This window comes from Falco peregrinus, chromosome 5 (assembly GCF_023634155.1).
Source record: "Falco peregrinus isolate bFalPer1 chromosome 5, bFalPer1.pri, whole genome shotgun sequence".
Taxonomy (NCBI): domain Eukaryota; kingdom Metazoa; phylum Chordata; class Aves; order Falconiformes; family Falconidae; genus Falco; species Falco peregrinus.
Window position 1 is genome coordinate 38,557,240 of NC_073725.1, and position 144,179 is coordinate 38,701,418.

At 41.2% G+C, this 144,179-nt stretch overlaps 1 protein-coding gene across 1 annotated transcript; it reads left to right on the forward strand.

Annotated features, from left to right (window-relative positions):
* The first annotated feature begins 37,636 nt into the window (after window positions 1–37,636).
* Window positions 37,637–115,565, forward strand: CALCR (calcitonin receptor). Its single transcript, XM_005228822.3, has 12 exons — window positions 37,637–37,684; window positions 46,218–46,371; window positions 50,305–50,415; window positions 58,859–58,971; window positions 63,195–63,286; window positions 69,674–69,800; window positions 88,454–88,607; window positions 94,211–94,271; window positions 94,377–94,443; window positions 97,009–97,227; window positions 105,884–105,925; window positions 112,427–115,565. Exons 1-12 carry the CDS (start codon window positions 37,637–37,639, stop codon window positions 112,646–112,648), a joined length of 1,410 nt encoding a protein of 469 aa, XP_005228879.1. The 3' UTR covers window positions 112,649–115,565.
* Window positions 115,566–144,179: the final 28,614 nt, after the last annotated feature.

Below are 144,179 nucleotides of genomic sequence, written 5' to 3' on the forward strand. Positions count from 1 at the left end.
CACTCTGTTGTGGTAATGGCCTTTCCTCCCCAACAAGCACAAGCCGACAGAAAGTACCAGGGTCACCCGCCTTTAGTCTGTGGCTGAGTGTGTGCAGAAATGGTGCAGTCCTCCTCCTGAGGCTTCCTCACCCATTCCCATTCCTCCAGGGATCTTGCCTGGCACTGAATAGGCATGGTAGTAGTGCTGGGGTTTCATGGGAGGGCACTTCTCATTTTCCCCCCAGCAGAGGCGGGGATGAAGGCAAACTGTTGCATGGGCAGGAGTACCCACCAGGCTGTCCAGCTGGTTGCATGGTGGCAATGGAGGACCACCCCAATGTTGTGCATGGTCTGTGTAGTGCAGGAGTTTGATTGTTCCTCAGTTTGGAAAGGTAGTCAAGGGTGGGAGCAGTGTCACAGCAGATACCTACAGGGACATCTCTGCTGTGCTCAGGCCTCAGCGGCTGCCCCAGGGCTCTTGGAGCAGCAGGAGGCTCTGGCACACTCTCCATTCTGTGCACGATATAAATCAACATGAGGGAGTGATATCCCTGTAGGAGCCTCCTTCCACTCTCACTGCTTAGCATGAACTTTTTACCCTGCTGTTCACCACCACCCTCATGCCTGAGGCCTCCTCTTCCCTTCTCGCTTGCTGCAGAGGACAGCAGATCACAGAGTACACAGTTTCCCGCTGTGGGGACTGAGAAGAGAGTGTCGCCCTGTTCAGAGCCCATCTCCATCTGCCCCTCACATGAGCTGGCCATGGCAGAAGCAATGTCCCCCACCCTGCCCGAACTGGGGCCTTGAAAGCCTGGGGGCTGTCCAGCAATGGCCACAAACGGTAGAGGGATGCTGTGTAGTCTCTCAGGCGCTCAAGGACAGATTCTCTCCTCTGCAGGTCCCTCTGATGAAGAGTAGGGCCAGAGAAGCTGCACTTTCCCATTTCCTTACTTCAGCATGCTATTTCCATGCTGCTGTAGGCAGTCAGCGGGTGTGCACCGGGAGGCCTTGCTGGAGCCTCACAGCTGAGGGTGCACTGTAGAGGGAAGAGAAGAGAGGGGGCGGGCATGGAAGCTGTGGTTGAAAGGCACCCAAACACAGCTGGCAGCAGTCCTCAGTCTACCTCAATCCAGGCTGACAGAGCCTCAGGAACAGCAGGATCTTCAGGGGTGGCAGAAATGGCAACTTTCTGTGGATGGCCCTTTGGCCTTGGTGTTGGGACAGTGATGAGAGGTTTCAGAGAGAAAGAAGCTTGTCCCGGTGCTGAGGGGAACGGCAGCAAGCTCTGGTGGCAGCTCTGTGGGCCCACACCAGGCCCTTACCTACCTCACAGGTCACTGTGGGAGGATGGCAGAAGGCTCTGGGGGCTCTGTTGGTTGCTGCAGACCCTCAGGTGTTGTGACTGCTCCTTTAGTTAGGCCACAGCGGTCATTGTTTTGTTGTTAGTCCCCAGTATGTCCTGGGTTTTGTACTGTTTGGCTATGTTACTTCCCAGAACCCTTTTCCCTGGGCTTTCTTCCTAGTTCTCTTATGATTTTAGTATCTAACGGTCATCTCTACCAGTTCAGAAGTTACAGGCGTCTTCCCTTCCCCTTCCATCCAACTTCTCCCCTTTAATAAAGTTTTCCTATGGGCTTCAACAGTTTTGCAATAAACATGTGCAGCTGGAGAGGGAGCATCCTTGCTTCCAGAAGTCACAGACTTTCAGCTCCAACTGCATGAGAAGTCCCTGTTTGCTAGCTTCTGGTCAAACCTACTCCTGTGCAGTGTGGGGCTGGGGCTCTGCTCCCCGTGGAACCTTCAGGCTCTAGCGCAAACTCACTGGTGCTGCGCAGTCTACTCACCTGCCTCAGCATCTTTCTCTGGCAGCTCAGCAGCTCAAGTAGCACTTACATCCCACTGTTGAGGCCACCATTCCTCCAGCCCCAGGCTCAGGGAGACCCTGGGCTCTCCCTGGAGCTGGGGATGTGGATGGGTGCATCTGCTTTGAGTAGCTGAATCCTGCTGTAGGACTTTGACTTGCCAGAGGTTTCGCTTCTGTTGCTTCCATCTCTAAATAGTACACACTTCATAGCTTCTGATAATACTATACATATTTTATATATAATATCTATATGTGTATAACTGATAGAAAAAGGGATTCCAGAGGGTGCTCTGTTTTATTATTCTTTGTATTTATTTATAGTAAATACCTTTCTAATTCTTAGAATTACCGCTGTCATATTTAGTACTAAAATTATATACTAAGTGGTAGAGCAATGTAATTTTACACCATTCAAAAATAACAGGGTGCTGGACTTATAAGATAACAATCCAAATATACTGAGCTACAATATATTCCAGTGATCCAATTCTTTAAATGTGCCTGTTGCAACAGGACTGAATTCAGGCTGTGATGGGCGTAGGGAAAGGATGGAGGTTTTATCAGTGTATGGTGAAAGATAGTCTTGTATCTGAGGGGTTGTTCTGACCTGCGAGGATGAACACATATTTCCCTGCACTGCTAGTTTACAAGTGTGAACTGAGACAAGTAAATGTAAAATACCATTGACTTCATTGGGCTAAGTTAGAAGGGGTAGTTCTGGAAAAAAGTTTTAAGCATTTTAAGCACAAGCAGCCAAATTCATTGCTCCTATTTCATCTATTTGTACCCATTCTGAGCACTCCCATCCATCCCTTTTCCCTTGAAACCTTAACTTAACCTGCTGCTGAGACACTCTCTTCTCCTTTTTGCAGGGGTGTTCAGGTCAGGTGCTGGGAAAAAGACCTTAAAGCAAGATGTTTTCAAAATAGAAACCTTAGTGCTGAACTCTTGAGACACAGATGAATAGCTGTTGAAAACTCAGTGCCATATTTTGCTAATACTATCCCTCTCCACTGGTTCTGTCAAAGCTCCCAAAAGTGTCAAAAGGAGGGTAAGGTACTAAGCAAATCTGATTTTAATTCTTTTACCTCATTCCATCTGCTCCAGTGTTCCTTTAAGGAGCAGGCTAAGTGATGTTATCCTGGACTTTTTTTGAAACTGACCTCAAAGAAGAGTTGCAGGTCTGGCACAAGTTGTAATGCTGTTAGTGATTACTTATGAGATTGTCCCCTGGAACAGGTGACTCAGACCTTGCATTGGCTGTAGTTTTGGGACAAGACATTAATTATTTTTTTTTTGTGAAGTAACCTGAATTCATGAACACAAGAAGGCTCTGGTAGGGCAATACACACACTTAGACTCACACTCAGGTGCTGGTCTTCCAGAAGTCAGCAAGTTCCTTTAACTGTCTTCACAGAGTCTTTGTGCCCCACAAAGCCCGTGAGGCAGGGCTTCCTCTCTGTGTAAACCATTCTGCCTTTCTCTGAGGTTTTGGAAAAGTGTTCTTTGTGTGTTGGATGCAGCAAATGTGTATCAGCTAACTAAACTTACTTTGATACTGGATCTCAGTATGGATTCCTCTAGGAAGGCTATGATTTCTTTTTCAGTGAGATCTGCCACACTTCCCTTTCCTGTGTACCTTTTGATTACAAATTAGGGGACGTTCAGGAAAATACTCTAAGCAACTTTGGCAGTTTTGTAGCTTGAAGCTTTACACATCCAGAGACCTAAAAGTTTTAATTAAACATTTGATTTAGTTCCATGTAGCCTCTCCACGCTTCAAGCCTCCTGAGCAGCATAGTAAATACAAAGGTACTGTGGATAACACTGTTTCAAGCAACTGTGAAACAAGTCCACTGTGTATAACACTAAACAATGCAAACAACCAGAACTGAATATTACTATTAAATAAGATGTAGTTGTAAACATCTGGTGGGCTGTGAGCTGTGGTTGTTATGATTTATCATGCTCTTTTCTTCCTTCATTTTTTCCGCTTGACTTACTGTGTAACATGAGTTTGGTGTGTGATTTGGCACTCTCTTGAACAAGGTGCTATACTAGTTTGCATTGTAGTTATTGTGATGGGGCTGTGGACCTCATTTTGAGACCCCATGTCATTACAGCAGTGAAAATTAATAGCCCAGTAGTACTCATGTCCTGCTGCCATTGCTTTCCTTCTTGAAGCAGAAGCAGTCATGAGTTAAATGTCTTTATCATTTGGACAGATAACAAATTGGCAATTTAATAGAATTAAGCTATTTTGAGAAATAAAGCAATTAATATATGCTTTTTGATTATTTTTCAGATCTATGAGTACATTGGGCTGGTGAAAGTGATGCTGGAGTGTGGAGTCTGTCTTTGGGAATAAGGTGGACTGTGTTTCCTTTTGCTTTCTTTTCAAATATTCAGAGGTTCTTTAGCGATTCCTGTTCATATTCTTATTGAGTATCCCTCTGAGTGTACTGTAAGAACATTGGGGAGGCAAAGTGAGCCTTAGAGGCAGCTAAATATTTGAATGCTTCCTTCCCTTCACTGATCTACCTTATCCTGATGGGCAAGTCCTCGCTCTTCCCCAGGGAGGAACCACCCCACAACCCCTGGGAGAGCCCAGGGGCAGGGATGAAGGATGCAGGCAGTCCTGCTGGTCATAGTCTAGCAAAGAGTGAGGCAAAGAGCTATTTGACTGGAGAAGAGTTCATACAAAATGACCTTCCCACATAATGAGATACAAGTATTTCACTAGCCGGTTTTATCCCTTTGGGCTGTACCTCTAGGAATTAAACAACCCCATTTTTCAAAGATGGGTATACACATGGACACATCACGCACAAATCCAATATTTTCCTGATTAGATGATTAGTAGCCAAGGGTGTGTGCAACATGCAGCTGATGTGTGTGTGATCATGTGGTTTATGAACCACAATACAGCATCAGTTATTCTGGAAGTGCTTAGGCTTTTTCTTTTAATATTTTGTGGGATTGCTAGTTGTAGGGGTCTGCAGATTACTTAGTTGTCCTTGAAGACTTAGTCGTGTACCCTTGAGACGGCCACAAAAATGTCAAGCATGTAAACCAGGATGTGGAAACCCGGAACGTAAAACCACAGCATAGGGGCACATACAGCAACAGCAAAGAGCAAGCAAGAAGACAGAAAGCCTATCAGCGTCTGACACATGTACTATCTAAAGATATATAAGCAATATGACAAAACAATAAAGAGCCATTTTGTCTAAACCCAGCCACACTGATATGGTGTTTTTCAGTCTGTCTCGACTTGCGTCACCATAGCTAGTACTTATCAGTCTCACATGATTAGTCCAACAACAGACTAATTATTCCCTACCAAAGCAACACAAAAATACTACATTGGTATTCTTAGGGGTATTGTGGACAACAATATGCAAAAGCTTGTACTTCTTTGGGACCCCTTATTTCTCATGTTTTGCATTTTTAGTTTTTGCTTATGGATTTGATTATTGAAATTGGCTCCAAAAAGTAGCAGGAGATTAGCTGCATATTTGAGTGACTTTGTTCAATGAAGATTAATTTCCTAATTTTTAATTGATTTTCTTTATGCTTCCAACCGATTGGAGAGGGTCCCTTATCTCTAATGATTTAATCAGAGTACTACATTACAAATGCCATATTTAATTAGAAAAGTAGCATTAGTATTGATATCAAGTAAGCTGTTACAGTATTTCAATATAGTTATAAAACTACATACAGTTATAAAAAAACCTGGGAAGTCAGTAATCAGTATGATGGTGCAGCAATCTGCATTTTGTATCTGTTTTTATAAAAGATGTAATTTGGTTAAATGGTAATTTTAATTAATTTATTGTTTCAAGTTCTCAGATGGCATGGATTAGTGAGAAACTGCAGGAGTTTGCACCAACATAAAATTTTGCTGTTGCTATGTTAAGGATGAAAATAATTCTGTATTGAAAATATTGTAAAAAAAGAAATGAAAACATGTTCTTTTTTAATTAAAGTTTACCAGTAGTAATTGAAAATGACCAAATCATAGTGACAAAGATTTAAACTAAATAGTATTATTAACCGTAGTTCAGAAATAGCTGATACTTGTACTAGGAAATAGATTAAATGTAGTAAATGAAAAAGAAAGACCACTTGCCGTGTCTTTTGGTCAAATTAAAGCAAACCAGTTTTTTCACTAATAAAAAAAATTAAAGTCCAAGTTGTGATAAATGCCCACCGCAGAACTATTCTTCTTCACTATTGCTGCAATCACTAATATTGTTTCTTTCAGGGAAATATAAATTAGTTCTGCTAAATTGATTTTTGTCTGGGAACTATATGAGGAATCACTGAAATGAGTCAGAAAACACAGTTCAAATACTGTAATGTTAGTAAGAATAAAATTAATTTCTGAATATAGGCCATGTTTAACCACTCAGATGAACTTTTAAAAATGTGTAGTATCTGAGCTGTGCTTTAGGAATAGTAATACAGAATATTTCTTTCTACTGTGCAGAACACTAGACTTTTGAAAGTATTTCAGTTCTTCTGTAACCGAGAGAAAGCCACCTTTCTGAATACTTCCTGTAAAAAGGGAACATAGTCCATGTATTGTGTTAGAAAAATCATCAAAGAAAGCCTATGTGCTGCTTCTGGTTTGTTCTGAATTCTTATCATACTTGGCAGCATTCTATTTTTCTGTACTCCTAGTAGCTCAAGGCTTTTTCAGTTAAAAATGAGAGGTTAAATTTATAAGCAAGGAAAAAAGTAAAAAAACCCACCAAAACCCACCAAAACCCCCACTGCAACTAACTTTTGCAATCCTCACAATTATTCATGTTCATAATATTAAATACTTGAAGATTTGAGGCCTAAAAATGCTCTTGGCTAAATTCTATTCAGCCTTTACATATTTCACTGAACTCCTGCTGAGATTTGCTTCAGTACTGAGTAAAGACATTAGGATCTGGCCCTTGTCATACTATCTTCTTTGTCAGAATACAAAGTGGCATTAGAATGACTACTTGCGAATAATCAGAATGTGAAAGCTAGAATAGGACTTCATTATAGCATTTGTTCTCTTAAAAGGAGAAGCTGAGCGTATTGCTACAGAACTGATACAACTAGAGGTTTTACCTTCCAGGCTCTCAGTTCAGGCACGCATTAGTCTGTGATTTCAAGGACTCAGAATAGAGATAGTGTTAATGAATGAAACTCATATTGTCATTATCAACAAGGAATTAATTATGCAGTATTTTTATGTTTCTTGGGATTATTATTTTTCAGGCAAACCGTAATTAAAATGAACTGACCTTTATTTCTAATTTCTCATTTTCCCTGGTAACAGAACAAAGATCTGATGCTGGGTGTGCTTGGTCTAAGCCAACCACCCTGCTGATGTAAGTTCAAGGTAGCCTGGTCTTGCAGCATCCTGAGCAGAGACTGTAGCTTCATGCCACAGCCCAGTCCCATGTGCAAGTACACGTAAAATACAAGTGTTCTTTATTACTGCCTGCTCAACCAGGAAGTGCTGCTCTTTAGTATCATAACATATGTTCTATTGTTTACTTCAAAATAAATATACCCAAGCTAGACTGAACTGGTGGCTCCTAGGAGAACACTCGACTGATTCATGAAATGCAGAGGCTGACTCCAGAACGGATGTTGCTGTTCTCTGGAGTACAGCTGTCACTTAGCTGTGTTTGCCTTTCACTCTTCACAACTTCTTGACACAATGTACATTTCTGAAAGGCAGAGGTTGGACTTGGAGAGAAAAACAAAGACTAAGAAAGATGCAAGAAAGTTAGAAGTGCTTACTAATTCTTGGTATGGTACTTCAGCTTTATGCACGCTTATTAGCAAGCAAGAAAAGAACTGCTTTATCTTATTGGGCTCCTGTAATTCTCCTGAGGTGGAGCCAATTAGAAATGAAACTGTATTGCTGAGTTTATATGCTAGAGGATTCTAATCTAGTGTTTCACCTAATTAAATGCTAGCAGGATAAAAGAAAAGCACTGCTCCCTAGAGATAAGGGTGGGTGCCTATTTCTAATACCCATGTATACTATGCACTGCTGACTCTTAAGACAAGGCTTGAAGTAACTGGGTAGAAGTTCTGATAAAGCTGTCTTCTCTCTGGATATTCAAGAAGCCTTTCCTATCTCTATGATCAAATAATTGTCTCACCTGTCTTGCATAACCTTCACTGTCCCAAGCTTGGCAAAAAGGAAAGACTGATTGACAGAATTAGATAATTTGAAGTCAAGTCAATTACCTATGTAGAGCAAATGTTTCACAAATATTCTCTAGATGACAGAAATTCAAATGAGCAAGAAAGGCATTAATTGTAAGCCAGGTTTGGGATAGTCCTTCTCCAGACACACCTTGAGAGATTTACAGGTGCTCCCCTAAAGAACATTATGTTGTCCTGTGTCATGCATGGCTCCCCTTGCATCTGTGGGGAAAACTGGGAATGCAAAACGAAATTTCACTGAAGCATACTGAGGTGAGTTATGTGTCTTCTGGGGAAATACGCAGGTAAAGATGGCATCCTTGCAATTGCACTGAAGTTAGAGCTGCCCAAACCTCTGTTTGTACATCTTTGGCAGTGAGGACAAGCATCAGTTATAGTATCTAAACCCAGACAGAATATGAGGTTTGCCATGCATTTGTGGCCTTTTGTGGAACACTGCTTATCTGTATATTTGCATATCTATAGTTTTGACTGACTCAGTTGTATAGGTATATAAGTACAGGGATAAGCAATGTGCTGCAAAACAATACATATACTTTGGAAACAATACATGGATACTACAGTTCTATTACAGTGTTATTTTACCACAAGTTAGCAGCACCGTCTTTACCTCTGCTCTTGATCTAATCTGACAGAGTGAAAAGAGCTGTTCACAGAGCATTCTGATACTCACAAGTACGTCTCGTAAGTGTACTTGAAAGAATGTGCAATACCCAATGCCATGCACTTGCACCTGTCAACCATGAAATGAAAGCAAACCTGAAGGCTGTTGATATCTTTATGTACAACTATTTGCCCAGCCACTGTGACATGTTGTTCTGCTGTCTTGTATCTTCTTCATCTGCCGCAAATAGAACTTGAAACCACTGTTGTCATAAAAACAGAGCATCCAGAAAAAGCTGCCTACTCATGCAGGCTGGCTGAAGCGTGAGTTTGTTGGGGACCACTTGAATCTAAAGTAAAAATAGCAATATTAAAAGGTGATTTATGTCTTAGAAATTTTTTCTTTGCTATTTTGGCTTCCAAATGGCATGAAATATAAACAGAAATAGCTTACTTATTTTTTATATTTCATCAACTGAGATCTCAGCTGACTGACTGAGGTGAAGTTAAAAATCAACAGGAGGCAATGCCAATTTATTTGTTCAGGAGTTTCCAGCCAGTCTGTTGTCTGTTTAACTTCAGCATTATTATTACGCTTTTCAGAGGATCCATTCTGACAAGGCATTGCTTGTTCAAGAAAGGAACAACAGCAAGAAAGTTTCATAAGAAAGGATGATTTTTCATTATTTTTTTTATTATTTTTTTTCAAGAAAATGCTCTCTGTCAAACTTTGCTTTTCGGTCCTTGAAAATCTAGATACCAACATGTTTCTGGTATTCAAGTGCCACATTCCAGAAACAGAATCACATCCAGAGGCCATATTTCTGTAAGTGGAGCACTCTGTAATAAACTGTTCCCTCAAAAACTGCTAGCAAACATTTCCAGACTATTGCTGCCCCAATAAAGAGTGTTGTGAGAAGGCCATAAGTATGGGAACCAAACACCAGTTCTGGAGTCGGTCTTGCCAGCAGTTCTGTCCTGAATTTGATGCCAGTTTAGTACATAATGTTGCTCTTTTGTTGGACCTTAGCTTCCACACCTGAAAAATAAATGTAGTAAGCTTTGCTGCATTTTCCACAGTGTTTATTGAGATCAATGAACTAAAATATGAATCATGCCTAGATAGGTGGGACTAAACTTTCTTCCTGGAGTTACGGTACACACCTTGCCCCCATGTCAACGTAGCAGCTTCTGCATGCTGTGGGAAAGCTAGTGCCATAGGTCCCCTGCAGGAACTCCTTCAACTGCCTTTTCCACCCTTGGAATGAGTGGAGAGACCCCAAATCCAGCCCAGTGGCCCCAGAAGTTTGTCATAAACAGAGATTTGCAAATTGTTCCCCGTACCAATGCAATATCCAACTGCATTTATCCCAGAGGAATGCAGACATGCCTTTGAACTTGTCTTTGATCCTGTCATTTTCACCCTTTTGAACATTTTGGCCTTCCTGAGAAACTTAATGCCATCATTGCCACTGTGTCTGTTTTCAATGTTGCATATCCCACTACTTCCACTAATGCACTGTAGCTGAAAATAGATATACTTGTGAAACAGAAGGGTAAACTCTTGTCAGGAAGCATACAATATTAAATGGCAAAGAATAAATAAGAATGTTGTATTTATTTGAATTATCTGTAGAATACTGAAATAATAGACCTTGTAAATGAATACTGAGAGATTTGGACTGCTGTTTGCTTATTAGAGCTTCCTTCCTGCAACACTCCTAAAAATGTAATTGTAATAGAAATTGTTTCCACTAGGAACATAATAGGCCAGGTGAAAGGAATAAATAAAAGCTCAGTTCAAAATAACTCAAAAGGGTATTGGAAATCTTTGATAGAAATCCAACTTCCGTGGTTTAAAGTCTTTTTAAAAAATGAAATTAGCATTTTTATTGTAGCCAACAAACAAATTATTGCTGGACCGTTTGACAACAGAGTCTGGTGACGCAATACAGTCATTTCTTTCATGTGTGATCTACAGGTAGCCCATTCAAAGGATTTAATCTCATAAAACTGCATTATAGTAAATTGCTATAATTTGTGTATCCTAAATAACTATGTATACATGAGAATGTAAATGTATTTGTAGTCTGAATCAGGCATAATTGATAGAGCCATTCTGTTATTTCTGATGTTGCTTTGGTTGTTTGTATCAAAATGTTTTTTTCTGCCTCATTATTTTGGTGAACAATGCCAATTTGTTGAAATAGAAAACCTGCAGGAACATAGAAATTTCAATAATTTTCTTCTATGGAAAAGTTTATCAAGTTCAGGACAGACCATTTGCAAACAAACAGAAAAAGGTAGAAAGACTGTATGTGTTTGCTAAGACTGGGACACAGGAGATTGTAAGGGTCTAATCCAAGTCAGACAGGGCAGAATGGAAATAAGTCACCTACACTTTATTGAGCATGTGCTAAATACATAGGTCTTAGCCAGTCATAGCTAGTCCTCAGTACTGGAGCTGTCACCATTTGTATGAGTTATGAAATATTAATTGAACCAGTTGAGAGAGATTGATTCTTATGATTGTAGGAAGTAAAGATGCAGCACTAGCATAGCAAAGCCCGATGTGATACCTCAAGTGAGGAAAAATGGTTTTATTTTCAAACAAAACCAGTTTGCTCAGTCACACTCTTGTACCAAATAATTCACAAGCCACAAGAGGTGTGTGCCTGAGTCCACAGTTCAGCATGCAAGACACCACGTTGTACCCAGGTGGTCTGTCCAGGCAGTCACTTGGAGGACAAGGGATGGAAGCCGTTGAATCCTCCTCCCTTCTCCTGGGTGTTTCTTAGCCTGTAAACCCTTGCCGATATTGGGTTGGCCTGTTTGTACCTTTTAGAAGGGGATAGTGATTGTGGGTTTTCATCTCTATCCTGTCCCATCTCTGTGAATCCTCAGGATTTGTATACTGCTTTTTGTCTGCTTATATGGGCCTCTTATGTCTCATACTCTGTGCAGTATCTTCCCACCATTCCCTCTTAAGTGCACTGCGTCTTTGCTTTAGTGTGCTTGTAGACTGCCTTTGTTTTAGTATGTCTCTTCTTTCAGTCTGCCCTTTGTTGCCTTGGCGCTGGGTGCCCTAAGAAGATGCGCATAAACGAGCTGGTATCTTGGTGACCTGACAATAGATGTGCCATCAGCAATGCCATTCCCATATTCCTTCTCCTGGGAATTGTTCCTTTCAGTGCTTCCAAAACCGGATATTCCAAATAATTTTCCATTCAAGTGATCTTAACATTTCTATGACACATGATCCTTCTGTCTAGCATGAAAGTTGGGCTGCCCTGCTGTGCAGTGGGGAACAATGGGCTGTAGCTAGGTTTCTCATTCTGAAGCTCATACTCAATGTAGTTATCAGCTGCAGCATTCAAATTCAAGAAAACAAGTGATTCAGATTAAGAGAAAGAAACATCCAGTAGTCAAGTGCCTTGCCTTCCTGGGTTACCTGTTTTAAGGATTTCCTCTTTCTGATTCAACTAATGGTATCACAGCCCAGGCAGTCAGCGGTTTTGGATAGCAGGTGGTAGGAATTAAACACCACTGTTGAGATGTGCTTGACTGGTCTTTGTTGCCCTAATAGGGGAATTGTATACAGCCTTACATGGCTATCTCTAACCATACAGTTGACAGGTTTTGGGGCTGTTCTTTTGAACTGTGTCTTTGACTTGGACAAACTCTAGTTTGATGTGGTCAGGATCATTTGATTGCAAGTACTGCTTTGGAATGTACTAAAGCACCCTGAAGTATCAAACAAGGGCAGTGCTGGCAGTGATTGTTCCTGTTGTTCCCCAGTAGATGCTCTTTTGCAGTTTCATCAAAACCATGAGATGGTGTTCATGTAACCAAAGGAGAAATTAATAGATTATGTAGAAGCAGATGTTTAAAAGTACTGTTTTGTATCACTCTAAAATAAACATTTAAAACAAAATGTGAATCAATTATGTCCTACAGGTGCCTGTTTGTCTCAACTGAGTATGAAAGGAAAGTCTGTTGTATAGCTTAGCTGTAGCCATCTCCACGGCAGCTGACTCTTACCTGGAAGTGGTAGTGTTTCTATCACTCCCATTTTTAAAAGAATATTAACATGAAAGGACCAGATTTTGCAAGTATCATTCAGAGAATGGCATTAAGTATTCCTGGGTCTGTCTCTTATCATCAGGCATCCTTTGAGAGTGTCTTTGCAGAGAGAAGGGAAGGAAGATGCCAAGTGGGACAGAACATGCTCTTACAATATTCATAAGATATCAGGCAAAAACTTACTAGCAAAATTATTGGAGCATACTTGCTTTGTACAATTAATTAAATTGTTTAGAAGTGTTACATACTAGAAAAATACAGCTACAAAAAGAGAAGCATCATTTCTTTTTCATATGATGCTCTGCTTTTGCTCAGAGAGAAATGGAAGTTTTCCCACCTGCACTTTTGGCAAAGTATAAAGCAGCAACTTGCTTTATTTACTTACTACTGTTATTTTTATCAGTAGTGATGTCAGGCCAGGTTTAGGAATGGGTTTTGTTGAAGGGAATTGTGCTCTTTCAGATACATGATTACTCTGGGTGTGTCTGAAGTACCATAACAAAATGCTGGCCAGATCCCACTACTTTTGCTTGTGCTGAGCTGATCTTTATCCCTTGAATGGTGACACTGAAATGAATGTGTCTGCTTGGGAAGTAAAGGCTCTTCAGCATTAGTCACAGTGCCACAATTCAGGCTGTGGTTTGGGTTTATTATGTTGATCATCTTCATTATGCATTAGTTTAAACCTGCACACTTATCTCTGGATAAAGACACCTTCACAGTTGTCTCACAATAGGAGAACCTTTGGGTTGAAACAGTGATTCAGACTAACCGTACCTGCGAGCCTGTTTTGTTTGATCCTGAGAACAAATTTGTTGCACCCCTGCATGGGAGTATCCTTCTTCCCCCGCCCCCCCCCCCCCCCCCCCCCCCCCCCCATCTTGGTCAGGACACTGCTACTGGTCCACTGATGTGCTGAAGCCACATCTTCAAGTTTCACGTTCAGCTCCTTTAAGAAGGAAAGGTTTGGGATGTATCTTTAAAGCTTATGTCCAAGCAGCGATGTACCAGCTACCAGTATTACAAAAGGTAGAGGTCTAGCATTTCAGAAGGTAGAATTAAAAATTAAAGCAAATGAAAATAAATTTAGATGAGCAAGGGATATAAAATCTTAGTAGACCCTCATGTTTCTGAAAAAATCAATTGTTGCCACAGATGTTCTCCCAACTGCTGAGATAACAGAGCCTGCTGTGATAGCTGACTTTTTACACTAATTTGCATTTAATTGCTAGGGCTATTCCATTTACGTAGATTTTGCTTATTATGAAACCAATTCACTGACTTCCTGTGCCAGCTACATCTCTTGTCTCCTGTGCAACGTAGCAATAAAGGATGGACAATATAAAGTCACCGTTATTTTATGAATGGGTGAATTCCCAGGCATTTGGCATGAAAAGGATTTAGGACAGGATACATACCATAGCTGTGATGCAGTAACCAAGATGATGAACTAGCACAGTTTACATTTTTATTCTGGAGAAAAACTTACTTAAGCCATTTCCTCTTCTTGGCCAGGAAAATCCTCCGGTGTTTAATGAATGGATCACAACATGCTTAACATTTCAGAGGGAATGCAGAAATTAGGCTGTGAAACAACAGTCTCCACGTAGAAATTAATTTCAAAGTTTGTAATTAAACCCCAAGGAAGATTTTTTATGACTGTTCATCATACTTTCACCAGAATGGACGTGTATGTTTTTAGATATAGTGAGGATTTAATTAAGGGACCAAGCACTCTATAAATTGTGTCTGTTAGCCTAGCTGGTTTTCTCTGGAGATTAAGAAGTGAATGTCTATGTGCAGTGGTAGTACTGCCATGTATGGGATTAACTCTCACTTACCTGTGATAAAGGATGAGGATGTGTCCCGTTGTATTTAAAATTGTTCATAACCTGTCTCTCCAAGGCAAAGAGTCTGTGTGGGACCGCAGGGCTGTTGCTTTATTAAAGGTTGTAGCATTGATTTGTTTAAAAAGGCTTTGGCATTGAACCGTGACAGTGCAGTTTGGACAGATACACCGGCAGGAAATTGAATAAAGCACGTCAGTGTATTTCATAAACCCACTGAAGCAAGATTTGTGTGCTGGGGATTCACTTTTGCCTGGATGTACAGAAAATATAGTTCTCCAATTTATAGCAGTATAACTACATTTATAAACAAACTGATTTTGAGGGCTCTGACAGATGAATTAGAAAGAAATGTTAGTGAGAAAGAGCGTAAATTTGTTTAACAACTTAATAAGAAGTTAATGCTTTGAGAACGCTCTTCAGCTCTCTTCAGATCTGCTGCCAGAGTCTCTTCATGCCACTGCAGCTGCAGTGGTACCACTCCATATGATGGGCAGCCTGGGGTGGTCTCGCTGTTTCCATTCGCTTCCATGGCACGGGCAGTGCACCTTTACTATCCTTATACAGCTCTTTTTTGAGACTACTTGATATGGGAAGAAGCACTGGTCAGCTGCTTCCATATAGGTATGAATTTATACATACACAGATGCACAGTCCTGGGATGCTGGCCCTAGTCTTCTCCATCTTATAATGCAGGAAGAAACCAGATCAGGAGGCAAATTTTCTAGACAAGGAGAAGGAGAAGTTAGTCAGCTAGTCCCCAAAAGAACTCGGTTATCATCTTGGCCATGAGGCCCTTCATGATGTGCATCCCATTCTCCTCCATGTGTAAAGCGACGTAGATGATCTGGACTGCTATTTCTTTTGCCAGCAGTAGGAATGACTGGACATTAGAAATCAAGTCATTCTCATGTAGTCCACCCAAATGAGACAAAATGATTTGTAGTCAAGATTAGTAATTTAGAATTTGCTGCAGTGGCTCAGGTCCACGTTTCTCCTAGTCTGGCGGCTTGTCTGCAGCTTTTACCAGCAGTAGACATTGCAGAGGAAGCAATGTTGCCACTCTCCAGGAAAACAGTTAAATGTGTACCGGAGACACAGAAAAACTTGTGTTGGTTTTGTTCATACTGTGTCCAGAAGGGCAGGAGTCTTGCTAACGCCCATGCCTTGCCCTGCAACTTGTACCACAACTTCTGTATGCAGAATGTAAACTTGATCCTTTCCTCTCAGGTTAGCCCCAAACCAATCTCTTTTCACAGCCTTTCTTTGTGCCTTTTCCAGCCTCACCAAACAAAAACAAGGTTTTGCATAGTGTGAGAAGATTCAATCAAATGAGACCAGGAGATTTATCAGTCACCTAACTAAAACCCATCCATATCATCTGAGTAGTACAGCAGGAAGAAGTTTTGATTAGCCTCCTTAATAAATGTCCCTGTGACTTGCAAGCACATTTGTGAGTGTACCTCAATCCCTCTGGTGGTTCCACGTTACGTACAAAGTGATATCTAAAAGCATAGATAGCTATATGTGTACCATTGTGAACACCCAATAGTTTGCAGGTAGAAGTATGAGCACTTCCGACTGTATTTTTATAAGTCAATAGAAAAATTGATCTAAAACAAAAAGGAATCTGTTTACAAAATGTGAATACATTCCCAATATGCGAAATTGGGAACTAAGGCTCCTCTGATGGTACTGCCTGGGTATACATGTATGCACCCCCCTGTCCTCTGTTGATAACTTTTTAATCCTTTTGTCTGCTTTTGCAAAACTGGACAAGTCTCAAGGGTCAACAGATTTCCTGACAAATAGGTGGACGTGTAGATGATGGAAACCCAGTATGGGTGTCTTGTGAGTCTCTTGACTAAGAACAAAACTGCCAGGGTGAGTTCTTTGTTAGATGACAGACTGTCTGCATGGGTTATAATAAATGTCTGTGCATCCAGAATATCTCTGTCCATGTTTTGAGATCAGTCTTAGGACATGAAGTCCTTAAGAACGAAAACTTCATTAGTTCTGGCTCTTCAAGAGTACCCTGTTTGCATTTTTTTCCTTCTGGGTATGCTTTCAAGGGGTAGAGTAAGGATTGTTTTTCTATGCAATTTAAATTGCTTTGGTTAATTTGACTAAATTAACTTAAAAAAAAATTGCGTGTCAGCTGCACTACAAAAACTCACTACATTTGACTGTTAAAAAACTTGGATTTGTTCTGCTCGGAGTAAACAAAGTGAGCCTTCTGTGTCTCTCACTTGGTTTATGCTTGTTTGACTATTTAACTTTTTTGTCTCAGCTGTCTTTCTAGTACATTTTTTAGTGAAATAAATGGCTTCTGAAGAGTATGCTGGAATATTTTTCCAAGGATGGATAGAAACCAGATTTTACAAAAATTTCTTACATTGTGCAGAATTTAGCAATGCTATTTGTACCATATGTTTAGTTAAGTAAAAGCTGATAATTTAAAAATAATGGCAACATGCTTTGGTCTTAGTTTTAGGTTTGTTGTTAAAATTCACAGCTATTTTGTATCCTGTCCTCTATTTTTCCCATTCTGAACAAGTGTCTTTATAAGTTTACAAAAAATGGATTAGAAAAATACCACCTTTCGCATCATTGTTCCTTCCTCAGTCAAAATCTCTAGCTAGCACTGTGCTCCAATATCACTCCTGTCCTAAAGCAGCCTATTGCTTTCCTTGTGTAGAGAGAATTGTGAAAACTTTAAGGCCCGTGGAATGTGAAGGTAACATATGATTTGCACCCTCAGTCCCAACCCTGCAAATTCCTCTTTTCTTTCTTTGTGGTTCCAAGTAATGAAGGAGATACAATTCTTGTTTTTATATGGAAAATGCATTAAGACTTCTCCACAGAGTACAGAAAGCTGCAGTTCAGGTCTCCAGCTTTCAAAGTTTTACCTTGCTTCAGTTCCCTGCACACTTGAAAAAGGACTTACACTTTTCTTGACAGTAATTTCTAAATCTGTAGATGTCACTGCAGACCTGAACCATTTCCCCTCATTCTGACATAAAACAAATGGGAATTAAATGTTTGACTGGTAATTCTACGGCAGTGCTAGTCAAGGACTGCTGCACTTCAAGAGGCATAAAGTTATCCCACAGCGCTCTGTCCCAAGTACGGAAAGCAGCACACCCAGCTAGACTCTAGTTCCCTCTTCATACCTTAGGTGTCTCTAACATATCAAGGATGGTAAGATATACGGGTTTTATATGACACTGACAGACAACAAGAAGGGTGGGAAAACAGTATAGGGTAACATGAAATTAAAAAGTATGTTCACAGATCCTGTTATAACTTCTGTTCCTACTCTTTACCCTCCTTGGGTGTACGTGTTTGTGATACCAGTATGGCATACTACTGGAGTAGCCTATTTTAAAAACTTTTTTAAAAAGAAGGTATGTGTGGATTGGTATGTGGAGAAAGAGAGAATATTATATCCTTTGTTGTGAAATACCCATCACCGTAGGTGGAGAGGGCATTCTCCTGTCAGCATTCATAACTTCAAAGAACATACTGTGTTCTTGAGTCCTATGTATTTCTTGCAAGAATGCATTTTTTTTTAAATAATTACACAACCTGCCTGATGTATTTTCATGCATCCCTCTGGAAGTCCTTGAAGTGTTATAATGATGCTAATTCCAATGATCTAGTTCCTCAAATGATTTTAATGACCAGAATCTCTAGGCAGGCTACCATATATATAAGCAAGATACAGATCTCGGTCTGACCATCTCTGCTAGGCTGTTTTTTAAGAGTGCAGTTGTTGTTAGGATTACTTCAAATATGACAATAATCCTTTTCTTTGCAAGGGAAACTAAGAATTTTGCATAGTTTAATTTAAAAAAAAACCCTGAAGTCAGAAATGACAGTCTGTACATACAAATTTAGAAAGCAGTTGTATAAGCTCACATGAATTTACTTTAACTACCAGTACTATAAAGTGTGTTTAATGTTCTTATTTGATGGAACTGCATCAGTAGAGAATTGCATTAATTTTCATAGCATTACCTCATTCCCATTTTAGATTTTTTTTCAATCTCAAGGCTGATTGGGAAGTTTTTACATTATTTTTTACTAACACCTTGAAGTAAGGTGCAACGTCATAGGCAGTAAAGTGAAAAAAAAAGTTCTCAAGTTGTATCCAGGAAGTCAGAAAGAAACAGTTTATCTTCTGTGTTGGCATTAGAAATCATAACTGTTCTTTTTTATTTTACACTGTCACAATCCATAGGGGTTTTCATCCTGTCCCTTTGAATAAAAAAGGTTATTTCCATGTCTGACAGCAAACTTTGGCGAGCTGCAAATACATTAATTTGTCTTCTGAAACAAAATTTCAAGCAGCAGCCCAATACAAAGATTCACATAGGCTCAGCTGACTGTATGAGAAACTTGCATCACCAGAGAGAGCTTATGATTTTAGCAAACTGGGAACTAAACTCTGTTTTGGCTTTGAAGACTCTGTTGGGCTTTGCTGGAACTTCAGTTTATGCAACCTGTGGAAGGAATTTGGAGGAGAAAAACAAACTTCTGGCAGAGCGTGGTGGTAGCAAGTCTGTACGGAGATTTTGTTGAAGTCTGTAAAACTTTTAATTAAACAGGGTAGATAGATTTCTCCCAAGCCCTCATTATTAAATTTAATTCAAGCTGGTTGGTTGTGTGAACAGTGATGTGTGCCCCAGCTCAGAATTGCAGTTACCAGGGAGAATGTTTTAGTAAGAAATCTGTGACAAGTAAAAGTGTTTGTCTTCTTGTCAGCTTTGCTCACTGCAGAAGCCTTCCCTTCTCTTTGCAGCAGCATTCTTTTTCTCTCTCTGCTCCAAATTTCTTCTCATCAAAATCAATACCAAATGTTGACTTGGTTTGAATGGCACCATTGGCCCAAAGTAAGGCCAAAGTTAATTCAGAAAAAAACATTTCTTACAACATCAAAATTGATAGTAATTAAACAATCGTTACATTTATTTTACGATTTATGGGCCAGGTATTTATTCCTATGTATGTATGTAGTATTATTAATGACTGAGATCTGGAATTAAATCCTGAAATAGCACCCAAAAATTAATCTATGTAAAAATATTTTTCAGTTAAAAATCAGTTTATTTAAGTGCACATGTTGATTCATATGGAAATAAATAGAACAATAATTTCTCACAGAAAATTGTCCATATTTTCAGGTATTTTCCATGTCTGTCAGTCTTTATTCCACCTTCACAAATTTAGTCAGAAGTTCAGCAGCCAGTGGTATTGGCAGCGTGCCACGCAATGTTCAAAATCTCGAACTGAGATCAGCTTGGAGAACCTGATGGTAAACATGAAGTTGCCAAACAATCTTGCGGAAAACTGTTACTTCTATAATTAAAATGTCATATGAGATAGTTACTTAGCTGTAAACATCTGCTTGAACCACTGACCGCTATCCTGGCAGAGGAGCTCCCAATGAGAGCCTATTGTATGCAGTACTGACAGTATCGCTTACATTGCAATGGTTGGTAACTCCTTTTTAAACAGAAAGATACGGACTTGCTGCCAAAAAGATTACAGTCCTGCTCTTCCAAAAAATGAGTCCTACCAAATAAGTGGAGTTTTTTTCCAAAGATCTGTCACTGCAACTATTTGAAAAAGGCCTACATTTCATAAAGTTTAATAAAGACGTAGCACTGGGGAGTTCTGCATTGCTGAGTATCCAGCATCTAGCGTAGCTCCAAAATAATATCATCACCTCATTGTCTTTCCTTCAAAAAGAAAAGCTGAAATGCAAATGCGGTGTAATGGGAGTGAAAATTACAGCACTAAATATACATCGTAGATTTTCAACACATCCAAACAGAAATTTCCTAGAAAAATTTTGAGATCCCTTAATAGGCTAATGTTTTTTTAGTGACTTTTGTGTATCTGCTGGTAACTCCTTAACTGTCTTACCAGAGCAGAGGAATTTGATGGCTTTCTGATCAATAGCTGTAGAAAGAAATTAAAATAAGATGCACCTTGTAGAAAGAAACAATAATCAGGCCCTTTAAGTAACTATATTCACAGAAAGGAAAAGGCTGATCAAATTAGATCTTGAAATAGGTCAGGTTAATAGAGATTAACATCTGCTACTAACCTGTTTCTTCACTATGTTTAGCAGTCTATTATGTTACTAAGATATCAAAATACAATGAGATTGCTGATAGGAAAATAATACCTTTAGAATTAATTACTTATCTGGAAATACTACAAAAGTCAGGTCTTACAACTGCAGGCACTGCAGGACTACAAGACTTAGAGCTCTCAGCTGACCAGCACAGCAGCATGCAAGCATGGCAAATGCCTCAAGGTAACACCAGTTCATACGCAGTCTGACCACCAGTCTCATACCTTTACAGTCATTAATTTCAGAATTAACCGAAATGGAGAAGGAAACATACAAAGTCCAAATAAAACCAGCAACATTTAACTGAAGCATTTTTTAAGTGTGTGGTTGGATCAAAACAAACATTTAAACAAGTTTATTAATGAAATACTTTGCTCACGATGTCTCTGCTCAAGGGTATAATGCAGGACTGCTTGGTCACATCTAGACTAATATTATATGCAGTCATAACTACCTAACTAAAGAAATAAGCCTTGGTTATGAGGGATACTATTCTGTAAGGTGTAATACCTGTACTTACTGAAATCAAAGGGAAATTATTCCTCTCATTTCAAAGGGATGAAGTTCAGCTACTTTTATCTGAAAAATAAATAGGTTCATTCATGCATTACTTAAAAATTATTGAACATTGCACAAGTTACAGTACAAGCACAAGACAAAAATGTAGAAGTTAGTCCTTAATGGAAGCCTTTAACTGTCTCTAAATTTTCTTTCACATTTTTGTGCTTAGGATTTATTTAAATCTGTAAGAACTGGATATTTTCATGACAGACATATGTCTAAAAGATTTCACACAATCATTTTCATCAACTCCTAGGGCCAAATTGTATTTCAAAGCCTAGAAGTTCAGAGTGTAATAATCTCAGCTGAACTAAGCTAAGTGTTTATTTTCCTCTGTACTTCACAGAAAATAAAAATAAAGAATGGTATCATTACTCTGTTTCAAAAGAGATGTGAAAAAGTCCTAGTCTTCCAGGCTGAACCTTTATTTTCATCTAAGCTTTGCTTCATCTCTTTTGTTGTAATAAACAGTGTTTGATTACATAGAAGTAAACCCTGTCTAGCCTTTCAGCTGGGAGATTAGTCAAGATTTATTTGGTATACATGGTGTTTGTAGCTTAAATGATAGCCTAAAGGATATAAAATGAAAAAGGAAATGTAAAACTGGGTAATTTTTAAATAAAATCAAACTGTTATTTTTGCTACGATACCTGGTTGAGGACTAATACTCTCCTCACAACTCAGGGACTGAAATATGATTGCATAGGGTTGATGTTCAGGGCTTTGGCACCATTCTGATGCACTTGGGCCTTTCACTAGAGGATCTTTTGAAAAGGCAGGACCACTGATCAAACCACCTCACTTTCTATGCCAAGACAAATCACAGAGGATTTATTTCACATGCAACAGAGCACCTTTAATTAAATGTTCTGCAGAATAGTACTGAAACTCTACCATCCTGGTACACAGACAAGTGACCCCTGTCAACCCACCTTTGATCCCTTTGTGGGCAAAGAATTTAAGCAGAGACGTGTCCCATCCAGTAATAGTGAACAGCATGCGATGTACACATTCGTTGACCTTAGGTAAGAGACATCAGTTGTCACCAGAAGCCACAGCACCTTCATGTGATGGAGCCTTCCTAACTGTTCGGGGTGTACATGGCCTTCAGCTACTGATGTGCCGCTGCTGCCCCCAGAAGGTCCATGGCCACATAGATAGGAAGGGATAGCACTCATAACGTGGGTCTGGTAGACTAGGGTTCAGGCACTTCAGTAAGCTAACAGGATACAGCAGCCCTGTGTACTATGCCTACATCTCCTGAAATACGACCATTGTAAACCAGGTTAATGCTTTATAGATTCCTCTTGAAGACAGGAACATTGGCGGTATCAGGATGCCAGTCTGCATGACATCTTTTTGGCTGAGTCACCAGCTTAAGGAGTTGGTTCAGTTACCAGAAGCCCTGGTAGTGGCTGGGACCTAGTGTCAAGAGTTCCAAACATCTGTCTTCCTATCACCATCTTCCATCACTTATGCACCTGAATTTCCCTGTGAAAGTCCAGTGTGCTGTTATTTGGCTTTAACCCAATCTTTCTGATTAAGCAAAAGCAGCTTTTGCCAAGGATTCTCATTTATGTGTGAAAACCCCCTCCTGACTTTCACAGTTTGTCAGCCAGAACACACTGCTGATCACTGCAGAGTACCGATCAGTGTGGAGTACAAACATGACAGAGGTGCCTTCACAAATATGTATTTCAACCTCACCCCATGAGATGTTTGTAGAGGGGGAAGAAAATACCGTACAACTTAATTACATGGATGTACTGGCACGGGTTCAGCAGAGGACCATGAAGATGATTAAAAGACTGGAGCATCTCTCATATGAGAGTGAGACATCTGGAACTGTTCGTCCTGGAGAAGGCCTGAGGGGGTTTTTTCAGTGTGTATAAATACCTGATGGACAGAGTAAAGAAGATGGAGCCAGGCTTTTCTCAGGGGTGTCCAGTGAGAAATGAACATAAAGTGAAACACAGGAGGTTCTGTCTCTTACCGCAACTTGAGGATATTTTGATTTGCTGTGAAGCTTACAGAGCATGTTCTAGATGAAGTGACGTGCTTTTTATCTGATTCAGTTAAAAGTCTAATAGGGACATACCCCATATTTTTCCAGAGTGCTTAAATTTAGCCCCTCATTTCTACCAAAGGAACTATGGAAAAGTTTGATTGCATTTAGTGGAACTAATTCTGATATGTATTGGAAAAGGGAACAGATGTGGTTCACTGGTCTCTGAAGAAATATTGCCTGAAGACAGATTACAAGTTTGAGCCACTGCAGTCGCTATTTGTGTCATATTTATACGTTTCATTGATAATTTTATTCTTTGACAGTTGCATCTTCTGTACATACCCGTTGACTTGGAAACCCAGTAAAACCTGATAGTTACATTGTTATGTAGTTACTAGTAAAGAAAATGAGCATTTGGTTCCTGAAAAAAAAAATCATCTCATTCCTCCCCTCATTCTCCAGCCAGTGACCATCAGCTAGCAGCTGCTTCAGCTGGGAGGCAAAATACATAATTGATTAACAAAAGGTATCTTAAAATCTTGATTATTCAAGATTGCCTGTTTCTTGGGTGGTTCCTCAGTACCTGGCAGGACAGAACCTCATTCTGGATGAGGAACTGACTGAAGGGCTTCTCAGGTGTACAACAGAACTGTGACATTTTTCATCTTCCACCCAGACCTATAACCAAGAGCTCTAGTACACAGTAATTTTATGTTGCAGACCATGCACTAGGCCCTACCAGATCGTAAGTGAACTTTTTGAGGGTTTTTTTAAGCAGTGCATTTTTTTTCTATTTAGATGTTCAGTAACCTAAGATAGTTCTTTAGAAGTTGTGCCTAAGGTCCTATGGCATACAAGTTTCACCTTGCTTCACCAAGGCAGAAATTGATGGGGCATTTTTGCTAGGACTTGGTAAAATTGAAGGTAACTGAACTGTCATCTCTCCTCCTTCTGCAAAAAGGTACACAGTTGTTAATCAAATGTGAAATTAGAGGCATTGCTATCAGCCTGAAGTGGTCTTGGCATTTGCCCAGTGAGATTTCCAAAATGTCTGCTTGGAAGTGATCTCATTTTGCAGTGCATCCTGTTAAAAACGCAGAGTCCATCAAACACACCCGTACTGCTGCTTGCATGGTTAACAGCACAACCTCCAATAAATAAGCTCACTGCATCATCTGAATGACTTTAGCTGTTGGACACCAGAGCCTCATTCCAGTAAATCAGTTAAATAGCATTTAAAAATGGTATCTAAAGTGAGGCTTGTACTTAGATACTGTGCTAAACAGGAACTGAGTACAGTGCATGTCAAAGAGATGTAAGTATTTCAGACCTCTATTGAACTGTGTTCAAAGCGCAGAGTATGCGTGTACGCTGTCCCTTGTAGTATTGCAAAAATATCCTGCATACATTTTCAGCAGTGTTCCTGTTCTGTTTTGTGGTTTAAAAGGGAGTGTAGCTTGAAGGGAAAGTGACTTTGCTCAGGTGAAATCCAATGAGACTAAATGAGAGTGTTTCCTGCAAACAAGACCTGAGTACAGCACAAGAGAGAACAATGTGCATTCTCACTACCTGCAAGCTATATCGGTGGAAAACAATCTCAAATACTTACAGTACAGATTTTCTAGTGCTCAGTGATGCACCTTTTTTTTTTTTTTTTTTTTTATACCGTGGCTTGAAGCTTGAAGTAAGTCTTCTCTGTGATGGTGTTCTTATGCAATGATATTATGCTTGTTGCTGTGAATGGAAGCTAATGACCTAACCTAAAGATGTCGTAGACACTTGATTTTTATATTTGTCATAAGCTGGGTTTGAAAGTAGGTCACAATGGACAAGTGTCACAGGAGACAATTTGTCCTTTTCCTTGTAATTTCTACCAAATACCAACCCCCTAAAATCTGTACTATTACAATAAACTATATTAACAGAAGAAGTGTATTGTCTTACGGTGCTTTATGCTGCCTTTATTGTCAAAGGTAATCTTTGTAGTTTGTTTCATGTATGGATTTTTTTCCCATGCATCTTCTACATTTCCTGGCAGAATTCATGAAAATAATTTGTGCTGCTAATGATCAAAGACCAAGTTAACAATTTATTCATAGCTGTCGAAACTTGTGAGCACACATCTGGTTTCTGCTGGGCAAAGCAACACCAAGAACAGAGCAGGATTTGAGATCTGTCCATTAGCTAGAGTGGCATTGGCAGTGTTGTACCAGAAGACAGTTTTACTGGGCATAGATCAGGTCACACAGGAAGGAAATGGTATGAGACTGCATTATGCTAGTTAGAAAACTAGTTCATTATTTGATTTTGGACCGTTGTTTTAACTCAAATTCAAGTAAGCGAGCTAATCTAGTAGAATTACTCAATATAGATGAATGGTTGGGCAAGAGTTCTACTAAAAATTCAAGGAGTAACTGTTGTTACATCATGGAAGGAATATGATTTTTTGGATACTGTCCAATTACTATCAATGTGGTAACAGCAGAACAATGAAGTAACAATTGTCAAAGTTAAAACACTCCGAAACAGCAAAAGCCATAAATTTGCCCAAGTGTCTCTGAGCACTGCTCATATTATGATGACATTGGAGTAAAAGTGGAGTTTCAGGCATTCCGGACTGTCCAGGAAGCACCAAAAAGTAAAGGTTGTTACTTTATACCAGTGTGGTAAATCTAAAAAATGCATAATTCTGCAATATGTACCTTTCCCATGTCCAGTAGCTGTTCTGTCCATATTGCAATGTGTAATTGCATGTTGGGGATGGCGATACAGCGGCGGCTGAATGCAGCCTGCTGAGAGGGGCATTTCTGAGGGAGTTGTAGCTAAACTAGACTGCCCAAGAAGCATGTGTGGCCTGTCATTTCTTGCATAGCAGCTGTTAGAACTGTACAATGTGAATGCTTTTAATCCTTTTTATAGTGGTTCTTTCAGAACTCACTTTCCAAAGTAGGGTTGGGGAATTATTCATTTGCTTGGGTTTTGCTTTTGGGGTTTTTGGTGGGGTTTGGGGGGGGTTTTTTTGTTGTTGTTGTTGTTTGGGGGTCTGGTTTGTTTTTTGGTTTTGGTTTTTTTTTTATTTTGCTGTTTCTTTTTAACTGTTTTCAAATGGATAGTGGGATTCCTCATTGTTTGCAACTGAACCTGGATTACTGACTCCATTCATTAAGAGGGGAAGTAAAATTGAAGGATTTAGGCATGATGTGGTCCCTGGAGTAGAAACCAGAGCTCAGTAAGCCTAGCCTAATTCCGTAGCAAAGCCCTGGGCATTTTGCAGACATAATACAGCCAGCTAGATATGCTGTAAACTTCTGAGATAAATTCCACATGAGTATTTTACTGAACCAATATGGAAACCAATTAGCACAATATTCACTGACAGTAAACTAAATTAATGTTGCATCCATTCTTATATGCTCTGTAGCTATATGCTGTCAGTATAGGACTGCACTATGAACCCATTTAAAAAAGGTCGGAATAGTATCTTCTGGAAAAAAATACAGCTGCAAAAGGAGATAAAGGATAGTGGGAAAATGCTAAATATAGGGAACTATGACTACAAGGTCTGGAAGAAGAGGTTTTAGGACATGCAGCCATGGAAAAGTTCTGCTACTCACTTCTTTGCTCTGAGCTGTACTCTTAAATAGGAATAGTCAAGATGTTTTTCCACAGCTGATATATCATCTTATATGGTAAGACTCATTCTACAAAAAGGTTGCTTCTTCCTTCTGTCCCAAACAAGACTACCCCTAAGATCCAAGCTACAGAGTTATGCAAACAATTTTGTTTTCCACTGCCAGTCCTGCTCCTGAGCTCATTTGTTGCATTAGCGATGTCTTCCTCTAATAAAGCATTGCTTTTTCTTTTCCTTGTAGCTCTGTGAAACACCTACCTGCTTAAGTGGGATCAATGAATGAGGCTACAAAAGTGGTATTATCTTGCACGTGCTGATATCAAATGAGTTAATAAAAACCCCAACAATCAAAATATGAACAACATTTTTCTCTTAATAAAGAAAAAAATATTCAGATGCTGTTTGCAGTCCACAAATAAAATACATGGCTTTTATGCTGCATTTTTGCTTGTGTATGCACATTATGTGAACTATATGACAAGCCAAACTAGATCTTGCTCCAAGAAACCAGAGATGGGCCTCTCACTACCTTGGTGAAGGCAGCTATCTAAGTACAGTGCAGAAGGTTCAAAAGGCAGCCATAATAAGAAATGCTTAGATTGTTTGAGAAAAATATCTTTAGATGTGTTTTAATTTGGTGGTGCCAGCTAAACATAGTTCACAGAATGGTCAAATGCTTCATAAGGATGAATACTTGGCAAACTTTTGGCAAAAGTTACAAGTTCCTTATAAGCAAATAAAAACCTGAACTCTGCATCACCAGGCCAAATCTACACCAGAAGAAGGGCAAAAAGCCTCAAGACAGCCTCAACTGATCCCATAAGAGCTAGGTAGGCAGTCTTAAATTCCCTACATCCTGAGATTTTATATGGCTCTGCAGAAGCTTACACACACACACTTGCATTCAGCAAGGCAGCATGTCAAGCAAGGTCAGCCCTAGCTGCTGTTGAATAAACTCTGCTGACTTATTTCCAAAGCCATTAGGAATTTTTTCTGACTTTCATTGCTCATCCAAATAGGTTTCCCTTTTGTCCTCTATCTGCTATATAAAGTACTTTCCATATGAAGGCACTTTGGCAACATAATTTATGGAATAGACCATTATTTTTCCACATGAAACTTTTGATCACAGATGGATATGTGAGTTATTAACAGCACAGAGGCTAAAGTTTCAGGTCTTTTTACTCCTTGCCAGTGAAATCAATACTAAAGTTGGAAACTTATGGTGTAACAGGAAAAATCTTGCTGAGAATTACAGACTATTTCCAGGGTTTTATTTTGAAAAGCCTTACAAATAGGCTGCTTTATTGGAGGCATTTCTTTTCCTGTTTACCTTTATTGTTTGTGGTCCAAATTATCCTTTGTCTCTGCAGCTGCATTTGGTAGGAAGATTTGGGGCAACCCTCAGCCTAGCTTTTGCAGAAGTGTCCAAGTTTTAGCTGTACAGACTAAACTGAAGAACAGCCCCGTGGCACCTGCATGGGTCTGGGCTGTGCTCAGAAAAGCAAAACTGACACTGTATTTTCAGCTGACTCAGCACTTGGAGGCTTGTCCTCATTAGTGACTTCAGATGTCATTTTGGATTTGATTCTGAATTCCTTGGGTAATGGAGCCAGAAATTCAGTTCAGCAGCACCAGCAAATAAAACCCTGCTACAGACAGGCTTTAGCCCGTGTATATTAAGATTTTACCAAAAGCAAACCTTGGCTTAAGGCAGCATTCAGAGTTAGTTTTGGCATCTGTAAGGAATACATTATGTTATAAGTGATCATAAATGGGCTTTGAATGACTTGCTGGAGAATTGCAATGGCCCCAGAGGCTTTTGGTCCTAACAACGGAGCAGGTGGGCACCAGACCATGTGATGCTTTACCCACAGCATGTCTCAGTGGCCCTGGCTAACAAGATGCTTCAGAGCGGGCCCTGCTCCCTGCCAGTATCCTGTGCAGCACAAAATTAGGCTACACATTGTCTGTCTGACTAGAATCTCACATACAAAATAACACATGAAAGGAGAGCAAAATCAGATAAATGAATTTGAAATAATCACAGTAATAGCAAATGGGATGGTGACAATGCCAAAAGGCCAATAAAAAAATCTGTATTGCACTTAACAGGTTCTGAGGAGCCAACATTGGTGAGAAATCACTCCCATTTCCGTGCCATTTTCCGTGTCAAGGTGTATAGGTTAGCTTCCCAGCACTGCCTCAGAGCTCCACTTAACGTGTAATGGAAGGAGGAAAACCCAGGGCTCGCAGAAGGGCAGATGTGCTGCTTTGTGTCTATCGTGCAGGTTCTCCTGAAGGCAATGAGAATGGAGGATCTGGCACTGAGATTTCCCCCGACATAGTGGGTGGCAAAAGCAAAGTGTCGGTCTGTAACATGTGAGAGACAGCCCAAATTCTCACTGTTATCCTCAGATTGCAGGACAGGAAGAGATCTTCAGTAAATGCAGTGTAATACAAGCAGAGCTCCGCTAACTCCTCAAGAACTTATTCATAGTAGCTTAGCTTAGCAGGAAGATGCAAAGACCTACAGATCCAAAGCCTGTGCTCTGCTCTTCCAGGCTGGCAAGTTTGTGGTGAAAGGGCTTGTTTCTCTGTTGTAATGGGTTCCTCCTGCTACGCGTTTTTTCTTTTTTTGGGTGTATTACATCCATCTCTGCTCTGAAAGAAAGCCTTCTTTCATGGACCTGAATATTTGGGTGCCAATAAAACTTCTGTGACAGGTGGTTGGCCATTGATAGTCACGTGTGTGTAGGATCCGTGTGAGGTCCTTTCTGAGACTCTGAATCCCGCAGGTGGTTATGGTAATTCTTCTGCTTATTAATATTTATGAGCAGAGGAAGAGGTCACCAGAGCTGCTGTTTGCATGGCGTGAGGGTTGGCAGCTGATTTCCCTGAAAGGTCAAAGCTAGTGTTGGTAGCGAGTAATGACAGGCTGATTTTACTGATTTATCTGTGTTTCCTTATATCTGCATCATCGTTATATCTTCATTCATCATTAAGTAAGGTGTAAAAATAGTCTAAAATGCAGTGACAGCTTCGGGTCACTTTTCTATTTATTGTAGCATAAATGTAGTAACAGAAACATCAGTGTTACAGTAGATAGGATAGTTTAAGAGCATAAGTAAAGCAAGATTTAGCAGCAGAGGTAATAACTCTTTTAAGTAGACTGGCTGGTGTATCTGTACAAGTCAGACAAGACCTCAGACACCCAGAGCCTTCTTCAGAGACTGTCGCAAGAAGGCTTGCATACCCCATCTCTCTTTATTAGGGCATTTAAAATGCCTTGTTAGATACAATAGTTCCAGATCAAAGGTGACATATTCTGACTTCAAATTACAATCAGGGTTTCTATTCATTATTAACAGAGCTGCAATAAAATTAGAACCAGACTCAAGAAAAAAGTATTAGTGTTTTGACACAAGCTCATTTATGTCAGGGCAGAAATGAAATCTGCATCCAGCTGTAGCATGGGCTGTTCTGCTGCCAAATGGGAACAAAATGCTTTAAATATGTCTCATGTGCATTTGATTTATAACAATCCACTCACAGGATTTTTCACACTTTATATGATTTACATAAAAGCAGTGACATAATAAGAAAGTATAATATTTTTCTTGGGATTTTTTGCCTACCCCATAAAATACTCACTTGCTTCAAATAATCTATAGGAATTTATGGTTATAAAAAAAGGACCAGTGGGAGTTTGCTTGGGGAAGGATTGAATGGAAAATTGAGAGGAAATTGGCCACAAATAAATATTAAATAACTATTTTTCTTTCCAGTATATGGTGCAACCAAAAGAAAAATACTCACAAAAATATCAGTATGTGGAATCAAAAAAGTATTGATCAAAAAAAATATTGATCCAAGAGGGAAGAGTGTCACATACGAGGTTGCATTCATCCAGTTAGATGAAGAATCTTCCAATGTGATACAGAAGGAATTTGGGAATTGGAATACCCTTACATTCAACCTGTATCCTGTTTTTCTCGTTTCTCCCTGACTCTGCATGTGCGCTTCCTAAGTCCATCCACATCTGCCTTGTCATTATACTCTTGTTCCACTGAACTCGAATACTTGTTAGGCTATTTTTAAATGTATTGATGGGCAGGTACTGCACTTAAGACCTAGGCTGTATGTACAGTCCAGCCAGGATGCCGGTCCAGTTAAAGTCATAAGGCAAATCATGGAGGTGTTTTTCTCCTTACCTCACAGGGGTTTGACTGAAGCTGTGTAATAGATGTCAATTTATTTAGCAATGATTATTAGCTCTGCTCCTCACTATTATCATTGTAAATTGTACTAATGTTGTTAATGTTAGCCACAAAGATTATTTTGCAGGTGATGAGGACTGTGAAAACTTTTTTCTCTGAAAAAAAGAGAATTATAGATACAGACTCATGCCAAAGGTCTGCTTTAATTTTGGGGGCTATGCAAAAGATTGTAATCTGACATAAATGTGTGCAACTCCTTTGAAGTCTTTGCTCTACAGCAGGGTAGTATTCATCCCAAACTTCTGGGTGTGTTCAGGCTGTAGCGTCACCAAGTTTAGATTAATTGCATACTTGCTCATTTTACAAGCACTGCTGCAAAGCCCTCCAAAAATTGCAAATATTTTCGAAAAGACCTTTCACAGCTGTGCCTAAAAGCCTAAAATTATACTGTGCTACTATGTGAGATGCTAAACACAGCTTCACAGTGTAGCAAAATGGCATGGAAGTGTTCTGCTTTGAGGAATGTTCAGTGATGAACTTGGCATTCCTGCAGTGTGGTTGCTTTCATCTATCACATGGTAGACCACTAGCCAAAGCTGCTTCATTTAATCCCATCATTCAAGCACTCTTAGAATAGCAGAAATGCTGTGCTGTAGATTTTACTCCTCTGCTTTGTTACACAGTTTTCTGCTTCTTTGTTCCATACCTTGAAAATATCTGTCTTTAGCATAATAAATTTTGCTGGTATTTGGTACATTTTAAAAAAATATTGCTGATTTTATTTTGTTACCATCACTGAAAGCAGAGCTAATCAAATAGTGAGTGATACTTCAGAAATGTAGGTTTGTATTTAACTTTAAAAATCTGGTTGTAAAACCAAACAAAAATAAAGCCTTTGGCATCAGGTATCAGCAATATGATAAGCCAGTTGTATCCTGGGCAGCATAAAAGGAAGCCTGGCCAGCAGGTCAAGGGAGATGATTCTCCCCCTCTAACTCTGCTCTTGTGAGACCCCACCTGAAGTGCTGTGTCCAGGTCTGGGTCCACAGTACAAGAAGACATGGACTTGTTGGAGAGGGTACAGAGAAGGGCCACAAAGATGATTGAAGGGCTGGAATGCCTCTGCTATGAAGAAAGGCTGAGAAATTCTGGTTTGTTCACCCTGGAGAAGAGAAGGCTTGGGGTAGATGTTATTGTGGCCTTTCAGTACTCAAAGAGGGCTTGTAAGAAAGATGGAGAAAGACTTTTTTACCAGGGCCCGTAGTGACAGGACAAGGAACAACATTTTAAACTGAAAGAGGGTAGATTTATATTAAATATAATGAAGAAGTTCTTTACTAGAGAGGTGAGACCCTGGAACAGGTTGTCCAGAAGCTGTGGATGCCCCATCATTGGAAGTGGTCAAGGTCAGGTTGGATGGGACTTTAAGCAACCTGATCTGGTGAAAGGTGTCCCTACTAATGCAAGGGGCTTGGACTAGATGATCTTTAAAGGTCCCTTCCAACCCAAACCATTCTATGATACTTTCAAGGGTGCTGAGAGCCTGCCTTTTTTATAGTTTCTTCAGACCTCCACAAAGAAGTGTTGCTCTGCTGCCCTTTTTTGAATCTTGCCCCTGACACCCTCCTTTCTGACTAAATTTGACCCCTTGTTGGCATGTTGCAAATGGCTGTGCAGGGAAGGTTGTCCCACCTTCTGGGTAACCTGATGGAAATTTTAATTGAAGCTCTGTTCGGCTTAGTGTTACAGCTGTAGAAATTGGGAGAGCGCCAAAGAGATGTCATTACAAAGTAGGATACTGTGCTCATCCTCAAATGATCTTCAGAACTAATCCCAAGGTGTCAGTGGTATTACTATGATAGCTGAAGCAGGAGGAATATCTTAGCACGTAATGAGCTATGCTACATTTATGAAAAAAGAACAATATTCTAGTTTTTAAAAAGACAGAGATGTCATATGTAAGTATTATAAGCAACAGAGGGTGAAGAATAACTACAGTCATGGAAAAATACTGGGCTTTAGCAATGTGCTTATGATTAATCACTACATAACAGGTGTTCTAAAATTGAAATGCACAAAGCACATTATATTATCTTAACATCAAGCAAGGATGTTGTTGGATTTATGGAAAAAAGATAAATATAGAAACAGGAATCAGGGCAGCACCTAAAACCTGCTTGGGAACTTCAGCAAATGAAACAAAATTTGGGATCATTGTAAACTGTATTAAATCCCCATAATGATCATTCTTAAGCTTCAGTGATCCCAAGAACTATCAGTATGTTATCTATAGTTCTTGTTTATTGTAATAAGCATCCTCTCAGGAAAACTGTCACAGCACCCTCCAAACTAGCTGGCTACAACAAGGTCTTTTACCATCTCATACCAGCACACCCTTCATGCCAGTCCCTCTACTGCCTTTTCCTAGTCACTCCTCATCCAGGTGCACGCTCTCTCTCGCTTTTTTCCTCACTGCTTGTTCCTTGGCTGCTCCCTCTTCCCTGGCTGCCCAACCCCTTAACAGAACCAGCCACAGCTGCACCTTATCTACATCGGCCAACCCACCGTCCCTGAAGCCAGCCCGCAGCTGTATATTAGCAATGCTAATTAACCCAGCTTCATTCCTCTACAGAAAACTTCATGCATACCTTGAAACATCTGCAATGAAAAGCCGGCTAAAATACCTACACATAAAACATTTGGAAAGATTGGAATTTATTGTTCCTCCATCTGCAGTGGTAAAAAACATGAATTCTACTTTAGAAGTGTGTAGCTGAACACTAATTTGCTGACCTGCTTCATACTGTGGCCCTACAGAGTGGCTGCGGAGGTGGCACAAGTCAGGTGGTAGGTAATAAGTACCCAGAAGGAGGTGAGGAGTAACACCTTTCACAGGTACTGTCATGAAAGCTGATGGGTGGTTGAGTCATGGCGTACGTGCTTGGAAGCCGGCTCATTTCTGATTTCTCCCCCTGTGTTCCTGGTACCACTGCTCCAGTGCAACTGCACTCTCCATAAGGCTGCTTTGGGCTGTCCAGCCTCCCTTCAGCTGCAAGCAAGCTGTCCATGGGCAGTAGCATCAGCTGGTGTAAAAAAGTTCTAGGACAAAAGACCCAAAACCCAGGACACTTCAGTATACTGCGTTGTACATCCCAGCTTGCCTGTCATGTCACACCTGCACCTGGAATTGCTGGAGATGGGGACAGAGCTGTGCAGATGCTGATCTGTTCTTCCATCTGGAGGCTGACAGGGTCCATCTCTTGAGGCTCCCTGTTATGTGAGTCTTTCTGGCTCTGTGTTGTTTCTGCCCAGCCCACTGATCCACACTTTTTTACCTGCATGAACTTTCTCATTTCAATGTGATCATCACCCTTGATCCAATACTGATGCTAACGCAAGTATGCTGTAGTGCTATGGACCATTCTTATGGTTAAAGTAGAGAAAAGCCAAATCTTAGTCAAGAGCTTGGATTTAACAATACTTGGATTGTTAAAATATTGTTGTTCAGCAACTGTTGACGTTGTCATTGGAAAAGACTCCTGTGAAAGGGAAGAAAAAAAGAGATGCTGAATTTTATGTAGCATGTCAGCTATTCCTGTGGTTAGAGCTGACTAGAAAAAGAAAGACTAGAAATACCAAGACTATATAAGATTTAGTATGGGAGATAGTTCTTAGGCATTTAATTGTATGTGATATCGTATGGCACAGTCATCACAGTTAACAGAAGGGAAAATAATGCATTAAATATTTTACAGATGGCTTTTTTTAAAATTAGGAGAGATGGGAGCAAGAAACATTTTAAATAGCTCTTTCAGTACATAATAACAAATGTTCAAAAAATCTCACAAGGGTGAGATTTACCTGCAGCTACAGCTATAACCCAACGTAGTGCTGCAAGCACTCCCAGCACAAAGTACCAAAAAAGTAGCTGTATCACAGGAAACTTCAATTGCTATTGATTTTACTTATGCTTTCTAGGTCACTTTATTGTGTTGACCTCTGTGCCATTTCTGGAAAGTAACGTGTACCTTAAAACTGTTGACAGTTTATAAGGCAAAGTCTGTCCTTTGCCTGCTTTTTACCTGATCCCTGTAGACATGGCAGAAGTGATGAGGCTAGCAAGAAGGACGGAGGCACCCGCCAGGCTGGCTGTGCAGCACACTGCAGGATGCTTTACAGTTTGGTGTGTAACTGTGTGAACACCATATTCTCGCTTGTGTGTCTGCTCATTGCACAGCTGACTAAGACTCATTGTTTATATATTCATTAATCATTTTGGTAATACAGTGAATAGTCTGGAGAAGATACAATTTCACGCATTTTCCTCTGATCTATCTGTCTCCAGTTTTTGTTTCAATTGAGTTGTCTACCACTGCTGATCAAATACAAATCTGTGGCCAACAGCATAATTTACATATTGTCTGTGTGCCATTTGCCTGTCTCCTTACCTCTGGCACACCAGAATGGTTCTGGCAAAGTTCAGATAGTGATAAGGCTCCTTATTAGAGGCAAATCCTCTGAGCCCTGTTTTCTCTCAGTTTGGGTTTTATGTAATCTCTGTGACACTTGACTGCAACACTCCCATTTGGATTTGGTAGGAGATTACATCCACGTGTTACATTGAAGTGGAAGTGTCACACACATTTCGAGATTACCTATTTCTGCTTTGGATGAGGACAGTTACAACTGATTTCATATTTTCCTTCCCCTCTGAAAACAGGTGACCTTCCAGACCATTTAAAGATGAGGAAAGCTGTCACAGTGCTGTTGCAGAGATAAACGTTACACAAGTGATCGTGTTGCTCACTACATGTCAAGCAGACTAAGCATCCAAGTCTGTGTGCCTTTTTCCCATTAAATTTCTGGGTTTCATATATGTAGGGTGTTCACAGGATTGTTTGCCCGGGTAGAAAACACCTCACTCTTAGGTTTTAAGCTGTATGAAAAAGAAAGGTGTGTGAGTGCCTACTGTCTTACCATGGCTGAAGGTGATCTGTAGGCGTGGTGGTGCTCAGCCCATGCACCACTAGTGGTCCCTGAGATATCAAAAGGCACTGTCATTGACAAAAGCCATGTTTCTCACTCTAGTGCACAAGTCCCATTTTTATAAAATTAAAAATGATGGCTTAATGCAAAGAGCTTTTCTTGCTTTTAACTCCCACAACTATGAAGCAATATGATGATACGTGGCGGCCCCTGGTTACTTTTCCCAGAAAGGCCAAATGGATATTGATTTAGGAAAAAGATAGGAAACCAAAAAGCTGCTGAACTACTTCCCCCCAAGCCTGTGGGGTGGTGTCCATGCTCTGCCTCTCTGTAGAGGAATTCTAGAGGAATGAAGTCAGGTTAATTGTCATTGACAATATACAGCTGTGGGCTGGCTTCAGGGGCGGTGGGTTGGCTGATGTGGATAAGGTGCAGCTGGGGCTGGTTCCTGCAAAGTAGTTAAATAGCTCTAAGGGTATGGCAGAGGAGCTCTGGGTGAAGAGAGATTTGGAGGAAGTAGGGTGAGTCCTCTGGATATAGGAGAGGCCCTGGGAGAAGAAGGGGGCCTGGATGAGGAGAGGTTGGCTGGAAGAGGAGCCTGGAGAAAGGAGAATCCAGATGCAGCAGAGGCAAGAAGCAGGGTGGGATGGCCTGAAGAAACAGCACGGATAGTAGATGAACTGTTGAAACCTTGTGTGGGATTGGTGGCTGTGCTGGGGCAAGGCGTGGGAGCTACTTATTGAAGTTAACCTGGTATGGGGTGGTAAAAGCCTTGTTGTAGCTGGCTAGTCTTGAGAGTGCTGCAACACCTGTCCACTACTTTGTGCAGCTGAAGCAGTTGTTCTCAATGGCCTGAGGGTTACACAGTGTGTCTATGTGCAGCCTGGCCAAGCTAGCCACAGTGGGGAGTGGCTGATCCTGCAGTGGCAGTCCCAGTTTCTCTCTTTTCCTGCCACGCTTGCTCACCTGGGTGGAGGTTACCCAACCTCTGACTTTCTCTTGCCCCTTAAATACACCTTTAACTGCCATTATGTTTATCTGCAAATTGGATCTTCCTGGGGTTTTTAGGTTATTTTAAAAATACCAAAAATCTTCATGGGTCTGCAGCCATATGTGTAGGTTAGAACAGCTGAATCAGGACAATCAAGGTAGCCTCAGGTGGCAAAGGCAGAGAGCTTAACCCAGATCTGCTGGTGGTGGTACAGTAACATGGAGCTGGACCCTGCATCAGCTGAACTCACCACCAGAGGTCCATAGAGGAGACCAAATTAAAAGCATACAAGCCTTCAGTGAAGCCTAACATGTGCGTGTACCTCCAGTCTTGTGTACGCCCAGAGTCCGCTTCAAGTCTGAAAAGATGCTCATACACAAAGACAAGGAATTTTAACAGATATAAAAGTCTAACACTGCTTTTGTTTTTGTTGTTTAATTCCCAAAAGGGTCAGCTACAACGTGTCTCTCCAGGAAGACTCCACAATGAGAAAAACAACCCACAGTTGCTTCTTACTGATAATCCTTCTAACTGTAAGTATGAGAAAACTGAACTGCTCATGACACCTACCAAATTTAAACTTGTGATGATATTCAGAAAAATGAGTAGTTATATTTGTTGTACTGCACAGGTGAAGAATGAGTTCCCTTACTGGTACATTTCAAAATAAGGTTAATAAAGCTTCTAAGTAAAATATATCATAAAAATTTGAACTTGATACCGTTGTTTCTTGGTGAGACATAACATCAAGCCTGAAGAAGGTAATGCATGTGATTTTTCATTTCTCTCTTTTTACAAGCTACAAGGTATCAGTGATATGGAAACTTAGGTGTTTTAAAACTTCCTTAATGTTGTTGTGTGACTTAAAATGACTTAAACAGTAAAAATCCACAATTACTTATAGGTACTCTGCTATTAGCAAAGCAACTGAAATGGAAAATAACAGTATAAAGTTTAGATAGTAATTTCAAATGCTATTTTCAACTGTTTAATATCAATATTACAGTTATTGCAATGTATGTGACATGGCTGAGTAGCTGATATTCTAAATATGTAATATTCATTTCTGCCTGACTAAATACCTTACATGTAAGTTGGATGCTTCCTCTGTTCTCTACTTGTGAAACCTCAATTATTAGCAATTATCATAAAATTGTAGACTTTACAGGTAGTCAGAAATGAGACTACTGCCCAGAGCCTCAGTTACAGAACAGTCAACAAGCTCTGTTTCCTTGACACTTTCCAGAACACTGCTGTTAGATCAAATACAAAATATTTGGCATCAAGCACTTTTCCAAAAATTTCCCCACCTGTAGCTGGTAGAAAACATTCATTTTTTTACATTTCATTTGTGGTCTGTAATGAGGAAAGGGTGATTTTCTTTCTCTTCCAAAAAGACTGTTTCCACTCGGTTGTTTTTTCCAATCACCCCTTGGTTCCCAGAGCCATGAGCCCCTGGGACTTGCATGTCAGCTACTGGTGGAGGTAAAGGAAGAAATAGTAAAGTGGTTTGTGATCCCATTCATGTTATTTATTCACCCCACAAACCATCTCCAGATATTTCTTTGCTGATGGTTTACTGTCATCCTTTTGTCCATGTCCTGTGCTTCCAACTGGTGGCTGCAAGCTGTTGCAAAACAGCACAACCTGTTGAGGTCCTTGCTTTCTCCTCTGGGCTCCAGGCTCTCTGCCTATGCCATTTGCCCCACTGTGGTTTCCAATCCCCCTGCAATGGTCACGACTTCTTTGAGTTGAGTTTGAGTTCTCAACTCAATTGAGTTGAGAAGGGCGTGCTTTTTACCTGAAATCCCTTTTCTTGGGGTAGCTGTGACTCCCTTGCAGTGCTGGAGTGCACTCTTCCCTGTGTATGTCATCAGTGCTTTGCAGAAGACTTCCCCAGATTCATCCCATATCTCTCCTTGAATATTTTGTCGTAGACCCTAGTTACATGGTGTCCGTAGACACCCCCTCCCCACAGTCCCCTTTAGGCTTGTCACCAAGGGGTTTCAGTACCTTCTGATAAAAAACCCATCTCTTACCTTTGTCATTTTTTGCATAGAATAAATAGCACTTCACTATTTTGTGTACAGTTCCATAATAACTCACATGTCAAACAAAATAAAGCACCAGTTGCTCCAAAACCTAATTCAGAAATAAAACTCCTTATTGTCTTCCTCTTTGATGGCTTCCCTTGCTTTTGGATGCACAATAATACATCACCAGGTAGTCCTCTACAATTCAAAGTGAATTCTGTTGGAAAATAGAACTGTGTCATTTCCTAGTTTATTGCTGATGCTGTCTAGTTTTTGGTAATTACTGAGAGCCACAGAATGTGATTGACACTTGTTTCCTCAAGTACATGAGCCCCTGTGCACTGGAGCAGTTAGTTCATCCCCCTCTGCACATTTCTCTCCAGAAGAAAGATGGAGAGTCGGCCCAGTGTGTCCAGGGGCTGCAGAGAATGAGGAGGAGGGAACAAGCTTGGGTCCCTTCCTGTGTGACTGATCAGCTTTGCAGGTTAAGAAAAGGGAGTTCTACTCTCTGCACAGTTTTGTCAGGTAAGAATCATCATCTAGTGCCTGCAGATGGTAGTTTGGACTTGCCCTGTAAATGAGGATTGATGGAGTAGTGTTTCTTATGTATTCCAGTCTTCTTGTCCTGAGCCAACCACAAAGTGCACAGTAGGACAAAATGAATGCTGCAGCTGAAGACCACACTATTATTCAATTATGTCCATTAGACCAAGATTGTATTTTAAAATAAATGCATTTTGAGTAAAAAACAAATTGTACAAATTAAGTCCAAATCTGTTAAATTGTTACCAAGCCTCAGTCACTAAGCTATACAGAGTCTGGTACATTGTGTTAGCTCCTGAAAGGCTTGTGAATAATTCCCATTCACAAAACATGTAAATTTATGTGAAAACCTAAATGTAATTTTTGGTAACTGCACAAACTGTCACATTTTGGAACACAGTTGCAGTAGTAGGTTCAAGTCTCCAGAAGCCAATTAGTAAAACATTTGCCACCATGGTGAGGGCACTGCTCGTGGTGTAAGATTTGATCCTCGCAGCCAGGAGTGCAATATGGACCAGTGGGGTGTTGCGTCCATGTTCTCCCCTGGGATCCTGCCACCTGCTCACCTCAGCCACTCTCATCACAAATCTCTAAAACTCATGTCCATGCAGGTACTGTAAGCACAAGCCTTTTACTGCTTAGACAGTGGCTCTTCCACCATCTGGATGAAAGCAGATCCCACCCATAGGTGGGCCAGAATTGCTGCTGAAGATTTGTCACAGGCTCCTGTGGCATGCTTCGTCAGAGCCTTGCTCGTTGTCGTGCACTGCTGGGAGCCCGGGGGCTTCCCCTGCCTTGGATGATAAGATCCCCTTGGGTCTCATCACCTGAGACCATGCCTTTGAAAGCTGTTGTTCTGAAGTGTGCATTTGCCTTTGTAACTATGTGTTGCTTCAAGTCGTAAGGAAGTGGACTTGCAAGTTCTGGAGCTTTTTTCACACAAGTAAATCTCAGGAAAGCAAGCTGCTGATGTTTTAATGTGGTGAGAATTAGTGGGAGAATTTGAGACTCAAGCTGCTCATGGCTTCCCAAGAAGGAAAGGAATACTGTATTCTGTTCTATTCACCCAGTTTCAGGGGTGATCAGGAGTTTTTGTCTCCCTCTTTGCTTTTTAAACACATAAGAATGTCGCTATGCAGCTTATAGCCCTAAAGAGGTCTCTCACAAGATGATAATCAGAGCTGCAAGCAAACATCTATGAAGAATTCTGCAGCCTTCCTTTAAGCCTGCAGTTTGCATCAGGCTACCCTGGGAGTAGAGCTTCCTTGTGTGAGCAAATCCTGCAAGCAATGGAACAGAACTGTAAGTTTTTGAGTTGTTTTTCATTACAAGTGCCTTGTCTTCATCTACTGTGGCTGATAATCTCATTCAACAACTGCCAAAATCTGCAAAATAAATTGTATGGGATCTCGCTATGAGATAATTTCCATCCTGCTTCAACAGCAATTGAGTATGGGAAAATTTTAACATTCAGTGGTTAAGTAAAACATGTCATGTTGAGGTATTTCCCCAAATAAATTGTCTACTGTTTCTTAGGGCATTTGTGATGCATAAGAAATTATTCCCATGTTAACAGAATACCATGCACTAAGGACCTTCCTAAGGGATCGCAGTTGTTATCTTTTCTAACACTAGCAGCTGTGAAAAGTAGTTCAAATGTAATCAAAGTACGAGGTGCTCTGCAACCAGTGTAAGTCATGCTAAGCTCTTGCTCAAAGATATGATGTATTGAAGAATAGGAGTTTAGCGACCCACAAAGTGGTGACTACACATTGCAGTTTTCAAAGAATTGTACCAAATGAATTTTTGAGCTATTGAAATGAATAACAGTTGGAGCATCCAGAATCTGAAATAGCTCAACAATAAATGTTGCAAAATTACTGTGTTTAGTGGAAGGAGGGGAAAAAACAAAAGCAAAGGAAGCTACGAAATACCTTCTATTCCTAAATGTCATCTATAGTCAACAGTTAGTGTACTTTACGGTCCTTGATGGGGAAGAAAAATATTTGGGGTTGCTTGTTGATCATGTCCCAATATTTTGTGGGAAAAAGGAATTTTGTGCTTGTTTTATCTGATTCTTTCTTGCGGAAATGGGCACAATCTTTCACAGGTTAATAGCAGGTGTGTCTTCCTTACAGAAACTGGGGCACTATTTGTTCCTTTTGATAGTTTAATAATGAAGCCAAATTGCTTTCTCTAGATTATTTTATTAATTCTAGGTATAAAGTGAACTTCAGCATTCCCAGCAGCCTGTTTTTTCTCTTTGTAATGATAATTCATTTTCTTATAACAGTAATTTGTCACGTGGTGGCTTGGTGGTCGTATGTATGACGTCATTTACTTGGACTTTTAGGAGTGACATCATATGTACGGCTGCTAAACTGCTACATGGGACATCACTTAAACAGTTTTCTTCTGAAGAAATCATACCAATCATTTTCAGGTTATGAACACATCCTGATTATTAAGTTGTGAATTATTTATCTCTTTAATAAAGAATGTTTATAAATGAATGAGGCATTCCTTTATTGTATCAACATCATTTGTATTTCCATCTGAAGTAACTGATGGATAGATGGGAAGGGTTTTTAATGTGCAGTAACGGACTCTGAACACTCAAAATTTCTTCAATACCATAGGTAGTAACCAGGTGAAAGTTATTTAATCTTGGCTTTTTTATGGTGAAAACATGTTTTAAAACTTAATTCCTAAAGTAACTAGATATAATCATTTTTATACTGTATATAAAACAATTTTAATCTAATATAATCAGATTAAAATGTAGTAGCAGAGATGATTCCTAATCCTTAATTTCATGATAGTGAGCAGACAGACACAGAGACTCGTGGGACACCCCCAGCCCCTCATTAGCATGGTGTGCACTGAGCTTTCCATCCTGTGTAGCTATGCCCAAGCTCCTGCTGCTTCAGATAAAAGAATAATGGCCAAGATTTTTCTGGCCCATTTGCCCTTTCCTGACCTCTGTGGTAACAAGTGCAAGACTAAAACAAATAATATCTGACATCACAAACTGTACCAAGATTTTAGTCTGACTGAGCCCCAGGAATATCAGGCTGGATCATCAGCCCACTGAACTGACTTCAGGGAGGCCAGGCGTTAGGCTCTGAGTCCCAGCGTGGGGGTGGGTATGTGATTCTCCTGTGCATGGTAGAAAACACCAGCATTGCAAGCAGAGCTGTTACTGCTCATCCTCCAGCAAGCCACCAAATCAAACTTTTCATTAGTTGCTGAAATGGTCATCTGATTTTAAGGTGAAAGCAAAGATTGTTCAGACTTCCATAGCTAGCTTTTTCAAATCTAGGCAACTAGCAATGAGTAATAGCTGTCAAAGGGAAGAGTACATTCAGAGTATTCAAAGCGTACATATAAGAGGTGAGTAATGCCAGTAACACACCTACGTATAATCCCTTAATCTGATTTCATAAACAAGCAATTTGATTACATCAGAAGTGCCTGGAAAGATTTTTGTGCAACTAACTTTGAAAATCTGAATCTTTGTGTTTGGTAAAAACAAAAAAATTTACATAATTTAAGAGACAGCTGTAATCTAATATTACCATTCCAGGTTTTTATCCAAACTTGCTTCAGATTTGCTGTAGGCCGTTAAGTGATTTCTACTGATGAAGTGATTTCCATTGAGCTTTAGTGACAGAGTGTCATCCATATTTTTAATCACTCCGATTGAATTCCTGGCCAAATGTGGGCAACACAAATTTTGCTGGCAATTTCAGCTGGGCAGTGATTGCCTTGTGCAGAGGCAGTAGAATGAGCAGTTCTGGTAACATGCTTGAGCACTTTAAATCCAGGACGTTTATCCTATCCACCACCGCAGGTGCTCTCTGCATCCCAATATTAAAATGTTCTCATTAACCTGTACCCAACAAGAGCTGACTACTTCAGGAGTTGGATTAATCCCTTACAACAAGTTATGAAACTGACCTTTAAGTTTAAGGTGTCTTTGGTGTCTGAATTGTATCTTACACCCCCAAAATTGTCATCCCTAGTTACAAACTGTTAACATCTTCACCAGTTAAAAGATGTGAATAGAGCATTCCTTTTCTGAAGGGATATCTTTTTATTTCAGCTTTGATGTTTCTGTACTATGCAATCTTTGGGGAATTGTCTGTCCTTTTAAAAATGGTGTATAAAAGAGTCTCCAAAAAAAGTTAGAATAGGGGAAAGATGTTCTGAAGAACTGAACAATTTCTACAGTTTCTATCTTTGTAGCTGGCACTTGCTAATTCTTGCATATCTGTGGTGTGCTTTATTCTGTACAGATAAAGCAAATGAAACTGCATCAGTATTTATGACCTGTGACACCAGTCTTTCTGGTCTCTGTCAGTGTGAAATGATTTTGATCTTGTTTCGTCAAACAGATGTAAAAAACAGATCATCTCCTTCTTAAAAGAAAAAAACCACTTGAAATAAAAGCATTGTTTCAGGGCAAGGAAAATTGGTGATGTTTTCCAGGCATACTCAGATGGTTATTCTTTAAAAATGCGGGTGTGTTCCCAAATTGGCCCAGAGTAACAGAGGAATCACCAGGAACAGAGGCAATGCCAGGGAAGGCCCACTAGGTTTCTTTGATGATGCCATTATTCCTGTCTTGAATAAAAACATCTTGGAACTGAGGTATTATTCAAAATAAGAAGCGGGAGGGGAAAGCATGGAGTGTCTGTGAATCACTTCAGAGAAGTGCCAAAGCCTGTGGCAATACATGGACACGAAGGTCTAAGACAGGCCTGAGGGTATCTGAAGAACGTCATCTACACTTTCCTACGCTACATGCTGGATTTCAGATATTGCTTAGTTGGTTTTAAAATGGTCCTCATGGACTCCAGCTATTCCCTTTAATCTTTTTGTAAGTGAGGGATCTGCGATGTTTGGCTGTGCTTCTGTGGGTCCTGTTCTGGCTTTCTAGATGAGTAATTTTTAACTTGGATGGCCAGTTGAAATGTTCCAAATGGCTTTACTGTCTAAGTATATCTTTGTGTGTGTACATACATACACATAAGTTTATATAAAATTGTTTGTCAGAAGATATCTTTCTTATTCCTCCCATCCTAAGTAACTATTTAAGTGCCACGAGATAAACTGCCTTCACTGTCCTCTAGTCTTCAGATAGTAGCTGTATACAGTTGAAAATGAAAATGTTTGTATAAAAAGAGATGAGATTAAGAAAAAAATGATTGATTAGATATAAGAGTATAAAATGACTAAACTGACATGGCACAGAAATATCGGGATAAAGTAACAACTTTTTTTAGTTTCAACTACATCAAACATACTGTGGTTTTGCTGAATATTTTACCAAGATGTTTTAGTTGTGCAAATGGGAAAAGCGTAATGTATTAATGAGATGGATTTGCTTGTTATGTGCAATTATGGAAAAGGGAAGCAAAAGTGTAAGAAGTAACCTTATATTTGAACTGTCATGTTTTCAGTTTGAACATCTACAAAAGCTTGCTTAAAGATGTGTGTACTCGTATTTGCTGCTAAAAATGTCAAGATTGTATGTTTGTGTGAGTCATAAGTTTTGAGGGAGCCTGTAAATGACTCTGTGTGTGTTTGTGATGCCTTTAGTATTGTTTAGTATAGGGAAAAATCGACGGTCATACAAGGAAAGTGCCACAGCAGCATTGCTTTTGCTTGGGGAAGCAGAGGAACTAATCCTTTCCTATCACCTTCATGCACAGAAGTGTCCTGATACAGGATTAAGGCAGAACAGAATTAACTAAAGCTCCACGCTTTCATTTGCGCTCTGGCTCACAGACCTGGGCAGTGCAACAGAGGGATGGATAGGTGGGTGAATGAAAAAAACTATGACTGACCTCTCTTCCAGAGGTGATGATCCTTCCCTTTCCCCTGCAGGCAGCTCAGAGTGGGAGAAGTCAGAAGATGCCACTTGATCAAAGAGGACCTTGTTACTCAGACTCTCAAATTTAGGGACACCTTGCTTAGGCAGTTAACTAGGAGCTAAGGCCAGGTAGTGAGGTTTAAACTCTCTGCCCTGTGTTTCTGTGACCTTAACAGTTGAAGAAGCTCAAAGCAGGTGACATAAAACATGAAATGAACAGTTTTGAGGCTGTGGCACTGAGGTATTTTGTCTGGGTAGTTGGAGAGAAATCAGCATGAGTGAGCAGAAATACATGGGTGTAACTTTGGGAAGATACAAAATCTTTTTTGCAGATCACTAAAGGAAAAGATTTTTTGAAGACTCTATCAAGTATTTAATGGTCCTTTCTTTTGTCAAGAAAAAGGGCTTGGTTAAAATCCTGTTTATAGTGAGGTAAACTAGTGAAAACTCAGCATTTACTTCGCAAGCAGTATAAGGCCCATCATAATGCTAAACATATGTGCAAATAAAAGGCCTTTGAAGAATGCATAACAGAGATTTCTGATCCTTACTTTTTTAATTTTATCCTCCTCGTTTATTCGCTTGTACTAACGGTTTTTCCTTTCTGTGCAGAGAATGGTTCCAAGTCTTTCTTCTACTGTAAATTATACTGATCCTACAGTAGAGCCTGTAGTAACTGAAAATTCAGTCATACGGCAGAAGATAATAGATTCACAGTTCAAATGCTATGAAAGGATGAACAGAGCTCCTCCATATAAGAAAAAAGGTAAAAAAGATTTTAAAAAATCTGTTTGTATATTGCCATGCTTGCTTATATAGCTATAAAGAAACATTTACTTCTGTATACTAATGTGTAGTCTTCCTTGGGGTGCAGTTTCCTTCCTGTTAGCAGTCATCAAATTCACACTTAGCATCCTCTTAAGTGTAAAGAAATAAAAAAGGCTGGAACAAGCCTAGGGAATTAACAGCTTTTCTTTCCTCCCCGTGCAGACGGTACCTCCATAATCTACATTTATGGCTCAGTGCTTCGCTGCTTGAGTTTCTCCTGTTCTTGCTTAGGGAATGGCATTCTCCAGAAACTTTCAGCAAGCTTACACAAAGACCTGATTGTGAACATTGCTCTCTTCAACATAAATGTTGCTCTGTTTGTTCTGCTTACTGTTTTGTTCTTCTGTCATTTGTGTATCGGATGATAGCTGTCATGCTCTGTACCAACGCAGGTGTTTCAAGAATTCTATATTCAGCAGTAACAATAGCAAAAAGAGGTTTAGAAAGCACTAAGCATGCATCTTTACTGAATACAAGGCATATATTAACATTAATAGAAAGGAAAATGTCAAATAATAGCGGTGCTACAGTAGCACAGTATAAATGAAGCAGCTTTTCTGGCTGGGACTGAGCATTCTGGTCACTTTTCTCACAGAAAATATGGAGGAAGTTATGAGGAGGCTAGAGAAAAAATATTTGAGACAATCTGGGGATGCAAGTAAAGAGCAGAGAAATGAGGGCACAGTTTAAAAGAGAAACTATATTAAAAAATCATTATTAAAAAAATCCAACCTAGTAGATGGGGTGAAGATAGTCTGGGATTTTTTTTGTAATATAAGAACAAAGACATTTCCACAGCCCTTTAACACAAAGATTTTACTGGGCTCTGTAAGACTCAAAGAATAATTAGATGTTAAGATACTCAGGACTTGATGCAGACATGTTTTGGAATGAATGTAGAGATTCCCATTCCTTCAAATAGTTTTTCATTCAGACCAATAATGGGGAAACCCCACAAATATTTAAACGGGGTTATGGAATAGACAGCATCATGTTTCAGACATAAAAAAGCCTTTAATTGCTGAGCTTGAGGGGGAAATAACTTACTGTCTGCTCAGATTACTCTTTGTCTCCAGCTCTATAAATACGTGATTTTTGCATCCCTTGATAGTTCCACTGGATTCACTTTTCTTTTTCACCTTGCAGGTGTGGTTAGTTGCAAAGGGCTGAAGTGTTTTGCCAGAATGAGCTGGAAATTCATAGGTCTCATGACATAAATTCCCAGTAGTGTTCTCAAGGGCAGTGTTGTCGCAGGAGGACAGCAGTGGCAGACCTGCAGCCATCAGACAGAGCACAGCAGTTCTTGCATTCCTTCGACTGGCAGCTGGATTTAAGTGATGCCATTGGGGACTGTTATGTTCATAGCAACATGCACCTAATTAATTTATAGCCCAGAGTGAAGATAATGGGTGTCTAAGGAATGACGCCAACACTACTGAAGTTGCATTTTCAACTGAATTATGGGATCTTCACCAGCCCTTCAACATTTACACTTCTTAAATGGTTGGAAGGGGACAAGTTCTAAGGCTCTTGACTGCAAATTTGAAAGGGAGGATGGGGTGATATGGGAAATACCCTTAAATTCCCTTAATGCAAAGGACAGCTGTAGTGGTGTCTCCTGGGAAAGCCCAACACATGAGCTCAAGGAGTATGCTAGCTGTGCATTTTCAGCAGAAACAATAGTGAAGTGTAACACTGAACGTCCCAGGAAAGCCCAGTGTCTGGTACAACTTTACTGAGCCAGCCAAGATGTGTCTAATTTTTCCCTGGTATCTCTGCAGTCCCTAATGTAGCCTACTTGTAGACTGGTGCAGAGGTAGTTTAAGTCCTTCACAATCCTGGGGCGCAAAACTGATGGCAATGAACTGCAGGGAACTGCATAGTATCTCCTGCTCAGGAGCCAGAGCGATGGTATCATACAGGTGAGCTGTGGCGGCATGAACAGTGGGCGTGTGTCAGCAGAGACAAAGTAATGGACCGTGTACACACACTTATCTTGCCCATTTCAAGGTAGAATTGATTACCTTCAGTCATGAAGAAATAATGAAATGAGGAGCTCAGGCACATGGGAACACCTGACCATCCCTCCAGGACAGCACGGCACTCCCAGCCGCCCTGTCCGTCCCAAAATGTGATATTTTTAGCCAGTGATACAATTCAACAAATACAAAATAATACAACAAAGAGTTCAACTCTTCCTTCTCTGTTTTATTATTTATGCTGTTTTATTTCCTGCATCACTTAAAAAAAACATGTATGTGTGTATCTATATATGTGTGTGTATATAGTTATGGATGTATGTGTGCATATATATATCTCCTGTTACTTACCTTGAAAGACACATTCCACAGTGTATAGGTCAACATCGGTAACTTTTTTTCTTTATTATGCAAGACAAAGGATTTAAAGCTAAAAAGTCCTACCAACCCCATTCTGCGCTGTCTTTCAGATACAAGCTCAAGTTGCAAACATTTCTTACTCTTCTTTTTCTTTGATATTACAAAATGATTCCTAAAAGTCTTTGATGGTTAATTAAGTGAACAAGTTGCACATTTAAGTTGACAACAGAAGGATAGATGTGCATAACATCTTAGCTAATGAAGACGTGTTCATAAAAATATCTTTTTTGCTAGACATCTAATCTGGAAAAAAATAATTTGGAAATTTTTATGCTTTCAATTTTTAATCCACAACTGTTTTGACTTGAAAAACAGTTATTGGTGCAAATTTGAACAATTCAGGTGGCTTTTTACAGCTTTCTTGCTGAAGCAAGAAAGCTTAACTATGGATAATTTCAAAAGCACCAGAAGCAATTAGATGCCCATATTTTTTTAGCTTTCAGTGGTTGTTAGGTGCCTTCCATATGATTCAGGAACAGCCTACATGATCATAGCAACAATGCTGCAACTCCCCTGGGACTAGAGCAAAAAAGGCAAGATGTATCTTCTCGCTGTATTTCTTTTTAACGTGATGGTCATGATGATAAATACCTTTTCCCCAACACGAACTGATTTTAAATGGAAAATAAGAAGTAAAGGGTGGGTTTTTTTTAATGTGTTACTTGAATAAATCCACAGTGAGTCAGGGAATTGTTACAGCAAGCAGTCTTGTAGCATATTTTCTGTGGACCACAGTATGTAACACTTCTGTAACAGGAATTGAGAATAAGCTGTGTTCTGCCTCCCTAGTATGGCTGTTTTTTCTAGGGCTGGGAACAGTCCTTGTACAGGACACAGCCTTGACAGTGCTACCTTCCCGGAAGGGGCATGATGAGGACAGGATCACAGCATGCCTACCCAGGCATCACCAGGCAGAGTTCACCTCTTACAGATCAGTCTTGCACCTGCCTCACTGGATCTCTAGTTACGTCACCGACCTGTAGTCTTGAACAAGGCAACAACTTTACAGGGACCTGTCTCTGCAAATGTTGCTTTTAGCTGGGATATTCCTGCAAGCCCTTCCTACCTTTCTATTTCAAAGACTTGATTTTCAGAGCTGCTGAACAGCAGAAGGTGAAATGAAAAGTGGATGTCTATAAGGTCTTTGGGTACCACCAGTGTACGTGCTCTGTAGCTAAGGACAGAAGGGGATCACGAAGAGGAATTTGTAGAATCAGAATTCAAAATTCAGTTTGACAGGCTTTAAAGCATTACTTGCCAGTAAAATGAACACCACTAACATCAGGTCAGCAAAAAACAAGTACCTTGTAGCACCTGAATGCCACTCAAAGTGTAGCATTAACAAGGGGTTTTATTGCCAAAAGAAAACATGATTGTCTGCAGAAGGCAATATTGCTTGAGAGGCTGGAACAGAGCAGGATCAGAAGTGATTGCGTGTTGAATTAAGTACTGCTTTCCTCTTGAATGTACAGGTCTGTTCTGCAACCGAACATGGGACGGCTGGTTGTGCTGGGACGACACACCTGCTGGAAGAATCACTGCTCAGAATTGTCCAGATTATTTTCCAGACTTTGATCCAACTGGTACAGTATTTCTTTTTATCATCTTATCTTTTGAAGGAGGTCTTCAGAACATTCATGCCATTGAGTGGAAGCATGTTTCCAGTGGCATTTTTGCAACGTTGTGAAATCTCAAGAGTCTGGCTGAAATTAAAATATATCAAGCTTTCAGGTATCCTAATTTATATATTTTAATTTGTAAAATATTTTTATGTCTTTATATTTATGTAAACATAACCCGTGGATTTATGGAACTTAGTTTATAAAAATATTAACTACTTAGTTATAATTTCAAAACATTTTTAGCACCTCATTCTAAGTTTTTATAATTAAGAGAAAATGCTTATGTGCATGAAATATGTATCAGCATGTTCTTTGTCTGGTTTTTATTGGAAAATACCATTTTATGGGAGAAGATGAGCAGACATAATGTTCTTTCAGTCTCCAAGTTTCAGTTGTTTGTTGAATTCTTCATACGAATACTAGCAACCGTGCAGACCAAGAGAAGTAATTCAACAACATTTAAAAGGACAAATGAAAGGAAAAATCAAGGACAGAAGTATTGCTAAATGGGTACAAGGAAGTATTTGACACAACTGTAACTCCGCAAAAAGTATTGTTTGAAGAAAGATACAGTTGTGAGTTAGGTGCTCAGGACATGCTGGTTACAGGTGGTGCTTGATGCCACAGTGTGCTAAATACGACATAGACACAGTGTAGCAATTGCAGTTAAAAACTGTGAAACTAAGTATTTGTGGAGGAGGATATATAAACCCAAAAATTTACAACAAGGTTAAACCAAAATGTATGTGCCCAAATGGAAAGTAAGGAAACATGGCTATTGCATAGCTGTTAATTAATTACCCAGTACCATTAGCTAAAACTGTTGATTTTGTTCAGCTTGTTGCCTATTTAGAAACAGTTTCGGGGTTGGATCAGACCCAGTATGCATTTTGCTAAATTCCACTTGCAGTAGCAGCCTGATTGATCGATATTTCTCTTCTTTATAAATCAAGCTATCCACAATTAGAGATTTCACCCAGAAAGTGGGAAACTTTCAGTGTCGGCCCCAGTCTGAGAGGATTCAAACCCGCATCCCAGCTTCAGGGACCTCCCCCTTTCCAGTGGAAGTAGGTGTTGGACAGGTTGGATCAAAGGATTTGCATGCCTGGAAAGTGAGCTCCCTGGCAGTGTGAATATCCACCTCTTGTGGGAATGCCCTGAGGCTTACCCCACAAATCTTTACAGCAGTTTACATTTCTGAGACAGACAACAGGCACAGAATCACAAAGTCTTGTCTTTTGTGACCTTTTTTTGCATTCTGACACACTTAGTTTTGATCTCTTTTCTGTACAGTTTTCAAGGAGGAGTCTTGCAGCAGGGCTGCTCATGGCAAATCCTTGGAGCACCTAAGGGGAAACAGGCCGAGGAGCTGAGACCCTCAGCTGGAGGGGTGCCTTTGACTTAGGTCTCCCTCTCTGTGGACAAGTACTTTGACCATTAGACTATCTGCAAAAAAGATGCCAGAAGAGCATTTTAAAAGAATTGGCCAAACTTGGTTCAGTTCCCAGACAAAAGTGCCCATGTTCAGGAGAGAGCTTGAGGCTCTGGATCCTAAGGTTGCACAAGCCTTTTCCTACATGCATGTTAGAGGTGCTTTTTGGATGGGGTCTGTACCTTCTGCTTTGGCCCCCATTGTGTTCAAGATATCCTCCCCATGTGGCAACAGCCCCACTGATGAATAAAAAAATTTACTACAAGGCTTCTGCTTTCACTGTGGCCCTAACAATCCTAGTTTATGTATACTCCATGCACAGTTCAGCTTTTACCTGCATAAGTGAGTGCCGGGCAGACCTGCAATCACAGAATTTTCCCCACCACTGGAGGTGCTCATCCCTCAGTGCATGGAGGTGATTACAGAGCCACTCTCCTGCTTGCTCCCAAGCCACTTATTTGCAGCTTTTCCACTTGCCCATTTGTCTCCAGCGGCTTGTTCTGAACAAATTGCTCAGCTACAAAAGCACTCTTCAATGTAACACTTGAAGCCATCCATGGAGAAACACCTCTAATCATTAATGCTTATTAACACCAAGATCGGTGGCTCATACGACTGATTGCAAATCACTTCTTAATGTACAGATGAGTGCTGCAGAGGCTGGCCCACACTGTGTGCATGCTGTGGGTACTCTTTCTGCCATGCTTTAAAACTTGCAGGTTTGAGAATTTTTTAGTATCTGTTCTCTGTAAAAGCCTCCTCCTGTAATTAATTTTCTACTATTCTCTCTGCTGTCCTGTTTAGGAATAATACCTGTGGTCTTCTGGACTCATTATTTTCACCTGGCACATCTCTTTTCTCCGTGTCAGCACCTCTGTAGCCTCTTTGCCTGGATCCTGGTCAGTCAGCACTGTATTTCCCTGGCTCCTCAGCAGCTCATGGTTGGGCCAGAGCCACTTTCCTAGAGTAGCTGTTGAGTAACCGAGCATGTATTAAAGCTACGGCATCAAACCAGTGGGTAGCCAGCCTTTGCTTTACAGGTGGCTGATTGTTACATGGGGACTTAATAAAGTAAGAGGGAGACAAGAAATGGTGGGGGTGACCAGTATATTCAACTGCTAATGGAAGTGGCTGCCACTTACAGGTGGCCAAAAGCACGGGTTCAGCTATCCTGGAGAAGTCTTGTCAGGTTTTGTGTCACAGGTTATTATTTCCTGTGGTAACTTATCCCTGTTAAGCAAAATACAGCTAGATTGTCTGCTGAGAAACAGAAAATTCATCCTAAAGAGCAATCATTTCACTTGATGAAAACTGAAGTGCCTGTCAGATTTCCTTCCCATCAAGTCGTCGTGATATCACACCACCTCAGCATATATTTTAGGCATGCAAGTAACCCCATGAAATTCTGAAACAAGTATTTCATGCTGTGCTGCTTTGGGCTGCACTGAGATCTGCAGAATCACTGTGTATAAGCCCACTGATGGCTTAAGTTACTTCTGTTTGAAGTGATGCATAGCTCTGAGTCTTGGAATAAAATGGTGGTGGTCAGCTTTCTTTTTGTGCTTTGATACTTAGGTCATTTGTAACTGGAAAAGTGAAACATCTGGCAGCATAGGATCTGATCCTCCTCCCATCTGCACCTGTGGGTGCTGTATACCAGCTGTCTATATCTGAACCCCCAACAACATTCAGCATTGCTAGCAGTTGCTAGAGTATTTTAGGAAGTAAACAAGGTGAAATAATGTTCTGGAGAAAAGGACCCAGAAATAAAATAATGAAGAACGTGTTTAGTGCTCCATTCATTTTGTTTCTGACAGCTTCACAACTACCTGCCAGATGTAGTCGCACTTATTTCGCTGAACTTAGATCAGTTCTTACTAGCTAGGAATCTGTGTTCTGAAAGGATAATCTAGTCTGTTTGGTGAGCTAGGGCTTCCCACACTTCTTTCTTCATGTGAGGAAGCCCTATCCTGTGAAAAGAAATTAGTATCTTAAAGCTAGCAGACAAACAGAACCCCCTCTCTGTAAGCTGTGGCAACTTTGTCCTTTTCAATAAACAACTGTTGCCTCTTGTAGCAATCTTCCTCATAATGACCATCACACGCAATGTGACAATGCATAAAACCAAGTCAATTTGTCTGGAAAACATACCGAGACCTACTGCTTTAACACCAGTGACAGTGGGAAATTAATTCTGTCATCCACTCCTGGCTGTGAAGCTCCAAGCAGGATGGTTTTATACACCCCTATTCAGACAACACGCACAGTTTCTCTTTAATTGTATTTTATATTCATATTTTACCCAGGTTAATCTTTGGTGTAATCCCTTTGAAATGGTTCCAGGTCATGCTGAAATTGCTAGGAACTGAATCTGATAGGAATATAGTATGCAATTCATGCTGGTAATATCTTGCTAATGAAAAAAAGGAAAATGTAATGGCCTTCTAGCATGGCAGATTTACTGCGGGCAGCAGGAGCAGAGCATTGCCCTGTGCCATCCATAGGCTGTTGTGTTTGTGGCAGGGGAGTATTCTAGTACCCCACTCACTCTCCCTGCGTGGTGAATTTGGTCAGGATTAATTTGGAGCAGTCACATAGCAATGGAGCTGAATGTGCAAGCTGGGCTGTGACAGCCATACCTTTTCATTTAACTTCTGCTCCCTTTCCTCTTTGGCAAAGAGCAGTGGTTAAGAGCAGTAGCCACCCCAGCAGGGAGCAAACCCCGCCCAACTTTGTGATCCAAGGCTGCACTTAGCAAAGCTCCACTCAGTTTTCCACTTTGTTGGGTTTCTGTCTCTGGTTCTGTTTTGTAAACCGGTTACTCATAACTGTTCATGTGACTCCAAGAGCAAAGTTTCTAGAAGTGCAGTTTGGAGACAGACCCATATGTATCCATAAGCAGTCACCTCAGATGGTTGTTGGTGTGGTGTTACCTCTCACAGCTGAGGAACATGGACGTACGGCCTTGTCTTCCTGCTTGGACACGAGAGAGACTGAGGTCCCCTTGCTCTGGAGCGTGGATCGCAGCAGTGGAGGGGACAGGGGCACTGTGGTATTTGTGTTCTCTGCAGCTCTTCCTGTGTCGTACTGTGGGCTCTGAATTGCTTTGTCTTTCTTACAAAATACCTTTAGAGAAATAAGGATAAACGCGCCATGCAGGAGAAGGGAGAACAGAACAGGTTGAATAGCTCTTGCAGACCCTTTTGGATTTACCAGCTGTGATGCCTGTGACCACAAGGGACTGGATTTGAGGGAACAGAAACCCTTCTCACAGCTGGCAAAATACACAGTGTTCGGCCATGCAGGTTTCCAAGCTGATGAGCAGTCATTGCAGATGAGAAATGGTCTTCCACAAACCAGAGAGAGAGAGAGAGACTCTCTGGGTCATAGCAGCAGCTGCAGCTCCTTCCACTGCCCTGGCTCCTGGCAGGCAGAGAGGCCACTTCCTCAGGCATCCCCTAATTCAAGCACCTTCCCAACCATGGTCTCCCCTCCCGCGTACCCCATCCATCACATGCTGCTTCCCACCTGGCACTGTGCCTTGACCTGCCTGCACCCACAGTGGGCTGTGGGCACGAGCAGCATCCTCAGTGGGCAGGAGCCCCAGGGACCTGCTGAAGCACCCTGAGCTGTATGGGGGGGCTGGGCCTGGGAGAACCCTTCTTTTGCTGCCACAAAATAAAGATTTCCTGACTCTGGCTAAAAAAGCCAGCTCTGGATTTCTGCTGGTCCTGTTTTCCTGTCTTGAAGTGATATTATTTAGACAGTGATAAATAAAACAAATCTGAATGCTTTGTTCAGCTACTTCTTTCCCCCCTACCCTTCTGTGCATTTATGTCATGCTTCTTAGCAAGCTTGACAGCTGTATTTTAAAAAACAGTTTTTATCCCCACAGTGCACAATATGACTCTATTATACACATTCCAGTTCTGCTGCCCAAGGTATTCTGACGATAGTGGTAATTCCTCACTTACTAGGACACTGGAACTGAAGTTTCTAGGGTCTCAATTGTATTATATCAGATGATTTTTCCATTTTGGAAAATCTTCTTCTAGATTATTTTAGTGAGGATGTAAGTGAATCAGATGTGTCAGCTATTCCCTCATCTGCAAAACTAAGCACTACACAGGTCTATCCAAACCATGGCAAAGAATCCTGTGAGCGCACACTGCAACAGGGGAAAATTTCTTTCTACTTCCAGCTTATAACTCAACAATAAATAAAAAAAATGTTGTTGACTCTTTTAACATGTGCTAGCTATAGAGTTGGTCTAATTGTAAAAAACCTGACTGATAGAGCTGTCATGTTGTTCCAGAGTTATTGGGTTAAGATACTTGTTACATATATATATATATGACTGAGTTGTCTTAATGAAAATATGATTCATAAAAGCACTATTGGTAGCACAAACAACACCACATGCAAAACTATTGCTACTGGTTAATCTTTTTAGACACTTCACTAGTCCCATGCTGTTGTGGATGAGGTTTCTCTCGCCCATCTTTCCCAGACAACTCTTGAAGTGTCTGTCTTTCTCTAAGCTAACTACATTACTAAACTGCATTAGTTTAAGGTTGCTAAAGTCAGGTGAGATGGATCTTGCTCAGTGTCACTGTTCTCCACTTTGAATAATGCGATGCCCAAGTGGTGCCCTGTCCAAGCTGCTAAGGTGCAGACAGAGCCTAAAAGATCATGTTTACATAATATTTTAATAATCTTAAAGCCCACACTTCTATTTTGCCTTCCTAGTGTTGCCTTACCCATCCTTACACGTTGTGTATTTCTTCAAAGTTTACTGGATTCTTCTGGTTAGCCTAAAAACCAACACATGCCCACATGCCCAATCCCACACCTGCTACTGGGCCACAGTACAACAGTGGTTGGGTTACAAACCGACAGCTTTATTTTTGTATAGATTCTTAGTTTTACGAGAAATGTTTGACCTATTTGAGTCACTGGGATGAACATTAGGGAGGCTTATCCCCCAGTCCCGTATTCTGACAATGCCACAGCAAGGAATCCATGGGCCATGGCTGCTTCCAAACTAGGATCAGTTGTGTGTGTCTGGCTTCAAGGAAAAGTATGAGGCAACAGCTTTGTCTCCAACTTACAGAGGCCGCGTTAAACTTCAGCAGAGTGCCTACCTAGGCACTGAAGTACTGAGATGATAGATGATACTACCATTATACTCTATAGCATATTAACAAAAGCTGTGTACTTTGCAGAGTGCATGGGATAGTAGGTATGATGTTTGTACACTGTGTTCCATGGTAGCGTAACCATCAATCTTTTATCTATGACTGAAAACTTTTCCAGCTTTAGATAATATCTGGCAATGAGTACAATGGGAACGTTGCTACACAGGCAGTCTGAGTTTATCTCCAAGCTGCAGTGATGAAAGACTGAGATAACATGTACTGTTCCTCTTGGTGTTGATGCACATATTGGTTCTCAACAAGTCCCCTAAAACAATCATTTGAAACTTGCGGTAATTTCAAAAGTATGCTGTGTTCTGGAGCATTGTCTTTTTTTGTCTTTTTTTTTTTTTTTTTGGCAATGACACTGCATAAAGTGTATTTCTGGTCAGAGGAAGATAGCTCAATCTATGCAATCCTTACCTGCCAATATGGTCAATTGCTTTCTTTAGGTGTATAGAGGGAATATGTATCTTCCAAATTAATAGAATTATTAATGATCAGAGCTGATTAAGAAAAATAAATGCAAATGTTGACCACAAAAAATGAAAATGTGTATGTTCAAATGGTAATTGACACTGCAGAAGTGTATGCTGCTAATGCTGATAACCTATGAGTAAAACCAGCAAAATTATAAAGCTAGAATAGGCAAAGGAAAGTCAGGGTAGAATTTTGAGACTACTTTAAAAGTCAGACTTGAAAAACTGTGGTTTTCATAAATAAACAGCTGTGTCACTAAGAAAATATCAGATAATTTAAGTTTATGATCTTACCCTGCTGCTGTTGCTCAGGCAGTATCAGTGACGCCCGCGTGGCTAACGCTGGAGGGAAGGCTGAAGGAACTAGTCCCAGACTTGACAGACGATGAGGAGTGACTGTCTGCGCCTCAGCCTCCAGGGTTTTCCAGGCAGAAATGTGTGGCTCCAGGCATCCCTCAGAGCCATGCGGTGCTGAAGCTGCAACCATCCCCTGCCACAGGGAAAGGGCACATGGGAAAGAGCACAAGCCAGAAGGGTTATCCATACGGCAGGGCTTTTGGGAAGGATGCCAGAGCCACCTGTGGCGCAGGAGCAGGCACTGGAGACACAGGGAGAAGCCAAACACACATCAAATTATTTAGAGAACTCGGCAGCCATTTCAATTAAACTGGACACTTGGCACCTGTGCCAAAATGTTTGTGAGGCTGCTTCTTCCTATGCCTGCACGCTTTGTAACCTTGGAGGAAATTGAGCAGTGCTGCTGCTCGCTCCTGGTGGGATTTAGCTGGCACGGAGGCTGGGCAGGACTCTTCCATCCCTCTGCATATACGCAGCATGGGTGGCAGGACTGTCAGCATCTCCAGTACACAGGCTCTGTATTAAATAGTATTTTTAATTAATTATTTCCCTTGATACCTGAAACCCTGCACACTTCTTTCAAGTTCAGCATCAGGGCCTGAATTTACTTTCTCTCCTGTAAACAGCTTTCAACAGCCTCTTTAATGGGATTATTATCATATAAATAATTGCATCTGAATGAAGGCTGGGTATATATACTCTACTGCATTCATTCAAGGCAAAAGGAGGCAAATGAACAACAAGTATACCACCAGATAAATCTCTGAGGAAAAAAGACAACAAAACAAAACTCAGCAAAATATATATTATTTGCACAAGTTGAAAATCCTTTGGGTTTTGTTACGCAGATTTTATTTCCAAACACATAAATTCTTTCAAATGGATTTTTCAATGTGTAACATGCACATGGTAAAATAACTATTATTGCAATTTATCGTCAGAGAGGGCTTCAAAATACTGTGATGAAACTGGAAACTGGTTCCGCCATCCTGAGAGCAACCGAACGTGGTCCAACTATACCCTGTGCAACTCTTTCACCTCTGAAAAACTGAAGGTATGCTACAGTTACAAAGGCAGTGGTTGGCTGGGAATGCATTTGGGCTGGGCTAGTAGTAAGGCACCTATGAAAGAGATCAGAATAGTCCTCATCTTTCAGTTTTATTTGTTGCACAATAATTTAATAGCATTGTCCTCATGATTTTAGCTTATTAAAAGTATTTGATGAGTGTTCAAACCTAAATGTATGTTTGCTGCGGGGTGGATAATTTAGTAGCAATTCATATGACAAGTTTTGCAGTATTTTTCAAATGTATTTTAAAATTCCTATTATTTTCCCTGATTATCCAATAGTTATAAAATGATCCTTTAGAATATCAATTTTTCTTTCTGTAACAAGGATCTTCCAAGGTGTTGATGTCTTATCTGCAGGGCTAGAAATATTAAAATAAGTTTAAATCATTTTTCTTAAGCAAAGAATATCACTCTGTACTCACTCCCTTTAAGAAGTAATATTTATGAAGGTGCTATTAATCCAGAAAATCCAACAAGCCTGAACGCATTTAACAGTTTGACTGAAGTCATTGAGACTATTTACGGTAACAAATTAAGTATTTGTCTCAGTATTTCCAAAATCAAATTGCTAAGCTGGAAGAGGAGATCTAAATATAAGAGCACCAAAAGAAACAAGGAGAGAGAAATCTGAGAAAAGCTTAAAAAAATTGTTAGGGAAGCTCATGAAAATAAATACATTTCTCAAATGTGAGTGGAGCTCCAGGAAAATCTGAGTACAGATTTGTGACAGAATAATTTGTGGCTATTCAGAATTGTGGAAGGAAAAGAGTCAAAAAGTGATTTGATTTTACGTTTGTGTTGGAGGATCATTTTTAATGCAGCCAAAAAGCAGTATATGATTATATTTAGTAATGATCCAGCCCAAAGGGCCTTGGAAAAGTCTGCTGCACTGGCAGGAGGTAAATTCTAAAAGTTTTTGCAGCATGAGGAGCCATCATGGTAAAACGAGACTCACCTATGTGACAAAGAGAGAATAATAGTAACAATCTGAGCTCACAGAGGCATTAAATAGAAGCACCATAAAAATACAATTTTCCAGATGTTGGCGCATGTAGGGAGGCAAAAAATATAGTTCTATTACCTATTATCTGTGCCTTCCAGAATAATGATTTTGAACATAATTCAAGCAAAGTGTAGATAGAACACAAAGGAAAAGTATGCGTACATTGAGATTCTTCGGGGGGGGGGGGGGAAGAAAGATGGGAAACGCAGAAAGAATCTGCCTTTACAGAAATGCCAAGTTAGTTTATGACCATTAATCCAAGTCTTCAAAAACAGGAGTATTTTTCATTTGCAGACTATTTCCATGTACCTATGGCTAATATAATTAACTGAGTAGGATGTATTCCTATTAGAGAATTCTCTTTCCTCAAATGAAGAATTCTAGGAGAACAAATAAGAACAGTTAAGTGTTTCTTTTAGAAGTTTCGTAAGCCCAGGATGACAAAATCTGCATAAACTGTAAATTTGGTCAGCATGTTGCAAGACCTGTACACCAGAAGGAGCATGATAGGTGGCCAGTTCAAGGAGTGCAGTAATTAACAAAATAATTCATTATTTGTTTGAAGTTAACTGAAAATACCAACATGCTATACTTTTGAGACAGATCACTCAAAGAAAAATAATATTGTAGCCGGTTCTTGAAAAGGTGGTGATGGACCATATGCTTTGTTAGCTGACAGGTCGGTCCATTCTGAACTATCTTCACTGATATATTTGGAAAGCTTTTTTTCAGGAGTTACCATAGTAAAGTTTACATGGAGTAATCAAAAATGCTTTTGCCCAGTCCCAGATATACAGTTAAACTGATTTAAGAGTTGTGTGCTGAAAGTTGGATAGTTTGAATAACCAAGAGTCCTCGGGGTGCACGTAGACTTGCGTGTAGCCGTCTGGAAGCCTTTCCTGCTTCCAGCTGTTTCAGGCTAAGGGTTCTATAACGACAGGCAGCAAAACAACATAGTTTTGAACACTTCATCTGTAAATTAAATTCAGGCTTAAAAATTATATCGATCTAATATAATTTAAAAGCATAGCCACCCCTTAGTATAGAGTAGACGAAATGTCATATGCACATAGGTATAAACCTCTCTCACTCCTCTGTTTCAGAAAGTTGTCTCATCTCTGCCCTCTCTGGGGTTGCTGGTGCTCTCAGAACAAGTTGTTAAGCATTTGCGCTCACTAGCGATGTAGTGGTTAGCATTTGCAAAGGAAAACTAGGAGACCTAGGGTATTTGCAGTTAATATGCATAGATTTCCGTAACCTGGTGAATGATATTTACACTCAGATCATGGCGGTTCTACATGGTCAGGACAGTGTAAATGTGGCTTTGGTTTAAATCTGAATCAGGCCACTGCCACCTAGGCTAATGAAAGCAGGAACTGATTCCAAAGTTGTAAAATGACTGAAGAACAGACTAGATAAGAAGAGGTGCACATTTCCTAAGAGAAATGGCTTTGTTTTCTGAATTTTATTCTTATTTATTTCCAAATGAATGTTTAAAATTACTTGGAAGCACACACACACAAAAAAAAAAATACATGAGCTGCAAAACTTAGGGCTACAGAAAGCAATTCATCTAATAATTGAAAAAAGGAAAATTGCATAACAAAAGAAAAATCAGTGAGGTAGAGCTGAAAATAAAATAAACCCAGCAGAGGAATTAAGATTATTTCTTATAGTTATTAAAATAACTCCTACTTAGTCTTTTTTTTTGGGGGGGACAGGCTGGTGCTATGTAAGCACTTTCAGAAAAGAAGGTGATGGTGAAGCCTGGCATGCCGTTTAGCCTCCCGCAGTCTTCTAACAGCTGGGTAATGCTTAAGAGCTTGGCTGAGACCAAGTATGACATTTAAATGCCACAGCGTTCTGAAGCCCAGGTGCTGTCCTACAATTTTGTTTCACTGTTGGCACAGAAAATATGGGTAGGCCTATCTTTTCACCAATACTGGTCAAACTATTAGGCCTATTTACTACTCAGAGTATAAGCCTATCGTTTCACTGATACTGGTCAAAGTGAAAGCCCAGTTATCTGTAAGACCATCTAGTTGCCCAATAGCAAGGCTCATACCAGTGTGAACCAGAATTTGTCTCAGGGTGTGCTTAGTGTGGTAGGAGTTGAGGATAATTTTCACCTCATTACTGCTTTTGTGACTCTATAGGCCTTAATCATAAGCCCCCTATGACTTCTCTCCAGGTGGGAGAATCTCAGCATTTGTACCCACTTGTCATAACACAGCTACTCTACCTCAATTATTTTAGTTGCCTTCTTTCCAACTTTCCTAGCTCTGCCATGTCCATAAGGTGTGGAAACATCTATTTAAGATGTACAATGTAATTTTTAAATAGAAGCACAATGCTATTCTACCCTCAGTATCTTGCCTGATCATATCCAGCATTTTGTTGACTTTTTGCCTGTCGTTACACAGTAAACCAATGATTCAGAGAACTGGCCAGGATAACTCCAAGATTTTTTCCTGAGTTTTGTTTCCAGTTTGGAGTTAAGCATTGTGTAGGCAGGGTTTAGGGCGTTTGTCCCTAGGTGTATCACCCCACTTTTTTCTGTATTAAAGCTCATATGACATCTTCTTGTTCCCTCTGTCATCTGAGCCTTCTGGAGTCCCTCACTATTATCTGGAAGACCTAAGTGTCACCTGGAAACTTAGAGATTTCTCTGCGTCAGGTCACTGATGAATACATTGAGCAAAAAAACAGCCCTGATACCAGTCCTGAGGGCACCTAACCACTGACTCATCTCCAAAAGTGACCATTAAGTTTTTGCTTCCCGTTGTTTAAGCTGCTTTCAAACCATAAAAGCTTTCTCCAAATCCTGTGGCAACCTATTTTCCTTTTTTTTTTTTTTTTTTTTTTGCATGGGAACTTGTCATGGGCATTTTGAAAATCTGAATGTGTTATGTCTGCTGCACTCCCCTAGAGCTTGGGAAAGTTAGTGACGCATAGTGTGAGCTGGGACCTCACCAGTTACTTCAGCGCAGCAGAAACAGATCAACTCATTGTAAGAAACACTTATCTTCAGACCATGAGTCATGCTATTTAATAGAGAGCTGATATTAACAGTATATTGAAAAAGAACCTTTAAAAGAAATACAAAATAGGAGATTGATTTTGTAGACTCTTCTTTGATGAGAAAAAAACCCCAAGTGCCTGCAAATTGTTCATGTCTGCCTTTTCTTTTTGTTAAATTGCAGATGGCGTTCATACTTTATTATATGGCGATCGTTGGCCATGCTTTGTCTATAACATCCCTGTTGATTTCCTTGGCAATTTTCTTCTATTTCAAGTAAGTGTTTCTAACAGACACTCTCTTCTTTCCCTGAGGGATCTCAAGTGGTAACCAAAGAAAAGCTTGGAAGGGGACATGGCAGTGAGAAGCAGCTCTTCTGAGGGTTTTTTTTCTATAATTCTGGTAAAAAAGTCTCAGCACAGGGTCCTCATGCCCATGGGATGTCTCCCAGTGGTGTGTAGTCAAGATCATGCTGTTATATTTGTCAAGACTGGTGTAAAAGTGCAACCCATAGGGAAATGGTGTAGCTGAGGATGTCGTAAGGCCCTTCATTTACCAGTTGCCTGTTGTTTCTTGAAGGGCATGTCCAGCCCCTGGCAGATGCAGTGACTGCACCGGGCAGTGGCTTGGAGCCCCCGGCTCCTGAAGAACAGGGATACATCCATTTGATGCACAAGGACTGATCTATTGACTTGAGTAGGTGTTCACAGGGCTCAGCCCTGATTGAATCTGACATTAGCATATAGCCTGTCGTCATAAAAGGAAAACCACTGATGTGCTGTATCAGAACTTTAAAGGCGGCTAAATTAATATTCACTGAAAGCATTGCAGCTAATATATGGAAACTTAACTACAGCGTTTAAATCTTGTCCTTTAGTGAACCTGTCTGCAGTGAAGGAGCAGAGGGAGCTCAGATTTGCTGTCAGACATGTAGTCACAACTTCAGTTACAATCAGTAGTGAAGCGCTGTCTGGGAACAGCCTTCAGTTTTCAGCTCAGGAAAATGGTAAGCACTAGAAGACATCAAAGGCACTGGGGAAAATACTCAAGAATAAACAATGGACAAGATCCTGAGCTATTGTACATCCAGAGCTATGACGACTTGCATAAGCTATATTCTTCTAGCTCTTAAGCAATCTTTTTAAGGTATTTCACCTTCACAACATTACTATAGCCTGCAAACTTCCCAGACTGATAGCACACTCAGAAATCAGGGTTGTAATGTACATTCACAGGTACTTTGATGAAACAGAATGGTACATCCAGTATAATGACCCAAATGGGACGGTACCTTGCTAATTTTCAGCCAGGCTGCATCCATTACTTGTAATCAGATAGCCAGACCATCAGTTCATGAACAGAGACAGGGAAATGCTCACCGTCAATAGAGTATGTCTGGACATAACTGCAAGGTAGTCTAAAAGGCCAAGTAAAGTTTTCTGACTTTATGTGGATAAAGACTTCCAAGGATACAAACAAGTATTCCCTACACTGCATGCTGGGAAATAGAGTAGTATAAGAAACAATGACAACTGCTTCTGAATAAGTAGCACACTTGGTTGTAACCTGATGGACTTTTATTGCCAAAAGCCTTACCTTATTTGAGAATACAGAAAAAAAGACCCAGGTCTTCAAAGAATGCAGTATTATTTGAGGAATCAAGAATACAAAGGAAAGGGGACTCAAAAATATTTTTTTTTCTTCACAAGCTTCTTTACAGAGTTTAAGAAAGAACAGTTGCACAATAATGGCAACTTGTAATAATTAGAAGTCCATCACTGTTGTCATTGTAAAAGCATACTGTTTCAAGATTGTAATTTAGCTTACAAGAAAGTATTTCAAGCTAAAATTATTCCAGAACACAAATAGGCCTGTGTGGGAGCATTAGTAAGCTTCTTTCTACATGAATGTCAACAGATTTGAGCCCTTGGTGAGCATCCAAAATACACTTTTTTGTTTCTTTATCATCATCCTCATAGAAAGATACATTATATTCTTTTGTGTATTCATCAGTCTATTTCAGAAGCTCAAAGACATATTTGCAATCCAGAAGCACAGGATACTTCTAGGGATTAATTATCTTTCCAGCAGACAGATCAAGAGCATGACTTTTGTATACAGTCAGAATTTATCATTTGTTTTTATTTGGTAGATGTTTCCAGAAAAATGGAAGCCAAAAATAAGCCCTCAAATCTCCCAACTCAAATTTAAAAAATACATCAGATGCATTTTTTTCAGATCTTAGTTACCAAAAGAGTAACTGTGAATTATGAGCAGGTTCTAAATTAATCCATTTCCACTCATGAAGTATATATCAAATCACGAATGTATTATCTGCCTTATTTTCAAAAAGACCAGGATTCATTCTCCATAGAACCTTTATTTTCCAAAGCAGTTTTTCACACTGAGATTTCCAAGTCTGAGAAGGGAAAAATTGGTCATTTTTCCCATTCATTTATCTTGCAGGCTTAACTCAAACAGAAGTAATTCTGTAAACATCCAGCTATTCCTTTTTGTCACCTGTAAGGCCATGGAATCGTAATGAAATATACCCAGTGCATTTTCTATCATGATCATTTAGTTTTAAACATTTACTATGAATCTTTTAGTACAGAGTTTTTACGTGTCTAAATTAACTGGCATTTGTTAAGTGTCTTGGAATTGATAGATGTAATGTTCTGCAGCACAGGTGAAAAACTTAAATGCAATGTGACAAACTATACATGCTGGTTTGTGAGATACCATCAACTAAATTATCTGAGTTTCTGAAATCTGTTTTTTTGGCCAGAAATACACATTTGAAGATTTGTAGAATCCATCAGCACATAGCAAACAAAATTCCAGCTTACATGTGCATAGTAATTGTATAAATTTGGGGATAAAAAGAACCCTTTGCGGAACCCCCACCTCTAGAGCACAAGGGATGGTTGCCTTGCTCTAAAAATCTGCATTTAAAGGTGCCATACAAAAGCCCAGATACCTTGTGCCAGTGCTTACATCAGTCCTAGCCTCAGAGTCCCTGTATTATTTAATGGGAATCTTACATGAGGCACCTTAGCCAATTTCTGGTCCCGGTTTTGATCTATATGTACTACATATCTATGGATATCTTTAGGTTGTGTGCCTTCTAATAGTGATTTTCTTAGTAACATTATGCAAAGCTTCCCGCCTGGTTACATCATCTGCTGCTGGTCCCTGGAAAAGTACGCCATGGATGAGGGTATCCATGTAGGCTGGAAAAGGATATGCTTAGTAAGTTGAGAAGGCAGAATAAGCTAGCACAGACCTTAGAGCTGTACGAGGAGATGTCTGTGCCTCAACTGTCAGACAGGAAGGGTAGTACAAGAAGCAGCCCTCAACATCACCACGACCAAGAGTGAGTCTAGGAAACATAGGAAAATGAAATGGTTGGACTTTGCATAGACTGTAAGAATCTGTAAGACTACAGGCTCAGAATAGGTGGATCCAAAGTACTGGTTGTGAATTCCGCTGATTTCTGGAGAGGCAATTTGATAAGTGACTGTGATAACATGCAGTAATCAGATACAGAGATAGATAGAATCTCTGCCCAATGAACTGATAAATTTCCTCCCTGTCTAAGTAAAGATAAAGAGCACCAAACCATAGCCACAGTAATGCTTTAAGAAAACTGGAAAGGGCACAGTTTAATCTGATTTGGAATCTTATACCCCAGCTTCTGAGTTCTTTGGGACAGCAAAGACAGGATCTGGTTAAATTAGCTGCCCAAAATGGACCAGGAATATGATTCCTTGCAGCAAGCGAGGCAGGATGAGGCTGACTCACTCTTAGCTCTGAGTCATGGACGACACACAATCCTGACCGATCCCAGGCTACCCTGAAACACTCATCTGCACCAGCCTTCCAGACAGTAACACACCTCCTCCTCTCTTTCCTCCTCCACTTCTCCTTCCCCTTCCATGACTAATCCATGAGACAAAGGTTACAGGCAGAAGTAGAGAAAGGAATTAAAACAAAGTGCTACAAAATGGGAAGACAAAGAAGAAACCAAACTAGGATCATAAGAAAGTCAGAATAAAGCTGTATGGGAGCAGAGTTCATGTTATGTTCAGTTGTGTTCTATCACCTGGCTATGACAGCAATGGATTATTTGACCTTCAACAGAAGGCAAGCTGTCAATTGGATGGCAAGAGGTCTTTCAGTACTATGTAATAGCCTTTGACTGTAGGGGCAGCAACAGCTTGCAGAAGTTGCTGTTTTCCACATACAAGTCTTTCCTGGCAGAGATTTATTTTCCTTTCAGTTTGGAGTATCAAGATTCATAATGATATGGCATCACAGATGTTGCAGTACTTTCAGAAGGGAATACTGAATCAGTAGCAATGAACATCACTAAGCAAATACTAATTCATAACAGGAGACAGAGTATTCATAGAGTGTCACAGTTACATAACTCATCACATTATTGCAATATTTTTATAATTGCAAACTGAAGCCCCATTATCTTATATGATAAAACACAAAAGAAAAAAGGGACTCAACTCCAAACCATTTCCAATTGAATTATTAAAGCAAAAACATTTGTATAAAGACAGATGGGTAGTACAATAAGTCTAGATTTGCCAGAATAATAGATGGTGTGCTGTGAATGCACCTGCAGTTTAATTGTTGCCAAGGCTTTTAAAGGGAGTTGAAGAAGGATGATGGGTAGAAGGATAATTTATGGAAGTTTGTAGGGAGTTTTCCCCAGGGGCAAGGGAGGGCGTGGTAGAAAGCATGAGGATAATTTAAAACTAAGTAAGTGGGTAAAGATAGAAAATAACTGGCTGGGGGTGAAAATTAGTATTCTTGGTGTTTGTGAATGAGAAGAAATCACAGATCACAGATTCACAGTGCAGATCTCTGAAGAAAATAATGCTAAAAGCTTCTTGGAAGTCAAAATATCCTAGATGCAATAAAGGAGTGGAGACAGGAACTCAAAAGTAAGAGTGACTGTGAGTAGATAGGAGAACCTATCTCTGTCAAAGGAAATGTAGATGAAGAATAAATGTGAAACACAGGGGAACCACAAGAAACGTAGGAGACTCTGAAACTCTTAAGACACAATTGATAGAGGCATAGGGACACAAAAAACTTCACAAGTTTTAGATGGGGATAACTGGCTTTGTGAGGCCTTCTTGCGTACTGTTTAATGAAGCAGAGCAGGGAGCATACAGAAAGATGGGTGGGGGGTAACAAGGAGCCTTCAAAAACACCACGAAGGAATGATGAAAAAGTTAGGAAGAGGGCTGGGAAGAATGCTAAGAAAGGTCAGAGAAGGAGTAGATTACAGATGATTGTAAAAACCAGCAGAGGATGAATCAAGGGGTTTGGTTTTGCCAAAATATTCTCCTCTTGGTGTGGACCAAGTCAGGCAGGTGCTGGTACCATTTTGATGGCAAAACTGTGGGTATGGAAGTATTTGCTTAATGATCCATACGGGTCTTTAACATGAAAGCTGGAGTCAAGGGAAAAAGGTGAGGAATACTGAGAGGAGAGGAAGAGAGCAATGCAGGAGTAAAACTAAGAGGAAGACAGGAGCCTAAAAAAGGAAAATAAATAAACAAGGAAAATAAGCAGAAAAGAGTTCATTTTGTTAGATGAACTCTGTTTTTAAAGAAAGTGCATTTTGTGTTGACCTCTACATGCAGGGCATCAGAAAGTCACAGCCTGTGCTCCGTTGCAGACTGCAAGAGACTCCTAGTGCCAAGAGGGAAGCTTACCTCAGTGAGACAGTGATACTTGCTCTTCTTGGCTCTTTTTTACCTGGCAGTTTTGCCTGCTTGCTCTCAGTGACCAATGAATACAGACATCACAGCATTATCTAACAACTCCATGATTACCTTCCTGCAATCACCTCCTGCCAGTCCTGGGCTGTGCTCGGGGCATGGAGCACTGCAGGGGAATTGCTCTTTTCTTCAGGGGTAGCCCAGGAGGTGGCATAAGGGTTTGGGCGTGAGTTAGGAAGGGGAGACAGTTCAGGTCTGAAACTGCAGTCGCGATTGGGTTTCACAAGAATTCTGTGAACTTCTGCTACCCACAATAGCAGAAATCCTCCTCTCCCCAAAATCAGTCATTCAGAAAAAATTACTGCTCCTTCTGAGCAGGAAAACAACCTCTTCTGGTCTGGGATCTCAGCTGGAGTTGGAAACATGCAGGATACCAACCCAAATCCCCCTGTAATTTAAGGAGATTCCTGTGCAAAGTTCCCATCCTGTCTCACCACTAATTCCTAAAGTAGCAAATAATTTTCATCTGAGTATTTGGGAAATTGAGTCTCCAGGGAACAGTTACTTATAAAGCAGTATTCCTGATGTTCATTACTTGCATCATGCTCATCTAATGATTCTCAGGGTTCTGCTTCACCACTTATTATCTCAATTACCATGAAATGAAGAAAGGCAGCAAGGGCTGAGAATGTAGATGGATGGCTCTTTACAACATGGCCTAAAAAGCATGTGGTGCTAAACAGGTGTAAAAACAAACCCAAAAATTTGTCAGAGGTTATGGCCACAATGCAAGGCATGTATTTTCCGATTACGCCTGGCCAAAAGGCATTCTTGAGAGACTGTTGCCAGAAAAAGCTTGTTAAAGTGACATCAGAAGAAAAATACTACTTTACAACGTGTGCTACATATTTTTCAGGAGCCTCAGCTGTCAAAGGATAACACTGCATAAGAATTTGTTTTTTTCTTACGTGCTGAACTCCGTGTTTACAATTGCCCACCTCATTGCTGTCGTGCCTAACCCGAGCCTTGTAAAAAAAGATCCTGTAAGTACTGCATGACTCCTCTCCATCTTAACACCCAAGTAAAATTACAACAGCCATGTCAAAACCAGACATTCCCATTCATCAGTTCATGATAGCCATCTGGTACAATGTGCATGGAAAGTGCAGATTCTGGGAGTTTCACTCAATTTGCTCAGATCATTCACCAAGCAACAAAAATCTCTGAATCTGATACAAGAAGGAGAAGCCTCAGACTTGCTTCAGCCAGCCCATCCATACAAACACGTGTCAGATCCCCGGTGTTCTCAGAACTACCTACCTGACACTTCCCAACAAAACTCCTGAAGGGCCAGATGCCCTTGGTGGCTGCCTGCCCTTTGACACAAGCACACATGCTGGGGAGGGGCAGGTATTGAGAGAGAGACAACTTTTTTCAGATCAGTTTGCTGGATTTTTTTTCTTGGGAGGTAGTAAATCAAAGCAATAGCTTGCTTCACTGCTCTTAGTGCTACAAATTGTGCCAGCCCCTCAGCTGATAAATATGTATGGCAGATCTCAGCCACCCAGCTCCGATCTTGCTCTCGAACAGAGCAATCACATTGTGCTCACTGTCGTTACAGCAGCCCCAGCTGATGGGAAATTAATGTAAGCTTGGGAATCTCTCAAGTTATGTCACAACACTGATCAGCTTGTCTTCTAATAAGGTCGTTCAATTATGGTTCAACCATTTATCTGCTTCTAATTTTGTGAAAGCAATTAACATTAGCACCTGATATTATTACCTGATCACATGTGTGTCTCAAACGTGTGCTGGTTAAGTAAGCTAATTAAAGCAGGAGATATATAGACTAAAGAAAACATCAGCAGTCCCAGAGACCATCTGGGGATTAAAAAAAGAAAAGCAGAATAATAATTGAAAAATCACACATTTTGTTTCTCCTTACCACATAGCATCATACTTATGTAGCCTGTGCAAAAGATGCAATGAAAATGCACTTGGTATTTGAAGATAAAAAGCTGGCAGGTTATATCAGGCACCTAAATTGAAGCAAGATCATTCCCTCAGGATTAAGAATTTCCTGACAGCAGAAGTAAATTATCTGAAGTGCTTTAAACTAAAAGTTGAGGCTGTGGCAAGGACTCTTACGCTCAAAGATTTCATTAAAAAAAATGTATCTCGTGCCTTTGAGCTGGATCTTTATTTGGAATGAAATCTTGACCCCAGTGAGGCCAGTGACAAAGCTCACAGAAGATTCTGTAGAGCCAGGTAGCCCCAGGACAGGTACCAGCATGCTGAGCATCACCCAGTGAATATGACAGCCTCTGTTGCTATGGCAACAGAGAGTATAGAAGTGACATAAGTGGCTACCTTGGGAGGCCATGGAGCCCCAGAGCAGTGGTTCCTGTCTGCAGTCAGCTTTTAGGTCTCCGGCTGGAATATGAAGAGGACCCTTAGCGCTAAATACAGTCATGGAAATTGCCCAGGCACTGTCCTTCCTCTGATGTTACCGAACATAGCTGTGCTAGCAAACCTGGCTGCAGCTAGTTAGCTAAGCGCATGCTTTGGTGAACAAAGCCCTTGTTTTGCACTTCTTCCAAATGAAATTTGCATGTCTTTGACTCAGCAGTGAACTGCTGTCTAGAGGAGAGGTAAAAAACTTGGGGCCAGAATACTTGGGGTCTCCCATTTTTTTTCTGCAGTCAAGTGCAGGATGAGGGTACACTCACCGCTTGATCTTGCCTAACATTCTAGATTTCACCTTCAGAAAAAAAGAAGGTGATGTGACCTGTTAACATGTTCAAAGTCTCCCAGCATTACTGGAAAGTGTATTCTGTTATTTTAGTAACATAATAAACTTGTAAATACATGTTTGGGAAAAGAAAATTAACAGCCAGGGGCACATATTTAATGCGTGATGACATTACATATAGTCTTCATATGAGCATATGAAGAATTAAAGGATTTGTGTTAAAAATTTACTTATTCTACCAAGTAGATTCCCATAATATTTTTATTTTAATGCTTATTAACAGAGCAAGTAAAGGCTTCATAACTTGGTTTTTTCTACCCCTACTGCACCCTCTGTTTTATTAAGTCCATTTTAAGACAACTACTTCTGGCTTCTTGTAGTTTGCTGCGTTTATCCACTTCCCACCTGTGCATCTTCTGAGCTTGACAGGCTCATGTGTATGTGGCTCCTGCCTTCAATAAATACAGAAATACTGAGTTGTGTAGAAAGAATTTCAAAGAGTCACAGATAGCCCTTATGTGATGGCCATATACAGAGATGAAGCTGGTATTTATTCTGCAAAATAATAAATGTGTTTCCATCCCAATAGCTCCCACCTTTTTTTCCTTCCTAAAGTTTTATAGTAGACTTTAAATATGCAATACCATGGGAAAATACTTACAGTGTTATAAGGATATCAACAAATCCATATAATTTTGAAAGAAAAATGTTCTGTTAAACAACAACGAGAAAAGGCAGGAAAAGCAAGAGAGGAAATTCATCCCTAACACCAAGACACCCACATTCTCCTTGTGATCCAGACAGAAAAGATGTGAGACAATCCAAAGCATCGTTTACATGAGAGGCTGTACTGCATCCTTACTCACAGTTTGCTGTACAGAGTTAAACCCTTTGATGATGATTCTGCTCATGTAAAGTGGTAAGTCAAGTTACTTTATATATCTTAATTTTCTTTTTTACCTCATTTTTTACTGCTTTCTGGTTATGTAATTTTTTTTTTCCTCTCTCTTTCTTTTGGATTTATCTGGATTTGAAATGATGGAAGAGAAAGATGTGAGCCCAGGTGGCTGTACAACAAATGAAGAAGCAATGAAAAAGGTCCAGGGACACTTGAACAAAAGTAAACAAGTCACACATATGAACACTTATTTACACATACTGAAAAATGTTATGTGAGGTTTTTTTTGCATGTTGTATCTAAAGTTGCAACTGCATTAATTATGCTATTACTGGAACAGATTTTATAGGAAGGGCTATCTTGTATCACCTTCTTAAATGAGACTGACTCACAGAAGAAGGGTGATCTGTGAACAGCACATTATGTTCTTCATTAAAAACCCTGGAAATATAAATAAAACTCTTGCTGCCTAATCTATTAATATAGCCTTGCACTGCAGCGAATGAAGAGACGGGACGCAGCTTGATGCAAGCAAATGTCAATTTATTGTACAGAAGCAGGAGTTTATATACACTTTCAGAAGCTGCGCGTTTTAAACAGATTGGTTCTTGAAGCTAAGCATTGCATCCTAGGCAATCCCCAATTGGTGGTTAACTACCATCAATTAACCGCAAGGTGTTACCTTTCCTTGGCGCCATCCTTGGCGCCATCCGTCCCCCACTAATTGTCAGCTAACTGATAGCCACGCATGGTCCTAGTTTCCAGCCTGCTCCTGCATTGCACATCAGATCTGCATTTTTCTTTTTTTGATCTCCACAAGACCAGTAATTTTAATACTTAGTACTGATGGGGTAGAGAAGGATACAGCTAATGACTGGAGGGATAGCTCTGCTAATGAGAAACTGAACAATTGATCGGCTCCATGGGCACCAATATGAATACGTTTGTAGATGGGACTAAGGCTGGTCACAGATCAGTAATGCCTCAGTCATTAGAAACTCATCCAGAAAAGCTTTGGGAATCTTACTGCATTTTTATCACTTTCCTGTCCCAGTAGATATATCTGTTCTCTTTCTCCAGGCTCTTCTGTAGCCTCTTCACCTTTCATGCAGTAGTTTCACCCGTGCTTCTGGCATTGTATGGTGTGAGTTTCCATTTCAGTTGCAGTTATAGAGTCCATAGCAAGGGCCAGTGCTCCACGTTTGTGTGGGGTCTCATGCTTGGCCATGGTGTATCAGATCCAGCATCCATTCAGGCACGCTCCAATCTCACTGTCAAGTCCCAGCTCTCTGCCACACAGCTTATCTGTGCCTCAATATATAAATAACCTGTATTCACTCTTACGTGGGTACAGCAGCAGAGCTGGTAAGGAAGAACCCAAAGCAATCCATGTTTCATTACAAACACTGTGATTTCATTTTCTCAGCAAGGACAGGTTGGGCATGGGCTAGGGCTGAGCCTGGCACAGTCCTTTCCGCTGGCAGTGTCTGTAACTCACTCGCCCCTTGGACACAGGTTGTGACAGGCTGAAGTCTGTTCTTGCCCCTTTGTGTAGATGTAGATACACTTTAAAGATCCTGAGCTAGTTTACCACTCTAGCTGATGGTGCAACATGCACACTCTGTCTCTGAAAGGAGCACGTAGTCCCTTCCCCTCCCCAGGCATTTCACTGAAGTTGCTATCACTGTGGTCATGAGGTAGGGTGACAAAGGGCACTTGCTTTATCTGTACTGCCCAAACCCCATCTCCTAGTAGGAAGCAAGCCTTCAGGAGAAACCACTAAGCTGCTTCCCACTCAGCATCATTAGTGAGACCAAGACAAAGTGAGGAGACCACAAAAGCTGGTGCCCACTAGCATTATAGTCTGTAAAGGAAGGCCATGGCAGCAGTAATATTAAAAAAAAAATCTAGTATCTTCATGGATACTAGAACACTATAAATAATCTCACCATTGACAGATTCAAGTGAAAGCCATGACTACCCAAGAGTATTAGGTTTTCCTCCCTATCACAGTAAAACAGCAGAAATAAAGTGTTGAGCTGTATAGACAGATGTAGTGTATAAAGGGTAGCTACTGTGATTTATGGGGACTGGTGACTTCCCCTTTTCCTAAAGGAATAGAGAGGGAAAGAGCCAGAAAACCAAAGAAGATTCACAGCATTTCAGAAACAGTGTCAGTTTTAGGACTTTTATTATATAATATAAATGTTACCATCTCATCTCTTGTTGCTTTCAGTTCCTTCTGATGTAGCCTAGCAGAGGCTGGGGGATTGTAAAACATATTTTTCCCAAATAAGAGGCTCATAGCTCATACCGATGAAGTTAAATTGCAAAACTGCTGCCCCATGTGACTTGTGTTTGCCTTAATAGTCCAAGCAGTCCCCATAGTGCAGCTCCCCACAGAAGCAGCAAAGGTGGAGTTCTGCAGAGCAGAAGGGTGTTGTGATCTGGTGAGTTGTTCTATGTATTATGCTTGGGGTGGAGCTTCATGAGACTCTGTTCTTGTTAAATGATTTGATTCTTTATTAATGTAAATATTTCTAGAGTTTCCCTGTCACTCTCAAAGCATCTCCAAATTCTTTCATTCATCTTAGTACATCTGTTCTTCCATCCTGCTTCTACTAGACTACTCATAGGGGGCTCTGCAGCCAGTTTAGCCCCAAAGAGATGACCTAAAGCTATTTTAGAATACTATCTAGATGCAAAAGTAATCAAAGATCAAACTTCTAACAGAATTACTGGCCAATGCCTGGTGGTTGTGTCTCCTAAGTCTTCTTAGGTATGGTAGGAGAGGGTTGGTTTGTTGTGAAAACTGTATCATCTTGCCTGGGAGCCCTTTGTCTGATAAGTGTCTAAATGGCTGTTCAAAATATTGCCCTTCTGCTGCCTCAGGTGTAGGAATGAGGCTTGGTGAGCCTGGGCCCAGTATGTATTTCTGAATTTACAAATTGTGCAAGTTCTGTGCATTTGCAGATTATGTTTGTGCATTGACTTCACTAGGACAAACTGGCTCAACAAGATTGGCCAGGAGAGAATAAAATGCTAAGCTTTATGGAAGTCAAAGTTTTTCCACCAGTTTTGTGCCTCACCATACCATGTTCAGTGATGAAACCGTGGCATTTTTTTTGTTCAGCTCCAGAGTAGAGCAGTGAGCAAAATGCCTGTTGTGGGTGAGTGAACCAAACCTTTTAATTTATCACTTACAAGCAGAGGACTAAGGCTGTGCTTTAGACTTTGCAGGTGCCCCAGAATAATTTGACAACTACAAATATATATGCAAATCCTATAAGTTTTTCCTTGCCTGAGCAGGTACATGAAGCTGAGCTCGCATCTCTCATCCCTCCCATCTCCTCTGTGACAGCTGCTTGTCTTGTCATTGGCTTTTATCAGTAAAGCAGAGAAGAAAAGTAGGTGTTTAAGTGGCACAAGTTCTTTCCTGATATATCAGATGCTATACCAGGACAGAAGAGTCACAAGCTATCTTTTGAAACAGGAACCAGTGTAGTCGCTAACACTCCCCCCCCCCCCCCCAAAAAAAAAAACCCAAACAAACAAAAAAGGATGCTGCTGGTAATTGGGAAATCAATAAAAAGAGAGGGAGAACAGGAAGGCTTGGCTCTAATGCTCGGGTTTAGAAAGAAGCTGTCCCAACTAAGGAGCATTTCTGAATTGGACTACAAAGCATCATATCGCATTTCTGAGGTTCATAGCTGCAATGGCTGAGCCTGAGAGGTACAAGCAAGCACAGTCCCTGATGAGCATGTGTCTACAGGGGAGTCACCTCAGGAGGTGACCGGGGAAGGAAATTCCTGCTCTATCTGCCTATGCCCTCATCCACAAAGCAGCACTGATACGTGGAGAGGACAGTTGTTCCTGGTGCCATTGCATTTCTCTAGTATCAGCAGAACGGCACTTCTCAGGGTATAATTCTTTGCTTCCTGACAGCATTTGCTGTCTAGACTCCTCATGAGTCCTGTCCAGCCCTGCAAAGCTGCAGGGACAAGGAAGGTGGAACAGTACTGTGCAGGTTGCACAGGGACAGGATCGCCGGCTCTCCAGCTCTGGCACACAGGCACGGCCAGCGAGGGATCACTGACTGTGTCCTGTGCCTGTGAGCAAAGGGAAGTGTAACCTTCCTTGGAGGCAGGGAATGCCTGCAACTGGTTCAAGAACATGTGTTCACTTTGAGGAGGATGAGTTTGTATGATGCTGGTGTATCATTTGCAAGTGAAGGTTCTGCCAGCAGTAAGCTCATGGGTAGTGCCAGGACTCTGATGCACCAGTTTTACTCTCCCTGAAATCACTGGGTTGCACTGGTATAACACTGCAGTAATTCAGATGTAAATCAGAATCTCTTCATCTATGCTAGGAAAGATCAAGTCTTCCCCCGCCCACAAGATTCAGTGACATTAATGCAGACTAAGGAATGCTGTGAATTCAGAACCAGCCATATTCAAAGAATTCTCACAAATTTTCAGGCTGGATTAATACCTGCATTCTTTTTAAGACAGATCTGTCAGGGTCTAAATGGCATGAAACGGAGCAGTAATTCCCATCATTTTTCCCAAGGTCTTTATATTCTTGTTTGTATTCTCAAAACTCTCAGAGTAATGGAGAAACAAAGCACCATGAAATCCCGGTGGTGTCAGATTCACTGTAGTGTGATCTGTAATGTAATAATGTAGTGTGCCATGCCCTGAATATGAAGTATGAATGAGTAAAGGACATTCACAGCATTCATAAATGACATTTCTGTGAAGAGTATTTGTGGTTTATATGGAACAACTGAATCTGGACTGTAAAGAAGTCAGTCAGTCACTATCTCTGAGAAAGATCTGAGCTTTCTCAACAACGTTATTATGGATGCTTTCTCAGTGGGAAGGCACCATCAAGTTATCAGTTGCAATCAGGAGGGGAAAAAGGTTTAAGAGTCTAAAAATAAGTGTTTATTTTGGGACAGATTTCCTCATCTTACTTTCCTCAGGAATTATTCTGTCTACATTTCAGTTGCTTGCTCTTCTTTTAAAGCTGTATCTATTAGTATAGACTCTGGTTTCTCAAAACTGTTGCAGAATCATGAAGGGAGGGATGACAGCTTTCATGTAAGCCCAGTCCCAAGGTATTTCGTGTCAAAATGACCCAGGCTGTGTCAGATCCTGTGGATGGTATTTCAGCAGTGTGATCCCTACACACAGCCTCGTATTTAGGAGTCGGAGTGCTGTTTTCTCCAGAAATGTGATTCCAGAAAGGACTTTGTACTGCAAAATGCATTGCTGTCCCAAAGCTGAAGTCATCAGGTCCTAGGGCTTGTTCCCAGGTTTTTAGACTGCATATTTTCTGCACAAGTGAGAAAGACCTGTGCTCTTAGCTCCAGCAAGGATGGAGGTGGAATACTGCACGCACAGACTAAACTGCAGATTTAAATGTCTCTGTGAAAAGTCTGATTTAACCTGTCATTCTGCCTAATCATTGTGAACCTGCACCACCCCTGGACCCTGAAGCTCTGCCGTTGTGGCACTGAGAAGTGAGCACTCCCAGGACAGCTCTTTTCAAAATCAGAAGGGCTCAACATCCCTGGTCTCGCTGTCATCGACTGTAATTCTCCTGTTTGGGGTTTTTATATGAGGTGTTATCATAGCAAAGCACACTCTGGCTGTATGTGCAAAATGAATTAATCCCTTCCATATTTCCTCAAATTCATGACATGCCTCCAGAACTGCTGCTCAAGCGGTATTTATTTCACCCTCAGAACTGAGCTGTAGCGGTCCCTGAAAGGCTGTTAGTCTTTCATGGTGTGGAGTTGTGCTTGACTGAGTTCTGACACAAATTCAATTCTCTGTGCTTTACTGAGGCTTTTTATCATTTTTCCCTTTGGTTTTTCTCAAGAAATGGGAGAGGGTTCTAATTACAAAGTGAAGATGACCTGAAAATATAGGGTGGGACCTGGGTAGCCATAGTTTTCTATCAATTGCAGTGACTCCTGCGTATGCATCTAAAAGCCTGAGAGGTAAACAAATGATATGTTATTAACCCCTAAAAACACAGGCATGGAAAAATGTCAAGTAGCAATTCCTTCTTAAATGTCAGATCAACAAGTGAAAATGCTAACGGTTGCCTTTTCGGTGGATTCTGTGCTACACCGTATGGACATGGCATCCTCTAATGAACTCCTGCTCCTGTGCTTTGTACACAAGGGCTCCAATGTGAATAGAGCATTTAAGCAGGTTGGGTTTTGATATTTCTCTGGGAATATACATCAGTTATGTATAGAAACCTGACTGTTGTAGAAGCAACTACTAATTCAATATAATTAAATTTAAACTTGTGGTTCCTCTCCAAGTTTTCCTTACCATATGCCTTTAAAAGGGAGTATCTAAAATGTGAGAAATTTGAATCTGAATTAGCCAGAAAGGAGATTTTTTTTCAAAAGACCTCAAAAGAATTTTCAAAATTAATTCCCCTCAGGACAGTACCGTAACTCACTCCAAAACAGAAGGGCAATTCCTAAACACAATATTCTCCCTGATACTGTGCTGCCACAGCTGTTTTCCTCACTGGGATTTGTCTGATTAAATGGCAGCACTGCCAGTGCAAGCAGCTGTGTCTGAGTCCAAGAGACCTCGCAGGTGGATGAAACAGGTCAGGTGAATTAAATGCAGAGTACTCATTCCTCTCCAGGTACTACTTCAGTCTACACACCTATACCATGAAGTCAGACATCCAGGTTAAGTGAGATGAATTCCATCCATGCTATTTGATTCCCCTTCAGTGACTGCTGTGCAGACCTGTATTATTGCTCCTCTGGAAGGTATTTAAGATCAAACAGAAGCAGACTGAAATAGAAAAGAAATAAATGAAAGGGCATCAAAATGTCTTTACAGATAACAGCCAAGCACATGGGGTAAGAGTATGGGAGAAACAGTAATGACTTTCAGGAAGCAGAAAAAAGCAAGAGGCTTGAGCTACTTACCTGCATGGCTTTCAGCTTTAGTTGGCAGTAACAGGTCAGTTATTTGGATGATTAAGATCCTTTCCTCACCATTTGACTTCTGAATAGCTTATAGTTGCATACAGCCAACTTTTCTGAATTCCTTGGTGTTCCCTTGGCCTAAGATCCTTCAAAGGGTTAGGGGCTCCCCCTGGCCAGCAGGTCACCCCAGGAAAGGCACTGGAACAGAGTCTGAGTGCATCCAGAGAGCTGAAACGCACACAGGCATTTAAGGTCAGGTACATCTTACATTTGGACACCTTTTGTAGATACAGCTGAGCTAATTGCCCCATGCTGCTCTTATAGCTAAAGACCATCACATTCAGGGCGCTATCCATCTGACTTATGTTAGATATCTCCTTTAGGATGAGGATATTTTTGCTGTAATCTCCATCACCTCTCTTCACTTGTCATCTTTCAACTGCAGGAGAGACAGCTTAGGTGTCTACATTTAGTCTCATAAATCCCAGTCGTACCATTATAAAATCCCTGGAGCATTTCACTGAATCATGGAGTAGTTGTATTCATTTCATTAAAGCTATGCGAGTACCTAGTCCCTGGGAAATGGCTTTGCAGGTCTAGATCTTACACCTCGCGTGTAAACTTAAGTACAGTTGGCTGTTAGGTATACTCCATGTAGGCTTAAACTAGCCTGGCTCAGGGCACCACAGCATGCCCAGAGCTCAGGTGTGGCTGCAAAATCAGCCAGAGCATTGCATGAATGTGTGATGGTGGCGGAGAGGTGCCTGGAATAACTGAAGCTCTTACCCCTTTTTATTTGAGGATTACCTCCCACCACTGGGAGAAGATGGCAGCACATGTTGTGAGCACTCTGACTCCATTTCCAGTTCAAATGAACAGCAGATTCAGTAGTTCCTGTACTATTTTTTCAGACTACCCTGACTGCCCCTGTTCTCTCCTTCTCGGGGCCCCTCTTCAGACAAGAGTGGCCTCTCTGCCCTCCTCGATCAGTTGGGCTCATACTTACAATGCCTGCCTGAAAAGGTGCCTCCTCCTGGCAACCCCAGCTCAGAAACCAAGCTAATAAAACCCATCGGGCATGATGAGGCTGCATTTTGCTCTGCCTCGCACCTTGCGAGCGAGGAGCTGGTGGCCACCAGGCACTGGTGGTGCTGGATGTGCCACAGGAGCCCCATGGGAGCTCAGCACAGCACCCTGCGGAGTTCAAAGCCGTAGCCCAGGGAGAGCAGTCACTACCACAGCCAAGGCTGAAGGATGTGCAGAAGTAGCCATATTAATTCTTGTCCAGAATGCCTAATTCTGGGCTGGCAGCTTTGCTATAGTGTAGGCATGGACACAGATGCTGTTAAAAATATCCCCCTTGTTTAATTTCATATTTTGCTTTCTTGTAACACAAAACCTAGGATCCCTCTGAGCAACTGTGTACATTTTGTTCTGTAAGTGGTTTAAAAGTATATTAAAACATTAATCTTAGCCTGAGTCCCTCTGTGCCAGGTTTCTGACTGGAACACAATTTAATGGATGACTCACAGTAGATGTCTTGTATAATGGTATGACGTTCTGATGGCCAGTGATTTACAGCTACAATACTTAGCACTGTCTTGCTTTGGAAAGTCTTTTTATTGCTTATTTCTGTAACATGTGGATACTTGGAATTTAAGAATATTTTCATAGAATAGCGTTCTAATAGCCAGAAAAAAAAAAAAAGTGTAAGGCAGGGCAGTAACCAAACTTCAAGTTGCTCCTTTAAAATGCTAAGTTAAGTGTGGATAACTGGCTAGCTGAAAAGGGTCACATAGACATAGTCCAGCTGGCTGAACAAAAATGCACATCGCTCTCAGCTTATCTGAAGTAAAGCAAAATACACTGTCTTTGGCTGTTCTTGTTACACAATAACAGGAAGATCGCGGTGGGAAAAGAATGTTACAGGTGGGAACAGATAACTACAGAAGAGAAACTAGGGGCGGGCTTGGTATTTAGGCAACTAACCAATAATGAGCTTAACTTTTGTAATATGTATGAGCTAATTATAAGAAGGCATAAAAGGTGACTGTAAGAGACAATAAACGAAGTCTGCTGATCCCTCATATTGAGTGACTGTGTCTTCCCTCCGTCGCAACAATTAAGTATGTCTGAGAATATATTGTTATTGCACTGCCTTCAAACTGAATTTGAGCAAATCATGTCTGGCCTCTGTAGCAAGCAGTACAAACTCTCCTCAAGGAGGGTCCCTCACTGCTGTGCACTGGGGAGGTTTACAAAGGTGAAAAGGAACCAGACTAATATGGTCAAATAGGTTTATTTACTTTTAAACAAAGAAGTGCACAGCTGTCGTGATGGTCCATATAGCTGTCTTGGTTTAGAATCGATAACCTTGGTTGGCTTATTTTTAACAATTTATTTGAAATGTCAGTTGGGGGCATTTCAATGGATGGTGAGCATTTGAGAGGGGTTTTGTTTTGCAGACCAAAAGGCTATCCCACCCTCACTTTCCATAGGTCAGCCTCTCTGGAGTTGGTAAGGACTGGTGAAAAACAGACCTCCTAACTTGCCAGCCTAAGTTGGTTCACCCAGGAGAGCATCACAGGAATGAGGGCGCGCAGGAATCTGTACAACTTTCCAATGCCAAAACTGAGTCAGTCCTTTGACTGAATTACTAGGAAGACCTGCTCAAAAACAATTAGCAGCTTATTTCACATTATTATTGTTATATATATAAATTGCTATTATTGGTGAAGATGGTATTCTGGGTTTTATGTAGTCTTGAGTGTTTTGCTTTGATTTGCCCTAATGGGTAGTGATGGTAATTAATGCTGCAGCTTTCTTTCCATAAGCTATTAACCAATAACCAAGGAAAGCCGTAACAGAGAAATGACAATTGCATGTGATGAGAGATTGCTGGATTAGCAGAGGAGACTGGCATGCCAATTACATTACTGGGCAATTGCAGGGGCCTGCGTAGGCAGATGGACCTTTGGGACTCCTTCAACAGGACTTGAACATGAACAGTATTAATAATATGCCAGTATATCCTGCAAAACATCATAGACACCAGTTCTAGCTCCTTCTTGTAAAAGGAGAATAAATTATTTTATTTCTTCTCTTTGAATGGTTCCAGCATCTTTCTGAAGTGTTTTTTTTTGAAGCTAAGGTGTACACAAGAGTTACATGACTCTTAGCAAGATTTGCAAGGGAGAGGAATATGACTGGCTGTATTCCTATTGACCCCTTTTGCCTCTCAGCAGCCAGAATTTAAGGCCATTGCCAGTTGCTTTCATGAGGAAAGAAAATTAATAAAGGAGATTTTTCCTTGGGTGCTCTCCTGCAAATCTTTAAAAGAACTTTGCTCAGCTTTTGTGTTCAACAGTGCAGTGAGACAAAGTAGGAGGAGGCAGCCTCCTTGCTTGCAGATTGAGTTTCTTGCCAGGCTGCATTTTGCCAAAAAAGGGTTCATTCTTAGCCATCCTCCCAGAGCCACACAGGAGCTGCTTTCTTATGTGGTTACCTGCCTTTGGGGGCTTCTATGATAATTGTATCACATTTTCCCTGCTACATAGCCACCAAGCTGTGCACTGCAATGCTGTCTCCAGGCTCTTGAAAACAGGAGCATTTGTTTATTCCTCTGTTTAGGAGACAGGCACACCAGCCTGAGCAACAGTTACTGGGCTGCGCTAGAAAGAACCAGCTATTTCCTCTCAGCCTGTCTACTCATGAATTAAAACCCACTAGCTTCAGTCACCTGCACACCCATAGACTGGGTGCTCATGACAATTTACTCTCATAGCATGAAGGTGCTGGGATAATCCTTTGAATTATAGACTCATTTAGGTTGGAAAAGACATTTGAGATCATCAGCTCCAACAATTAACCCAGGACTGCCAAGTCCATCACTGAACCATGTTGCCAAGCACTGCACCTACATGTTTTTCAAATGCCTCTGGGGATGGTGATTCCTCCACCTCCCTGGGCAGCCTGTTCCAATGCTTGACGATCCTTTCAGTGAAGAAATTTTTCCTAATATCCAAGCTAAACCTCCCCTGGTGCAATTTGAGGCCATTTTGTTTTGTCCTGCTGCTTGTTATCTGGGGAGAAGAGACCAACCTCCACCGGCCTACAGCCTCCTTCCAGGCAGCTGTAAAGAGTGATAAGATCCCTGCTGAGCCTCCTCCTCTCCAGACTAAACACCCCCAGTTCCCTCAGCCGCTCCTCATAAGCCTTGTGCTCCAGACCCTTCACCAGCTTCGTTGCCCTTCTCTGGACACGCTCCAGCACCTCAATGTCCCTCTTGGTGTGAGGGGCCCAAAGCTGAACACAGTGTTTGAGGTGCGGCCTCACCAGTGCCAAGTACAGGGGGATGATAACTGCCTTAGTCCTGCTGGCCACACTGTTTCAGATACAAGCCAGGATGCTGTTGGCCTTCTTGGCCACCTGGGCACACTGCTGGCTCATGTTCAACCAGCTGTCAACCAGCACCCCCACGTCCTTTCCCACCAGGCAGCTTTCCAGCCATTTTCCCCAAGCCCGTAGTGTTGTGTGGGGCTGTTGTGACCCCAGTGCAGGACCCAGCACTTCTCCTTGCTGAACCTCATACAACTGGCCTCGGCCCATTGATCAAAGGCTTTACTAAGGTCCATGTAGACAACATCCACAGCCTTTCCCTCATCCACTAGGCAGGTCACCTTGTCATGGAAGGAGATCAGGTTCATCAAGCAGGACCTGCCTTTTATAACCCTGTGCTGGCTGGGCCTGATCCCCTGGTTGCCCTGCATATGCTGTGTGGTGGCACTTGGGATAATCTGTTCCATAACCTTCCCCAGCACTGAGGTCAGGCTGACAGGCCTGTAGTTCCCCAGATTCTCCTTGCAGCCCTTCTGGTAGATGGACATCACATTGACTAACATCCAGGCGTCTGGGACCTCGCCAGTTTGCCGGGACTGTTGATGAATTATGGAGAGTGGCTTGGTGAGCTCCTCTGTCAGCTCCCTAGGTACACTCCGGTGGATCCCATCCGGCACCATAGACCTGTGTGTGTCTAAGTGGAGCAGCAGGTCACTGACCTCTTCCTCCTGGACTGTGGGGACTTCATTCTGCTCCTCCCTGTCCCTGTCTTCCAGCTCAGGGGGCTGAGTACCCAGAGGGAAGCTCATCTTTTTATTAAAGACTGAGGCAAAGAAAGCGTTAAGTACCTCAGCCTTTTCCTCATCTCTTATGGCAGTGTCCCCTGCCGTGTCCAATAAAGGGCACATTCTCCTTGGCCCTCCTTCTGTTTCTAATGAATATGTAACAACTTTTTTTGTTATCTTTTTATGGCAGTAGCCAGCCCATGTTCCATCTGGGCTTTCGCCTCTCTAATCTGTGCCCTGCATAACCTTGTGACATCCTTGTGGTCCTCCAGAGTTGCCTGCCCCTTCTTCTAAGAGTGGTAAACAATTTTTTCCCCCTGAGTTCCAGCCGAAGCTCTGTTCAGCCAGGCCAGTCACCTTCCCCACTGGCTCACCTTTCAGCACATGGGGACAACCTGCTCCTGCACCTTTAAGATTTCCTTCTTGAGGAATGCCCAGCCTTCCTGGACCCCTTGCCCTTCAGGACTGCCTCCCAAGGGACTCCGTCAACCAGGCCCCCAACAGGCCAAACTCAGCCCTTGGGAAGGCCAAGGTAGTGATTCTGCTGCCTCGCTTCTCTCAGAATTGGAAACTCTATCAACTCATGATTGCTATGCCCAAGATTTCCTCTGACCTCCACATCACCCACCAAAACCTTCCCTGTTTGTAAACAGCAGGTCCAGTGGGGCATCTCCCCTGGCTGGCTCACTGGCCGACTGTGTCAGGCAGGTATCTTCCACATGCGGCAGGGACCTCCCACACGGTTTCCTCTCCGCTGTGTGGTATTTCCAGCAGGCGGGAAGCAGTCTAGCCCTGGGTTGGACCGTGCTGCATATTGTACAAGACACAACAAGGACAGAGCCTCTGCCTCAAAGAACATGCAAGAAAACATTTGATTTCAGCAGAAGACTGAACCCCCAGATGTGGTTTTTTATCTCAAAGTTAGCAATTAGTTAGCTGCCAAGAATGGAAAAGGTGGAAGATTTGCTTTGGATCATCTTGCAGTTTTGTTTTACTTGTTTCTGTAAGAATAAACACTTCCTAAAACTTACTAGTTCTGCAGTTTTCCCAGCGAAGACTAATGTACACTGAGATGTTGGTTACATTTGTCATGTTTTATTTGTATCATGCGTGAATCCAGTTCTCACCAGGAACAGGTTCTTCTCTTTTACCTGCTCTGACCTAAGAAAACCACTCTCTTTTGATTGTACGAAAATATTTTCATAGCATCACTTAGCCACAGATGAAACATGCTGCGTTTCTTAGCTCATCCAAAGCAAAGGTTGATTTTTGCTGTAGTTTGATTAGTTGAATTTATCATTACCTATCTCAGTGCATTATGCTTAAACTCTTTATGCTACCTTTTTCAGATTCATTCTCAAAGTAATGTGATACAGATCTGAGTACTTACCACACCCATCCTTAATGTTTTGCCAATGGTATTCTTACTACTTTAACTTACCGCGTAGGAAGTGAGTAGATTCCTCTAAAGAGTTGTGAGCTGTCTGTTTGGCCATTACTCTAGAAGACAAGTATATGATTTCATTTTTAAAGCCACAAGTGACAGTTCACAGGAGGGTACAGGAGAGGAAGAAATGTTGAGGAAATGAAGTAAATGAGTTTAGGTATGTAGTACTCAGGCAGTGTGCTTTCTGTGTGTGCATTTGTTTGAGCTACAGGTGAAAGTTCCAGCAAAGACTGACTTAGTTCAAACAACTGAAGCAGGGTTCACCCTGTCTGCTCAGTGAGCCAGTGAACCCTGCAAACAGCTGCCAGGGAGAAGCAAGGGCACTCCGTAGTCATCTCCCTTTTAGTTCGGCAATATGAAATGGTGAAAGCATTAAGTTAAAATGACAGGCTTGAGAACGTACTGTGGATTTTGTTGCAGAACTCACTGGCCATGCTCTGCTCCCCTCCAGCTGCCAGTCGCAGCACAAGACCGTTCCCAGAGCCTCAGTGCCTGGATGGAAAACTGGGGCAACCTTGGCACTGGCAGGAGCAGAACCAGCCTGTGCACAAGGTGCCAGCACCCCGAGTCACTCCTGCCAGAGCTACTGGGAAAATGATGCCTTGAGCCCTCCGGTCAACCCCTGACCTGCAGCTCCTCCAAGGAGATCCCTGCAGGGGAGCATGGGGCTGGCCCAGACCAAACGTGGGATGTGGTGGATTTTATCAAACCTGTCTGGAAAGCTGCTGTGATGGCTCAGAAAGTTTGCTGACTTTTTAGAGGCTGGGGAAGGTGCCACCTGAATGTGTGTGCAGCCCTTGGGAAGCACCTGTCACTCAAGGCAGCCCCTTGGGGGTGGTTGATTGATAAGGAGAGAAGTGAGAAAGGCCAGCCACCAGCTGGGAGGGGGCGTTGGGCACGTTTGAGGGAACAGGGCAGGAAACATATTGACCCAGACCTGTGAAAAGCAGTCCAAGGATTATTTAAGAACCTGAGTGAACACATTTATCAACAGAAAAAGTAGCAAAAACTTCTTCCTTTTTCTTTTTTTTTCTTTTGTTTTTTTTAACCTTTTCAAACCACTGTACAACCCTTTGTGGGCATACTTTGTAAAACCTGTTGATGTGTGGTGTCAACAAAGATGTGACTGTCTGCTTTGCTTTGTGTTATGAGCAGAAAAAATGAATCAACAAAAATAAAAATCAGTCCTTCAAGTCAATCCTGTCAGAATCCTATATCCTAACCTATCAATAATCCTATATTTTCACAAGTAGCAAGATGCACTGCAAATATTGAAACAGAACTAAATGCACGTGTTCAGGCAATTGCTTTGGGAATGCTTTTCAGCAACAGAAGGTGGTGCACTGGATGGCTAACCAGCTTTTCTGCTCTAGAGGGGCAGTCCAGACAGGTGCAGAACATGCAGTCCTCTACCTGCTGAACTGCCAAAATGTCTCTTCAAAGAGACAAGTAAATCCTGAAGACATCTCTTACAGCCCAGGTCATCAGTTTGGAAAACATCCGCAGAAGTTACGGGGAAGGAATATTTTCCTGCGGCCACAGATGATGACTGTCATTTTGCCATCACTGCTGTGACCTCAGATTTCCAAGTAGCATGTGGTGCTCCCCCAGGAGCAGTGGGTCTCTGCCAGCACAGCAACACTTTCCCACTCCTCCTGGCCCTCCTGTGTGCTGGTGGCATGGAAGCCCACATGGAAGACTTCATTGCCCTCTCTGAGGAGACGGATGGACATGAGATCCTCTCAGAAGAGGAACAGCATTGTCCCACACCAGCTGGCTCTCCAGAAGTGGACACAACATGCTTCACTCCACTATCTGCCCGCTTCCCAGCATCTTGAAGCCACAGTCTCTTGTCAAGGTCTATGTCTGCAACCTTATCTGAACCTCAGGCAGGAACCACTTCCCAGCTTCACTGGCTCTGTTTAGCTCCATGTGTTGCTTTGTCATTTGGACAAAACAACATAAAGCTGTCTTCTTGCAAAGAGGTGAAGCTAATGTCCCTGGTACCCTACCAAAAAAAATCTCCACTGCCAACAGCACTTGCTCTTCCTGAGTTCAGAGCTGGGTGCAGTTTAAAGAGTAAGTGACTCTGGCTCAGATGTGAGAACTGAACAAACCTTAGAAAAGTTTGATGAAAAGTAAAAGAAAACACACAAACCAGAGCTCTCAGTTGCTGTTATCTTCAAAGCCTTTCTTGTGCTTCTAGAACAAGTTGCTTGTTTAAAAAACATCAGAGTACCAACTTTTGAAGATTTTTTTTGTTGAGTGGTACTTTTTGGAGTACTATTATCATTCTTTTTTTCTATTGTGGGAGGGCCGTTTATTCCATTCATCTCATTTCTAAGAGTTTTAAATCCCTGTCACTGATAGGTACTGAACAAACCCAGGAAGAGCTGGGGATTTTTGTTCCACACTGCTGCTTACAGCCTATCAGTAATATTTGTCTTTGCCTGCTTAAATGCAAAATGCTGGTCAGGTGTGTGACATTATCTCGTTTGTCTAACAGGTAAGCTGCAAAGTGCTGCAGTTCTTCCATCAGTACATGTTGGGCTGCAACTACTTCTGGATGCTCTGCGAAGGCATTTATCTTCACACATTGATTGTGGTGGCAGTGTTTGCTGAAGAGCAGCGTTTGCACTGGTATTACCTCTTGGGCTGGGGTATGTATAATTTGTAGCAAGGTGGTCAGTTATTTTAGATGTTTAAATTCTGCTAGCGCTTATATATCTGAATTATTATATTTATACTGCTGATCATAGCTTAAGATTGAGTTCTTGTGTCCTACATTCGAATGCATTTGTTCGGGTGGGCCTAGAGACTTACAAAAATCAGCAGGAGTCAGTATCCATTATTTGTTGCATCTTGGGATTTGTTGGAAGAAATGCTTATGTTTTGTTAAGCAAAACTTTGGGAGAAAAACAGATTTCTATCCAAACACATCTCTTTTCTCAACAAAAGTGGTCTATTTTTGTCACTTTATATAAAAAATATTAATCTGTAACAGTACTTTTAAAAGTATATTTTTTTTGGAATGAAGAAGAGGGAAGATCAGTATCTATGTTTCCCAAAGTGAAAAAACACAGCATACAGAAAGAGAAACCAGAATTTCTCTGGAAGTGAATCCAGTATCAGATATATTCTGGCAGACATTGTTTTAAAGATGCAATTTTACCTACACAGGAGTAGGTAATGACTCTGCTGCCAGGGCTGATTTTGTCCAACAGTGATCTCTAGAGCATTTCAGAGAAATATATTTCTCTGAAAATGTCAGGTGTCAATAAGCAAATCTCAATTATATACCATAAGAGATGTTACAAACCCATACACTGTGAATGCAAACTGCATGTAGTTGCATGCATATTGCTCAAGGAACCATGCCTAGGTCAGTCCTTCATCTCCAAATAAGCATATCTCTTCTGTTTTCATTAAGGGATCCCTTGCCTTTTAATTAGTAGCAATAACAGATATTTATCCTTTGGACTATCTGTTCCAATAAAAGGCCATATAAATACAGCCATTATATTACAATGGAGTGCAGTCTCTTTCATATTTCAATCACTATTGTATATCCAGTCCACATCAGTGTTGATAGAAAATCATTATCAAGAGCTTTTTCCCAGTTTGGGAACCATGAATCTCTGGCCTTATTCCAGTTTCTTACAAGCCAGTCCCCATATCTTGAAACCACTGGTGCAGCTGTGCAGTAAATGGTGGACCTTTATCCATTGTCCCACTGCACTTAGGGATGGTCGCTTGTATTCATCTCTTGCAATCCCAGTCTGAAGCAGGCAGAATTTATGCTTGTCGCGGTTTAACCCCCGCCAGCAGCCAAGCACCGCACAGCTGCTTGCTCGCTCCCCCCACGGTGGGGTGGGGGAGAGGATCAGAAGAGTAAAAGTGAGAAAACTCGTGGGCTGAGATAAAGACAGTTTAATAGGTAAAGCAAAAGCCATGCATGCTATCAAAGCAAAACAAGGAATTCATTAACAGCTCCCCATGGGCAGGCAGGGGTTCAGCCATTTCCAGGAAGGCCGGGCTCCATCACACATAATGGTGACTTGGGAAGAAAATGCCATAATGCTGAATGTCCCCCCTTTCTTCTTTCTCCCCCAGTTTATATATACTCAGCATGACGTTCTATGATATGGAATATCCCTTTGGATAGTTCATGTCAGCTGTCCCGGCTGTGTCCCCTCCCAATTCCTTGTGCCCCTCCAGCCCACTTGCTGGTAGGGCCTGAGAAACTGAAAAGTCCTTGACTTGGTATAAACATCACCCAGCAACAACCAAACCCATCAGTGTGCTGTCAACATTGTTCTCACACCAAATCCAAAACACAGCACTGCACCAGCTGCTAAGAAGGAAATTAACTGTCCCAGCCAAAACCAGGACAACTCTATATTTTTGCCTCTCTTTGGAGATGTTATACTTGTTTAACATTATTTCATTTACAGCAGGAAGATAAGAAACAGCCCTACTGATTAAACAGAGAAAAATTAGGAATTAATTAGATCACAGAAAAATGACCCAGTTCTGAGTGTTCTGAAGAACTTTAAAACTCTGACTTCAACCACTAGTTAGGCATTCAATATCAGGTCCTACATAGGCAGTAATAGCAAAGTGGAAAGTTGTTCTTCCACTGTTTGTATTTTCATTTAAAAGACTGGTAACTAACTTTCTTCTCATGGTATAAGGCTTAGTGCTGCCTGGATACCTACATTAGATACCTAGAAAATTATCGTGATTTTCTAGTTTATATGGATTACAGGGCCAGAGAAGTTTCCACGCGTAAGAACTCCTTTTCTCTCTTTTTTTTTTTTTTTAATGATAATATAATCACTCTTTTTTTCTTATGAGAATCATATCTTTTCTGAGAAGAGAGTGACCTGTTATGCTCTTAGAATTAAAACTATGTGGAACACCATTAGCTCTTAAATGAAGAAAACTTCCCTGAAGAACCCAAAACTGAGCCAAGGTTTCTGGACTTTGTCAGTCTAAATCACTGAGCCCTCATGGAGCAAGCAACTGTGCTATCACAGTTTTCATTGTTCAGAATATTTGAATACACAAAGTCTGATAGGGCTGTGCTTTTGAAATGGCAGCCCTATATAAAGAGTCATTTTAAACATTTCCTTCCAGATAGAACTTGTTCCCTTTTCATGTCTTGCAGCATAAGCCCTCCCAAAATAGTGTCATTCCATATCCAATCATACAAGAGGACAATGGTCAGAAACGTATTTTTTTCAGGTGACATTCAATTTAGGCAGTGCAATTTAATGCAACTGAGACAGGTAGCCTGCAGTGAAAGCTTGTGAGCTAGCTGTACTGTTGCTGAGAAAGGCACTAGCATCATGGTGAGTAATTCAGTGAAGTTATCTGATAAGATACTCATCAGTATCTGCAGCATTGCCTGAAAAATAAATAGGGTGGTGGCTGTGGTAATAGGATGATAATATCTTGAGAAGGAAAAGGTTAATAAAAAATGGACTCAACTCTTCACTATGAAGCCTGCAGCCTTTTTTAATGAAACTAGATGAATACTTCTACAAAACAAGTAATAGTCATTAGCACCTCCTAACTAAGGTAGTAATCATTAATAGCAAAATTATCTAATCAGGACTATCTGGCCAGCCCTTAAGTTTGCATAAATCAGTCTAATTTCACTGATTCCAGAAGCAGTAGTTACATTAAACATGCAGCTATGTTAATCAATGGAGATACACTTCTCCAAAGGGCAATGCAGAGCAAGCAGAGCAGGCTGTGCTCTGAATTACAATTCAAAAGATCAAGGTAAATGTACAATGCAAGGTGAAGTGACTCATTATTCATTGTTATAACTAATCCCTATGTGAGGACACCTAGATTATTTTATTTGGAAGAACCACTAATGACATTTGTAAAATAGCTTTATAAGAAAAATAAAAATCTGAGCAAATATAAAACACTTTATGAAAGGTTTAAGGTGATCGGATGGAATCTCTCATGGACAGGTGTGTTTCAAGGCTGATGCCTTCAGGAAACCCCTTCTCTGGGGATGTCATTTCTCATTTACTGTTTCACTGGGTCAGGAAATCACCCTTATGCAGGGCAAGAAAACAGCAACAAATGTGCCCATCATAGTGCCAGTCCACTCTGCGGGCTGCTTCAGGCAGCTTCATCCACGTAGAAGTGAAAAGGGAATGATTTATTTGGACAGTGCTAAAACAAGGTGCCTTCCAAATTCAGCTGGATATACAATTAATTGTCAGTTTGTGCCATGAAGGACCTGGCATGACCTAAAGGGATACGTCATATCTTTTCCTGGGATGGCTGGGGTAAAGCCTTTTCTAGGTTACTCACTGCTCACCACGTGTTGTCAGGCCCCTGGAGCGATACATGTTGTGCCACCAGGACCCAACTGACTTTGATGCTCCACTTCTCATTAACTCTCTGCCTTTTGGCCCTTTACAAGAGAAGAGCAACATCTAGCCCTAGAAGAGCCCATCCAGCCTGCAGATGGGAATTTGAGCCATAGACAGTCATGAGCTTCTTACCCTGTAACTTTCCATCGTGTTCTTAAGATTTGCTTGTGAATTTGTTGAGCCAGGTATTCTAGGCTAATGTGTTTAGCAGAAGAAAAAAGGACCTTTGGCGTCACGTGGAGTCCTGTACTTGCACTATTCCAGGCCAGAGCCTTCAGATGAATAATTTTTGCTATTACAGAAAGGCCCCTTAAAAATTGCACTTCAATCTGTCTGTCAACAAAACTGGCCCGGGCTTGCTCCATTTCCAAATCAAAAGGATTTTCTCATGCTGTCAATCCCATAAGCTCACCCTGAGGTTAGAAGCTCCTTTCTTTCAGTTCTGAGCTTTTTGTTGTTTTATCATGCATCATCACCCAAAAAAAGGCATACTGAAGCCAGAGGCCAAGTAATGATTTTCTAACGATACATAAAGGAGAGGGCAATCCATTTTGTTCTCCCACAGCCATGTTGTCCTCCCAAGGTAAACTGCAGCAAGAACTTTTTTTGGCAGTAAAGTAGCTGTTGCTTAAAGATACCTGGAGACATCAGTGTCCTATTTAGATACTTTTTTGACCTTATTCTCACTCCAGCATTGGCTGGCCTGTGCTCTGGGGTGAGATTTCCCCAGAATTTGGCTGGGGAGTCTCTGTCTAAAACGGTTTATGAAAATACTAACACCCAAAGAAACGAGGAACCATGTTCTTCCCGCTGTGACTAATCATGGTATCAGCAGGACGTTTTCACACATTTTGATTTATAATTATAAAATATCCAAAGCTCAGAAGAAACGACCATGGTTTATAGGGAAGACACAGCAGTAACACCAAAGGTGTCCACAGAGCTCTCTGCACAGACCAGATGAAGCAGTAGGTCATCTCCTCACCGGCCTCTGTCTGCATGTGCAAGGTTGTGCAAACTGGGGTCAGTACAGCGCAGACTGCCCAGTTCCAGGTTTCTAGCCTGTTGGAGAGGGACACAACATACAAGCAAGCTGAAGGAAGATGGACAGGAATGAACCAGATTGTCACTCTTAATATCAGACTGGAAATAAGAATTTGAGGCTTGCAGTTTGTTAAACATGGCATGTTACCAAGCCTTTGGCCCAGTGCAAATTTGCTCCTGTCAGTTCCCCGTCAGAGCAGTGGCCTCCCCTGAGGCTGCACAGGTAAGTCAGGAGATGTGGATTTATGGTATCCACAGCTTCACTCCCAGCTGAGATGGGATGGGCTTGGCAGCACAGAGGCTGAGAACCTTCAGAAAATATCACAAATCCCCATCCTCCAGAAGACCTCCTGACTCCAAACGTTTTCTCTTGCCATAGGCTCCAAAAGAGCAGCTCCTTGCTCTGTTGTTTATTGCTTTGTATCTGTTGTGTGAGTTAATGTGTCTCTCTTGCCTAACAGTGATTTACATGGTTTTCACAAGTGTCCCGAGGGAATACTCTGCTGAGAACTGAATGATCCTGGCACCTTTCCCACACTGTGTGCTCACACCCTTCCCTGCACACCCTGCAGCAGCACGGCGGGGGGGCAGCAGCTGGGCTTTGCGGCTTCTTTTGACCTGCTTTGAACATTATTCCCTTGTTGCATCTCACCATCAAGGTTATGCTAGGGCCCTGAGTGTGATGGGATTGCGGTTCTTCCCTGAAAGCTGTGATTTTGCATACATGTGTTGTGGACAAGAAACTTCCTAGTGTGTTTGACACATGAAATTCAAAACAAAAAAATACCAAGACTGATCTATAACTTTAATCATTTCAGGGTTCCCTTTAGTGCCAGCATCTATTCATGCTGTTGCAAGAGCCAGATACTTCAATGACAAGTGAGTAACATGTCTGTTTTTAAAGGAACAAAGTTCTGTGTTCTATTTAACTGTGTAACACATTTTGAGTTAATAATAAATTTTAATGGTGTATTTCCCCTCCAGCTGCTGGATGAGTGTTGACACACACTTGCTCTATATTGTTCACGGACCTGTAATGGCAGCTTTATTGGTAAGAATATTATTTGCTGTCAACAGTTTAATAATTAGTTTACGAATGCTGTTAACCTGTACAGAATAGAAGTTTCTGTACTTTAATATTTTGGTCAAAACTCAGAAGTAACTAGAGGTTTTCTCTACTCAGAGTTACAAGGACAGGTTCTCAACAGTTCTCAAAAACAAGTCCTGTAAAGGGACCTCCCAGTAAAGAATCAGATTTTGAGGTAGAGAATCACTAACTGTTTTTGAAAATCAGGGAGGTCATTCTCTCCCAGTGTAACTTATTTGTGACCAATTTACTACATTTATGAGACATCAATGAGGCATTTAGCTATGCCTTAGCTGGTGTGAGCTGAGTGCAGCCTGGTCGCTCAGCACGAGTTTTACTGGTCATTGAACTGATGTGGTCCCAAGGTAGGGAGCTAAACTAGTCCCAGGAAGGGACCGAGCTGGGCAGTCTGAGTAGGAGGGCAAGATCTGAAGTGCAGCTCAGCAATATATATACATAGAGCATCTTGTATGCCAGCGGTGCTCTTTTGCACAGTAACGCTGACCTTCCTGAAAGGTACAGAAGGGTTTTTATTAGACCCAAGCTCACCTCAATGTGTCACCCAAGCTGCACTTTCAGCTTTTGAGATGCCTCTTGCTTGCAGACATCTGCATGGACGTACCTGCAGTAACTACCTCGGAGATCAAACAGTAAGGTGGTGAATACTGGGAACATCTTTGAATAAAGAAACAACTTTCCATCTAATGGCTGGAAAACCTGAAAATCATTCTACCCTTTCCTGAGAAGAGTCTTGCACATCAGCAATGTGAGGAAGTCCATTCCTCCCTGCCATATAGTATGCTGTTTAGAAGCACATCTGTTATAGGTTTACTGGTTCAATCTTGATTGCTTCTGCTGTTGTAATGCTACCTCACTTCTGGGAGAGGCCATTCAACCTTTATTTTTATCACCATGCTCCAAGTCTCATCTTAGTTACAAAGAAATAAAGCAGTGACTGTTTTTTATGGAAAAAGGCCAATCTTTAACACTTTTCAAAATAAGGCATTATAATATGTCTTGTGCTTATGCCATTCACAGTCTTATTTTTCTTATGAAGATGGCAACGTCTACAGAAGATCCTGCATGATTTGCTACAAAAATCCTATAGTGACAGATGACTCAGGAAAGCTGAGGATTTTTACCTTCATAAAGTTGTCTTTCCACTTTTCACAGTTACTTCCAGAAATTCTAAAAGTGACTGTTAAGCAGAGTGAGTGAAGTCAGAGCAAGGTGGAGAATAAGGTTTAGATTTTACACTGAATGGTACCTCAGGAGTCATTTATTCCTTTTTTTCCAGTAGAACACAAATGTAAAACAGTTGAAAGGTCTTTCAGTAGTTAAGAAGTGATGAAATGCTATATCAAAGCTTACTGATTCACATTTTATTGTTCTGAAAGTTTCAACTGAAATTTCTCATATATCTAAGGAATTTGGACTACGAAAATATCTACGTGAGTTATGTAGCCTACATACTTATTTAAAAAAAATCATCTGAAAAAAAAAGTCCATTAAATTTCTGAAGCTTAGGTGCCTGATATTACTATAACAATGTGGAAAAGAGTGATAGGGTACACTGGAGAGAGAATGTCTGTGGTGCCTAGGATGTCCCCAAGGTCCTCACTGGGCTCGTTGTCAACCTGGGTCTGCCTTCCCTGTGCCTTCACAGGCTCTCAGCACATCCCGCAAGGAGCTCTCTGTGGAGCCAGGGTCACGAGCAGGTTCTGTATGCTGAGCACCCACAGCTGGACTCAGATTTTCAGAAATGACCGAGGAGATGAGATGCTGAAATACTGCATATTGCTGACTGTAAGGGCCAGGGGCAAAACTCTCTGAAGTGTCTGGTATTTTAGCCCTAAGCCAGCAAGTGTTACCTTTTACCTGTGGGTAAAAATGTGCCACGGGGTCCGTGCAGTCTGGTGGAAGCAAGGGGCAGCCTAGGTTTATCTCAAGGGCAGCCTTGGTTCCCCTGCTTATACACCAGCCTGATGGATTGGCCTGTGTAAGCTGGACCACATTCCCAGAGAAATTGTGTGCCCCCAAAGGTCCCGTGTGCCCAGGGACACACTGGGGTTTGTCTCACCGGGCTGCAGACATCTTCAGTGTGGACTGAAGCAAGATACCCGGGTGATCTTCAGATTCAGAAGAGAGACATGGTTACTCCTAGGGGACAATTCATCCATCCCGTTTAAGCTTTAAACATAAAAATGAGATTAATTGTTCCCTGGAAATCCTGAATTTGCCCACATCAGTGTCAAAACAGCCAGTGCTTCCTAGAACTGATCCTGCCTGCCTGCCTGAAACATCCATGCAGGCTCCCCAAGGGAAGTGTGTAGAGCAGCTTAATATCTCTTTTCTGAAGGCATTCAAGGTACTTTCCAAGGCCTGATTCCCAAGGAACTGCCTGTTATGAGCCACAATAAAGCTAGAAAGTTACATTTTACTGCCATTTATGTGCATTTTTATTGTATTTTTATTTTGAATGTTTTTTTAATGTGAATGCTTTCTCCTACAATGGCTTTGATTTTGCAGGTCAATTTTTTCTTTTTGCTTAACATTGTCCGAGTTTTGGTGACAAAGCTGAGAGATACCCACCGTGCTGAGTCCAACATGTACATGAAAGCTGTCAGAGCCACTTTAATCCTGGTGCCCTTACTAGGAATTCAGTTTGTTATTATTCCCTGGAGACCAGAAAACCGACTTGCTGGAGAAATATATGATTACATCATGCATATATTAATGCATTACCAGGTACGTTACATAATAGCAACTTCAGCTTAGGTGAGGTGTTGCTGTTAAGTTAATTTAGCCAAAAATGCTGTTGCCAGTTGTTTTGACCCGAAACTGAGAATGACCATGGTTTTGCAGTTCTTTTACAACCATTTTCATGTTATTGGATTATCTGCTTTTGCACAAGTAGCACCACTACATAAAGAACAACCACAAGATAGGGGAAACAATGAAAAGTGTAGCAAAAAATGATCAGTTGGCACCATTTCTAAACTAGGGAGAGAAAACTGAGATCACAGAGGGCTTTCAAGTTCCAACACGATTTCTGTTGAAGTGTTCAAATTGCCTGAAAACTGGTGCTGTGAGTTTAACATTAAAATTAGGTGTGTATGCAAACTGTTACACAGAGGGAATGCCAACACACAGAGGAAAAGACTGTGACAACGAAGCTTCACTTAGGAGTTAAAATTCCATTATTAGGCAGTTGAAATAAAAATATGTGACTGACATTTTGATTTCATAAATGCTTTGAAAATACAGCATCATTCAGTAAGTCTGGTTTCTTTTCTTTTAAAAACAAAACAAACCTAAGTGACTTTAAATGCTTTGTTATCTGGTTTAATGACTGTAATATAGCCAGCCCTGTATTGACTAGGAAAGGCGGATTTCTAATGCATTTGTGAATAGTGGTCAACATGGATGAGTACAGTAACCCACTTCTTGTTTCCTTTCATACAGAGGCTAAATGCAGAATTATTTAATGTTGTAGTAAGAAAAGAGCTTTTAAAAAAAAAATCAATGGTGCTTTTTCCTTAAATGGAGTGATAAATCATGCTACCAAAATCTATGTGTCCTGTCACCTTAGTTTACATTTTCTGTTTATTGTCCTTATCCCTTCAAAACTGTGGGTGAGCATGCTGCTGCATACATAGAATGACTGAAGTTATAGGTCTGTTTTTGCAGTGTATGCAATCTTATAGTACAGTTCTGCTTAAAATGAATGAGAGTCTGTTTCTTCTATTGTTACCTGTATTGTCACTTCATTGCTCTTAAGAGTGATGGAGTATCTCCAAATAAGCTTTCTGGTGACAAGTTGCTTACAGTTTTAGCAAGTTAGGATAAGATAGTGTGTTACAATAATCATTTTACTCCTAAAACATCTTTCAAATCCTGTGAGGTTGTAGGAGAATTAAAAAAATAATGTTATATTAATTAACAATCCTAATTATGGCCATTATGCAATAGAAAGTCACCAAAGCAAAGTTAAAGTGGAACCAGAAACAAAACCAAACTCTCGTGAAACTGTTGTACTGATGGATGAGATTAGATGAGGGAGGGATCCATGGAGGGAGAGTTTCATCTCTGATGGGTTCCTTCTGCCCATGTCCCAGGCACTGGGAATGGGTGTCTCTGCATGGCTCGGTGACCCCGATCACTGCCTGCCAATACATTTTATTCCATTTCAACAGTGGAGATGGTGCTGGGGATGCAGGTGGGGACACATTGTGAGGGTTTCCTGTGCCCTGCTGCTGCTGTGCCCAGAGAGGCCACCGGGCATACTGGGGGGTGACAGCCCACCCAGGGCCGTCCCTGAGCCAGGGCAGCAATGCAGTCCTCACAGAAGAGCTCTTGACACCTTTGCAATATAATCTCAGTGTGCTTCACACCAGCATGTAAAATTTGGCCTTTCAAGAGCGCTATGCAGTTGTCCTCTAACTTCAGCTGAATGTGATGCTCCCTCCTGTACCTAGAGTGGATTTTTAATTGTATTCTGAAATAAGCTTTCTTAATCCTTTCTAAAACATTTCTTGTATGCATATTTAAGATTGCCAACTGTATATAATCGCTCCTCTGGTGCTTGTTTTCTTCTAGGACTGATTATGGAGTTAGCAGATAGTGTATTAGCTTGTGTAATGCCTGTGCTTCCCTGCTGGCTATTGCGCTCCCATAAACCGCAGCGCAGCCTGCTCTCCGTAAACTAGCAGCAGTCTGTTAGTTTTTGCATCCTGTGGCATGTCAGGCATATACAAGCAGGCAGTATGGGAGCAATTATGATTTTTTTTGATGGAAAATACAGTACATTCTCCATTTCTGCACTGGTTAAATTATTATTTTTTATGCCTTTTCTAGAACAGAGAGACAGTTTTTCAACAGCACAGCACTGCTCTAAGTGAGCGCAATGATTTGCTATATTAGTTACATCATCCACGTACACAGAAATGGTGCAAACAAGCACTGCAGTCTATTGTAAAAATCAGAGGACTGAAGATGATGAATGAGAAAGATTTTGTTCCCACAAGAAGCTGTGTAATTGTATTTATTTCAGTTTTCCCTGTTGAAAAACAACACATCAAGATGTTGTGTGCTAGGTTTCCTCTGCTGAAATCATTTTTGAATAACAGAAGCCAGTCTGGTTTTGAATTGTCCTGCACTTTTTGTAATACTGCCATCAATGCTCACCATTTTAAGCAGAAGTGTTTTTTCAAATACAACTATATGAACAATTCAAAAGCACTGCATGCCTGCTTCCCCTGTATCAGCTTGTGTCTGTTTCACTACACAGGCCAGATTCTTCGTAACAGATTGGTAAAGTAGATGTGTAAATGACAAAAAAATTTGAAGACTGTTTTTGTGTTGCAGATATGAATGATTGTACTTTTCTAGCCCAGCCACCCAGCCTCCCATGGATCCTATAAAAGTCGAGATTACTATCTCCCCTCATCATCACCAATATCAGCTTTTCAGTCTCCAGACTTTGCTGAAATGAAGATTGCACCAGGGAAAAGAAAGATATTTCTACCCTTATGTTGTGGCTTAACCCCAGCTGGCAGCTAAGCCCAACACAGCTGCTCACTCATTCCCCTCCACTGGAAGCGTAAGAGTGAGAAAATTTGTGGGTTGAGTTGAGGACAGTTTAATAGGTAAACCAAAAGCTGCACAAGCAAAGCAAAGCAAGGAATTAATTCTCCACTTCCCGTGGGCAGGCAGGGGTTCAGCCATCCCCAGGAAAGCCGGGCTCCATCACGTGTAGTGGTGACCTGGGGAGACAGACACCACCACTCCGAACATACCGCCCTTCCTTCTTCTTCCCCCAGCTTCACATGCCGAGCAGACGCCATACGGTATGGGATATCCCTTTGCTCAGCTGGGGTCACCTGTCCTGGCCGTGTCCCCTCCCAGCCCCTGTGCCCCCCCAGCCCACCCGCTGGTGGGGTGGGGTGAGGAGCAGAGAAGCCCCCGGCTCTGTGTGAGCGCTGCTCAGCAGGGACTGAAACATCCCTGAATTACCAACTCTGTTTCCAGCACAAATCCAAAACATGTCCCCATACTAGCTACTATGGAGAAAATTAACTGTCCCAGCCAAAACCAGCACACCTTAAGTGGAATAACTTTTGCACGGAGTGGGATGCTGTAGGTGCGTTGCTGAACATGCAATAGCTTATTAAGCAGAGCTCCTAAAGTAGGCACCACAAAGCAAACATTTGCACTCCAGGAGTCAATGAGTTGCAGACTTTTCCTAGAGGACCTGACTTTCAAAAGCCTGTTAGATAATGCTGAAAGCACAGGAAAGATGCAGACTTCCTCAGGGTGTAAAGCATTATGGTACAGAATGCGCTGGCTCCTTGCAGACCTCTGTCATGAAACCACCTCTGTCACTTAAAAGCCTAAAAAGTCCCATCATGCTGCCCAGTGAAGATGAAATGGTATACCTGGGCAAAGAGAGTGCCTCCTGTGAAGGGGTGGAGCAGCAACAGACCTGTGTCCTGCAGGTCTCCATACTGAGAGAGGACAGGAGAGATGTGACTTGTGCCTCACATTCTGGTGGGGCCATCTGCACCTCCACTGGCCCTAAGGCTTCTGCTGCCACTTCCCCCACCCTGGGAACCACTCAGCATCGTTTGAGGGATCCCAAGCTGCAAAGAGATCAGGGTGCTGAGCAGGATCCTGTCAGACGGTCTGCTACCAGCAGCCGTTATCCCAGCTTCTGATCTCAGTTGTTGGTCCATAGTAGAGACCTCACAAGAAAAAAGGAGGTGTAGAAATATGCAGTAACCCCGTGCTCTCAAACAAAACCAGAGATAAACACACTCCTGCTTGCAAGCTCCTACACCAACTGTCCCCTCTCACCGAATTGTCTCTCCAGCATCTTGTAGCTGGCTTTGTAGAGGTTGTCATGTTGCCTAACATGGCACTGTCACTAGGCGACAGCCATGGAGCTCTGCTTGGCACAATGGAGAAACAGCCCCTGAATCATACACATATGAAGCCATATACAAGCACTTGAAGATACTCTTCTCCTCAATACCTTGCAGACTGTGGCCCCAAACGTGCAAGTCCACCTCTAATGAGAAATTCAAATGCTATTCAGCACAAGGGCCTTGGTTTCTATTGGCACATAAAAAGTTTTTTTTTTCTATTAAATGTAGAATAATTAAAGGTTTCTTTCTCCACAAGTGAGATTACTTATGTATCACACAGCAGCTTCCAAGCAGCATCCTCTGGACAGCAGCCCCCACCCTGCCAGGGAGGAGGATGTAGCTCATAGGGGCCTCATTTGTGTAAAGGGTATTTTGTATCTTTAGGCATGGGTTTGAGCCACATACATATCTACCCTGCCTCCAAGTTTTAAATTCAAATCTTCGCAGCTTTACACAGAACAAAATTAGCCCATTCAAAAGTGGCCTTTTAAAAACAGTGAGATATTTCAATGTATTTAAGGTGGTATTCATTCCATCTGTTTCTCTATTTAAAGGGAAATAAATATCCTCTGTGATCACAAATGATGCCAAACCAGACAGAAATATTTTGTCCTTCTGTGCAAAGTTAAGGTCATAGGACTGCTTTTGACAACATAAGTGGATTTTTATTTCCTGGTTGTTTTTTTTTCTTTGCATTATTAGTAATTTCAAAACTTTCTAGTATTTTGAGCCAATGAAAGTTGGGGGAAATGTTTTTTTGAAAGCTGGATATTGTAAAGTGCCATTTTTATATGAAAAATTCATGTACAAAATGACAGTAATGAAACATCCAGCAGAGAGCAGGAGAAGCAGCAAAGTGTGAGCTTTGTCTGATAGGATGCCTCCATCATTTTGCAGCAGGTGGTCTGCTGTCTTCAGCCCTCTCGTGACAAATCTCCCCACCCCAGTAGCAGCAGAAACAGCACAGACACATTCTTTGTTTTGCTTATTTTTTGTTAACCTAACAGAAATGAATACTTCATAATGCAGTCATTTACCTCAGAGATGCTGTATGAATGTGCTGTGGATTAAGATGATGAGGAACACAGTATTGTTTTTCTCAAAGCTCTTTATCTTAGCTGAAATGAGAGAGGTAGGAATGGGAAGTACTTCTATGAAGAACCTTAGCCGTGCTGCTTTTTTTGGTTTTTTTTTTGGCTGTCCATTCGGATCCAGAAGTGAAGAGTGAATGGACATGGCCCAAAGCCCATGCAAAGAATCACAAACTGATTTTCTGTATTATGGCTATCTGTACAATTACGTGTGCCATCATCTTCTATCATCCATAATAAATATATCATCCCACTAAAGCCTAAACAGCAGCACAGTGTGTAATTAGGACAGAAACGAAGGCCATGGACATGCTAGGAATAAGAGGAATAAGCATATCTAGATATGCTTTCCTGGTTGTATGGAGACATAAACCTGAAGATAAAAAAAATGAGGTATCAGAAACCCATGTAAATCTGCAGTATCTGCATAGGTATTTTTTGTTTGTTTCTTTTTTAACTTGAGCAAATTACCAAAACTTATCTTCAAGAGACTCACATCTTCTAGGAGAGTGAAATACATATTAAATACCTGTCAAGCAAAGAACGTCCTTGGACCAATATAGGCACTTGGACACAGGGAGAGACTCTGTACAGCATCAATCGGGTACTGAGATCTGAGAGCTGCTGACTCTGGGCAATCCGTAAGGTGTGAATCAGCTGAAAGCCACATTCATCTGTCTTCCCACGGTTCCAGAAATAAAGAATTTTCAGAATAAGTCATTAAAGGCCTTAATTTCAAAATAAATGTATTCTTCATTTCTGCCCTCAATACCACAGCCAACGTTATTCTGCTGGCAGCAGGTAGTATATCACAGGTCAGTTAAACAACTCCACACAGTGGCAGAGAGATACCATTGACCTACAGATCTCTTCCTCAGCAAGAATTGCACCCTGAGCAAAAACCAGCAGCAGTTAGAGAGAATATAGAAGATGTATGTCAAAGAGATACGAGAAATAACCTGTGGGCCTTACATGAAATATTTAACTTACATCCAGTCTGTCACATGTTTTAATAGATCCACTGTAGAATTATCATCATCTCAAGCCCTCCTGGTTCTGAAGGGTCAAAGCTGGTGTCTGCTGTGGATATCTCTGTAGCTTTACAGCTGAAGATAACAATAGTACTCTGAACTGTGGGCAAAACTTTACATATAAAATGGAAGAAATAGAAATATAGATGGCAGAGCCCAGAGGGCTGTTGCAGGTGGAAGAAGAGCAATTAGACACATATGGGACAAACTAGCAAAAATAATTTCTTCAGCCAGATGTACAACACGCATGGTGTCAAAATAGCAAGGAGCCAGATGTGCTCTCAGCTCTTTCCAGACCAGAAGAGCAACTGCAGGGGATACAAGGCACCACCACAGCTTCCTCTTTCACTTTTCTGTCAGAAGTTGTCTGGAGAAAACACTAGTTAAGGGAACTACACTCTCCAACAGAAGAAAAGCAGAGCAATTACAGGACATAGAGAAATTCTAATACTATAGGAACTGAAATGAAAAAATGGCTTTACTTCAATTGTTCAGGTTCAATTTCTGCCTTTAGGGGAACCGCAGTTCCCAAATTTCCTCTAAACATTCTCACCAAAGGACAGACTTGGAATTTCTCTGCTTCTTTCTCTCCTTCCGCTGAGTTTTGTATCTGCTGTCCTCGGGGACTGTCCATTGAGCTCCCCTACTCCCAGAGGAGATCAAAATCCATCTCATTTGCCATCGTGGCTGATGGCTGTTAATAAAAACACACTTTAGCAACATAGCAAGACCCCTGCTGCAACCCCATACCATGTAGTTCAATAGCAAATTTTTGCAAGACACTGCAAACTAACATAGTGTGCACAGCATGGGAGAAAATCAATACAGGCCGCTAGGAAGTGACACATTTGCTCCCCTTGCATAAATTTTGGTTTTAGGAATTTGTGGTCTGACAAAGTCCTGCTTTAGAGGTGCAAAGTTTTGGTTGACTTTGTGGTGTTTCTCAAACCAGAGCTTATGGACAAACTATTGTGCATTGCATATTGTGGACTGGGATTTGAGTTTTTTGACAAAATTTACCGTTTTTCCAAAACACAAAAGAAACTTTACTTTTCTCATTATGGGTACCCTTCCTCCTCCTCATACATGCTTTTCTGTGTTGCTACTTGAAGTCATGTGAATTTACAAATTCTGTGTTAAAGAAGCTTTATTGGAGTAAAGTAATTGCCAAAATTGAGGTGGTCAGCACCTCTTCAAACCAGCCTGTGTATCTCTAATATATAAGTGTTTTGTTAAAACAGTTATTTCTTACCTTACATTTGTGGTCCAAAATATACACTGGAGAGTCCAAGACATTTTACAAAGCATTAGCTACAATTTAACTCAATCAGTTAAATGAGGATTTATAAAAAACATACATCTATAAAGCTCTTCAAAGCAGCCCTTGGGAAAACAAGCTGTTGTGTTGCAGTTTTCCCCTCAGTTTCACAAACTGCCATGTGTTTAGTTTATAATAACTACTTTAGGTAATTTAAAATCAAGGCATTTGGCTTCCAGTGATGCTGTGTATTGCTATTTTAATAAGGGTGAGTGCAGTTAGGACATGGACCTGTGTAACTACGTGATTCTGAATGGCAGGCTCTGTGTGCAAGAATTTTCTTTCTTAATAATTTCCCTCTTTCTCACCTCATGTTCCTGCCTTGACCCTGTTTAATTTTTCAGCAGTAGTGAAATATTATCTGAACAACTGTGGCAATAATTAAATTGATTTCAAGCCATTTAGGACCAAGCTATGATCTGCAATTTCTCTTCTTTTTTTGCTCCTCTACCTTCTCACTCACCTGTTGTGGGGGTTTGATTTATTTTCTTTCTGACCACTTACAACTCTTTTCACACCCTTTCCATCCATCGTGGCGCCCTACATACAAGTTCACTTATCCTGACGTACGGTGCAATTTAAAGCCTTCCTGGGTCAGCTGGATTCCCCTTGGCCGACACTTGTAATTGGGTGACTGCACTCTGACAGACAAGTGGCACCATGCAGGACACAATTCCTCTGCCATCTCTTCAGCAAAGTCAGCGGCACTGTGGTACTCCACTGTAAGCAGAGTATCTATCTACCTTACATACCATTTAATTTTCCTTCTCTAGACCTCTCGTACAGAAGTAACTTCAGAGCCAAAATAGGTAATCTATAAATGCTAGTAATGTAGAAGAAAATAATAAAACATGTTGAAAAGACAAAAATCAATGCAATAACACAACTGTGAAAGAGGGGGAGGTTAGGTGAAGTGTCTGTGATGAAAAGCAAGTGGACTAAAGTTTTTAACTTGTATCCATTGAGTCCAAATTTCAAAAAAATGTCAAAAGAAGTTATATTTTGATCTCTAAACTCTTTTCTTTTCCTTTCTCTTAGGGCTTACTTGTGGCAACTATATTCTGCTTCTTCAATGGTGAGGTAAGCACGTGAAATACAGCAAATGAACAGAAATTGGAAAATATCAGTGTTGTTCATGAATGCAAAAATTAAATATGTCACTCTGCAAACTCTGAAACCACACAAAGTTGCTTTTTATTCTCCATGTACAAGCAGCAGTGTGCATTTCGGAAAGCTCTATGCGGAGCGTGACTTAAATATCTATGAGCAGATGAATCAGGAGTGTTACTGTTACAAAGCAGATGGCACCAGCTGAGGTACAGGCACGAGACTCTCCCCTTACCGTGTGCAATTTTGAGACAGAGGTCTAAGTAAAAGAGAAAACTGCCTTACTTCCCTTCCTGCCCTACAATAGTGGGAAGGACCACGACCACAGTGTCCCATAAGCAGCAGTGGGGATCTTTGGCAGCCAGTCCCGGAGAGCCCTGTGCTGTGTTCAGCCCCGGAGCTGCGGCAGATGCCGTCCCTGGTAGCACTGTCAGAGCGGAGAAGCCTGGAGGGGTGCAATTACTTTCAGTCCTTTGAGGATTGACACTGGGCTCTTTAAGGTCAGTATTTTGCATGCAGAGAAATAAAAATGTTTGAGGCAAAGATGTCTCCCTTTCTCTTACAGCTGGATCAATATTTCATATACCCACAGTTGGGTTTAAGTCCACTTCGCTACTTGTTCTTTTACAGAAAGATGGCAGGTTAAAATATGCCAAGAACCATTTAAATTCCTACAGTAAGTCATTTTCCAAAGACGGTTAGCAGAAAAACGCTTTTGAAATACATCAGGAGCATTCAGCTGTAGTGAAATGAACTGCCTCATAGCAAAGCTAGGAAGTCCTTTAAAAAGTTAATTTTGAATCCAGAGTAGCTGCATTAGATGCAAAGCAAGCTTTGTGATGCTAACACTCATTATGTCAACCTAAAGAGATATCCCTGCTTGTGTTTATCCCTGTAGATTGTTAGAAAGTAGCAAATTACAGGCAATGATGTGACCACGCTGATGTTTTGATAGTGATTTGAAACAAGTTATGTTATTAATAAGGGGCTATTGGCTGCTTTGCTTACTTTCAGGGTGGTGGAGAATATTAAATTCTGCCACCACTTGTCAACATCGTTATATGTTTGCTTCTGGCTGGCTCCTGGCATAAATGTTCAGAGAAATGCAACAGCAGAAAAGATCAGAGGCCTCCCGCTGTAATTCTGTAGCATGGCTTCTCAGGAGACATAAAAGAGAATGGCAAAACGTGAGCAACTGATGAGGCCAGAACCCAACATGAAGTGGTAGCTGTAAAGATCACGCTATAGAAGATTATGGTTTCACATTTATGGTTCAATTAAACAAAGTTGGAGACACATACAGCTGTCTTTTCCCATCACACTTCTGTCCCCAGGATCTGCAGGCTACAACCACCTCTCTCCTTCTCCCTTACTGTCATCGCTTTCTGGCACAGTCCATTCTCCAAGCACTCAAAACACGGAAAGACCTGATTCTCCCTGGTAGGGAGGACCTGGCGTGGAGAAAGAAGAGATGAGCCAGGCAGTTTCTGAAATACCCTCTCCCCAGGGGAATGGCTGCATAGCTATGTAGAGGCAGGGCTCCAGCATGTCCTCACTTGCTTCCAAACAATGTGTTACCCCAAAATCCTGATCTTAACATTGCCCCTTCCTCCTTCATTATCTCCAGTGTCACCTTCCATTTTTTTCAGATTAGATTTTGCAAAACAAGTTTGCTTAATGTCTTATAGCTTTAGTGTAAAAGGTCGATTACTCTGTAATTCCCCAACTCCACTGAGAGCATATGGATTTGTGCCTGGATTAAAGGCTGTAGCAATGCTAAAAATGAGGAAAGTCAGCAAGAAAATGCACTGAAAACATCAAGTATCTTAAAGGCTGTTTGTTTCTTAGATATGTTTTGTCAGAGAGCTCAAATTCCAAAGTACTTTTGTCAATGCCACAGTGTCAGAAAAGCATATCCACCTTTAAAATTCCAGGAATACAATTTTCAAGTTAGCAATAATGAATATATCTGGAGCATCTGCCTGCCAACATTGTGATAGACCATACATATAATTTAATTCAAAATTAGGTTGTAGAGTGCTGAGTTTACCTGTCATATGAACTAACCTATAGTGTGCAAGGCAGAAAACTGAAAGCCACATTCCAGGAATGAAAATAAATCTAAAATAAATACACAGCTCTTTTTTGTTCATCAAGTATTGTATTATATTTAATTTAATTATATTTAATTTCAGAATACATACCCTGTATTCATACATGATATTCAGGTGTCCAACCACAGAGACATGCTGCACTTGGTGGACTTCTGCATTGACTGAGCTGCTGTTCAGAAGCAGCAATAGCAATCAGTCATGGACTGGAGATGCACAATCTAGATCCAAATTCTGAACAACAACAATAGTCACTAAACCCCTATTTGCCTCTGAAAGCCTTTTTTAACATCTGGCAGCCTGCAGTAAAATGATCTCATCCTTGGGAAAGGCCCTTATCTGGATACCCACTTTGATACTTGAATTGTCAGCAAGCTGTCACTGAGGGGGCACATCTGGAAGGGCTGATGCCCAAAATGAGATAAAAATGAATGTGATATTGAAATGTGGCTTCCAGGTTTGTACTCTATTGCTCCCACAAGTAATCACATGGATGGCTTACCTACGTCCAGGTAGCTCCAGACTGAGTGAAGGATTAATGACTCCTTGGTGGAGCAGCTGATGAGAAACATTCACTGGTGTCACTCAGTAAGAAAAAACAGCTGTGGGGATTCAGGTTTCCCAGGCATGTTGAGAGTGTTTTTTGTTTGTGCTTGGGTACTTTTCACCATTATACCCATTTTCAAAATCATTGTAGCTGCTTCTGACTTGCAGACTGTCTAAAGTGGTCAACAGCAGGGATGCTGAGAAACCTGCCTGTTATTTTCTTACAGGAAATTTTATTTACTAGACAATAAGAGAAAGGGGTTTTTAGAATTTACCATTAAGGTGGGCAGAGTCAAAGATGACACCTCTCTTAATACAGGCTCGAGGCAGTCTAGTGCTACTCGCATCAGCACATTACCGACAACCTCAGGCAAGTTTATGTACTAGAGTAGCTGTGTTGGGCTGTGCCAGAAGAGAGGATGAAAGGATTGCGATCCCTTTCCTCCAAGTCCCAGTTATTCCTGCAGTTACACAAGGTATAGATATATAAGGCACAAAACTTACAAAGGAGCAGCAACAGACTAATGCCAAGATGGTATTAGGTCCTCCCAAAGGGAATGCTGGTCTGAGTTTGGCTGCCCAAGAGAATTAAGCTAAGATAACTTTCCCCAGTCTTGCTGTGTGCAGTAGGACATAGACCAAAGCCACAGTCTGGTCCTCAGTCATGGTAGGAGATTGTTTCCAAGCTGCTATATACATCTCCTATCATAGAGCTCAAAATTATTTCTCATGAGAAAATTCAGTGTGGGGCAAAGAGATTAATTTTAGTATCACAGGAGCCTGGATACTCTGGGATTTACTTTTTCCTACTGGAATATTTAACTTCAAGGCTGAAATACATGAAGTTTAGCCAGGACAAACAATGCTAAACTCAGTACCACCTGACAGTGTTTTATATTACATTCACCACCTACTACCTCCCCAACCTCACTTTAGTACCATAAACCCGTCTATAGAAAGAAATGTAAAAATAGTAATAAGAAGCTGTACCAATGGCTGCATTCATGTGGAAGAACATGTAAACAATGGATTTGTTTTGGACTTTTAAAATTATAGATCTTCTTGTGCATTTTCATATAAAATCTCAGTGTCCAGCAGCACTGTAGTTTCTCTGTCCAACAACAACAGTGTTGTACAGATGATACAAGGTCTCTGCAATAGTCTGCTTAACAGACCGTATTTCCAGGCTTGAGATTGTTTCTAGACTGTAAGGCTGGCCAACAAAATGGAAAGTCTATTTGGAAAAAAATCAGCCATATAACTTAGGCCAAAGTGTCAGGAATGGCGAATAGAGAACAGAAAAATCTTTCAAGTCTTGAAGAGCAAAGTAAATAAACTCAGGCTCTTCATTTCTTTAGACCACTTCCTTTAGTCTGCTGTCACAGCAGAAAGCATGGCAGGTGGCACCCTGCCCCTCCTGGTCCACAGGAACCTCCTTGGTCATGAATAAGTTCTGGCAATGCATGTGACTTTCAGTAATTCCACTTACACATTTAAAATCCATGCATGAACAGTTTTAGTTGTTGCTGAATTATGATCATCTGAGGTCCTTGGAATCAGAGCAGAAATCTAGATCAACATATTGTTTTGCTCAAGTGCAGCAGTTTGTACTATCCATTATCCGTTTGCGGCCAGATTCTTGTACAGGCCAGCAGTTCAGCGGAGAACAAAAAAATAGCTGCTTTGCCCTCATGCTGTTACCGCCCTGTGGAGCCTTTTAAACCTGTATAATGGCACTTCTAACCATGGGCTGAACTGGAAGGGATATGTCTGTTCTCTCTATGACCATACAAACAACTTAAGTGTCACTCCTCTCTGAGAAGAAAACCATAAGCTGCTCACAGCAGGCTTTGTAAGATTCCATAACATTGTTCTTCCCTCTTCAGTTGACCGTGTTATCTCTAGACCTATGGTTGCCCTGTTGGCCTGTCAGACTCCAGTTCAACTGAGAGCAGTTGAATTGCTCAAGCAGGAGCTCATCACTTTCACAGCAAGGTGGTGCTCAACACAAGTTCCTCTCTCTGTTCGAAAGCAATCAAAGCCTTGGAGTCTATGCAAGGGGGGCAGGGGAGGGGCAACAGGAGAGCAGCAGGAAGGCTGCAGGAGCATGTTCTTGCCACCTTCACTAAAGACACTGCGATTAACCTGAAGGAACGAACACTCAAGATTTAGGGGAAGCGGCAAGGGCCAGAGATGTGCAATCACCAGAGGTGTTAGTGACCGTGATGGTGGTTTTGGAGAGATGGCTGTGAGTGGGCAGAGCTGCTGTGCACACCCAAGATTTCTGCATTGTCCTCATTGTGTCTGGGCTTAGGTTACAGGAGCTGTGGCCCCGGTGTGATATTGGGAAAAGACACTGACTTAGTCCTTCTGAAGATTTCTTCTTCCATTCCCTCCCCATAGCTTCTAGGTTTACTAAGCTATAATATTCACAGTTATATCAAAAGGTAATTTTAAAGTGACTGACATCTTTACAGGGTTTACCTCATGTAATATTTCTGTATCACATGCTGTAACTGCAGTACTCTTTCATGCAGTAATTCTTGCTCACTAATAACCTTTTTCAACAGTGTGATATGAAACATCCTTGCATACAGCCATTCCACTTTAAATCTCAATATTGGCACAGTAAGCTTTGCTCACAGCCCCAGTAAAGTTCCATTGTAACCATATGCCATTTCCATGCTTGACGTCTAATTAAGCTAACTCAGCCATTTGTTTTCTTTGCTTTATGTGTTAGGAGAAGGTGAATAGCAATACATTCTCCAAATGACAAGCAGCATCCACCTCAGTAGGAGCACAGAAACACCGGGACACTCTGTCATCACAGTGCCTCACCTGCACCTGCCTTCCTCTAGAGAGGGGGTCATTTACAGCAGATAATTATGGCAAACTGCTCCTATTCTCACATGTTTCTGGCTGGAATCACTGATCTAAATGAACAGAGCTAGGGTTTGCCCATTCCCTGCTCACGTCTCAATGCTTCCTTTGGGAAGCAGCTAGCAAGTGCCAGCATGCCTGAACATGCAGCTGGAGAAGGGCTGCTTATTCCCTGGCAGGAGTCAATAGCTTAAGTCATATCCTAGTGTGATATATAACATCACTCAATGTAAATTTTGAGTAAAATGTTTCATTCCTAGAAGGTGAATGTCCAAAGGTTGAAATTCTCTGCTATGCAAAAGGCTATGACCAACACTGGTTTTTTGCCAGCACAGAAACTGTTCTTAAATTACCAGAACAAAATATCTGTTTAGCTGTACTAATCCTCTAACTATTTCTCTCTATAAAATTAGCCCTGGCAAGCTCTTGAATTTTACTTACACTTTGCTATTCGTGGCCAGTTTTTCTCATCTTTAAGTTTCTTCAGGGATCACAGTGCATTAGCCATTTCAGGGGCAAGGATCCAGCAGCAGCATCAGATGGGTTTTAATCCCCATCCCTCCATCCTCTTCCCTCTTCTGCCATAGCACCCTACTGCGTTCCCGTGCAGCGGTCTGCTCCACATTTACCTCTTATGGGAACAGCTAACCTATACCCTCTCTTCCCAAGCAGCAACAACTGCAGAAGCTCTAATTGCTGCCATAGGGTAGGCAGGGAGGGAGTCAAGGCTGAGAGCTGAGCAACTGCTTGTGCTTCTGGAGCTGGGAGCAGAGCCAGGGAGAGAGGTAAATTGAACCTGATAGAATTCGTCCTGGACCTTTCTCTCCCTCTGTTTCTCTTTTTCGCTCTCCTCTCCTTTTCTTCAGCATATTTTGAAATGTCTACAATTATAGGGGTTTAGATTATGCCTCACCCTTGCCCTGTGTTTCTTTAACAGGTGCAAGGAGCTCTGAAGAGGCAATGGACACAGTACAAAACCCAGTGGGGCCAAAGGCGTCGAGACCACTGTTCCATGCGATCTACCTCCTACACTGCAACATCAATCACAGAGGTCCCGGTTTACCTGTACCATCATGATTCCAACAATGAACAGTTAAATGGAAGATACATAGAGGACTCTGAACTCGTCGCATTAAAATCTGGAGAGACATCTACCTAGCCCAGCACCAGCCATCGCAAACACATCATTTCACATTCTGCTTGTGAACAAAGTGGGGAGAGGGATGGATTTGGGGAAACCCAAGCCTCTGTCAGAGAGCAAGACCAGGTGAAAGGACACATCATATTCAAACCGCATCAGCCTCTGACAGCAGTGGCACAGAGGGGTCTGACGCAGACTGGGAATAGCATTTCTTCCTGTGTGCTGCAGCAGGGAGTGAACATGGACCTGCCTGCCAGGCTATGTAATCTCCACACCTCCTGATACCAGCTCTATGAAGTGACCATCTGACAGTTGTAACAGTGCCAGGTAGCCCATAGCAAATAGGAAAGAAAGAATGAATATGTGGCAATTGGAAACTTTCAGCACTTTTTGATTTTGGTACTTTTCTTTAACACCAGATTTTGAACTATCAGCTTCCACAAGATGTAACTAGCTTGGAGTCCTTTATTCTTCCCCTTCCAATGAGCAGGATGACTGCTTAAAAGATTTTGCACATTGCGAGACAAATCAGATGAACATAAAAAGTCACTCCAAAATATTCAAATCTTGATGATCTCCCAAGGACACCCCGAATATTGCTGACCCCAAAGAATACCCCAAAATAATATCATCCCATTAGCAGGTGCATAAAGCAAATGAAGATGAAATAGTCATCGCATACCAAGATCTCAAACACCATCAGAGAAACAGATCAGTTCTTTAGGCTACATCACACAAGTCCTGAAGCCATCTCGAATAGGTTGGTTTTTTTTAACAATACTCATAGTTCAGGAATATTTATTTATAAGAAAAATTGTCACCCTATTACTCTGCCCAGAAATTCACCACAGAGACACAATTCTTTCACTCTGAATAAACTGTGAAATTTTTTTGGAAATTATTATTTTTTTTAATAGCCATTCTGAGATGAATGCTAGATGAATGCTTGTCTCTTATGAAATTATGACCACATCAGTAAAGGATCCCAGCTAAGGAATGAGAAACTAATGTCATAGCACAGGAAGTATATATTTATAGAATCTGGTTGCTGTTCTGAGTCCCTAATCATAAATTAGTCTTGCCTTAATCTGTGATAATCTATTTCAGATTCTATTGAAATTAGCAGACAAATCAATGTTGACTTAGATGAACAGTGAACAACTGTTCAGTGTTCAGAGATGACTTACACAATACAGTTTGGTGTAGACTTTGGAAACAGGAGACAATTTCATCCTTAGCGATTTGAAACCATTTTAAAATACAGTGTTCGGCCAGGCTCAGTTTTTCCTTCCTGACATATCCAGACCCTAAGCTTTACCCTTCGTTTGTAAATTTTAAACGAAAGGCTGCTGTACGTGTCCACCTACGTGAGTCAACACCTCACTGGAAAAGCCCCTTCCAGGAGTGAGTTTGTGAGGGATAGGCATAAACCCACAGCACTAGGGAAGGGACTGAATTCTCAGTATCCAGGTGTGAGGCAATGCCTTGCAGGGAAGGGGTTTGCTCCGTTTGTGCCACCAGCACGCGCATACAGCCACTGTGCTCCTCCAAAGCTTCCTCTCCGATGTGAGGGGCGAGCTGCTGGCGCTGCGGCCATGGAACGAGAGAGGAGCTGGGGAACAAGAACAAACTGTCCACCAACCAACGGTGGAGATCATCACATGGTTAATCCAGCGGGATGTTTACAAGAAAATATGATCGTGTGCATTTGTTCAAGCCACAATACCTATTTTTCAGACTTCAAGGAATACAAATGTGGTTATTTTTTCAGACAACAGTATTTCGTGTATTGCTATTTCTACTTTTACTGATGAACAACGGGAAATTGAGGATTTAGTTATTAGAGACAATAAAGTGGCTCTGTTATGAATGCTGTATTTCTGAATAGCTTTGGGGCACGCTGCACTTCCCAGGAGTGCTCCTGAAGGCATTCCTAGTTTCTAAAGGCACAAATAAGCTGATTGTAAAAGAAGCATGCATGATATATATGGAGAGTTTAATAATGAACATGTTGGTTTTAATAATGTACATGTTTACAACATGTAAGTGCAAGTCGTTTCACAGTCTTTTGTGTTCATGTGGATGTACAAAATGGAAACGCTTTGCCATTATAGTGGTTGTTTTCTTCACTAATGATATTTTCTTGCTCCGTTTGGTAGAATGCTCTGGAAAGCCAATTTGGGATCTGGGGTTTAGGATCTCAGTTTGAGCTTCAGGTGGTGGAAACACTGTGTGGTTACGTCAGTCTTTGTGGCAGTTTTGGTTTCAGTGGAGGGATGATGATTTGAAGGCACTGAAAATTGGATCTAACATACATAGTGAGTTTAGGGTTGTCAGGAAAGGCTGTGTTTTAGAGGTACTTACTGAGTAATTTCTGATCAAAATATTTCCTGATGGAAAATGCTTTTTCTTCATCTCAAGATGTTTTGAAATGTAGGTATATTTCACTTCTCTGCTTTATAAATAGTACCATACACTAGTGATAGTAATATTGGGAATGCCGATATGACCTCAGTAATTACAATGTCTTGGCAGTATGGTGTTCTGTGTCTAACACATTTCACAGGAACAGCAGAAATGCATAATTAATGTATCCACGTAACAAAAAGCAGGAAAGCAGCTGACACTTGAATCAGTGGATACCAGGTGTATTTTAAGAGGAAACCAACCTTCCATTAATCACCTCTGCAGTATCTGTTCCCTCTCAAAAACCGTACCCAACACATGAAAACCCAGTTTAGCGAACATTTACTCTGGCAGCAGGTTTGTGTAATTGCTTTGTCTGAGCAACTAAATCTATCAGGAAGATGCTGGTTGTTATTCTTTACTAGGTACAGAAACACAGCGCAAATTAAAAGACTTGTTGTGGCATGGGATGCCGAAAGTAAGATTTGCTTTTTATTTTATTTACTTAATAAATATGTGTTAGCTGTAAAAAAATTGCAACAAAGGTAGAACAGACAATTTTCTCTGTATTAAAATTCTTAGCAATAATGCTATCTTAATTAAACATCTGCCAGTATTGCCATTACAGAGTGCTCATGTGTTTATAATGTAGCAAAATAACTTTGCTTTGGGATAAAATCAACCATGCAAACGTGGTGAATTTCTGTCCTCTTTTCCCAAATCCTCCCCCATCCTTTGCCAACCTTAATAAAGAAAATCTGAGCCATTTTTCAAAGATGCAAATCCTAAACACTAACAATGTGAAGGTATCTGCATTTCCAGTGCTTGGAATTCTAAGAGTCAGATGTGGTTTTATGAAGCTAAATATGCATAGTTCTGCTCCAAAATACGAGCATTTGTAACCCAGAAGTCATTTGCATTTAAACAATAGTTGATCCCAAGCCGGTCAAGCCAAATCCCAAGTCAAACAGACTCTGCAGTGTGTGAGCATGCCCTCTCTGCCCTCTGGCAGCACAGGAGACCTGAGCCCAACCATGTGCAGTTTGGACCTGGAGCTAACCACATGGAGGGGGGAAAAAAAGGTGGGGGGACAACTGGGCAGGTAGTGATAGTAGCAAACTGGGAATTTTGAGTTCCTGGGGTGGTTGGGTCATGCTTCAGGAACACCCACTTCAGAAGGACTTAACAAAATGAAATCGTGAGTCCTACCTGGCAAACGTCATTGGCCAGCAGTGAAAGAAAGTCAGACCTCCAGCCTGAAATACCACCTCAGGAGGAAGAACACGATCAGCTTCTTAGTCAACTCTCTAGTGAAATTTAAGATCCTAGCTAGCCCCAAGATTTAGGGTGGTGCCAGGATTGTGCTGCTGTGACACCTGTAGTTCTGTGGCAACTGTAGTAAGTAAGGTACCTGTAAGGTTTAAGTTCAAATTATCCTTTTCATGACCTGCAGGTGTTTCTGTGCAGCACAGAATTTTGCAGGTACTTCCAGATGAATCACAGATCTAGATTTAAGCACCCCTTTATTCAGTACTCAGAGCATTATCAAGAAAATAAAAAAAAATAAAATTTCTCAGTGGCTCAAGTATAGATCAGTAAGTTCTTCTCAGCCTAATAAAGGACAGCTGGTTTAACCAGTAAAACTGATTGATGAGGCGGTTATCACTACTGAGCATGTCATACTGCTGCAGGAAAAGAAAGCATCACGGTAAGATAATTCACCAGGGTGTTGTATGTGGGTATCATGAAACACAAGTTGGCACCGACAGTGTTAATGATGATTTAGGCCTCGCTCATCTGCCTTGCCAGAGGCACCATTTAGATGACCTGTCAAACTCCTGTCAAGGCTTATTTCCTATGATTTTATAGCAGCAGAGATGGGCACTGGCATTATATGACATCTGAGATTTTCTTCATAATATAATTTCAGGATCTCAGAAGCCTGTCTTAAAAAGAAAAAAAAATAATTAAAAAACCACAAAAAAACCCAAAAAACACCAACACAAACAACTATCTTTAGTCAATTTTTAAAGGACTTGAGAGTTCTGCATTGATTTTAAGAATCCGGTTCCTTTTCTCTCACTGCAAGCAAATGCAACTTGGAGAAGTCACCGCAGGAGGTTGCTTCATGTAACGTGTCATGTGCAGCGCTGTGATCAGATGCAGCCCCTCCATTCCCAGGTCCTGGTGATGTTAGTTTGCAAAATATCGTCAAGCAGATGGAGCTCCTTCCCTCATCTGCCCTACATTTCTCTCCACTTATGTATTGCCACCACAAGAAGTGTTTACTCCCCAGTCTGACCATCCTACACATTTTTCAGGAGTAATGTTTCTCCTTTACAGTTTGCACCTTACGTTGACTTGCTGTTGATCCAGGATGTACTTGCCACAAGTCGGAATGGAAAGTGTGCATTTTAATCCAGGCTGGTTCATAGAATTCAGGTGCCTGGCCCACATTAAAAAAAAAACCCACAACAAAACACACTGGAATTATGGAAATGGTAGGTGCAGAATTAAAACTAAATTAGGGATAAAAGTCTGAGCACACAGATCAAACACATTTAGAAGCAGAATAACTTTACCTTTCTCTTTTTGACAGAATGCAATCCTGTCATCAAAAAAACACATCTAAAAAGCTCTTGAGAAGTTGAATGTTAGCTAAAAGGCACAAAAAAAGTAAATATCTGGAAATCCCAGGTAGCATACATACACGCATACATATAAATTATATATATAAATATATATACAGTGAATTATGTTGAGAATGGTGTTCAGGTAGAGAGTGACCCATAGTCCTCCCAAAATGCACAAAGCATGGGTGGGAGGGACTATGGGGCAGAGAGGTTTGTAGCCTCCCTAAACTACCTTTATTCTTCCTGGGGACCCCATATAGGGCACACACAACCAGAGTGACCCACCTCCTTGCTCCCACACCAGATGGGTTCACAATGGCAACGACTAGGCCAAGAGACTTTGGCTACACTGCGTTTCTCAGCTTGCTAAAACAACACTGCGCTGATGAAAGGGGCTGATTGGGAAGTGAGCAAAAATAATCACTTTCCCAGTTGCATGTCTGGTCTCCAACAGATATTCTCATTTGTATCACCAGCATAAGACCCAGTGTTGTGGAGAAGACTGACCTGAGACCAGACAACTCCTTGGTATGGAAAACCTTTCCTCTCCCTGTAGCCTGTGTAACGCAGCAGCAATTCTCACTGACTTCAGCAGCATGGCTAAGGGCAGGATCTCCCCCTCTCGAATTTTAGAGGTTATCTAAAATATCTAGGAAACATTGAAAACAGTTGTGAAATACAATCTCATCTTCATATTTAAAATAAAAGATCCCACTTTGTAGAGGAATGGAGGCAGTGGGTTGATTGGCATTGATAACATGCAGCTGTGGCCTTGCCTGAGAGGCAGTGGGTTGGTTGACATGGATGATGTGCAGCTGTAGCTCATCCTGCTAAGTGGTTAAATAGCCCTGAGGAGTGTGGGAAGCTCAGGTGGAGGAGCAGTGTGGTCTGGCCTCTGGAGGAAGGAGAACCAGCATTATGGACAGTAGACTGACTGACAGTAAAAGCCTTGCTGCAGCCTACTAGTTTGTGCTGTAACACCACTTTATCAATATTATGCTATGTATAGACTGTTTAAGGTGACAAGATACTATTTTCATATTTTTCTAGTTTTTGTAGTGAAATATTTCATCTCTATTAGTACTATGTATATGTTATGTGTCTTTGACAAAATTCACAAATTACTTGGCCATTAATATGTATTTTTCATTCTTATAGATAAGAGATAAATAGTTGTTTGATACTGAATGCTTAATGCACAACAGCTTCCAGAAATCAAAATGAAAAGAATGAAAAAGACTCTCCCAGTCCATGCTGACCACACAGGAAAACCTGAGAGGTGGAAACCCTTTGTACTGTACTACCCCCCCTTATCTGTGAAGTATTTCTTCAGTTCTGAACAAACAAGGTCAATCTATCTCAATGTACATGGTGGCACAGGGCTCATCACCAGTGTGTCACACAGATGGGTGTGTCTGGGAGGTGACTGGTACACAAAGAAATGTACAGATCTTCCCACTAACCACTGCAAGGGGATGAACTTCTCCCAGTGTGTGTGCAGGTTTTTAATTAATAGGCCCTTTATGGACAAATACCATCACAATGAACATCTCCTCTAAGAAGAGGCTGGGAGAGAGTTCTGTGCAATTTAAATAATCTGAAGTAAGAGACATGAAAAAAGAGGCCATACCTCTGGCTCAGAGATGGTATCACCAGTGCAGGCTTCCACAGGGAAGAGAGTTGTATAGAATAGCTCTCTATAGTGAGTGTTGCTCTATAAATCTGCTTGCCGCAGATCGCGTAGGCAGGTTTATCAAGTTCAGGCCCACCACAAATGAACAGGAAATAGCGCGGGGAAAAGGGGTTGCTTATTGAATTATATTATACTACAGGCTTTTTTATTTTATGAGCTCTTTTATTGTCTTTGGGTATATAGCACACATTTAACTCCCAAGGACTTAGCCACCCTGCTCACAGCTGGCTCTCCAGCAGCAGGAGGGAGGTGTCACTCTGGCAGGCGCTGTAGCTTTGGACTGGCAGCAATTCAGACCCTTCACCAGAATTATAGTGCAAGTGTATATATATATAACACAAGGTAGATTCAACCCATGCTGCAGCCTTCATTTTCAAAAGGGGAGAGTACAAGGATTTTTCATTTTATTACTCTGCTGTAAAATTTCTTCCTTATGGCAGACTCCTTGGGAAGCCAGAGTCAGTGAGGATGTGGAAACAGGACACTCCAGATGTGCTGCCACCTATACGGGTACTGCTACATATGCGATTAACAGTTTGTCATGACTTGCCAAGTTCAGGAAAATGCCAAAAAAGAAACAGAGGATGGTTTTCCTTTCTAGCTATCATCCATGTAGGAGTAACTTGGTATCGATTTTTCTTATGATCAGGATATTGTGAATAATGGTCTCTGCTTTTCAGCCATTTGTATTACATTATACATGTACTAACACTCTTGAGTGCAGAATGATGCATCAGTTACCAACAATGCACTTCAGCAAAAGAAATTAATGCTATCAGGACAAAGAAACACAATAAAAATATTTTATGCTTAGGATATACCATCTTTGTGAATTAACAATGGACTGTCAGGAATGAAAACATATACAACAAATTCTGGACATATTTTAAACAATTCCCTATGTATATAAAAAGTTGCTTGGGTTTTTTTAATTCATATCTAGATAAAATATTACTGCATGTTCATGACAGGAAAGTTGTATGCAATCAAGTTTTATTGGATTATGCTTGAAATGCATGGTTCACAAAATTGAAAAGGCTTGAAAATGTAGGAAGACTTCCCTTGTTGTCAGATCTGAAGGACAGTCCTAAGTCTCAGATTCATTGTTTATGACTGATAAATGAAAACAGTTCTAATTGAATTATCCCTTTGGTTTTATATAAGCCAGGAAATTAATTTTCTACTTTAGCATTTACTGCATAATGTGTTTTTATGCCATAAGAATACCCTGATGGTTTTTTACACCAGAAGATGTATATTTCTGATTGTAAACCAATTGTTCTGTTGCATTGTGTGCTGTATGTAAGCTGAACCTTGCTGTAAATAATTCACCACATGTAGAGAACCTTCTCAAAGAAATACTGACTAAAAATGTGAGTGAAATCTCGACCTTACTGAAATCAAAAGCATCAGCAACTTGAGTTCTGTGGGAACCAGGATTTCACCCTTTACAGCTCCTGTTTCACCAACGTTAGTGGCTACGGAGGATCAGGGAGTGGATGCTTGGTACTGCCCCTGCAACATCCGTGTCCCACACAGGGGCTGCAAACGTGGGGGCTACTGTCACCTTTTCAGGTCACTCTCCCAAGGGACTGGGGAGGCTGCTCAGAGAGCAATGTTGGAGGAGACAATGCAGAAGTTCAGGCTTTTTCTGGCATTTCCTATTGCAGCAGACGGAGGAAGATAGAGCCCTGGAGAGGGGGTTCGCAGACCCTGGAAACCTGGGTCTGCTCTAGCCCTTGGATCAGGCAATGCCTGGTGGGTTCCGTGTTGAGCTGGGGGCCACTCAGTTGCCCTTTCTTTATTTTATGTGTTGCCCAGGAGTGGTTTATATGCAATTTCTTTGGTGTAGACCTGAGAATTTGGGAAAGTTTGGCTTTGTGACAGGCTTCTATTTTTGCAATTAAACAAAAGTCAGACTAATTTTAAACTGTTGGAATGTCTTCTTCTCTTAAAGTAATTGGATATAAGTGAATACCAAACCACTGGTTCTTAAGCAGTTGAATAACCCTCACGCTACCAAGAGCTTTCTTAAAGTCTCTGACAAGCCCACCTATGAGCAAGTAGCACAGTAACATTAAAGGTCACAGAAGTATCTATTAAAATCAAGCTAAAACCTGTGGTTAAGACACTGGACTGCCTGGACTCAGCAGACCTATGTTTGGGTCATGTCCCTGCCACAGAGTTACTGTGTGGTCCTGAGAAAATGATTGCAAAGTGAATCCAGTGAAACTACCACCGACAGATTTAGGCTCTTGCACTCAAAACTTAGACTTTTCCTCCAAGCATGTTTTCATTGGTAAAAACTCCCAACCTTTCAGACCATTTTATTGTAGACACATCTAAACAGTCTTTCAAGTCCTGACCAAAGTTTCCACAAAAGTCAGTGGGGAAAAGCTGTCTCTTCCTTCCCCCAAATCCATGTATTCCTGCTTGATTGACCTGGCTTGCTGCTCTCTGATGGGGAATTTTGTACCAAAATCTCTTTCTTTGCAACAGTGCTCAGCCATAAGCTAATTTCTTCCCTCTGGTTAGTGAATTTTCCAAAACATTTAAAACATTTTGAAGTATTAGAAGGAAAAATGTTTGAGAGACCCCCTGTCTCAGGGAGCCCTCTGGTGTGCTGTGATGTAGAGACTACACACACACATATATATTTAAACATATATATGTAATCAAAATACCTATGTAGACCCCACACCTATAGTCCCAACCATCCAGTTGGGGTTCAAGTGATGCAATTTCAAGTGTTGCCAGGCAGGGAGGGGATTTGGCTCCTGCACTGTATGTAGCGCTCCAGCAACTGGTTTGCTGAAAGAGAGCTACAAGGCTGCAGCATGGCTGGTGTGCAGAAAGGCGTGTTTAAATGGCACATGTGTTTTAGATGCCTCCTGTGGTTGAGAGACCTGAACCCTTCTCCATGACCTAGGCCCATCTATATATATATAAATATGAACAAAAACCAAACAATGAGCACATCAAATGCATGCGATATATACAGTATTATCTGCATGCTTTGCTAGCAACCTTTTAATATCTATTTTCTGAGCTTCTGCTATAAGATTGCCTCCTTCTGGGCAACAAGACAATACTGAAAATCACTGTGGGTACTATCAGTGACAAAGTCACCAAGAAAGTTAAAATCTCCTTTGTGTCACAATGACCAGAATGACACCTCTCTTGGCACAAGGGCAGGATAGACACAGGCAAGGCATCCCTACCCTGTGTGTGAAAGTCAGCAGTCTGCAGAAAGACAAAGCCCAAAAGCTGTTTCCCAGACTGGTTCTCTAACATTCAAAAATACCAGCTCTTCAGCAGAAATCATTTTGGCAGAGGTGTTTGTCAATCTGCCAAGAGAGCTGCTTCTGAAGCAATGCAGCCGAGCTGCAGATGTCAGCTAGCATAGGAAGAAATTGGAACAGAAAAATATGTTCTGGCCTAGAATAATTTATATTATTAAGAAATGTTTCACGTTAGATGAAGCGTCACTAGTGAGCAGTATACACAAATAACATCAGGCAATTAGACATGCATGGGACACAGTGGTGTTCAAATGTATCATGAGAATATTTTTATTCAGCCAAGGGACAAAATGTTTCAGTGGCACTTCCTGAATACAGTTGCATTTGCTGTTTTACTCAGTGAATTATAAAGCTGCTCAGGAGATGCTGGAGCATTGCTGCCCATCAGGTTCCTTGGGCTGGCAAATGTACTGCACAGATAAATGGGTTTTTTGGCATCAAGTATGTCTTGTTCTCATTTAATGAAGCCTTCCGTGCCTAAACAGTATCTGCAAAGAAAAAGGGGGAAAAGCTTTTTTTCATATTCTTTGGACAAATTACAAGACTAATGCATTTCATTTAGCTGTTACACATTATCTGTCTTAGAATCAGAAAGTCTTTCCTCATTTGGGGAGCAGATGGCCCCAGAGAGTCCTGACTGTCTATCTTGGAAGGTATTTTAATGATGTTAGACAAACTCAGAGCTGATAGAGATGGACTAAAGAGTTGTCTTTGATAATATTGTGATAACAAATAAATGCTTGTTAACAACAGCCCATTTTCAGTGGGGAACTCCCCTCCAAGCCTCAAACACTTACTTGACTTTTGGAGGGTTGTAGGTAGCAAAGCATTTATAACATTGCCCATCAAAATAGACTTTGTTCTTACCGATACTTGTCCATAAAGTTGCTAGTAGTTCTGATTTGAAATGCAGAATAATTGTGTGTGTCAACGCAGTTTAAAAGCAAGGACCAGAGATGATTCTTACATTTCCAGATTGAAAACCATTCTGCTTCTCACAGAGTTGTGTAAGTTTCTCCACTGTTTTCAGACATTGCTCTGAGGTTCTTCTCTATTATGAGACACTAATGACTTTCACAAAGGGCTTTTGAATGTGAATGGATCCTGTAATGCCAAAACAAAAAACCACTAAACATTTTTGCTCATATGGATTTCAAGATCATAGGAGAGGGGTGGTTTGTGTTCAAACTGTGTGGCAGAGCTGTGTAGAATGGCCATGAAGTCTTCTACGTGCTACAGCAACACAGAAAACCTAGCTCTTCAGAGCTATTTTGGTATCATGAATTTCCCAAATTCGTTTGAGGATGGGGTCATGGTGTGCTTAGAAAATTATCCCACTGGCTCTGGTAGGTCAAATACCTGTATCCTTATTCATCCTGAAAATTATCTCACATTTTCACAATGCCATGTGGCACAGCATGAAAGAGATTATCAACGTTACGTCAGAGTAATAATGTCCAAAGCAAGACTGATCCTTAACAGTGTAGGAGCAAAGCAGTGAACACCTCTGCAAGTCTAAGCTTAAAAACACCCCTCAAATAATCTGCCATAACAGGATGGATTCCTAATAGATCCATACATCTACTGTGACTACAGCCATTGCCCACTGCCCCCAAACAGCCACTTTGTATCTCCTCAAAGCCCGAACTCTTCCCTGTCACAAAAGCCTTGCATTATTCCAAATGCTTCATGCTGGAAAGGCTCCATCCTTTTTGCCTTTCTCAGGCTCATTTCACTGAGGACATTCTTCTGATTAAAAGTGCTGTTCTGTCCTTCGCTGGCAAGAGCTACAGAGGTAAAAGTCCTGCTTAATCTCCATCAGCTTGCTTTGCGTTTGGAATCGGTCTCCACCATTGGCGTGTCAGCTGTGAGTGATCCAGAATAGACAAGGACCAAAAGCAATTTTTTTGCACATCTCTATTTTCTTAAAACCAGGCTGTGTTGGATGTAACACCTTGGAAAATATATCTGAAATCAACAGAGTTTTTCTATTTTTATTGCACTTCAGAAAACAGCTCATTGGATTCTTTGGGAAACCTATCTGTTTGAGTAAATTGTGAAGCCAAGTTTCAGTGTGGTCAAATTAGAATCAGCTGAAATATTAAACCCTAATTTCCAAGACAAACTACATTGAGCAAAATACAATGTTACAACTGGTACTAAGAAACTGGGATTAAAGAGGAGCCATGGTGGACTATGATGGACCACGGTGGTAGAATACAGGTGTTCTAGTTGCTTTTGGGCATAGAACTCAAAATGCAAAATTCCTACTAGAATCACACTTTGGGCATCCTTTCTTACAGCATAATTTTTCCTTTCTTCATCTCTCTCTCTCAGGAAATGGTTATTGTCTTCCTAATTCTCTGCTACAACTGACTCTGTCAAAATGTGCTTTGCAAGTGTCAGGATTTCCTGGGACTATGCACACGAGTAGGGTCACCTCACTTCTTGGACTCCTTGCCAAGAGCATGTTCTTATTAGCTTCATTTTTTTTTTACTGACATTGAAAGAAGGCATTGATAGTGAAGGAACTGTGTCTTCCTGGTGACTCAGTTCTGGTTCCAGGTCCTCACAGCCCTCAGGGGAGGTTTGGGAGGGTTGGTTTGTTTGGGGTTTTTTTTTGTTATTTCTTCCCTGGTGATGGTTCTGCTCTTACACAGACATGGGGCACAATGAGAGGGGCAAAACAGTTCCCTCAAAGCCTGAACATAGATTAGAGTGATTATGGGGAAAAAAAAGGTGGGCTGGGGAGGGAAGCTGGGGATGTATGTTAAATTCCTGTGAGCTGTGAGGAGGTTTTCTGCCAATGGTTAAAGCTCCAGATGTGAGTTACATGAGCATACCTTCTTCTCACTGAAGATAGCGTTCACTCCTTTAATTACAGCATCACAAAACAAGAATGAAACTCAAACAACTTACTACAAATAATTTTTCTAGCTTTTCTAGCTCTAATGGGGCAATGTACTGTATGTTACAAGGTTACTTCATTTTTTAGGCTTGGCAGGGACTCATAAAAGGAGCACCAACACCGCTTTACTAAATTATGTACAACCCATGCAGAAGTCATAAGCAATTTGCTTAAAACTGAGAAAGTCTCACTGACCTAGTCAGATATAGAGGGATTTGGAAGGTCATAATTTTTTGTGATAATCCAACTGTAAGTGGACATAGAGTTAACGCTTTTGAATTTATTTACCTTTAAAAACACACGGGATCCAAATGGAGCCAGTTTCCTATTCGAAAAGCCAGGCTTGAGAGCTTTCAAATCCCACTAGCATCACTGCTGTCTGGAGACAATTTGGCTGTATGAAAAGAGCATTGACAAAGCTCGTGCTGATCTGTTTTTATTTTGTTTGAGTATCTCTGAAGAATCCAGAAAACACTTTTATGCATCCAAACTTCTTTAGCAGGGTTATTCACATTGCCTCCCAATTTAACTACTTGGTTTCTGGTCTTTCTATTGGTGGTCAGTAAGAACAGAAAATTAGGAAATTTGCTGTACTCCTCCCAAACATGAGGATCAGTGTTCTTCATGGCTCATAGCTATCCTTCAGGCTCTGTCTAAGCTATGACTGAGGCAATTATAATCTCTGTTATTATTATTTCTTATTTAAGTATCCTCATTGCCAAAAGATCCTATGCAATGGCTAGGAGCGCTGTTAGCTGGGTGCATCAAGGCAAAGCCAACAGGAGCGATTGCTCCATGAAGACTTCCGGAGTCTGCCCACAGAGGCTCTTGTTTTCACTCACCACACTACACAGCAATGCTGAAATTACACAGGGCAGGTGAGTGAAGTGCTGATGCCTGGGCATACATCCCTTCATACTGGGAGGAAGGACACTGGGAATAGAGTCTGCAAAGTGCAGGAGCAATGCAAGTCAAAAAATAGAGTATGTTTTCTTACAAATATGCATATACTTACATATAGCTGTTCGTGTGCCTCTTAACGCCTCGACAAACTTCATTGATGCCCCATGTATGCTATTGTCTACATGCACCCAAACAGCAGTGGATGTCAGGGACCTGCCTGGTTTGGAGCAGGCAAAGTAACCAGGAGGCAAGTTAGGCTGCCACATAGCCAAGTACCCTCTGAATAAACAAAGTGGCTTGGATTGGCTAAAATTATATTTTGATGAAATGAAGCTCTTTTCAACTGAAAATAACTGTCTTAGGAAGGCTTTGTTGTTGTTTTGTTTGGGGCTGTTCTTAATTATCTTAGCCCCTGCGGTGTGCAGGAGGAGAGCCTTGCTCACAGCCACTCTCTGCCCCACCCTGCAGCTCAGTGTTTTTCCACCTGACATGATATGTTTTATGAAAGTGCCAGCAGAGTTTAACACTTCATTAACAAATTCCACTTCTTCTTTAAGGAAGTATTATTTTTTTACTTTCTAAGATCTCTTGCTTTCTAATTAATTCCACTATCATTTTTTTTTTTTTCACAGTGCCTCAGCCAGGGGAGTATAGTCTTTAATGAAGTGAACAACGTAGTGTTTTTGTCTTAGGGCTCCAGGTATATTGGATATTTAATTCTGATGAGTGTCAATGTACCCCACCTTCCTCTTAGGCCAGACTTCTTCTGAAACACTTCAAACACTGAAACCAAGGAGATTGGTGGAAGGGCTCTAACAATTATTACTGTTCCCACGTTGCCTGCCCTCATTCTGCCACACATGTTGCTGCCCCCACAGCTGATTCAGCAATATGTCCTTTTTTTGGTCAGCATTGAAACAAACCACTATTTCAGGTCTCAGGCTAAGCTGCAAGACTTTTGCTGCCTTTGATTTAGGGACAGTACCCTTCAGGCCCCAAAATAATTGCCAATGTTTTAAGTGATACTGAGGATGAAATAATATTCTATGAATTTGTTGTCGAATGAGGTTCAAAGAAACCAAAGCGATGTATAACTGCTTTTCCTTGAGTCATTTTGGCGGAAGTGCCAATAACATAGAACAAAATAAGCAAGTCTAGAAGCAAAAGTCTACTTCTACTTATATACTTCGCTTGGTATATAGTAAGAGAAAATCATATTCTGTCAACATTTTTTTCAATCTATTTACCAAACTGGAAAACTCTTAATTCAATGCCAGAAGGCTAATACAATAATAATTTTGGTTATCTGCTCCAAATCTCTAGAATTGCAAAGGGGGGAAAAAATGTCATCATTTCATGAAAATAAACAGTAGCAACTATTTTTATTCAGAAATCTTTTAAAGGAAGCCAATAAACAGTATTTTACCTCTGCTTACAAAACACACAATATCCATCACAAATATGTGCTTAGCATGCAAACAAAAAACAAATGAAAATTCTTGTATGATTGCCTTGTGTAAATAAAGAAAAAATATTTGTGTAGGTCTTATAAAGGAAAGAACAGGAGGGTTTTTTTCCCCATAAGTTATTAGTGGCTTTAAATTACTACAAATTGGATTCATAGACTTGGATTTACCTTTAAAGAAGATACGGTTTTCACAGCTTAAATTGTCAACAGTGTCTGGGTTGCTTACATCTGCTCTAAAGGGTCTCTCAAGGAAGCCATATAATATAATATAATGTATCATGCCAAATACTATATATTAATAAACTGTTATTGTATATTATAATAGCATAATATATAATATGATTTTGGACAAACATTTTGCAAATGGAGTGAAAAAAATGCCCTTCAAATTCCAGAAAGTATTTCACTTTGGAGACAGATACTCAAAGAGAGAGCGAGATAGGATAAAGTAGAGGGGCTGGGGGTGGGGTGGGTGGGGGTGGGAAAATCTGTATGGCAGTTTTTGCAATACATATAAAAATTACACATTTTTTTTTTGTAATTACAAAAATTACAAATACACATATTATGCAATACACACAAAAATTAAGGTCTTTTAAAAGTTTTTTTTCATGGGCATAGCCTCGAAGTGGTGAGTTGGCAGAACAGGAAGCAGACATTGTAAAACAATCTGGGATAAATTGCTCATAGGAAAGAAATCTACTTCAAACACATGTAGAGGAGCATTGCATCCAAGCTGCCTTCCCTTTGCCTGTACCCACCTGGGCCTTCGGAGATTAATTTCCTTACCTGGACTCCTGTTCCCAATCATCCAATCAAGGATATGGTAAGTGCATATTCTACTACCGGAGATGGTTAGATTAGGATCCAGGCTCCACGGCTGTACTGCAACATGTTGAGTACAGGCGGGGGGTGGGGGGGTGGGTGTGGGGGGTGGGAAGAGGCTTGGATAACAGCACTGCACCTAAGGTGAAAGTTACATCTTACAGGAACTCAAAGTGTCATTAAAACTAAGCAGAGTGAGCCGATTCCTGACATGTTAGAGCAAGCAGGGAGCACCATCAGCTGGAGGATGGCTGGACTAATGTACACCACCAAAGATAGTAGAGCACAGACATCTGGCAGGATCTGGTTGAGAGCTGGAAACACATCCCATCGGGGCACATGGTAAAGCAGTTTGCATACAGTGCTGCACAACCCATCAAAACTGCCTTCTGGGCACAAAGGTAACTCAGATAAGCTCGTGATTTACAAAAAAAAGTTTGAAAGACAGCAGCTGTTCCCATCCCGCTGACCCATACACACATGTGTAGTTCCAGCTAGTCCCCATGGCAGAAGTGGGGACCTCTAAAATTCAGTGGGACAGATAGGAAGGGGCAGGAAAAGCGAGTTAAGTTATCTTTGCTCAGACGTAGAGCCCTGACTCCCGCAGTGGAGCTGCACTGTGCCACATGGGCACATAAAGGTGGTAGCCCCCAGCCCTTGGCTCCAGCTCACCTGCAGCCTATGGCACTTTGGTGGCTGCTGCTGAGACGAGCAGGGAGGCAGAGCCTGGCACCCTCTCCCTTGGCCCTGGTATCTCCTGCTCCAGAGATGGGACTGACAGAAGAGAAGGAGGAAACCATTTGATCTTTTACCTTGTGGCTTGTGAAGCTGTCCAGAACAAGGAGGTCTCTGCCAGAGAGTTAGTGAGGTCTAGAAGCCCGTTGTATCAGCTCAGCAAAGGTAATTAAATCTAAGGTTTCAGGGAGCAAGTAATAAAAGTAATGAGCTCTCTGGATTCACTAAAACAATACTTAATACTTCAGATCTCATCCTGCTGTCACAGCTCTTTGTAGCTTTATTTAAGATGAGAAACACATACCATCTGTTGTCTGAGGGTAGATAAGAGACATCTGTGAGGTGTAACATCCTCACAGGATCCCAGTGTTTTTTCATGAAATCTCCAGAGATCTCCCGGATACACCTTGGACAAATATCTCCTCATGAACCTGACAGGGTTTTTTGAGCCAGCGACACAGAGGGCATTTGGTGCAACTGTGTGAGTAGAAAACCAGATGGATGAGATGATCAAATTGTCGGCATGGGCTTCTGTTGCAAACACGACAAGAACACCCATGTGTGAATGCCACCGCAGATTATATGGTACCCTGTCTTTAGCAGAACCGGTTTAAATCTACTTTTATAATAATCTAATTTTCTTTTTTTTCTTCAAAGAGAAGCAGCACCTCTGCACCAGTAAAAAAATCTTCTGAGGTTATTTTGACAGGTTTTCACCTGCCTTTAAGACAAATGGACAAGTAATCCCTCAAGAATGACAGAATAAAAGCAGATGGCTAGGCAAAGAGAAGGATACACTTTTGGAGGTTTGATTTGGCCAGACACCGAGGGGACTTAAGAGTGGTGCAAATGCAGGTATCTCACAAAGTAGAATTACTCTCTGCTTGCAACACCCTTAACCTTCAAAAATCCACTGGGTTCAGCTAGTATATATATATAGGGTAACCAGATATTAATGTTACTTAGTGTTAGAAAAAACAAGGATAATGAGAGGTCTCTAACCGGTTCAATGAAGCTCTTGCTTTGCTGTTTCATTCCCAGAGCGGTGACTGTTACTAAAACACCAGACACCACGAGGCACACACAAGCAGTGTGGTCCCTGGTCTGGCTGCTTCGGTGGCAGCATCCCCTGCTGTTTTCTTCTGGCCTGTGATCTGCTTGCATAGAATATGGCCATTTTCACCCTCAGTTACAGTCAGGACTACAGATTTTGCTATAAGAAAAGGGATGCAGGAGCAGGAGCACCAGGGTAGGGTGGGACGAAGGGTCCAAGTGGGGAGGACCCTGGCGAAAGGGGATAAAATTCCTTTTTACTTCAGCTTCATATTCAATTGCCTATTTCGTTCTTACAATTTTGTAGCTTACAGCAGAGAATAACATATCTTCTGGTGCCGATGTGAGAAGCACACCACACCAGGACAAGCAGCCTTAATAGCTATTCTGTAACCAACAGGATAAATGAAAACAGAGGGGCATTTTAAGGACAAGTTATGATTTTCCCTGAAGCTTCGCAATTTTGATATGCTTCACAAGAGTTACCAAGAGTAGGGAAAGTTTACTGTCTCTGGATCTTTTATAGATAAACTCGATGACAAGGTGCAGGAAAAATGTTTCAGTTTCCTGACTCCTCAGTCAGCCAAGGGGACAGACCCTTAGGACTGAAACACTCTGAGTGCAGAAGGACGTTGCCTTTGGAACTAATACATCCTTAGGCAAAACTCAGCTCTCTGTTTTTCCACCACCTTCAAAGAACATATTGACAGGCAGAATGTGGAAATTTTAATTAATGGGGCGAGGAGAAAAAGCTGACGATTTTGTCTCCGAGAAATTTTCCCAAATGGCTCTGTTACTCAATCAGTAAAGAATATTACTTCAGACAGTGGTACAAAAGCCTGGTATGTTTGCCAGCTCTGATCAAGATTGATGGCTCTAGCAACAAACAGCACGAGTGGACACCTTCCAGCTTCCTGAGCTGTTAAACCCTGTGAAGGCTGTTCCCTTGGTGCAGCAGGACTGTAAGGGAAAATGACAGCTACAATCTCGAAGGTAAATAACACTTATTTTACTTACCTCAAGAAAAGGTAGCTGATGAAAAAGACTCCAATACCCTGAATTCCTCCTTTGAACACCCACCCCATTCGGCTCTTTGTTCGATATACCTGAAGTCACAGGATTGAAAACTGATCTGGCCATCGAAAGAAGGTGCTGATTTGAAAAGAATTAAAATAAAACTTATGTTCAGATAAAGAATTTAGTGGCCATTAAACATTAAAAACTCTTTTTCCTGTTTAAAGTTTAGCTAAGCACTTCTCCAAGCATTTCAAGGAGATGAGGCCCTAATTATTATTTCTTAAAAACCAGTGGTTGTACTGTAACATGTACTTATTTTCCCTGCCTAGAGGCAAATGAAAGAAACTGACACTGTTCATCTCCTGAAGTTTTTACTTAATCCAAGGAGGGACTAAGTTCTCCCTGACTTCAGCAGTGACACTACATTCAGGACACCTGTAGCAGGACTTTTAGGATGTGGCCTGTTGTGTGGCCTTTGGGCGCGGGCTGTCGTCCTTACGGGTCACACAAAATGTTCCCTACAGTTAACAGAAGAAAGATTTAATAAACAGGTAGAGGAAAGACCTCTGGCATTGTCCAAAAACTCCTCTGGGAAATCTTGAGGGACTGCTAAAAATACAGAGCATTTTTATAGTGATCTTAACCTCGTGAAGTATTTTTTCTCATCATCCTGTTGTCACAAGCTGTTTAGTGAAATGAGAGACAATTTTACTTAATCTAGCTCATACCTGCAAAGCAGAAATGCTATATAACAATAAGGAAAAATAAACCATGCAACTGTCTTCCAGAACTGCTTGCTCTAGCAAGTATTTTTCTTACAAAAATATGCTGAAAGGTTGAAATTTGATGTAAAAAGCAATATCTACTAATTTCATTTTCTCACCATATTTTGAAAGGTTTGGGAGGAATAATTGATTTTAAAAGAGGGGAAAAGAAATCTCAGGTGGTTCTAATTTGTTAGAAGAAATCTTTCACTGTTTCCTCTATGTCAGGACCAACTAATGCATTTTCTCCTTCTCTGTTAGGTCTCACTTCCTCTCATCAGTTTCATCACTTAAACTGGGAACATGCCAAAGATGATAATTACTTGTTTATAACTCTTTCTTCCTGAAGGTTGCCGTTCAACAGGAGACCCACTCTAGGCTGGACTGCTCTAATGCAGCGAGCTCATTTCGGTGCGTGCACGTGGGCAGAAGAAAGTAAGAAGCTGTCTAGGCCTGTTCCTTACCTATCAGGGCTGACAGAGGATGCCTTTCCCATGTGCCTGCCTCAGCTATGAAGTTAAATTTTGTGCCCTTATTCCCAATGAGCCTCCCCTGACTCAGCAGCAGTCCTGTTTGTGAAGGCAGCAAGGGTTTGCGACCAAAGGGTGACTCCACCTGATCGCTCAGGTGCTGCAGACTCCTTGCCAGCAGCTGCCCCTGCTCTGACATTTATTTGGCCACCTACTTTTGTACATTAAGCAGCACATTCCAGGGCACAGGTCGACAGGTTGCCAAGCACGTAACTGTAAGACCTGGGAAATGCACAGCACTGCCAAGGCACCGGTTGTGGGTCACCCCTTGGTACGCAAAGCGGCTGTCGCAGTCTCACAGCAACTATGGCCTTGCATGTGGCCACGTGGCTGAGCATTTTATCAGTTTTAAAGCATATTCAAATAAAAATGCTGGCTTGAAAATTCCCCAAAGCCAGTCCTCCTTTCACCGATGTGTGATCCAGGGAAGTCTTTCGTGGCAGAGAAGGTGGCACTCAGGGCTTATCACTCGTCCCACTCAGCCAGTACCCCACAGCTCCCAGGCCAGCACCACGCTCGCTTTTTTGTAGTTGCATTTACCACAGCTGTCAGAGCATCATGGACAGCATATAGATAGCAGAAAGTCATTGCTTAATTTTGCCCTCATCTTTTTGTGGTGTATATAGTCTGATGGCCACCAGCTCTTAAAAATTCATTTTCCTAAGCATGTTTTCAAAATGTTGAAGAGAGCCTGCAGATTTACCATCATTACTCATTTTTCCCTAATGCTTGCCCCTCAAAAACCAAATGAAGTGTGTCAATGCAGAGCAGACAGGGTCTAGTCTGATAGATTTATTTATATGTATTTACATTTCAAACACAACAGTGAAACTTTAAAAAAAAATTTCAAAGTGATGATCCTTTACCCAGAACAGTAATCCATCGGTCCTTGCTGGAGCCAAGAAAACTCCTCCACTCAGAGGATCTTACCAATTTACATCCTTCTAGATATGCAAAAGGCATATGTGAGATTTATCTTCACCTCACTTTAGCATCATGTTTATTTTGTATCTAGTCTAAGTTAACTGTCTGAATTTCATTCACGGTAAGTGAAGAAAGAGAGCGAAGAGATATTTCTAGAGGTTAGTCATGGCCCCTGAATTCACATGGCTAAAGTTCGAGGATATCGTCTTTGCTCTTATATTTAATTTTTTTTCCTAAATTTATGGGGAGATCAGCATTCATTCTCTCATTCCCTTTAAAAAACACCAGCCTCCATTTATGTCCTGTGGTTTAAGAAGAACTTTACTCAATCTCATCATAGTACACAGACCTTTAGTTTCTCAAATAACTCGATTTTAATAAAGCAAGGTTACTGACTATGCACCTACCTGTCTTTCCATGGTCACAGCAAGGCAGATCCTTTCCTCCTAATTCTATCTGTCCTTCAGCCACATCTTATCCCAGATAGTTACAGCAACTCACACCGCTCAGTCTTTCATCTGCTTCCAGATTGCCATCATTGCACCTGCTCTGGATGTCATCTTGACGTTCTTGCCCTTTCCCTGCTGCTTCTGTCACTTCTGTAAACACACTGATACACACAGAGTAAAATAAACCAAAATACAAACTACCTTCACATTCACGGTCAGGTCCCTAGAGGAATCACTCAGCTGCCTGAGCCCCTGCTTAAACCTGCATGAAGCTAAGCTTCCCATTTCTACAGCTATTGCTAAACCAAGAGGTATTTAATGGTCCCATCGTTTGTCCTGGAAGTCATTTGTCACATCCAGCAGCTTCAGGAAAGTGGTTTATATTATTATCCCACAGTAAAATAGTGTTTTAGAAAAAATGTTTCTGAACAAAATACAGAAGGATATAGAGGGACTCAAAAAGTGATAGTGAACATATGTTACATTTTAGCTGGGCATACAAACATAGAATGTTATGTTCGGTATTGTACAAATTTTATTCAGCTAAAAATCTGAACATACTACTGAAATTGACTTTTGGTGATTGGCACATGAAAACAGCTGTCATCAAAGATGACAACAATTTACAGATACTGATGGATTAAAAACCTCATTGCTAAAGCAATTTCACAGAAGGAACTGTATTCTTTGTAAAACCTCCTGTTTGCTCAAAGCCCAGATCCGAGGTCTAGAAAAAGAAAGCAAGTCTGTTGTTCATTGCACAAGTGATATCTCCACGAAGTTAGATGCCCTGGTATACCCTGGCCGGCTGCTGCCCCTCCAGAAAGGTATAGATTTTCTGCACATTCCATGTCCCCTCCGCCAGTACCAGTCAGATATCTCAGACAGGTTGGGTCTCTGGGGTAACACAAAGCCCTGTGATGAGACATCTGATTCACGTCTTTTCAGTCATACATCTTTCTTTTCTATGTGCAGTTCCCATTCTATGATGCAGATTGAGCTCAGCCTTATAGCGCACTGCTTGACATGGAGCACTCCCATTTTTTCCCTCTACGCTGAACCTATGGTGAAGGGACCGTAGGGCACAATTCTGCTCATGGTGCAGAGGTGGCCTTGCAGCAGTGTTTACATACAAAAATGCTTGCACAAGGTGCAAGTGTGAGGTCTATAGTCAGAAATGGTGACTAGGCAGTAGCAAAAGGACTGTATACAAAGAGTGAACTTAGTCAACAAGGCTCCCAACATTCCTAGGAACCTGCCTTCCCCCAGAAAAATCTGAGGGATGCCAATCCTCTCATCAAAGCGCAGATCTCTGAACTGTGCATCATACAGTCATCCTTCCATAAATACTCCCAAGTTACGTCTGTCCTCTGCTCTGTGCTGTCCAGTTGCTACTGAATCAAGCCAAACAGCCAAGCTCTTCCATTTTTTCCTCTCAGCTTCCTTGATAGATGCTTTTATTTTAACTGCTGGTCCATTATTTTATAAGAGATACTGTTATTTGTTTCTGTTATGCTTCTGTGTATGAGAAGTTGTCATTCTCGGCACTGCAGAAAGACAAGAACAGGCAGCTGTGGAGTTCAGGAAACCAGAGATATAGTGCTGCTCACCATGACAGACACTAGTCTTGGCACATAAGGAACTTCATAGTGGGATCCCTTCTGAAGGTAGACCTGACCTGAGTAGGCTGGCTGTCCTGAAGTTGAGCCTGGCTCTGCTTTTTGCAAGAAATACCCTAAAGACCTGAGCTTTCTCACTGGAATTGAGAGAACAAGAATTAATTCCCCCTTCTGAGAACAACAGACACTCTGTAAATGCTGGTGTTTCAAAGGGGATCATTAAAATGATGTCTAATGAAAATATTTAAGAGGTTAAGCAACAGAAAAACTTAATCAGAACTTCCATTCTTGGCTGAGGATGCAAGAGCACCAAAAGGCAGCATATTCAAATTTATTCAAAAGAATACTTTTTTGTATTTACTTAACCAAAACTTTGGGAGTCCTTGCTACACTGATGCCAGCAATTAGGAAAAAAGAAAAAAATAATCATTTGTGCATTTACAGAGATAATACAATATCAAATTTCAGTAGTTAATGTTAAGTAATTTTCAAAGAAAAATAAACCAAATCTGTGAACATTACTTCACATACACACAGGGACACTTCCTCCATGTGAGGATGTGGCACTCACTCCTGTCAGAAACAGGGTATGCATGAATTGTACTGTATGGGTCTGTGTTAATAACCTTCATTCCACAACAGGAAAATTATGTCCATGTTTCCATTTCACTTCAGACACCACAACATTTTTTCTTGATCTGGGGACATTTTTCCTTTTATCAGCTTCTGGACATGGACAGCAACTGCAAAATTTCTCTGGAAGTGTCCTGGAGAACAGCAGACACACCTTTAGTCAGTTCACCCAGAAGGCCCATTCATTTTCTCTGTCCTTCTCAGCTCCATGATGAGAAAGATTCGAGTCTGCCAGTGCTCTCAAAGAGCTTTTGACAGTTATTTGATTCAAAATTTGGCTGCATTGTCAAGATGTTTCTTGAAGCCCTCACTGTTTCATGTTCCATATTCATAGCATGAGACAGTCTTCAAAAGACACACAAATGTGTCAACACAAACCAAATCTCCATGCAGCTTTCATTTCACGGGAAGCCTCAGCTCTGACAGCATGAGCCCTTAGACTTCTAAGTTTGCTTATCAGTTGCTAATGGCTTCAGATCTGAGCCAAAATAATTTATGTCCACAGAGAATGGGCCCACAATGACAGTAGTGTTTGGAGCAGCAGTGCTGCAACATTGCTAACACGTGAAAAAGCGTGACAGAACAGAGCAGGCAAAACCTGTGGATCCATAAAAGACTGAGTTTATAGTGAATACATAAATTAAGTCTGGTATAAACTATGACTTCTATCACTCATGCACTTTCTTCATTCCATTCTTTCATTAACATTTACAGAAACTATGAATCTTATGACTCATAAAAATTGTCAATTATTTTTATTGCAGTAGGTTTAAAATTTAATAATTTTGATGCAAAGACAGAAGCATTTGTATTTACAATCTCAGTATCTGCAAAACTGTGAGCAATGTAGTGTTCTAAGTAAACACATCTTGTAAGTCCTAAAATGACACTACATTAGCATTTCTTCAGGCATAATAAAATATGGAATAAGTACAGGATATATTAATATTATTACTATGAGTAAGAAAAAAGCATCAATTATAAAATATTATACAGTTCTTTGAGCTCCACCTTAAGCACCTAAGATCAAAGTGCAAAACCTGAAAGCCCATGTGATCCTGAAGCTATGTCATGACTACCTGCTACACATTTCACAGTAAATGACTTTAAGAGCTTAAATTTCTTCAAGTAGTTATGTGCACAGTAGCCCAGGACTAGAACAGCAAGCTTCACCCACACTTCAGGGCTGTGAATTACACAGGGCAGAAAAGCTTCTAAAAGTCAAAGGCTGTGGTCATGATCTTACATCCTCATTACCTACCTAGTCCCTCTTAAATGAAATGTAGTCCCTCTTAAATTAAAACCTTAAGAAAAGCTAAATATTGTATAACAAATAGTATGTGTTGATCAAGAGACACTACCAAGTGCCTAAGAAGCTCACAGCAGATCTCTCAGCACATTATAAACCCCAAATATTCTATTAATTTAAACCTTCAATTAAAATAAAAATAAACATCTCTGAAAGTAAAAATGAAATACAAGACCTAAAAATATGGAAAACATCTTTAAAATAATTAAAAATAAAATAAAATCATTAAACTAAATAAACAAAAGCAGGAATTTGTTTTTATAGATCCTGAACTCAGGCTCCTCCCTCTCCCAAAAAACCAAAATAGAGCCACATTCTCAACCAATATAAGAGCTTGGACTAATTCCCCTCCTCCGCCCAGTAAAATATCTCAGCTGGGGAAGTGGAACATGGAGACTAAGCCATAGAAATGTGTTCAACAGCTCAAAGGCCAAGGATAAAGCTAATCTGCACCCTGATATTGGTGCATTAAGAAAAGACTTTGTGAAGGCTGAGGACGCAAGCAACCATTTTTTTTTTTCTCCCCACAGGCCATTACACAAGCTAAAAAAAAGAAAAAGCAAAGAAACAAAGAAAGAAAATTGATAGTGTATTTAAAATTAATGACCTGAGGTTAATTGGTACTTCACTGACTCAATTTGCAAATGGATTAGGATGGAAAAACAACGTCACAACATATTTCTGGCAGAGTTCATGTATAGCACTGGCCCTGCATACATGTATGCCTCTATGGAATAAAAAGTACGTTTTACTTTCTGTGGAGGAAACATTTCCTTCTTACCTTACTAACGGCTTTCGTCTCAGAGGCTTGTTTCAGAGTCTTTTGTATGCAGCGGGAATTCAGCTGCTGGATTTACTGTTTCAAGGCATATTTTGATGGAAGGTTGGAAGTCAATATTTTGCTCAGGGTTTTTTTCTCCAAATTCTTCCCTGCAAAGTTAGTTTTTTTCCTCACTGCCTGTGTGTTGGCTGAAGCCAGGCTCTGCACCTTCCCGCTCCTTCTGTCCCCCGTTGGTGTTTTGGGGAGACAGTACTGGACTTCCACTGCTACAGTCGTCTTCCCTTTACCTAAGTTGTGACAGTCTCTGTATTTTGGGACTTATTTCTTCATGCCTTTGAAGTTAACTTTGAGGAACTGTGCAAGTTGCAGTCATATTCCTTTCTAACCCAAAAGAGCACAGTGACACTGAAGCTTTATCATATTGCAGCAGATGGTTAATGTTACAAGAAAGCTCTTTAAGAAAACCCAAGCACCTTGTTTGGAAGATTGCAGGAGACAGGGGCCCTCACCATCTCCTCTGCTCTCTTCCCCATTTGTGGGCCATCCTGTCCCTTACAATGGGAATTCATCCTCCAAGCTAACTGGCTTTAGCTCCTGGCCAATATCGTGCATTTCTGTGTTGGTCTAAATGCCTCAGCGTTCAGCAAAACGTCCCATTTCCAGACCCATTAGACGTTGCTCAGGATTCTTCCTTGCTTCCTCCAGCTAAGGGCACAAGACTGAAGAATGAGGGGACGTTAGCAATGGCTGCAGCAAGGGCAATGGCACCTGCCTGATCCCACCCCTGCTCCCGTACACGAAGAACTGTTTGGGACCTTTACGTTTCATAGCGAAAATATAGGCTATGGTACTGTAGTAAACCTTGAGGCACACATTTACAAAGATTTACAAAGCGGGATGTACACATGTACAATCAAATTGCCATTTCAGTCAAGTTAAGGCTGGGGGAGGGTGGCTGAGTTAGAAGAGAGAATTATCTGATACAATGCATCAAGAAACCAATCTGGGTTTTGTCCATGAGTTATTGTAGGAAGCAAAATAAAAGTGAACTGTCAAGGTAGTCCCTTCTCTTTTCAGGTTACCTTGATCTTAGGAGACAGCAATGGGAATAATGAAATCTCAAGTCTTCTTCCAGAGCAAATTCAGCCTCTTCATAGCACTTTTTAGCATCTATACACTTCCCCTCCATTACACCCAATTATTTGGACTGGCATCATTTTCACAAAATAGGCGTCCTAAATAACAGAAAAGACACATGCACCCATTCTGCAAATGATTTTTCACTGATACCCAGGCAGGTATATAATGCAGAAGAATGAAGAATGACTGCTTATATACACATAATGTTTTCTGTACCTTCCAGAAGAAACTGTTCAGTGTATTCTTCATTTCCATTTATATAGGTTTGAATACAAAATAATGGCTCAAGATGAATACCAAAACCTAGTTATTAGGCTTATCTAACGGAGTGGAGGAGGGGAACCAGAAGGGTTATCATTCCCTCTCCATGGTAGGTGAGGGAGGCCACTTTGCTCAGTTGCCCTCCTCATCTCAATATATTGGAGTAGATCATGGGAGATCCTGTCAAAACACAAAAAACATTTTCCCTTTCTCTGGTCTCTCACAGCACCAGACCTGAGCCTCATCACCACAAAATCATTAAGTCAATATAAAAAGTTTTCCATTTTGTAGTGGGATTTTTACCACTTGTTCCCCAATCCTTTGTCCCTCTCCAGCCCAGGAACACATTGGAAATACTGTCCCTGCAAGGTGGTGACCCTGTTTGGCTCGTGGCCCAGCTACTCTGCCAGTCTGTATCCTAGATCCTGCTGACTACCCTGGGTCAGCCTTGCTCCAAGGCTGGGGTGGAAAAGCTTCTGTAGAGAGCTCGAGTTCCACCATGTGCTTAAAAGCAAGTTCCTATTCCTTCCTTGGAGCATTTCATTAGAAACAAGAGTAGATGAATCAGACCAAATTAATTTGCTCCTTTCATTATAGTTGCATCTCTGCATCTTCACTAGCAAAGAGAGGCCGGTGCTGCAGTGATGGCCTAAATTAAACTCTGCCAGTACAAGAAGCAGGTGGCAGAGACCGGCGGGCAGCTCCGTGGGGAGGGATGTCCCCCCAGAGCACTGTGGCAGAGCTGTGGCTCCAGGGGGGGAGCAGCAGCCCCACGGTGCAGGCCCTCGGGCTGCTCTCCTACTTCAACAGCCGGGGAAAGGAAGCAAAACACAAGAGATGCCTTTTTCTTGGCAGCCACGTCTCCTCTGGTCACCAGTCATGCGGGGGGTCCTTGTAACCCAGCCTGCATTTTTGCCCAATGCCCTGTAATCTACCCCCTGGCCAGCCACCCCTGCTGCTTCCAGCCCTCTCCTTGGAAGCCCACCACGGCCACAAGGAGTGGCACGATGCAGAAGGTCAGCCAGATCCCACGGAGGTACAGCTCATCAGCAGTCGTGGGGCTGGATTCTGCTTTCTACTCCAGGGGCTGATGCCTCCACCCTCGCAGACACTGGTGGTAGAGCCGACTGTCTCTGCAGAAGGCGCTCCCACCGAGCCACACAGGTGCAGCGCTCCGTCTCTCCAGGCTTGTGCCAAAAACGGGGACAGAGGCTGCTCCACCAGGTGACTGGCACACCTGTGTCAGGCTCCTGCGCTGACCTGGGAAGGGGGCAGCAGGGAGGACGGGGCCTTGCTATCTCCGTGCTGTGAGTATATACAAGCCAACAGAGATTAGTCAAACACAGCCCTCCACCTATGCTACTCTTCGATTCAAGCCCTACTGAGGCAACAGAAATCATCTATTTCATATTTTTTACTGAAAGCGCAGCAGAGTGATGATGTGGTCCATGACTGGAGCACTCAAGTGCTGTTGCAATACTCATATAAGTTGGAGGTCATGCCAATGAAGAGGGCTCCCCCCACAAGCTGGCACTGACCATTAATATGGTCTTTTTGTTTCTGCAGTGCACTGTAGAATACGAAAGAAAGAAAATGCCAAAAATTAACCTGTCAACTTTACATAAAAGCAGGTAATTCTTTATTCTACTCCATACTGTAACAGTAAGGTGAATATATTAATAAAATACTTAAAGAAGCCAAATCTTCTGCATTTTTTTAAAATTTACTTTTCCTAAAAAATTAATGTTTGTAAACAGAGCAAGTATAAACTGTAGCCTGTTTTCAGGAAAGCACGCCTGAAAGTCCTTCACTGACCTCATGAAACAGTGAGAGCAGAAAGATTCATCATGAAGTACGAGGTAACCCCCGAAAAGATTGTACTTGTATTTTTCAGGTTGCAATCTAAGGCACATCATGACCTCCAAAAAATTAAGTTGATTAACTTTGAGATTTTTTTTCTCATTCCTACCAAGAGTCAGCTTCAAAACTTCCCGCACATATGTCACTCTGTTCAATTCCCAGCCTTACTGACCATTCATTAGAGGTTAATAAATGTGTTTTAATTATTCATACAACTCACTCCTTTAAAATGCAGAAAACTGAAATTTAATACAGAAATTAGTCTTAACCTAAAGACATGAGAGCACACAGATTCACGGGAACTAATCACCCAGAATCTTAAACAGAGCCTGCCAGCTTAGTCTGAACGCTCAGCCAGGCAACTGAAGCTAATCATACAACTTAGGGCCTACAAAACAAAAGAAGAAAATACTCTAGAGGTATTATGCCATCATTTCCCATTATTGAATAGATAGATTTTAAAAGCATGGATAGACATTGCAAAGAAATCTTCCCTGATCTCTTTACTTTTATTTTTTTATTTGGAACAGTCTCAGGTTTGGTCTTTACAAAAAGAAGTTACTTGTAAAGAAAATAGAGTAAGAATTTTGTGTTCTAGTTTTTTTTGTGAACAAAAGAGATCTTAAGTTGCACCTATACTGTCCTTGCCCCTCTGGGTCTAGCTCCTTTGTGCATTCATGTTGGCATTTAGGTTGTAACTCAGTGCCTTAAAAAAAACATTTGTGCTTCAAGGAAAAGAAAATCAAGGTGAGAGCTTCTCATGCTTCTTTCCACAAGGTAAGAAGATCTGCTGGCAGAAGAACAAATGTTTGGTTTATAAAGGCAGCAGATACCTAAAACTGGCCTGAGAAGTCCCACGTGGACCCTGGTCCTTCTGTGGCAGCCTTGGCTCCTTCCCCAGGGACAGTTTCGCACTGTGGGCTCCTCCAGGTAGGCTTTCCCCGAGTCACCCTGCTCTGGAAAGGGTCCCTGCATGAGTCCAGGTGTCTGGATGTGTAGGGAGGAAAACATGGTCTTCGGGTATACATAAATGGGAAGGGAGAGGAACTGATGCAATGAAGGCCTCTTACGTAGGAGAGGATAAAGGCTTGAACCCTAAATGGAAAACGCCTTGGTTAGCTCCCCAAAATACATTTTCCTTTACCTACAAACCACATTGAACATCACAATAAAGATGAGATCTTATTGGCAAGCGTCTTGCCTCCTTACAGCTTGTGTCTCCTTGGAAGTCTGTCTCTCTCAATAAAGCATCTCTCAGTCTGCATCCACATGGTATCTCCAGGGTACGTATCACCTTAGTAGGTAGGTGACTACTCCCACAATTCACACAGAGGGCATGAACTTTTATTGATGCTGTATAGAAGCACAGCCATCAGGATGCATGTGTGTATGTATTTTTAATATCCATTCATACTATCATTTTAAAAAAAAAAAAAAAGGTAAATCTCCCTTTAATTTTGTCCACAGTCTTCCCTATCTAATCTGCCTAGTTATTATTTCTGGCAGCAGCAGATTACTGTAATGCACAGGTATATTTTAGAAGAGTCCTACCTATAGCTCAGCCCATGTTTTCTCATCCATAGCAGGGTCCCCTGCTACACAGGCAATGGCACTGCCGGGTGCAGTCCGAAGCATAGCATCAGAAGAAAAAATGTGTGGGGTTATTGGCTTCTGTCCTAATGCAAAGGAAACAGCACCTAAAGAGCTTGAGACACAGGGAAGGAATATTCATTATGTGTTTTCTTCTCCACAAAGAGTTTATGTTTCAGCTTCCTGGGGGTTAAGGCACTGAAGGCTGTTCAAAGTACAGCTCATGCCTGCAGAACCACAGCCTGATAGCACTTTGTAAAAAAACCATGGTAGACAACATAATTTCTTTTACAGCTAGGGGAGTAAAGTAAAGGAAAATAAACCAAACTTCCCTACAACAGGCACCAAGACAGAACAGAACCTAAATCAAAGCTCAGGATGGGTCTGTGACCTGGAAGTTGCAGTATGCAGCATCCCTAAGGTGTTACTGAACATGCCACCCATGGGGAGCTCCTTCCCCCCAGCCAGGGCAGCCACAAACAGCAAGAGATCTCCTAGTGCATACAGGCAACACACATGCATCACCCAGAGCCCTGCATCTCACCACAGAGATTTTGAGCAACAGAAAACAGTAATAAACAACTCACTAAAAATAAACAGACCTCAGCATAAAGGCTCAGTAAACCCTGAGAAGGAAGTGCCCCATCAAACAGCACAACACGGGGCTGTGAGTGCAAGGCAGGGAGGGGAAGGAAAAGCTAACAGCATTACAGCTATGATGCATTACTATTTACAGCAACAGTTCA

What these genes read in the sequence shown, in the direction of transcription:
- CALCR (XM_005228822.3), top strand. Translation starts at nt 37,637, where the DNA reads ATGAGAAAAACAACCCACAGTTGCTTCTTACTGATAATCCTTCTAACT. An exon ending in TCCTCCATATAAGAAAAAAG is followed by an intron (nt 46,372 to 50,304) that starts GTAAAAAAGATT and finishes TTGAATGTACAG; the next exon opens with GTCTGTTCTGCAACCGAACA. An exon ending in ATATATTAATGCATTACCAG is followed by an intron (nt 97,228 to 105,883) that starts GTACGTTACATA and finishes CCTTTCTCTTAG; the next exon opens with GGCTTACTTGTGGCAACTAT.